Below are 144,179 nucleotides of genomic sequence, written 5' to 3' on the forward strand. Positions count from 1 at the left end.
AGTCTATATACATATCTAGAATTGCCCTCATTCTAGTGCAACAGCTTGTACATTGAATCTCATTTGGGGTGCACTTTTCAAAATTGCCCAGGTTCCTCTGGATAGTATCCCTTATATTGCATCACTCAGCTTGGTGCCATCTGCAAATGACTCAATCTCAATCCCACTATCCATTTCATCAATAAAGACGTTAAAGAACACCAATCCCAAGACAGACCCCTGAGAAACAATCACTCAGCACCAACCTGTGGATCATGATAGGACAAGGGGGATGGTCTTAAACCAAGGCAGGAGAAGTTTAGTTTAGATATTCGGAGGAAGTTTTTCACACAGAGAGTGGTGAAGCATTGGAACAGGTTGCCCAAGGAGGTTGTGGACCTCCCATCCATGGAGGCATTCAAGACCAGGCTGGATGTGGCTCTAGGCAGCCTGATCTAGTGGTTGGTGACCCTGCACATATCAGGAGGGTTGAAACTAGATAATCATTGTGGTCCTTTTTAACCCAGGCCATTCTATGATTCTACGATTCTTTGACCACCTGGACATAGATGCATTCAATGCAATTCTCTAGATGCAACTGTCCAACAGAATCTTTATCCACTGAATAGTCCACCCTTCAACTCTGTTATCCCTCCAACTAAGAGACAAGTATGTGGTATGGGACCAGACACAGGTTTTGGAGAAGTCTGGGTAGACAACATTAGTTGCCTTCCCTTTGTCCACCAATGCCATCACTCCACTGTAGAAGGCCATGATCCATCCTTGATGAAGTCATGCTATATGTTTCAGATCATCCCTTCATCTCATATGCATCTTAAGGTATCTCCCAGGAAGATCTGCTCCATGATCATTGCCGCACAAGTGCGCTGTTCACTGATTGTTCCTTATCCCTTTCTTAAAAATGAGAATAATGTTTCCTTTTTTCCAGTCACAGGGGACCTCACCTGACAGTCATGACTTTTCAAATACGATGGAGAGTGCATAAGCCAGTTCCTTCACAGACCTGGGATGCACATAGTCTAGCCACTAAACTGTTCATATTCAGCCTCATGAAGTGGTCTTATACTTCCTCTGCTTTCACAGTGGGAAGGATTTTAGGAATGCAAGAGATGCAGGAAGCCTGACTGTTCTCTAACATAAACACATATTGAATTTTTTGCCATTTAACAATATGGAAGTTTCGCATCACTTACATTGCTGCACCAGATCTTGTTTTGACTTACAATTATCCAGTACTCATGAATTGGTTAAGAAACTCAGAGAAAAATGTTTTCTATATGACTTACATAGGCATGATATTTGTTCCTAAACTGCCTGCATATCTTCAAAGTCATGCACAACTAATGTCAATTGATTTATTTAAATCATTTGTATCTAAATGACTATTATGAGCCAGGCAGAACTTTTAACGTTTTCATAGATTTTTTTCTCAACATAATCTTCTGTTATGGGTCATCTTACTGACTTTATGATAACTGAAGAAAACAAAACTATTGGGAGTTACCTGTATGTGCTAGAATTAGAAACTAAGACCATAAAAGGAAAAGTATATAATTTCTCCTGCGCTGCTTATTTGGATTTTTCTGTGCACCAAGAAACAAGTGTTCTTATAGTTCTAATAAAACTTGACTGTTTTACCCCAGAGGTGAATAACACAGAGGGTGATAGAGAAAGTGTAAGAATCTTCCTATCAAAGGTTCTTGACAGATATACATCACTGGATGCACAAAAAAATTGATGCTTTTTTGTGGAAAAAAAAAAAAAAAATTACACTGTATCTCCTTCTAAATTTGATTAATACTGTTTCAGTTCTCTTTCAGTTTGTTGATTTATTTTGTTTTCATTGTTTTTCTGGTCAAGTTCAATTTATGTATCATTTCAAATTAATAGTAGGTAAGGTCAAGAAATTCCTATAATCACCAGCTCCATGGACTAGTTCTTTGCAAATTCTGTATTATCATCTTTTACTTTGTTTAAAATACACAGTTTATTCTTCTCTTTATTCTACAGTTCAATCGCATTCAACTGTCACTTTTCTTAAACCCCAAAAGAAAAATAATGTATAAAAAAAACCTCATGATGTCATTACACATGTAATTCAACATACAATTTTACTGACAAGTTTGGTAGGCAACAGAAATTTTAAAAATATTTCATACTACTGGTATTCTGGAAAGGATGTAAATGTGGTTGTTTACTTATTTTTTAAAATCTGTATGGTTGTGAAAGTGCACTTTATTTTACTAGCTTAGTTTTCTTTGGAGTGTCAAGGCATTGTAAAGAATTACAGAATCACCAAGGTTGGAAAAGACTTTCAAGATTATCTAGTCCAACCATCCACCTATCACCAATATTACTCAATAAACCACGTCCCTCAACACAAAATCCAACCGTTCCTTGAATACCTGCAGGGTCAGTGACTCCACCACATCCCTGGGCAGCCCATTCCAGTGCCTGACCACTCTTTCAGAAAAGTAATATTTCCTAATGTCCAGTCTAAATGTCCACTGGCGCAACTTGAATCCATTCCCTCTAGTTCTATCACTATTTATATGAGACAAGAGGCTGACCCCAGCTCACTAGAATCTCCCTTTAGGTTTTAGAGCAGTTTTAGAGAGCAAATATAGAGAGTGATTATAGGTATAGTGATTTTAATCACCTGACTTGGATATACTAACTTAATTTTGCGTAATCTTTCTGAAGAAAATAATTCACTGAAAGCACTGAAATTACGTAATACAATTCACAGTAAAATGACAAGTGTTTCCAGGTTCCATCTTTTCTAGCTAATTAACAGTAGAATTCCCTGACCAGTTCAAGAGGTCAACAGTGGAAGTAATTTTTCGCAGGCAGTTATTCAGGATGATTTAAGTCTTTGCATATAGAGAGAGTTTGTATTATTGCATTTCTATGTCATGTCCAAGATGCTTCAAAATGTCTCATGGGTTCTGTCATAATTCTCCAGCTCTTTGTTTACATTCTGCCTTAAGCCACTCTGGATTGACTAAGTAATCCAGGTTTTCATTGCTGTCCAAAAAAACTGATGATTTATTTAACTTTTTAATATGCAATAATTCCATCAAATTATAATTCTAAAGTCCAGTAGTACTAGTTGAATTAGTTAGATTAAAAGCAACACTGAATGAAGTGAAATTATTCTATGTTGGCATGAATATCAAAGGGTTTTAATTAGTAAGAAATTAATAGAACATGAGATGAGGAACTTTTTGATGACAAGGACAAAGAACTGGAAAAAAATATTTTTATGACATGGAACAGTAGTATATAATAAAGTGTTAGCACTAATTTTCATATTTGCTTAGTTAATTTCCTATTGTATCTGCCATGCCTTAAATTGCTTTGATGGATCATGATCAAACAGCATACTAATATTTAGCTGTATAAAGAGATCTATGTATCTTTTCACATGTCTAAACCCAATATGTGGTTCAGTAGATCAGGACCATCTTTTTTAAAGTTATGTAATGGTCTATTGCACAATTAAAGATAATTCATTTTTCTGTATATCCAATAAATAATATTGAGATTCTGTAGCTTTATCTGTTTTAATCCATGCATATTTAGTATCAATCTTACTTCACAAGACCTCCTTTGTCCTTTAAATTTGCTTAACAATCTGTTCGTTCCTCTCTCTTTGGTAGAGTTTTAAGCACGCAAAATGCCATTCTGCTGATTTTGCCAGAATTTAAGCTGAACCAGCCACTGAAATTACTTTGACACCTACAATATTGGAAATATTATGTTTTTCAAATCCAAACTGAAGGCATCTTCAAGATTATTTTTAGTCTCAAGAATTTGATTCATTACATTAATTGAATGAACATTATGTTTCGTTTGAGAATGTTATTCGGAGAGCTCCCTCCAGTTTTTGGCTCCTAACCAGAAGAAAGGCACCAGAAAAAAAACAAAAATCAGCAGCTGTTTTCTCCCACCAAGCTGAGCACATGGAATACAAGGAGAGGCTAAGAGAGCTCTGCAAGTTCTGTCTGGAGGGGAGACAGGTCAGGGAGCTTTTGTCAACTTTATATTGCTGATAGCAACTACTTCATCTACAGTTACACGCATGATCAGAACAGATTTGTATTGAAATGTTAATGACAAAAGGCAATAAGTACAATGTTAAGCACGTGGAAATTTTAATGATTATAGAATTTATTTTATTTTACACGGTAAGGGCCTAAACAGGTTCTGTTTTGAGGGAGTCAATCTTGAACACCTTTAAGTCTTGAGTACTGAACCTTTAAGGTGTGGACACAACCTGATTTGATTAGGCTTGTCTTAAAAAAGGGATCAGAGTAGGTGGCTTCTGAAGACTTTCAATCTGAGTAATTCTATGATTCTATCGTATACAACTCTTATTCTTGTATTCATAACATACGTAAATAGAAAAAATTACAATATATTTCATACTGTACTAGGCACTGTTATTTGTTTGTGATCCCTGTTTGAATCAACTAACTGTACACAACATCATCAGATAAGATATTTACTTGTTTGGCTTTGTGCACATAATTTCCAGTAAACTGACTGTAGTGTACTGTTGAAAATTAGTTGTATTAGGAGCACAGGAACAAATGAATCCACAGTTTGATGAAAGTAACTTTATTTCAAATATTGGGTAGCAAAGATTGTAGAATAAAAAATGAAGGAATCACAGAACCAATCTGTGCATCTGATCTAGAAGCATATCTAAATAAAAAGCAGTGAGGTGGGTAACTAATATCCTTAGTTATGGGCAGAAGTCAGGCAGTAAGATCTGCTGAAACTCATCTTACTACAGTCAGTTGGAGATCCTGCTGTGTGCTCAACCTATATTCCTTCCCTGCATGTCAGCAGAACAGAAGCAGGTACCATTCTTTTTCCAGATATTTCCAGAAGTTTCCCTTATTTTAAGATATTATAGCTTTTGGTAGAGGGAAGGTTTTCTAGTGAAGTTCATATAGATTTGGAGGGTTTTTTCACATAGAGTTTCTTGAGAATTAAAAGCCAGCTAAGTATGTTCAGTTCGCCACTATATTTTATCTTGCATAATTTGTCTTTCCTATGGCAAGTAACTGAAAGATTATCATAAAACACTAATGCTCTGTTTTAGTAGAATTTTTCATTTGCTTACCACTCACTATGTCCTGATTAGTAATAACAAATACAGTTAAGGATAATAGAGGATAAGATATTAGAAAAGTTACTAATGATAAAGTTTATATTCACTAATAGATGCCAGGCAATTGATTATTATGATTGATTAGTTATGGCAATTGTTTCCTAGCCTGCATGATGGTTACAGTTTAGTAGCTGACTCAACCTGCTATTTATAATGACCACATTACCTTATTTTGAATGTGATACGCATTAAAAATACCAGTTATGTAGCCCTGCAGCACTCTGAATATTCTTGAGTAAAATACAGATACTGTTTCTAATAACTGCTTGTTTATGTTTGCTGATTACAATACATCCTGTATTGTAATCATATGCAGAGATATGGGAAGATTATGTTAGCAGCTACGTGTGACATGCTGGTTCAGTACTTAGGAATGTCACAAAAATAAACAAATGTGTACCAGTTTTCCTTTTTACTTTAACTCCAATGTTTGGAAAATTAAGTTTTTAATCAGCTTTGCTCGTAAGTGTTTTCTAGGGATTTTATTCAGATATATTTAACAGCATGACAAAATGTAGCTGAAGATGCATTTGTTGCCAAAAAAATTAAATTCTGACATATAATTATAGCTTACCTATTATCTTTCAAGGCACAGTATGGCACTGTGCTATGCTTGAAGAAATAAGGAAGATAAGAAAATATAAAGAAGGAATATCTCCTGTAATGGGATTACAAAATCAGACAGACTCATGTAAATTTACTACAAGACCCTCCTAAAGTGAAATGTTGGAGAAAACCAATGACTGTTTTTATAAGTTTCATTACTAAATACAGAGTGAGTGTGAAAATTAAGACTAATATTTGAACAATTTAGATGTTTCAACATCATAGATTCTTCTGCTATTGGCATTAATCTTTGAGTCTTTTATTCTAATATGGTCCTATAGTCATTGATGTTCCACTTCCCTATTCTATTACAAGTGCCTGTGCATGAAGATTGCATTTCATTCTTAAAATACATGTGTAGGGCATTAGTTCTGAAAAGGAGAAGGAAGTATTGCTCTGCTTCAAAGCTAAATCGTCTTTAAAGAGCGTCTATTTTAATCTACCATAACATAATACTTGAAGATCACCTACTTATTGAATGCTTTTGAAATGATTATTGATGTTTCAATCAATGAAAACTGTCATTAAAAATGTTTCTTAAATGCTAAATGTGAAAATACTTATTAATACATATTGTATATATGATACTTTACATATATTTCTGATTCTAAATAATTTTCAATTCCCTTAGTATTCATAATGAAGCTGTGTCCACTCATAAAAACTGAAGACAGTCTGCTTAAAGACATGAAATACTTTTTATGTACTAATTTACTTTCACAGAGAGAGTTAACAAAAGGCAACTAGCATTATTTTCCTATGAAAAATCCTATGAAAAATAAGAAAAAAGTTGATCTTTTGTCCATCAAAGTTCTCCAGACAAAGGACTTCTCAACCTTTGCCCAGAACTTGTTTGGACTTGTTCATCTGTGTCCCCAGCAAGCTTTGAAAAAAAAAAAAAGATGTAAAAGAATAATCTCTTACAACAGTAAGGGTGACAGAGCACTGAAACAGGCTGTCAAGGGAGGTTGTGGAGTCTCCTAGTCTGGAGTTGTTCAAGACCTTCTTGGATACCTACCTATGCAGCCTTCTGTAGGGGGCCAGTTTTGCACTTGAAGCAAAACACTTAAAGCTCTTTGAATTCGATCTCTGGAGTCCCCTTCCAGCCCCTACAATTCTGTGATTCTGTGATGGATGGAATAGAAAAGTACTGCTAGAATTTCTTTGCCCTATCTGCATTATTTATTAATTCCTGAAATAATTGTAATGTATACAGAAGTAGTAGTTCAAAGTAAATAGAAATTGACTTTAAAATATTCGTGATACATTTTGCTAATCCTATAACCTATGTTTTTCAGGTTCTGTTTTCTATGTCTTGGTATTTAAGTGTTTAGCAAGGTGTGGGAACACTAAGTTAATGTCTATCGTTTTATGAAAAAAATGTACAAGGAGAATTTGAACAGCGTAGTAAGTTTGCAAGTGTACACAACTGCTCTTCAGAGATCCTTTTCACATTCCTTGAATTTGTTTGTAGTTTTTGATGGTTATGTTATATTGCTGTGTAAGTCAATAATAAAAAATAATATTTGAAATTCAAATAATTCTGGATAAAATTCAATAGTTTTAATTTTAAAAGTGTTTTGATGCTTTCAAAAATTTTTTAAATGACTTTATTCCAAATCCACTTTTTGTAATTTTGGTAGCTTATTTGAAGACTCAGAAATTGAAAGTTTGAAACAACAACAACAACAACAATTTTTTTTTCTTTTCTGCATTTAGTTGGTCATTTATTATCCACGTTATTTGTAAACTCATATAGACTTTGACTGTAATCTATGTAGCACTACTATTTACTGAGAGAAATATTTTTATTTTGATCTAAAACAGCTAAAACAGAAGCCAATAGTATTTTATTTTACTGGAATTCAATGAGATGTTTTTATGTTTTGAAAAGTGTTCCAGCCCAAGAAGAATCCTGCTGAAATACTTTGATTGAAGAAAGATATTTGTGAGGTATGTAGTAACAACAGAAGTGAAAAATATAAAAGTCTTTATCAAGCTACTTCTTCATATGTGAGTTTTAAGTTTTTAGTTGATGTTATCAACTAATGAACCGTTACACAAAGAAAGAGTCTTTGATGTGAAGATGACACAATGTATCTTCTATTTTCTTTATAGTTTATTCAAGTGCATTCATAAAGTCTTACTGGAGTTTATTTTATTCATTTATTTGCAGGCATAAGAGAATAATATAATCTGCACATTTTAATATATTTGGAAATACTAACTTTGATTTCAGTTTATGCAAAAAATACTTACTGGGATAAGTACTCAAAAAGAAATTCCAAAGCCATGCATTGATGATGACCAGAACCAAATTTGTCAATAATTGATAGCCCTAGTAAATATGCTAACAAAACTCAAAATGGTTAACAAAATATTTATCATATTATCACTGACTACAGATATTGCTTGAATAATTCTGTAGCAGTAGAGAAACTTCTTTTCATATTGTCATTGTTAATTAAACATCTCCAGTTTGTATGCAATTCATAGCACTTTACTCACTGGGGAAATTTTGCGTTATCAAAAATGAATGTTCTTTTTGAATTTCTGTTGTCAAAAAGGAAAATGTGAAAAACAAATTACATATCAGTATGATGTCTTATAACATGTTTAATAAGTGCATAGCATTCTGATCAGCTTGATTGGATGGATCAAATAATTCTTTTTGCTAGTCTCTGAGGGAATTTTGCATTATATAGCCAATGTCCCAGTTATAAAGCTGTCAGTGTTCACTACTTGCTCCTGGTCAAGGAAAAAATGTCTACAGAAAAATCTTGACTGAATTAATTACTTATTTTTTTAAATGTTTTAGTATGCTTTATCAAGCTATTTTATTAATGTGTGCAAATTACCATTAATCAAGCAAATGCACAGGAAAAGACTCCACCAAAAAAGACTTTGTACTAAAGTACTAAAATATAAATCTTATGTAGTTAGAGTTCCTTTTCTACTACTGTTCTGAACAAGGCTTTGCAGTACTTAAAAAATGAATCCAATCCCAGTCTTCTCATACACTGCTGACCATGATAGTTATGCTTCACTTCTTTTCCAGCTGGATGGCAGCATTAGCTTCTTTCTACTTCCCAGAAGCTTATTTTGCAGATCAGATACTTCTCATATGTAGACAGAATGAAGCATAATACACATGGGGCGTCCAAATACCAGGAAGCAGCAAGGGCTGATGGCTCCATGAAGACCTTGATGATCAGTGAGGTGATACAGAAAACAAAGTAATAGCATAGCTGGCAGGGCAGGGATCTCATGATTGTGAGATGTGCTATCACAGGAATTTTTTATTCAAATAGACCAGGAGACTACATTTCAAAAGCTCCTTCTAGAGAAGCCATAACAGCAGCACAGATGTTGTGACTGGTAATAACTTAGGATTTTGTTAGGGACAGAATGCTGTCCTACTAGTTACTGCAACAGACTTCCCCAAGTTCCCTCTTCAGAGAATGTCATGTCACTCTCTCATTATTCTTTGCTCCATTGAAAGAAGAAAAAAATGTGTAAAAATTTTAAGACCTTTATGTTTTGTAATCTTCTGAATGACAGCTAATTTTTTTTTTTCTTGTACAACCAAATTCAATTTGAATATTTCTGTTTTTCAAAAGCTGATGAAATTGGAACTTGGAGGATCATAGTTAATCCGTAGCTTTACTTCAACTGTAAAAAACAGTAAAAAGAGATTTTGGAAAGATTAGTTGTCTTTTCATCACCCAGAGTATTTCTTATAATCTTGGAGGCATTAAACTCTTCTGCCTTTCTAACTCTTTAAGGAATGTGAGTAATAAGGTGTTGTTTTATTTTGTTTGTTTGTTTGTGTTTCCCAGAAACTTTGCACAACAGAAGAAAACAAAACTTTCCTGGAGAGAAAAATGAAAATAGTTGTCAGCAATATTTTAAGAAGCAATTAAAAAATTAAGAATTGCTCAGGCCGCCACATAAAAATGCAGTGTAAGAATCAAAAAATAAAAAAATCAGACCTCCTTTTCTTATGACATTCTGTAATTTTGGAGGAAAATGTCCTATTTTATAAGAGGCAATTTCAGAAATTCCTTCTTAAAAAGATACTGGAAAATAGTATACAAAAAAAAAAAAAAAAAAAGAAGTTTCATTTTAAAAGACGTTGGCACATGGTTTTATATATAACTAAATCTCTGATACTCTACACTCATTTTCTTAAGATTGTTTTCCCCAATTTTTTGATGCCGATTCAGAAATCTAAATTCTAAAAGTCTCAGTGAAATTAAATACCCACTAGGATCTCAAGGAGTCCAGATGTGTATCAGAATGTCTTACTCTTAGAGAATTCAGGACTGTTTCCTTTTAACTGACAATGAAAGCTGTGGCAAACCAAATCAAAATAATTGTGGACGATGAGCTCTGAAGAGGAGTTGATCTCTACTGTGTGATGCATGATAATGTATAGCACTACAGAAAGGATTTAGGAGAATAAATAAATAATGCCTAAAGAGTTTGGTGCAGAGAATTGCAAACAAGCACAAACTTTTTGTTTAAATTTCATGCACAAAACTCACAGGAATCAGAGACAGGAGACTTCCCACCTTCTCTTGACAGAATTCATGCCAAAACTCTCTTCATTATAATAATGCATTTCCTGTTTTGAGGAAAAAAACTGCACTGGTCTTTACAAAACTATAACTGAGGTTCCTAGTTCCTTCATACTAGAAATGTACATAATAGGGAAGTTATTAGGTAACTGGGTCATTTCATAGAAGTTAAAATAAATACAGAGCATGGTGTATTTTCAGATTCAATAGAAACTGAAATCTCTAAGTGAAATATCCGTTGGCATAACAGAAGCAATATGAATCAGATTGAAATATAATGTCAATTTTCCTAGTAGAAGCAAACAGTGTGGATGTAAGGTGAAAGCTAAATTAAAATATTTGTTATCCAGCAACTGTTTTGCAGATTGGCAAATTTTTTTATTAGATTGAGTGGCTGAAATAAGATAGTCATTTTCAGCAAATATATTAGTAAATGGTTAAATAAAAAACATATTTTAATAGTATCTCATCCCACTTGGGTTTTAAGGAAGGTGAGACTTTTTTTGTTTGCTTTGAGTGAGGGATTTCCCGTCAGTGGTGAGGTGACTGTCTCAGCCACTTTAATGACCTGGGGAACATAACAAGATTAATAAAACCATTTATTCAGTATACTATCCTCAGTATTCTGTAAAAATGAGAGCAAGTTGGGAAAATCTGATAACAGTAAAAACACAAACACAAACAGCAATGAAATCACACAAAACAGCAAAAACAAGGCAGATTTGTTAATAGCAAAAATCACGAATAGCAACAAGGCTTGGTGCATCTAATTAGTACTATCTTGCTAACTATCCTGAGATAGGGTAGAGAAAGAGAGATGGATAGAGAAGAAAATAAAGAAAAAGAGAAAGAAAAACATTCAATCATCACCCAGGGATCCTGTGATGGAGCCTTCAGTTCTTTGGTATAAGAGAGGAAGGTGAAACTGCAGCCTCTCCAAACAGATGCCAGCCAGCATTCTTCAGGAGGGCTCATGCACTACTTAGGTCCAAGAAATTCTCCCAAATGAGTAGGAGGAATTCTTTGAGATCTCAGGTGGTTGACCTAGCATAGCACCTTTATAGGATGTCTCACCTTTATTTAAACCTGTCCCTATGCATTTTTTGTTGGTTGCTTGGGGTTCCAGAAGCTAGCCCCAGCATTCAATAGTGTCCTCTAGCAGCAGTCACTTCCTCACTGCAGAGCCTGGATTTTGTATTTTGAGACAAGTCCCAACATGTTCCATATACCCATCCTTCAACAAGTCATTGACAAATAGGCATTTACTTATAGTATAGATAAATGTGCTACAGCATATCCAGGAGGAGAAATATTTCTTCTCTGAGAGATAGACCGTTTTTTTCTGCCTTTTGAGTATTTTTAAATGCTCAAATTTTTAAATGCTAAAAAATTTAAAATGCTTAAAATTTTTAATTTTTAAATTCATAGATAAAATATTTGTAACTTTAGATGAATATAGTAACCCCAATTCTGAACAGAGATCTTAGGATGCCAGTTACACAAAGAAAATATATAAATCATGGATAAGCCCTGTACAGGAAATAAATAAATATATACATTTGGTAAGTGTAAATAAAAAAAATAACAATTTATTATGAAGTTGTATTCCTCTTTCCTCTGTGATTCTTTCCTAACTTGAGCCTAGAAGCAGAATCAGGACATGAGGATTTATATATAATCTATCCTATTGTCCCTCTCTCACACACATAAATGCACACTTGTTTTATCACATCACTCTACTTCTCATAATTTTAATGAGTATTGGGCAGTATAATACGAACTAGTAGGTAATAACCAACTATGGGATGTCACTATAATATGATCTGTTTATATTTTCTAGCTAAGCTTCATGTGTATGTTCTCTGCAGCACAAACATATGATTTTATTTAGCATGCCATAAAATATTTATTTTTATTTTTTTAAATGTCCTCTTTAACCTTCTTGTGCCCTTCAGTAAAACAAACAAACAATTTTTGATACATCACTACTGTGGGGTTCAAATTCAGGCTTCATATTCTGTGCCTGTGTTGATCTCTGTTATTTTATAATCTGTTGAATTTAAAATTATTAACATCATGCTGACTGAGATGCTGAGGTGTTTGTAACAAAATGTTAGAAATTGTTAAGTCAAGGAGGATAAATAGGAAGAAGTATAACAGATTTGGAAGATATTCATGAAGAAAAGGGAAAGAATGTGGAAATAGTTAACAGAATCTCCTGGAAACAAACAAAGAAAAAAGCATAGAAGAAAAAAAGTCATTCCCCCCAAAAGTTATATCTCTAACTTGAGAGATAATAAAATAGTCTTGTTGTCTTCCCTGAAGAGGTACTGAGAAGGCTTAATTTTTAAAGTTCTTCCTGTGCAAATATATCTAGAGCCAATGAGAAAGAGAAAGCACTCCAATGTCACTTTAAGATTTAAAAGTGGGAAGGGTGATATGTGTCAGATCTAGTGGTCTGAATTCAAACACTAGCTTTTCTATGTCTATATATTATAATAGTTAAAATGCTAATACAGTGCTCTCTTACCAGCATAGAACAGTGAAACATAAGCATCCTGATGGAAGATCCTATCTTCTAGAGGATTCTATGAAAGTTTATAACAAAATTACAAAGCTAACCACCTAAAGTTTCTACTTCTCCTAAAGATCTTTATTATAATGTCCTGATTTCTACTGGGAGTTTGTGGAACCTGTGATTTCAGGAGACGTGGAGGATGGTATGTCTTCTTTATCGAAGAGGTAGAAAGAAATTGTGACAGGTTAGTAAAATGAAAAGTTTTACCTGAGACAAACATTTCTTCAAAAAATTTGCCTATTACAGGACAGTTGCTATTCATCCTTCATCAGTAGGCATGTATGTGCACTCACTGTCTCCAGAGGCTTTCACTGCTTAACCACTGACTTCAAAAACTGTTCTGGGTTTTTTTCCATCACTCTGGGAGAAGTTTTTAATGTTTACACAATTTTTTTATTCCCTCTGACAATGTCCTGAAAAGGCATTTCTTCTTTCCTTTTTTTTTTAGTTTTCTCTTATCTTTTGCCCCTTTTGTTTCATTTTTTTAGTAGTTCTTCAATGTCAGGGCAGAAAATTCATCTGGAAAACTCTCACTAAACTGTTATGGAAATATGTTCTATTTATTTATTTGTTTCTTTATTTGTTTGTCATTCAGTAATTCCAGCTTTTCTGCCTTCGGAGAATCATAAACTCTTGATTCGTACTATTTTCGTACTTCACAGTCTTACTGATAGGCTTGAAAATCTTGATTACTTAAAAGGGACAAATAAAATTACATTTTTATAGCAGAAATTAAGAATTTCAGTTTTTACATGAAAATATTTTCTTATATGATGTGAAAGACCAGAAATAAAAATAATAAGAAAAAAAGTCCCTGCTGTAGCTGTGTGTAATAACTAAAAGTAACTATGCAATACATTTGGAATTGGGAAAGAGTAAGCAAAATGTCTATTTTCTATGATCCTCTCTGCTTTGTGATACATTTTTAGTAGTTTTATTGCACTTGAAATGACAAGTTACCTGCTTTGTGTTAATGTGTGTATGGAATAACTTAAATTCTATTAAATTCAATTAAATTCAATTAATTATTTAACAAAAGATTTTAAAATGTACTTATCTTTCTAAAAACATTGAGTCAGAGCATTTACAATTTCTGACCAGAAACAACTACAAGTTGTACATTAAGGGTTAATGTAGAATAAGGAGTGGTTATGAATCTAGAAGTTGAATAGATGAGGGGGGGAATTGAGTCATAACTGTAGATTTAACTTGGCATATAATTATGACCCACTGAATTCAAAATATATATTGAAAATGATTTTGAAAATGAACAGTTATTAAATAGGGAAGAATTGACAGAAAGTCAGCTCAAAATACACCTCATAGTAGGTGATTTTAATCAGTAGACATATATATATGTCCCTTGCTGGAATTTATTACAGTATGTAGACAGTGGAAAGTTCATTATTATTTTAATTTATTATACTACCTGATGAGAAGATTTGCTTACTTATCATTTTACAGAACATCAATGTTTAACTATATGCATGGTTTTCTTTTTACTATATAGGCTGGATATGAGACAACAGTATGTGCTTACAGCCTGGAATGTCAACACTATCTTGGGCTGCATCACAAGAGGGGTCTGTTTTCACAGGGTAGCTGCTCTAGACCTCTGATGATCGTCATGGCCCTCCTCTTGACCCTTTCCAACTTCTTCACATCTCTCCTGTATTGGGGGTCCCAGACCTGGACAAGATCTCATCTGGCAACCAGGCCTGGGGTCCCCAACACAAGAAAGAGAACTGTTGGAGTCAAGATGAGGGCCACAGTGGTGTTCAAAGGGCAGGAGCACCTCTCGTATAAAGAAAGGCTGAGAGAGCTGGGCTTGTTCAGCTGGTAGAAGAGAAGGCTCCGGAGAAACCACACGGTAGCCTTCCATTACTTAGAGATTGTAAGCAGGAAGGAGAACAACTTTTTACATGGTCTGATAGTGACAGACAAGAAGGAACAGTTGCAAACTGAAAGAGATTTAGATTCAATATTAGGAGGAAGTTCAATATTCAGAGGGCAGTGAGGCACTGGAACAGCTGCCCAGAGAAGTTGTGGATACTTCATCTCTGGAGACGGACAAGGACAGGTTGGATGGGGATCCTGGGCAGCTGTGATCTAGTGCATGGTAGCCCTGCCCATGGCTGGGAGGTTGGAAATAGATAGTTTTTGATGTCGCTACCAACCCAAGCCATTCTGTGATTCTATGATTCTAAGAACAGTTTTCTGTTTTGTATTATAGAGATTAATTCATGCTCTTATTTTGGGAAGTAAATTAATGAACTCTATTTGGCCTTATATCTCCCTTAAACTGTTTCTGAGTGTATATTCTCCAATTTTTAAAATCCCTAAACTGTGATATTTAAAGTTTCCCAGAAGCAGAAGTCATTCATTTTCTTTCCATATCTCTAGGGCTTTTAAAGGCTAATCCAATCAGTGGAGATTCGATTGCTTAGCAAACATAGCATTAAAATAAATAAATAAAATAAAAATAAAATAAAATAAAATAAAATAAAAAACTAAAAGAAAGAAACATAAGAATGAAGTGATAAAAGGAGAAATCTGGTTCAAAAAAATACCTACTGCACAGCTGTCCTTGCTAATATATTATATTGAGAAGTAAGAATATGTTATGTCTGATGTGGAGAGAAAAGCACAGTGAAATTAAAAGCTTGTTGAGAGGTCAGTTTCACAAAGGATAATTCTTTATGGAGGAAAAAAAGTGAATGAAAGGTTCTCCTGTCACCAGTAACTAATGAAATTGAGGTAACTGCATACAGAACTGTAATTGCATTGTTAGTGTCAAAGGAAGAAACATGAAAAAATTAGAAGTAATATCACTATTGGAAATCAGAAGGAATAAATGATATACATAATAATAATTACAGCTATGACTCTCTCTATATTTTGCTTATTTTTAAGGGAAAAAAAATAGTCTATCAAATGAAATACTAGAAAAAAATTGAGCAGCATTTTAAGGAGTAACCTAAAACTTGAGATAAAAATAAATTAAAAATGACAATATCACAGGGCTTTGGGAAAGAATATTAAATTCAGTAGTGAAAAGAGGCCTGTCCTTATCATGTGCATTATAATTCATCAAAGTATAGATAGACGTAAGTTCAAAGTAAATTCTGAAGCTTACCAAGTCCACTATTCTGCCCAAAGGAGGGTTAAATTCAACCTGAGATCAGGTTGTCTAGACAAGTTCTGAAAATTTTTCAGTTACAGTAACAGATAGATTGGAAAAACTTAAAACATGAATTTCAACAGCTTGAGCTAGAAAGCTAAGATTTTAGCAACTCTGAATATATTCATTTTTCTCTCGAATTGAGTAAAGTTGTATGCTTAGTCCACATTCACTAGTCTGCTATACTTGTAATTCATCTTTTAAAGAGATTAGGTTAGTTCCAGTCTGCACTATGTAATAAAAAGTCTTGTGCCATACACATGGGTCTTGTAATGCTGAGAGTTATGCTGACAAGGACAACTTTAAATACATCCATATCTGGCACTATTTATAAAAGAAACGGAAGCCCAGGCAAATACCAGCTGGTGGAAGGAAAACACTCAATTCAGAATGAAGTTTGGGAAATAAATTAAAGGAATCAAAAGACAGTAGGAACTAGTTTACATTTTAAAAATGAGGAAGATCTGATGAGACAGCAAGTATCCAGTACAGAAAATTCATTCTGCGTTCAAGAAGCAAGACATAAAGTGCAAGCTACTACCGAGGAACACTCCACATTCTCTTGCAGGCAAAGAATAGTAGCTGGGGAAAGACATTGGCTATAGAATAAAAATGAGAAATCTGAAAAACAAACAAACAAACAAAAAAAAAAAAAACCCTAGAAGTAAAACCCACTTGAAATATTAAACTAGAGCCAGGTTTGGAAAAAATAAAGTTTTAAAGGTATATGTCATCTAAAATTTCAGTGAATTTTTTCCTCTCAAAAAATTTGTCTTTAACTGCCCCTCAAAAATTAAATATTAAAAATCAAAAGGTAAATTACTTTGTTCTTTTTACATATGCATTTTTGCCAACCCTTTCACCAGCATAGCTGTTAATGTTTCTCAGGTGATAATTACTTTTCCCTGTTCCAGCAGTGTATAACACATTTCTTACTCTTTCCAGGTCTATCTTTATATTCTGCTTTACATAAATTGAATCTGAAAAAACATTAAAACTGGTAATCATAATGAAGTTAAACTCATGGTGTCATCTCGTGCAGTTCTTCCTATGTCTGTTTCCTCCTTCCTAAGGCTTATAATTACTTTGGACCTCTTGGCTGATCTGATCTCTATATTTACTCTTAGAGTTGAGCTCTGCCCTTGGCCTAGTTCCCTCCAAGGTGTTGGGGCTGCCTTGCTGTCCCCAGCTGCCCAGTGGGATGAGCTTGAATGCAAGGACTTGCACTGATGGACCAGGGTTCAGAAAACCAGAGCAGACTGACAGGATTCTACAACAGATTGGGAATGAAACAGCAGATCACTGGCCCTGACAGCTTTCAACCTGTTTTCAGCCTGTGCTTGAGCTTACTGTAGTACTGATATCAAAACTGAATAAACATTGAAGAAGAACAAGAAGATGGGAGTTACTTAATTAATTTCAATTAATTTTAATCGCTGACATTTTAAGCACTAATTTAGTTCCCAGAGTTCTCTCCTCCTCTCTCCCTTGATGACATTGGGACTTCTGCCAGTTTTTTTTTATTGCTTTGGATACTCACTGTGTTTTCAGAAAAGGAGAACATTAGCAGGTGAAAAGTTTAAAATCTATTTTAGTCAAGTGACTACATGGGGGCAGGGTAGCATTTGAAAGCTTTGCACTTTATTTGGGGGAGGTAAGAGATCAAAGCAGTCAGCTCATCTGCAGTAGACTAAAACTTTGCCAGATTTGTATATGTATGCTATATATAGACTCTGCAGCCACACAACATGCAAATGTGCAAAAAAAGCCTTCATTGCAATGTGAAAAATGAATGAATAAATAAAAAGCCTACAGAGCCATTTCAATTAATAAAAAGAGAGATGTTTTTCTGTCAAAAAAGGAGGGCTGGTTGTTTTTCTTGCTGTTGCTACTCTGGTTGTTGAAACAAGACGAAAAAAAATTAAGGTAAATCTTATTAGACGAGATAGAAAAAAGCCAGCAGACAGAACTGACAAGAAAAAACATGTGGAGTTTTAGATACCATAATCCATTTATAGGTACAGGCATTTTCAGACGAATATTTCTTAAGAAGTCACTTGCAAACATTTGCAGAACTCCCTGCAGTTGTCAGCTAGATTGGTACTCTCTTACCCTTCATTGCATAAATGCTGACACCTCGCTTTTTTCTTAAATCCACAAGCCTTTAATTACTGACAGCTTGCCTTCTGCCTCTGCAGTGCCTTGGTGACTGAAAGATCTGTTCCAAGTTCAAAATTAGTCATTTAATGTTATGTCAGGGTTTTGCTGCTCCTTTTGTTTGCAAGTAAAAAAAATTAAATGTTACAGCTATCTGGTCTGAATCAATGTTTCTGTTTTGCTCAGCCTGTGCAGCCTGAAACCATTGACAGATTTTTCGGTGCCAGTGTTTTCAGCATTATAGTTAGCATAGTCAGTGACTATGCACATTAGCCATCTCAATCAAAAACTCTGTGAATCTGTTCTTTTCTTGTCATTTCATATGGCTGAAGAAAACAAATAATGAAAAAATTAACAACAACAAAACAGCAACAACGCAGCTACAAAAAAAAAAAAAACAAAAAAAATCACAACTCATGGCAAAAACGGCTGAATGAGTTCACTGAAAATGGTAGCAATTCATATTGATTTTCCTGGAAGGCAGCATTTTTTTGCATTAAAAATTAATAAAAATTTACTGGACATTCATGTATCTTAATCCTGCATTTTAACAGTTAAAAATGCTTCTACCAAATGTCCATATTAATGGAACATGGGCACATATTGAACTTATATAAAAGCACAGCTGGATATTTATGAGACATCAGTTTTCTATAAATAAAGAAATTTGGTAATTATCACTGTTGTGCAGTTTCAGTAAGTACAGCTGGGGAATGCTGCTGTGGCTGTTTCATTGGCTGAAAACCGAAACTTCAGACTTACAGGTCTTTGCTTGTTCTCAGCTGCATCTTTATTCTACATGGGGTGGAGACATGGAGTCAGAACGTCACAGTTAAATCTGTGCAATTTGTGACTGATGCTCTGGGGCCAGTGGAATTAGCTTAACTGTGATCCCAGTCTGTGCCTTGGGATCAAGTCATGGATATTTTTCAGAACAGAATCACTGAAAAGACTAAGTAAAAATGTTAGCATGAAAATAGCTTTACATCCCCTCCTTTCTTTCTTCCTACCCCCTCTAAACTATGTTTCCTAGCTATTGTAATAAAAATCTGGGCTTATCACATAGCAATTAAGTACTGCTTGCTTTTTTTTATTGCTTCATATCTTTATTTCTTCTTCCTTCCTTCTTTCCTTCCCTGCTTCCCTCTGTCTTCTTACCGTTTAATCAGTATAGTACAGAAGAATAGTAACTATAAAGCAAGAAACAGCTAACCTGAACTAATATGCAGGAGGCTCTAATTACTTTGAAATTAACTGGCTATGTAGGCAGCTGGTGGCTAACATTCAAAATTGTCACCTACTAATTAAATATGAAACATTCATGCTCAAACTTGATTTGTAGCTGTGAGAGCTCAGAATGATTTGACTAGACATAAATTGTAGTAGTTTCAAAAAGAAAGAAAGCAAGAGGAAGGAAGGAAGGAAGGAAGGAAGGAAGGAAGGAAGGAAGGAAGGAAGGAAGGAAGGAAGGAAGGAAGGAAGGAAGGAAGGAAGGAAGGAAGGAAGGAAGGAAGGAAGGAAGGAAGGAAGGAAGGAAGGAAGGAAGGAAGGAAGGAAGGAAGGAAGGAAGGAAGGAAGGAAGGAAGGAAGGAAGGAAGAAAAAGGGAGCGAGGGAGGGAGGGAGGGAAGAAGGGAGGGAGGAAGGGAGGGACGGAGGGAGGGAGGAAGGGAGGGAGGGAGGGAGGGAGAATAGATTACTGTCTTCAGAATAGATTACTCAGGACTGTTTACTATAGGAAGATCTAGCCTGTGACCAAATAGCTCCTGTTTGCTATGGGAAACTGGGGGAATGTATCCTGTGAAGGCAAGATACAAGTTGGCACCTCCCTGCTCCCTCTTATCTGCTGGCAAGGACAGGAAGATAGGAACAAAGGAGTTTCTGCTGAGATCCCACAGCCAGAAGCTGCCACTCCAAAGAGAGCTGACTCAGCCACTTTGGACTTACAAATAAGTTGGTACTACCATTGAAAAGTGGCCTTCATTGCTGTGGTCACTGTCATTAACAGAACAATGCCGATGACCCACCACTACTGAAGATCAATGACTAAAATATAAACCACACTGGATCCATGGTGGTGACTATCTCCCTCTTGCTGCATACAAAGACTCCTTCCTTCTTCTTTCTCATCCTTTCTATAGCCCTCCTTCCCTTCCCCATTACTCTAATTCATAATAGTGTCTGTTCTTGTCTTCCCTATCTCCCTGTTTAAGATCTGTAATAAACTGGTCAGACCAACATTTGAACTGCTGTTTCTTAATCTCACGCTGGGTATACAGATGTTAAAAAGAACCTCCTCTCCCTCCTATAAAGCAAGACTGAAAGGACCTTTAAAAAGTAATCTATTTCAACTCCCCTGCAATGAACAGGGACACGCACAGCTAGACCAGGTTGCCCAAGGCCCTATCCAGCCCCACCTTGAAAATCTCCAGGGACAGGACATCCATTTATAAACCATTTATCCTTATTCTATCACCATAGAACCTGCTAAAGTCTGTTATCTGCTTTCCTGCAGCTCCCCTTTAGATACTGAAAAGCCTCTATCATGTCACCTTGGAGCCTTCTCTTCACCAGGCTAGACAACCCCAGCTCTGTCAGCCTGTCCTCTTAGCAGATGCATTCCAACCCTTTGATCATTTTTGTGGCCCTCATCTGGATGCAGTCCAAGAGATCCATGTCTCTCCTGTACTGAGGACTCCAAATCTGAATGCAGTACTCTACGTGAGACCTCACCAGCGCAGAGTAGAGGGACAGTATCACATCCCTTGATCTGTGTTCAGTACTTTCATCCCTCAGCTTATATTGGTAAGATATACTTAGAGACTATAAAAAATGAAGAAATAGATGTTTTGTATTCATTCTGTACAGTGTTGGATATTTTAGTTCACTAATACTTTCAGCAATAATTAATAGGTACATTAAAGTGCTCAAAAGTGATACAGGAAGAATCTTTTTCTAAATCTGTACATAAATTTAAAATATATTTTGTGCATATATTATTACATTACAGTTTTTATAAGCATGTCAAAAATATAATTTTAAGCAGTTTTAAATGCAATGGCAAACTACTGGAAAAATTTATACATTTTGAATATTTTAACATCTGCTTGAATTCATAATTAGAATTTGATTAATACCATTGCAAACACTGGGTAAAAAACTCATAGATCATGCAAATGCCCGTGCTTGTTATTATTCCATAGCTTCTCACTTCAATATAAAATGTCTTTTTCATATATTTTTTTTCCTAGTCTGAATCCACACTGCCCTAGGTAATAACTATCTTATGTGCAAAGCATGAGTATGATCAGAATAGCCATATTTTATACACACTATGAAAAGCTGTAAGAAAGTACACTGCCTTCAGGCAGTAGAGAATTGGATTCCATATCTACTGAGCATCATACATAGTGGCTAGTGCCCAGTTTTGCAGAGGTAAAAGATGAACAAAAGATTTATTGACAGCTGTTTTATCAAACAATGAAACCTTAAACAAGTGCTCTCTCTTGCTTATCCTGACTTTCCTATCTACTTGGTTTTGTTCTTGTTTTTACCAATATACTGAAACACAGATCATTCTTCAGGAGGCACAGATGGAGATTGCCAGCAGAGTGTACTTATGTTCCTGGCAAACTTTTGCTTAGTTTGCTTAGTCTAACAAGCTAAAAACCAACTAAAATAACTAACTGCTGATGTTAGAAATGTCATGGGTCTGAATGACTTTCTGCAGTGACTCATCCCTTGAAAGTTACACCTGCTTTTGGGAATTACTATTGAGAAAGGCACATTGTGTTACCTCAGAAGCAGCTGCGGCTGCATGTGTATATTTAGATAGAAGGTATTTCGCTTCCTTCTCAGTTCTGGTTGATATGTCATTTGCTTTTTATTTAAGCTGTTAATGCAGTCAGTCCTTTGCTATCACATCTGCTCCCTTATGCTCTTGAGTCTAGACAGCTGCATAAGATGGTGCTGTAAGGATGTACATTTGGTGACACAGCATTTCTGTTATATCTAAAAGTTCTCCAGAAGAAAGAGAATTATATTATTAACATATTTAGGAACAGAAAAAAAAATCTATGCACCATATTTAGAGGATATAATATTTCATTGAGACAGGTCAGCTAATAACATTGCATAAGGTGACTTCATTTCCTTTCATTTCATTTCACAATTGAGATCAAGGTTATTTGTCTATAAGACAGATGCTTGACAGGAATGAGATCTAGCCAGGAAAAAAGACTGAAATTATGGAATCTTATTCTTGTTACTGGAATTGAATTGCTGCGTGGCCTTGGGTAAATCAGTTTAACTGTCTGTGCTTCAGGTCTCAGCTTCTTCTGTGCAAATTAAGCTGTATTACCTAGCTAGATGCAATTAAGCTTGAAAAATACTTTGAATTCTTCATTCAGAACATCCAATAAAAATGTAAACTTTTATCACAGACTACTGTTCTCATTCTACATTAACTTTTTCCCAGTTAAGGGAAACAATTGTATTACTGATTCAAATGTAACAGGTCAGAAAAATTAATCTGACATTGTAAGACATTCTGCTTTCTGTAAATGAGTGAAATTTATTTCAAAAATATATACTTTGTAAAGCTATATTTCTATGTAAAGCTGTATTTCTCATATGCATAAATTTCTAAACACTGTTTCAAAACAGAAAACAAAAGAACTGAGAACCTACAATTTCCTGCTGCCTCCTTACCAAAATTGATCAGAGAAAGCAAAGGAAGAAACAAGAATTGAGAAATAATATGAAAAAATAGTCACACAATTCTGCTTTCATAATGACTTTTACTTGCTGCTTTTAGAAAATCAGAAATAGTAAAATTGCTCATTGAAAATGTGAAAATTTCACTTTTTTCTTCAGTATTAAAACTACGACTTGCCTTTGTTTAATCTTAGTTGATCTTCTCTCCTTCCCTCTCTAAGCTCTGAACATTTGTTCCCCATTTCTTTCCTGAAACACTATAATAAAAATAATGGAAATGCCTTCTAAATTTCTTGTTGCCTCCTATGCCGCAAAGCAAAGAATAGCAGCAGTTATAACTGAGTGATAAAGTCTGTGCACAAATATCATAAGGCAGGAGCCTGTCAGAGTAAGTTGTCTTTTCCCACATAATTCTTGGAAAGTGGATTTGAGTAAATATAGTTCGAGTGAAATCATAGGTTAATGGTAATGGGTAGATTCAGATATTCAGCCAGAAATGACATAAACTGGGAAATTGAGTATCAGTAATGAGAAAAAGTTGAAATTGCTTGACTAAAATCAATTATTTGGTAGGTAAGTACACAAGCAGTATTCAAGGCCTTCTAACAATTAGACTAGTGCTCTTTCCAATATCAGTCTTACATTTTAAAATATTACATGTATTTTGTATATTCTTAAATACTATTTATACTTTTCAATAATGTTATTTAATGCCTTAAAAAGTGAGAATTATGGTAATTCCAGTATTACCTCTGTTATCAACTTGGGAAAACGGTCAAGAATATAGATAAAACACAGTTATTGGAACAAAGAAAGGAAATAGAACTTATAGGAAAACAAACAAATAAAAAAAACTATAGCTATATAGTCCAGTGTTCATTGTAGATTATTATTTGGACAACATTTAGTTGGATGTGCACAAAAAATATCTTTATCTTAATGTCTCACAAGTCACAACACAATCATATTTCAATAAAACAAAGTCGTCATTATTTCCATATAAGATAAAAAGCTACAAAATTATATGGAAATATAGCTAACGTCATCACAGACATTGTAATTTTCTTATTCCAGAAAAAAAATAGGCACTTGTTAGATGAAATCATTTAGCTAAGGAAACTGCAAAGCCAACGAAACCAACATTCCAATGTTTTCTGGTACTAAGCCTTGACAATGACTTCTTGACAACTAGTTTAATGATATGTGATTATGACTTGAGTGAGCAAGAAATGCCAAGAGAGTACTTCAAAAACTTATAGTATTGTTAGAGCCTGAGAACCTGTACAGTAGCCTTTCACAAGTCTACAAGAAGATGGAAAAGGGTGGAAAGAAAAAAAAAAAGGAAACAATAGCAACAAAAAACAGTCTTTCTCTGCACCTAATGCAGGTTATTCACACAATTATGAGGTAATTAAGACTGTGTGGAATATTTTGAGTATGATCTTGTAAACACGTTACACAGTAGGAGGAATGTTTTCCTGTCTCTGCTGAGAATACTGGAGGGCCACTCAGAATCTCTTAGCCTTTTCACAGGCATGTCACACATCCTCCCTGTGACTCACTAGTGTATTTAGGTTTCTGCTTTGGTCACATACAATTGATACAATTTCTATTTGTAATTTCTATTTATACCTAAAGTACATATTTTATGCTTTCCATTGTTTATTTTATTTTTGTTATTTATTCCTGAAGTTCATCTGATTCTTCTAATTACGGACTTGATTTTCCTGAGTATGGATAATAATTTTTATTTTGTGTTACCTGCAAACCTCAGAACACGTTTACTTCCTAAATGCAGGCCACTAATAAAAATATTAAACAAATCTACCCCAAAAGTAACCACTGATGAAAATCTCTAGTTTACTTCTGGTCTGATCTATTTGATGAAATGGTGCCAGTTTCCTATTACTAGCTATATGTAATTTTTTATGAGTATTGAACTTTTGAAATATCACCTTCTGTAGAGACTGTATCAACTTCTTTCTCAGAATCATAGAATCATAGAATGGCCTGGGTTGAAAAGAACCACAATGATCATCTAGTTTCAATCCCCCTCTTATATGCAGAGTTGCCAACCACTAGACCATGCTGCCCAGAGCCATATCCAGCCTGGCTTTGAATGCCTCCAGGAATGAGACATCCACAACCTCCTTGGGTAACCTGTTCCAGTGCATCACCACCTGGGTGAAAACCTTCTGGATATCTAAACAAAATCTCCCCTGTCTCATTTTAAAACCATTCCCTCTTGTCCTATAACTATCCACCCTCATAAAAAGCCATTCCCCTGCCTGTTTATATGCTCCCTTCAAGTATTGGAAGGCCACAATGAGGTCTCCCCGGAGCCTTTTCTTTCCAAGCTAAACAAGCCCAGTTCCCTCAACCTTTCCTCAACCTTTCTTCTGATAATCTCTGTGGCCCTCCTCTGGACCCGCTCCAAGAGCTCCACATCCTTCCTGTACTGGGAGCCCCAGGTCTGGATGCAGTACTCCAGATGGGGCTTCACAAGAGCCAAATAGAGGAGGACAATCATCTCCCTCTCCCTGCTGGCCACCCCTCTTATTAATGCAGCCCAGAACACAGTTGGCCTTCTGGGCTGCAGGCACACACTGCTGGCTCATATCCAGCTTCTCATCCACCATGAAATATGCATATCTATATGCATTTACAAACATATATATGAAGTAAAGCAAATGTGATATCTCTAATGTAATTTTGTGACTTGCTCAAGGGTCTGGGGATTTCCATGGATTTGGTAACTTTGTCTACAAAATATGTTCAAGCATTTTCAACATTCAGAGAGCATTCCTTTGTAATACGTGACTTTCAATGTTAAGTGATGACTACTTCAAGGAATACATTTTTCAGGAATAAAGGATAACAGAGTATCCCAACTTTGTTAGAGTATGCGGTCTAAGATTTGTCTCCATTTTTTCTCAGATATTCAGATTTCTGTTACATCCTCTACCTTTTAATTTATTTATTAATAACATTATTAACATTAATAACATTAATAACATTATTAACATCCTCTACCTTTATTTATTTATTTGGTATTTCTTTTGGTTACCAGTATTTTTAGCAGTCACTTTAAAAAAAATAAATCTGAGGCAAAATGTTGCTTTGGCAGCTGCAATAGATTAATCTTGGTCTTTGATCCTTTCTATTACATACTGGTATTACTTCTCTTTCTACCCTGCCCACCTTTGTCAATTTTTATCGTTGTCACTGATAGTTGTACTTTTCCTTCAAAAGTTCAACTGAACTAGATTTTGACTATTTTCACTTTATTTTCAAACCTTGCAGATTCTTCTTACATTCTTTGTCTTGTCATCTTAATATTCTTTCAGAAATGTTCTTTCATGCAGTAAATGTCATACTTTTTCCATCTCCATTATTATGTCCTCCTGCTTTGAGTACAACCTGGTTAAAGTCACATCCTTTTAGTCTAGCATCATACTATATAATACTATATATTACATACTATATAATTCATACTACATAATACATGTATAATACTATATAATACATACTATATAATTCTTGATGCAGCAGGTGGAGAAAGGAGGCATAATAATTTAAAGATAGTTAGAAATTATAAGATAATTCACTGTGAATTACCAAGGATTCCCAAGAAAGTTTAAGGAAGCTTCATAAATAATGTAGTGTTAATGAGAAATGTACAGCTTAAGTTTCATGTTCTGTTTTGGACATTTGTAGGTAAATAATTACTATGATTACTTTCCCAATCATAACAAAATGTGTAAAAAGTTAGTTACATATAAGCTTTTACTTCTGTGAACTTGATTTCCTAAGGTAGAGAGTCTTGCCACATTTTGTTGCCTAAAAAGTGTTGTGCTCAAATGTCAGATCTCTAGAGAGTTTAGAATATGAGGGAACAGCCCTGCTTCTAGTCCTTAGATGTGTTTAGTTGCTGTACACTGGATCATTCACCTAAATACATTTAAAGAGTTAACTGTAGCCTTATTCATTGAGAGACATCCTGTTCTCTGGGATGATTCACTACCTTTCTAGTACAAAGTTATTGTCAACATATTGCACCAATTATTGGATGACAAATAAAGTATCCCAATAACTGTTGTAGTTAGGAAAAGACATCTTTGAATTCTTTGATCTTATCTTCAATGCCCTTTGTTGATTTTTTTTTTAAGCATGTTAAAAGCAAACAGTGAAAAACATGTTCTGTGAGGTTCTAAATAGAACTAAATAGACTAGAAATTTATTTCAGTATCGCAGCATTAGCATTCTTTTCAAGTCACTGTTAGCAAAAATAATTAACACTCCAGGTTTAGGGCCCAAATCTTGCAAATTATTTCACCTAAACCATTGTCAGAGATTTTGATCAAGTTGAAAATTACCAATGTACTTTTTTTTTAAAGTGACTGAGCAAAACCTATTTTGGTACTAGAGCTGAAAACTGCTTCCCTAATCTGCCTCCTTTTCACTTACAGCAGGACAGTGATTCCTGATGCACATGGTAGATAAGTTTCAGAGGCTGTATAGAATGAGACACTCTGATCAAGATCATTTTCCCGCATGTTGCTTTGCCAATAGAACTTGCTATGTGAAGGTGACATTAATTTCACATTTCCAAATGGAGACATGTATTTTAAAATTTACAAAACTATGTTTTTTTATGATTAAATGGCAAATAGTGTAAATGAACTTTCCCTCATCTGATAGAGCTTCAAAGTCAATAAAATTTATATGTACTAATCTCAGATTACTTAAATGTTAGGCTTACCAAAATACATTTTATTTTAGCAAAATTCAGTTGTTGAAATAAATCAAAATATAAAAATATAAATTTTCCAAACCTTTTTGATTACTTACAAAGATGGCTTCTTCCACTGTAATACAACTTTGTAAAATATTGGCCATTTTTTTTCCTATAATATTTTTTCTCACTAGCATGGTCACTGCATTGCATTCATGTTTTCCTAATGCCTAATCAGTTTCAGGAATGCTTGATAACTTCTGATACTCCTTTGTCATCATATTGTATAACACTGAAATTACATTGCTGCTGACTTAGGAGCTGTTTACTCCTGACTTATTCCAGTCTCAATTTTACCCATGAGTATATTTCATAGATACTACTGAACAACAACAACAACAAAAAAATTAAAAAAAAAAACCCACACACACACTCACAAAACCCGCCAACAATTACAACAATCCCACATTTATGATGTAAATGTGCTATTTTTATTCTCAAAAATATGGGAAACACTCTTTTCCTCCTCAGAGCTCTATAGCAACAGATGCCGAAGATGGATGAATCAACCAACCAGAGCAAAGCTGTGACAAATCTGGGCAGAGAACCTCTTTTTCTGACTGATGTCCACTAAAATCTTATTTCCCTGGCATTATTATTATTAGCAGTAGCAAATGTAGTAGTAACATTATGTTTCTGTTTTGAAGGTCTGGATTCTGGAACAAAGTATATGGAGTACAATACAAAAATAATTCAATTAGATAAAACTTTTCTCTATGAATTAACTTGAGAAAGAGGTAAATAGTGGACGCATACAGGAAAGGATGTAGAATAAGGTAGCAAGACCTTGTCCTTTTCACGGTTTCTGCACATCATCAGGCTTATGCTAACTGTATTGTAGGTGAAAACAGACTGACAGTCAACTGCAGCTTTGGTAGCAGAATCATAGAATCATAGACTCATGTGGGAATTACTAAGGTTGGTGAAGACCATCAATATCATCAAGTCCAATCAGCAGCTCATCTCCACCATGCCCACTAACTCTCAGTACCACAACTACACTTTTCTTGAACACTTCCAGAATGATGTCACCACCATCTCCCAGGGCAGCCTGTTCTAATGCCTCACTATTCTTTCTGAGAGTAGCTTTTTCCTAATACGCAATCTGAACCCTCCCTGCCCCTATCTCTTCATTAGTGCAAGTTAACCAGAAGACAAGAAATCTATTCAGGTTTTGAATTTTTGGGTTTTGTAGAACACAGAGGCCAAACCAGAATAAAGCAATTTTTAGCAAATGGTGATAAATGGCAAGATGAGCTTGAGTAAAGTCTGTCACTGAAGGATGCCTCTTCTGTATCTGTCTTGCTTTCAGTTGTTCTCAGTTGTATTTACATCCACATTCATTATAGCATGTTAAATGCTAAAAGGTTTCCTTACTGTCTTCTCTGTACAGGTATCTACCCATAAAGACAAAAAATCTGATTTTTTTTTGTTATATCTTTTTATTTCCAAGAAACTATTTTTTTAATGTTGAAGTAGCCCTAGATTTTCATTGCAGTTATTTGAAATTATTTCATGAAAATTCTTTGTGAATAAACCAACATGTTCTGTGTTAATGTTAGAGTACTAATAAAGTATACTCACCTGTGTTAAGCCACAGTAAAAAAAAATCTTGATTTCATACATAATATATTAATCTATTTGTCATGATCAGCTGTTTCTAGGTATCAATTTTTCATATTATTTTGTTTTGCTATCATTAATAAGTTACAATGAAAGACAAATCATAGTTCTACCTTGAAGGTAGAACAATTTTTTCAAGGTCATATAGTAGTAAAGAACAGGAATCTATTAAATCCTTTTCCAAATTCTTGAGCTCTGACTTTGGCGCTAGCTTGTTCTCCTTTTACCTTCTATGTGTGACTACTACAAAGATAATGAATGTGTATAGAAAACAGCAAAATGATATATTAGTAAAAGCTTAAGTGTCATACATTATCTTTGAGGGGACAAAGGACAGAAGAGGAGAAAGGAAGAGAAATGGGGACACAAAATGTTTATCTTTAACTAACCTGCTTAAAAGAAGTCATTTTTTTCACTGATTGAATCCTCACATTGTCCTTGGTAGCAAATGTACACTACTTTCTCATCCCTGTAGTTGTATTCTATATGTCACAATAAAAATCTACTAGAAATTTAAAGGAATTAAAATGTGAACAAATATCCAGACATAGAATATATCATACATAGAAATGGCAACCACATCAATAGATTAGATGTCATATGAGATTTTCATTCAGTTGTTCATTACACACAAACACAGAAAAAAACATCTGAGGAATAGCAAGCTACATACTAAGTTTGCCACTTACATTTTTAATCTTTCTCCTTAATAGTTATTTCTTTTTTTATGAAGATGAGACTAGGCCAAGTACTTGGAAGGTATCCTTCCACTTTATGGAAACATTATTACCTTGGAGGAAATTATATTCCAGTAGCATCTGGTAAATTAGGTCATGTATGAAGCAATAAAAATACCAGGTGCTCTTAATTTCTGTCTTTTTTCTTCTACCTTCCCTTTCTGTGTTAGTAAAATCTCAAGAACCAGCAAGGCAACAGACTGCGAAACAGGAAGATCTTGGTTGTATCTATAGTTGACATAAATAAAGCTACAGATGGTCACAAAGTCATTTTAAAAAAGAAGTGTCATAATTTGATTTTGGTAGCATGGAAATTCTATGTGTCATTTTTTATAGGGAGGAAGAGCTGTGCACAGGTATCAGATAATGAACTTTGTCAGCAAGGGTGCTGTTTACTTCAGGAAGGTTATATCAAGCTGGTAGAAAATAGCTTATACTATTAAAAAAAATTCCACCAAGGTATTTGTATTACTATAAAAAGAAGGGGATTGCAGCTCCTAAAAAGGGAAAGAACAATAAGCGATTGCACAAAAAGAAAGAGCACCCTGATCAATTTGGCAGTCTTGCTTTGATTCTGTTAGTGGTCATTTATCAGTCTCTCCTAACAATGTATAAATCTTGATGCCTCTTGGAAGTCATCTTGCTGGTATTTCAACATGATCAGGATTTTGCACAGCTTCTAGGTGCATCAGTAAATGTTTCATGTAATTTTGACAGTGTGATAATAATAAAGGGTGTTTTGATGATTATTTTACTATGAGGACATTAAAATTCAGACTGATCATTCTTGTCAGACTTAAATGGTCTATAATATCTGGCTAGATGTCATACATGTTCATAAATGAGTAGCTGGTCTTGATGACAGGAAAATATATGAATGCGTTAGGGAACACTGAGGGACAGCAATGGTTAATCTACTGCATTAAAGTCAGTGCACATAGAGACATTTTGAATTCATGATGTTTTATGTTTTCCCTCTTTTTCCATGCCTCAAGAACATATTATAATTACTAATGCTGAAATTGCTCAGTAAAGAACCTCAACAATTCTAACATCTAAGCTAAATGTGTAAATACTACCGAGAGAAGAGGGAAGGAAAGTGAAGGGAGAGGAAGAAAGAAAAAGAAAAAAAAGAAGGATGGGAAATATTTTGTTATTGATGTATGCTGATGCATGTAGAGTTAATAGGATAAAATAATAATAAGGACATCTTGAATTTTAAGAGAAATTCCTATGAATGACAGTCACACCTACCTTTAAAACAATGTAAAGAACAACATGCAAATAAGAATCAATAATACATTATTTTTGAATACTTTGGAGAATGGGAATTTTCATATAATTATCTTGAAATTTCTCAAATCCTTTAGTGATTGTCAGCCCAGCCCAGCCAGAAATTATTAGGCTTAGGAAGACCTGTGTTATAGATGAATGGGAATATAACTTAATACAGTAAATACTAAATTTAATAAATTCATTCTTTTAAATAAAAAATATCAGAATGTCCACTGCCTACAACAATTTAGCTCTTTTGAATTTCATAGATTTTACACAGGTCAAAGCTATCTTGCCTTAACTCTTAACAGCGTAATATTTTTAGTAGCTCTCTTAAAGCTATAAACTTTTAAATGGGTCTTGAAATCTCAGTTTAAAAAAGATTTTCAGTTGTTATAAAGGAGAAGGAAACAAATGATGGCATTTCACTGTGTATTAGGAATTGATGCAAAGTTTGAGGGATTTCTAAGTAGGAATTGTGACCTGAAGGTCATACTGGAATTTTTAGAAAAATCAGCTAATAAATAAAATGGAAATTCTTTTAAAACAGTTTTTCTAATTAATTAGCTCAAATAATTCTGAAATTATTCTTGGATAGAAAATGTATTTCTTATATTTTCCATTGTTTGTTCAGTAAAATATGATTTATAACATCACACTATCACAAATAACAGTAAAAGAAGAATTTGAATCAGAATATGACCCATGAAAACTCGTATATGAGGTAAGTTAAAGAGAGCAGTATGTAGTGAATGTGTTTTGTATGCCATATGTATGTAGTATAGTAACATCTGTCACCAAATATGTGGAATTTCTCTCTTACTGCAATAATACGGTAATAGGTAAACATAGTTAATGTAAAATAAAATAAAATAAAATAAAATAAAATAAAATAAAATAAAATAAAATAAAATAAAATAAAATAAAATATTGGATTACTTTAGAACTCTGCAACAGTAAACAAATATAATAATGAGTTTGGATAGTGTTAAATAGACAGAAACATATTTTTTTCCCACAGAAAGCACATACATACACAAAAATAAATTAGTTTCATAACAAAGGACCTTTTTGTTTTCATTGCTTTTTGTTGTTGTTGTTTTTGTTTGTTTGTTTGCTTGTTTGTTTGTTTCCCCCCTCCAGGCATATAAAGTAGAAAAGCAAGAGAATTGGGCTGCTTACTCTACACCAGATTTAAATCTCCTTTGAGTGCTGTGCGCTAAAAGCATCATTGCTGACTTGCAATCCAGATTAAGGAATTATCTTCCCACAAACAAAAAGAATTAAAACTGTTCTTTTCATACCTTGCTGATTTAATGCTTGCTTAACTATATCTCATTCTCTTTGAACTACAAACACATGGATCACTCTCCATTTTTTTTCTTTTTTTTTTCCTTTTTTTTTGGTTTGTTATTTTTTATTGAAAAATCTTACACGTATGACGAAAAGTCATGGGCAATATCTTTCAGTTCCATTACAAAATCTGTCATATATATATACGTATATATATATATATATATATATATTTAGTACAACTAGAAGCAAATCTACTGAATTGTGTGAATCAAAGATTGTCTACCAAAATGTAACTCAAAATTAAATACCTATGTTGCAGATTATTAAAATTATTTTGTTTTTCTCTGATAAAGCTGAAGGCCTTTTTCACATAATTGATAATGCTGGGATACAAAAATTCCAAAACCTTGATTTCCCATTTCCCAGCCTTGTGTCACCCATAGATCAGAATTTTAGTACAATAATCTTTCTCTCAGAAAGAAGTACTTTTAGAGTGAGCATCATTCTCTGTGGTGTACCTTCTGTTCACAAGTAAAATCCTACAAACAATTCTGAATACCTCTCAGTAATTGCTGGCAAATCAAATCATTGCAAGTTAGGTATAAGCGAAAGATTTTGCAGGAGCAGAGTCTAACTTAGGATTTCATCTACAGATTACCTAAAACAAAACAATCTGAAAGAATACTTAAAAACACTAGTTTACTGGTATATATGCCTTATTATCTAATAATAAATCATGAAAGATGAAGTATAAATAGTCAGAATCATAAAAAAGTTGTCTTATTCTAAGAAATCCTACTTAAAATGATACCGTATTTTAACCAACAGCAGTTATCCTTCTGTTTTGGCACTCCTGAAACAGCGTAGAAATTATGTGTATTGAGACAACACTTTTGGGGAAAATACATGTGTGCAGTAAGATCTAGAGGTGGCTTCTGGAGTTAATAGTATTACATTACTTAACATAAGAAAGAAATTTAAAAGTCTTTTACTGTGATTCATCATCAGCAAAAGATAAAGAGAGGGAGAAAAGCAGTCTTTGAAGCATATAGGATGTTTGACCTTGAAATTAAATCTTGCTTTAATAACACTCCCAGCAACCTCTGTAGTCTTCTTTCCAAAAATGCAAAATACAAATATTTTATTTAAATGTCTCAGACTTTGTAATGGCTCAGAAGAACAACTGCATGTCCTTGTAGCTGCTCTCCTTTCTGAGAGATGAATGGTGGGCTCAATTTCTTTACTGTAATTTCTCCATTTCCATGCTTCATTTCCTACATTTATCTGAGACTGGAGAAAAATCAGCATGTTCTGACAAGTCTAATACTCTGAGGCAGTAAAATGGACCTGGACTTAGTGGAGATCAGTGCTCCAAAATAAATATAATGCTTTATGTCAAATAATAATAAAAAAGGTTAAATTCTCCTGTACAAATCAGAAGAGATAATAAAAAATAACAAATAGATAGCAACACCTTAAATATACCTACATGAGCATCACAAAACTTTTCAACCTTAAGGACATCCCTCCATATTTCTCATTTTATGTGGCTTATAAAATATGCCAGTATGTTGACAAATTCAGAATTTCTTAAAATAAATTGCAATTTTATTTTTCATAAAACTACCCCAAAATTTACAGAGATTTCCCACTAAATTGATTTGAAAAAAACGGAGACAAATAAAAAATGATCTGAATTTTTGTTTGTTTTCATGTCTGTCTTCTGCATTTGTCTTAGGAATCTGTATACAACATTGTAATGAAAATTTGCTAGAAAGTTTTCATTTGCAAATCCTGTATATTGTAATGTAGCGGAATATGTAATTTTTAAAAAATTTCATGCTTTTAATACATATACCATCGACTTTGTGTTCTAGACATAGCAATACTGTCAAGGCATCTGCCTTGACTCATTGAGGTTACCATGCATAGCATACTCTTGAAAGTGAGTTACCTCTGCAGGTATCTAAGGGTTGCTATCTATTTGAATGTGTCTGAGCATTTCATTTTATTAAAAATGATATCAAATGCTCATATATTTTGTGGTCAGTGCAGTCTCTAGGACAAGTCTAATGAAAGTATGCTCCACCAAGGCAAAAAAATAACCTAAAAAATTAAAAATGGAGAAGTATTTACAACTTTTTTTCTGTCTGTAAGGTTGAGATATTTTGTTTTAGTATTCCTCAGTGCATTTTCAGAGAAAGATTCCAAGGCTATGAGTATAAGCAGTCTGGACCACTCCCATACATATCTGCAAGCCTTTTAAAGCGAGGGCCCCAGTCACTGAGGTAATCATAGTTCTGGTCAGAGTTTGAGCTTATCGAATCTAATGAACTGAGAGACTCTGCCACCGAGCCATTCCCCTCAAATGCATATGTCTGCAGGGAGTCATAGGGTGGTGCACAAGGGTCCACGTCAGCTTCTTTTAGTCTCTCCCAGATAAATTCTCTAAAAATTACATTATCTGGGATGCTTTTAAAAGTCGGTCTGCTCAAGAACTGAATTTCAGGTGTCACATCCCTCCTGGTCTTGGTGTCTCGGATGATGTTGAGGTTTCTTAAGGCAGCCATGTCAAAAGCCTCAGTGTCTTCTTCTCCACCACCCTCATCATCATATCTGACGATATTTTCTCTGATATCTCTCTCTTCATCAAAAATGAGGGGTTCTTTTTTCCGTCTCCTCATGGTGACAATCAGCAAGACAAGAACTGGAATGCAAAAAGATTGAAGTTTTAGAAATGTTAAAGTTTGCTCATATTTTTCATAGGGGTGAAAGCACTCATTAATTTATATGGTAAAGACACAATGAAATTGCAGGCAATTTATGTAGTTAGACTTCAAATCTAGCAGGTTCTAAAGTGGCTTTTAAGCCATGAGCTTTTCATTTGTTAAAGAATTTATTTCCAAAGCCATTTTGAATTAATGTCTTCATTTCTAATTCTATATCCTATGTTATCTGCTAAACATAAATTTCAGGACTGATTCAGTCTTACTATACAATCTCACAGCCGTGAAATAAAAAAGGGACCTTTTCTTGTACTCTTAATTGCCTAAGCAGTAAAAGCACATTCATAAAGTAACTGAATAGAATTTAACAACCACATTTTGGGAAGTGCCTGAATTAAAGTATATGGCCAATCTCTTTCCCTTCTGGGAGAAAAAACCAAAAAAAACCCAAAAAACAAAAAAACCCACAAAATAAAAACACCCACCCATATTACTAGATCAGGGATGACTGAATTATTAAGCCATGTGTAACTTAGGACTCTTTTACAGACATAAATTGAAAAAATTTTTAGGTAAGACTGTACTTTCCTTTTAAGTCCAAAGCACTGTACTTCAGGTATATGAATTATTTCTAATGAGAACTATCAGCACTGGATTTTATTGGATCAGCTAGCATGAGAAAAGATTATTATTTTTAAATTCTAGTCTTTAATATTTCCTTTAGCTCAGAAGTTAATGCTAAATTATGGTGACACCCAAAAATACTGTGAGCAAAAAAGTCAAGACTTCCCTTTTTCAAGCACAGATTTGGTAAAGAAGCGTCACTAATGGCACACAAAACATGGAAGCCAGTAATATTTCACCCATATGTATAGGACATGAATCATCCTCCTACAAAACAATATTATCTTGTAGCATTAGGATAACATTTGCTGAGATAATGATACTTCTAGAAAAGAGAAGGCATTTCTATGTTTGTAAAAATATTAGTAACTTGAACACTAAGCATAATTCCGCATTCAATTGATCTGTTTGGATTTACTGTTTATTTTTAAACTTAAGAATATATTGCTGTATGCATTCACATATCTTAGTTTTGACTTCTATTCTTAGAGTACTTTGATATGAGTATTAAATGCTTCATAAACTTCTGGAAAATAAAAAGCTCATTTAGATAAAATCAAGTATGAACTTCTCTTGGCAGTCTCAAAAGCATCCTCTATAAATTGTACATAAGTCGCCCTGAAAGTAATACCTCTTATTTAGTTCCATGTAAACAACAACAGATGAACCACACCACTCATCACCTCACTATGCTCTCATTCACTTTCTAGTCTCCATAAATGTTCAGGGAGCATTTATGAATGTCCATGGGTGCTTTTTTTTTTCACATGGGGGATTCCAGTGACACATCTTTTCTTTATATGCACTTCCATGTCAGATGCTTTTCTTTCAGAATGCCCCTCTGCTGCCATCAGAGGGCAACAAAATGTAATGAAATATTGGTGGGAAGGTTCAACTTTTACTGCCATACAATCAACATCCACCTCTGATGTTGTGGGCCAACATCATAAAACAGGAGGCTTTACTTTCAGAGCAGCCCTTATATAATATAGGACACTCTTGAAAGCGTTTCCTTTCATGCAAGAATTTTTAAAAGTATCAATCCAAGCTCTTTCACTTTTAGCCTCTATGAATCCTTCTAGCCTCCCTGAATCCTATCTTGTCTATTGAATTCATACACCACTAGTTTAGGGTACTTTGCTTCAATAACATTTACATAAGCAGTTTAAAAATGTAGGACTTTGACCTTTAGAATGCTTTTATGAAATTTCAAAATATTCTGATATTTGCAAAATAGAAATTGAGTAGTAGATATAACAGATAGCAGTACTATCTTCATATCAAAATTATCAGAAAACAGTTGCACTGCAATTTTTCGGCTTTTTCCTATTATAAAAGATATTTATAAGTGAAAGACAAATTAGTTTGCTCACAGTGCTATTATACATTTAAGTCAAAATTGCTATCAACGTATTTTTTTTTAGTATTTTACTATTTACTGCCACAATTATTATTGTCATGTATGTAAGCAAATAATCATTTTATTTAATCAAGTGTAAACGTGTTTTTCCACTACTGTCATTCTTAACAGTGTTCATTTTGAAAGTTAAAGAACTGTTAATAAGTGAAAAAATATGAAGCTCTGTAGGCAAGTCCGCCTGAAGGTGCAATAAAAATCAAGAAGCAATGGATGTTTTATGCAGTATTCCTTGTACATCATACACTTGCTTGAAGCCAAGAGAAACCTGGAGTCCTTCTAAAGGTTAAATCTTTTAGAATAGATGGCTTTATGAGATTATAAATTTCTAGCCCTTCCAACAACTATGAACAATTATGTTTAACCTCTCAATGAACAAAGCTTTTAGTTGCATTTCAGCAACTGCAGAGATGAATACAAGTACAAAACAAATTTCACTGATATCCAAATCAAGTGAAAATTATTTTAAAACTGATCAATTTCTCACAAAGTGGTGGGTTTTGCTCCTATATTTATTGCAAAGCAGAGGTAAGACAGTAATTAGTGACGGTCTGAATATCTAGAAAAAATGATTTTAGGCTCTTTAGAGAAAAAAATAAAACATAGGGACACATGTATTGCCTTTCACTCTATGCTAATACATTGAATGATGCTAAAGAGATGCCAGGACTGATTTTGTGTGTGATTTAACATATAAATTGATAACCGATATTAGAGATAACTGAGGATTAAGACTGAATAATTAGAACTAATCGATATACATCTGAAATAACTTTTTTGTTCTGATTTACTTGAACTGGTAAAAAAATGTTGATTTTGTTTAACCAGTAAAACAGTCAATTTTCATTCTTGTCATCTGCATTTATGTGATAAAATTAATTTTATTTTTGTGTTTGTACAACTATAATCATAACATCGATTATGATGTTATGTCAGTTAAGCTAAATCAGTTTTTGAAATAATATTGAATGAAGGAAGAGATTTTTGCTTTGTCATTTGCAAGTTGTTTAATGGAATTATTTTGAAATTTCCAGTTTAGTGTGATCTAGTGAAAAATCTGGTTGATGTTACTCATGCATACTTCTCTGTTTCTGTCCTTTGAACTTAAGAAAACTGCAGCATAATTATGAAGAAGAAGTAATAGCTCCAATACAACTTGAAGAAGCCTACATGCAGAGCTGTACAGAAAATGATAGACCTAGATCACAAACATTGTAAGGCCCTGTACACACTACATAACAATAAGCCACCACAGCTGCAAGTTAACATGCACACTGGTTTATGCCTTAGCTGCATGAGTTGTAAAGCCAAAGACTGAAATCTTTTACTCATCTAACCACCACACTAATAACCTATTTAATTATATAATGCAGTTAATAGTACAGTCAATGAGATCTAGGAAAGCAGAGGCCATGGCTTAGGAAATCTGTATTTAATTCCCAAGTTAATAAGCTTCATGTATCGCAATTGCTTAATCAGTTTGGATTGCTATTTGCAAAGCAACTGTGACTTCTGATTGCCCAGACTTGTTGACGTTAGTAAGGTATATCATTTTCAGAGAACAAGTTCTGCACTGCATATTCAGACATCTTTTGAATGACTTAATTTGAATTACCTCCAGATTGAAACAGTGATTGATTTATCAGTTCTCCAGCTGTAAGACAAAGAGCCATACATATGAAACTGTTGCATTCTTTACCCTTTTTATTCATTTAAAGAATAAGATCCTTATGACCTGGACTGTTTCTTCCTGCTTAATAATTACACAATCAGATGTGTTGATTTAATTAGGTTCTGCTAAGTGCCATGAGAATAACATAACCGCCTCTCAACTGAAAAAAAATTAACAATTTAAATATATATTTTGAAATTTAATCAATGTATTATTAACTTATAAAGTCTAATGTCAAAAAACAGGAGATTTTCTTTACTACTTCTAAGGAAAGTCAGGAAATTAAAGGAATAGATTATATTCAGAAGTATGGAAGGTTAAAATCATGAAAGCAAATTATGTCAACCTAGCTTCCTATTGCTTACATACAAAGAAAATCTTTAACCTTTTGAATGAAATTGGGTTATGTACAACCGAACATTATTTGTGTGTGTGTACGACTTTATGCATATATTTTATACAAAACACTTTCAACATAAGCAGTTATTGTGTCTGGAAGATAGTAACTGAAAAACAAATTACCTTGAATTAAATTACCATCCAATTTAAGAGGAAGTAAATCTTTCTTATTTCACTAAGAATTATGTATTCTAAAAAGAATATAAGACAGCTCTCTGTATGCTTTTTATAGAATTGCAAACATTTCTTTATTATGCTTTTTCTTTAAAGCACAGCCTCACTGCAAAGTGAATAATTATAAAGGTTTTTGAATTATTAACCAAGTACTGGAATTTTCTTGTGCAATAAAATTTAGGATTTAATCTCTATCAGTCAAACTATGGAGTGAAATATATTTCAGTAAAATGTCTATAACTTTTAAAATGATTTTACTTTGAAGAAAATAGTTCTTTCTATGTTATATGTGATCATAACAAATTAATATGACATAATAATAATTTTCCTTCTTAACATTAGTGAAAACTTTGTGCTTATCTAAAACTGATCAGTTATTAAAATAAAAATGATTACACTGAGAAATCTCATTGATGCAAAGTCAGTATTCACCAAGACAAATGATTATTTATTAGAAAAATGGTTCTAAGGAGCAAGAGCAAATATTAAAGCACACCAAACTAACATTCAGCAGACAAAAGCTTGTTGAGAATTCAAGATATTAGCACCAGAATGCATCTACTCGTGACATTTTGACATCTGTGCAAATCTCATCCATCTTTACAAACAGCTGAAGTCTATCTTTTATGCAATGCTACTTGATCTTCAGGATTTTTTTATTTTTATTTTTATCAGGAAAGTATGTGAAAGGGAAATGGGATTATAAAGGAAATTCCTAGCAGTACACCATGCAACTGGTCCAGAAACTGCCCTCTGGTAACAAATGACAGGAAGAAAGACTCTGGAATCAGATAAACAAGACTTGTTTGGGGTTTCACTGGAGATACATGATACTTAGGTATCTCTTACCTGTGAATATTGAAACCTGGCTGGAAACAAAACACCTTCAGGATCTAACATCAAATTGCAGGACTCAAAGCCAGGGTTAATATGCAAACACAGTGTAAACTGTGCCTGCAACTTTGAACTGTACCCCAAAAGAATGGCTTAGAAAAGAAGCAAAGAGAGTACACTGAAATGCCTACTTGGATTAACACTGGTGACACATTCATATAAATAAATTTGAAAGACCAATTCCTTGATAACTAAAATCAATGGCAAGGCAGTCATCTGCCAGATTCCTCTTCAGTGCACAGCCCATTATTCAAAATCTGTGCCCACACAGTTTGTCCTCAGTTCTTTACCAAATGCTTGTTTGGTGCAATCTAGAGCTGATTGGAATAAAAGCTTAGGTTAATTTACTCGTTGTGCTTAAGGCCTGGTATACTGAGTAGAAAAAGAGAGTTATTATTACTCGATAATGTGCTGTATCTCCAGTGAATACTGTTTAACACATAAGACTCCTCTTTCTGAAAAGCACATGTGCAGGCCAATCTGACTTTTAGCTGTGACAGTTTCTTATTCATTTTTCAGAAATTCATTTTTCATATATATATTAACAGAAATAGTGACATTCCAGTTTGGGATTAAATAGATTCCTATTACAGAATACTTAAGTGCATTTGACCAATACTTTAAATGGACAATTTTCTACTGTCATTTGACAGAAGACCATAGCACTGTGGATCTTTTAGAACTGTGCCATTTAACCTGTATGTGCAAATAAAGTTCATTAGGGAATACAGATGACCTAGAAATACTATAAGAAAAAACTTATTTAAGCATGTTCATTAAAATTGTTGAAAAAATTCACTTCCATTTCTTCTTAAGTTTAAGTCTAACGATATGTTAAGTAAGATTGAACAATCTTATATTGTTGGTTATTTTGTCACAAAGTAACAGAAGGAACATTTATTTGTAGGAGAAGGAATATACTGTCTAATCCTTATAGTGAAAAAAAAACCCCACAGTCAATGAGAAATCTCCTACACATGGTTAAAATTCTGCCACAAACAAAGGCACCAACAAAAATCTCTTGATCTGATGCAAGTTACTTGGATAACAGAAACAGATCATTCATTACTTGGACTACATGAATTTGGGAAGACTATAGTCTTCTTCCTCTTGGGTTGATATATGAATCCAGCAAATAGAGAAATCTTTCCAATGATAGCAACACTCAAGAAAATTCCTGTGCACTGAATTGGGACAAGTGGGACTTTTATTATATTTTTCTGACAGTAAGTGAAATTACACCTCTGCTCACCTGCATCTCACAGATGCAAGGATGATTCTTCATATTTGTTCCCTGATTTAGTCTTCTAATGCTACCATGCAGGCATGTTGTTTAAGGATTTGGCACAAAATGAGAAATGCTAACTAAACTAGGCTCTTGACACTTCTTCACTGTTTACGAACTGATTGCTCCCCCTGTCTTTTATACAGCTGTAGTTTCACTGCTTAACATAAAATTCAGCTGTGCCTCCAGTTGCAAGCTTAACAAATTAAGCTTGTAAATTATATCAATTGTATTTCCTAAATGTCTTTTGTTCTCCACAATTCAAGAAATGTTTTAAAAGAGTTATTTCTCTGAAAAGAGCACATGCTGATCTGAAAATGACCAGCTATTACACTAAACTAGGGAAATACTTCCATAAACTGTATTGTCTACTTCTTAAATAATGCATTTGTTGCAAATCATCTTTTTCCATCTAATGTTATTTCATATATGCCTCTGGAGGCAGCTTGTAAAAGAAACCAAACATTTGAACTTTTAAGTCCCAGACTGAGGATTTTGTGTAGTTCATGATGCAAAATGACGTTCAGCTTGCAATATTAGATATTCTATTAAAATTGTAGTAGTGATTAAAAAAAAAAAAAAAAAAAAAAGTAAGAAAAGAACTAAAGAACTGGAGATACATATATATTGTTACTTAAATAAAAGATAATAATGATGGGAAGAAGGCTTACCTAGCAGTGTTAAAACACAAGCCAATATTGCTATCAGGGCTCCAGTGCTAAGTCCTGCAGGCAAGATGTATGCCTCTGCATTGCATGTCTGAGCAATACCATCTGCATCACAATCACAGACTCTTATGGTGAGAGTATTAGTGCTACTAAGTGAAGGTGATCCGCTGTCCACAATGAATATTGGTAAATAGAAAACAGACTGTTCTTGTCTCCGGAAACCATTTCTTCTCGTTAATACAGTTGCAGTGTTATCTAGGTGAAGGAATAAAAGGATAAAAGTAAAATACTTGATCTTACTAGAACATAAATAATGCAGACTTTCACTCAAAAGAATTTAGAAGGACATTCATATTATTTCAATGAGTATATATTTCCTGGTCATACATTTCTTTATTTACAGAGGTAGGATCAGCTGAAAATTCAAGTTCAACTAAACAAATATTTCTGTTTTTCATGAAAAACTGTTTCAAAATTGCAGAAGTCTATTTGGTTTTAGTATGCTCACATTTCCACAGTCTTGATATATAATAGAAGATGCGATTATCATAAGGAGAAGAAAAAAAGTCACACTTCAATAGATTATTTGCATATATTTCATGTCTAATTTCCAAAGTTCTGTTACAACTACTTGCAGTATAGATAGCATGGAATTCATAAGCATATTCATAGGTGAGTAGATTCTGAAGACCAATGATTGATTTTTTCAAAATGTAAAAAAGAAATTATCCAATTGGCGCACAGATACAGGTAATGTCACATATAATAAAGACATGCACTTGTTTTCCATGTCAGCCAAAATTCAACAAGTTGATTACTATAATGAATCTGAAATGTGTGCTGTAGTGCTGCTCTGAGCTGGATGACTAAAAAGTCTGTGTGTTCCAGAAAAGATTTGCAAAACTCACTGTGTTCAATACAGGTTGATCGCTCCTGAGAGGTAGGGAGATACATCTCCTAGAAATGTATAGAAAAGGTTGGTCGGTCGGTCTGTCTATCTATCATCTAGCTATCTGTCTTTCTATAGATAGATACATTGATAGTCTGGTAGAGGTAACTCATTGTGTCATCTATTATGACCTTTCTGGAAAACCATACAAACATTTCTTCATATAGAACCATATGCGATATATATAAATCTAATGTCAGAAGAGGCAACTGCTGCACTGTTTTGTAACTCCACTGATTTTACTGGCATTAGAAGGATCTGTTATTGACCTTAGCATATTATATGTTCTTTGAAAAAGAGGCTGTCTTTTTATTGAATACTTTACAGTACTTGTTGCAGTGTCAGATTTCTAGAAATGTATTATTTTGATCACTATTTACAGGTCCTCATTTCAAACTGTAAGCTTCTCGTATGAAGAACATTATGTATGTCAATAACTACATGCAAGAAAAGGCAATAAACAGCTGCATGAGAGATCTTTTTTAGGTCATATGTACATTCTTTGAAATTCTTTGAAATCTGTACAAACATTATTCTTTAGTCCACCGTATGTCTCTTTTGTCTTATTAATAAAAATGACTTTGCAACTTTGGTTAGTACTGGTACATGAAAGAGCAGTGAAAGTGCTATTCGTTAGTGTTGGTCTAAAAATAATACTTTCTATTTTATTTTGTTGGCCCACAACATCAGAGGGAAATGGTGGTATAGCAGTAGATGTTGAGCCTTCCCACCAATATTCTGTTAAATTTTATTGCCATGCAACATGTGGCAACAGAGGACCAGTCCAACAAAATTCTATTTGACTTCAAAGTGTGTATGAATAAAAAAGTGTGGAATTGAATTTCTTCACTTGGAAAAAATGGCACCCACTGACTTTGTGAACAATTATGGAAACCAAACAGAAGATGTGAGCATAGTTGAGGGAGCATGTGGTGTGTTTCAGTGGTGGCCACAGCAACATTCATTCACCACTGCTGGTGCCAATTTTTACAGACGATGCACACAGGCTCTTGTTCATCACTGACAAAAATGTATAGATACTGGTGACTGTGTTGAGAAATAGTTTTCTGTATCTGAAAATATGTTCTATCAGATATTTTTATTGTGCTCTTTGTACTGGTTGTATTTTCCATGGAAATAAATAGGAGGAATTACGTTCAGAGTGACATGTAGTTCTACTTGCCTCGGCTCATAGCTAAACTGACTCATAACCAGCTACTATACTGTGCAGTGCAATAAGAGCACAAATTAGAAACATGTTCTCAGATATTTTAACTAATAGAAATGTGATGTCCATGGGAGTCTTTTCATAAGTCTGTGGGGAAATGTTAGTAAGAAGTCTGTGTAAATACTGCAGGCAGCTTCCATTTTCAAAATCATTCTTCAGTAGACAGTATACCTATTGAAAATATGTGGGTTTTTTTTTTTGTTTGTTTGTTATTTTTATTTTTTTTTTTAAAAAAAAACAACCCTGTGCACTTATTTTTTATGCCTTGAGTTATTTTAATAAAACATGAATTCCTGGACATTTTTCAGTTAGTGCCCCAAGGTATAGTCTAGACAAAAACATATAAATACAGGGGAAAATGTGAAAAGAGCGACTTCTGGAAAAAAAAAAAAAATGAAGCTGGTGTTTGGCTCAAGGCTTTAAATGATGCAGACAATAGCTTTATTCCCTTGACAGATAGTCTACAGATAGAATTAATTTAGGGGCTGATTCTACTTTAATTTACATTCTTGCCATAATAGAAGTTTATGTAGGTCATAATCAGCACAATATATTCAAAACAGAAGGTGTTAGATGTGAATATTTACTCAAACAAAAAGGTTATGTTGCCTTTATATTCTTACCTTTGTTGTCCTGAAGCGTAAAATTATGGTTATTTGCTGCTTCTGCTGTTAAACTGAAGTAGAACTGATGACCATTTGGTGGGTCATCTTTATCAATGGCACTGATTTTCTGGATGATCTGTTTTGAGATACACAGGTGTTCAATTGTTTGGCACGTGAAGGAAAATAAATACATGCACATTATATAAACTCTCTATTACCTACTGAAGAGTCAAGTCTCCCTTGAATCTTGTTTACATCATGTTTTGTTTTTCTAAACTCCCAAGCAGGTATAGATACTATTATTAACTGAAATATAACTTTTCATTACTTTCCCTGTACTTGAAATTTATTCAATAAAAGTAATGCTCTGCAGGACCTCAAGATAATTAGGTCCTGTCATTTATCAGTGTTTAAAGTATAAACTGTGCAGTGGTGGAAGAAGCACTTCTGAGTATACAGAACACAGCCTTCTTGTAGTTATCAGTTGTTGCAATTGATATTGCACTGTAATATTTTGCAAATAACAAATTATGCTTTTGATTATTTCTATGTACTTTCTTATTTTAAAGAGAAAAAACTATGAAAAGAAAAATGACAAATCCTAAGCATAATAACAGGTTTTTTTTTCTTTATTACTTTTAAAATTTTATTTTGTAAAATTCTGTCAAAAATTCTCTTTAAGAAAAGATTGTAATATTGCTTACAATCCTTAAAGGAATGAATACTAAGACGCAAGAGTTCTCACTGGACCACAGGGACAAGAAGCCGATGCACCAATAGAATATTCTTTATCTATTCCTGTGTTTCTCATGAATGAGAGCTAAAAAATGTAGGTTGTTTTTTTTTTTTTTTTCTGCTGAGAATTTAAATCTTGCTGTATTTTTGAGATGTATAATAAACAACATCTGCCACAGTAAGGAAAATATTCTGGAAGAAGGCACAAAAGTGTAAAGAATCTCAATGAGTAAGTGGGATCTGTGTGAATGAGACATCTACTAGCATTCTGGGAGAAGGAAAGGAGCATTAGATATCGTATAAGTTAAAATGGAAAACTTAAAATGTGACAGACACCAAGGATAAACAGCATCAGAGTCTAGGACTATGAGGAATTTCATAAAGTTAGTTGAATCTAGGACTATTTGGAAGTAATGTTAGAAATTAAAAACACTAGAGAGTTTGCTAGGAATATATCTCTCTCCTGAAATTCCTACCTTATGGTCCATACCTCCTAAGAAAAATAAAAGTGTATATTCATTTTAGGAAAGATAGGAATTTTGCCTTTGAACAAGGTCAATGTTGAGACCACTTCCCAGAAAAATTATGAGGAAGTAATCATTCCTAACATTATTTAAAACACAATGAGCTTAGCCAAATATGCTAGCTATGCTTTAAGGAAATTAGAACTTTTAAAACTACATAGAATGTGTCATTTTTACATCTTCATTTTTCTCTTCAGTAGAAGAATCACAAAATGTCTTGGGTTGGAAGGGACTTCAAGGATCATTAAGTTCCAACCCTCTTGCTGCCAACCACTGGATCAAGCACTACTCCATGTTTCCCAGGGCCCCATCCAACCTGGCCTTGAACACCTCCAGGCACAGGTCATCCACAGACTTTCTGGGAAACCTGTTCCAGCACCTCACCACCCTCTCAGTGAAAAATTTCCCCCTGATATTGAATCAAAATCTTTACTCCCTTAGTTTAAAAATATTCCTCCTTGTCCTATCACTAACAAGACATGCAAAAAGTTGATTTCACTCCTGTTTATAATCTCCTTGTAAATACTGAAGGGCCGTAATGATGTCTCCCTACAGCCTTCTCTTCTCCAAGCTGAACAAGCCCAGTTCCTGTCTTTGTAGGAGAAGTGCTCCAACCCTCTGATCATCTTCATGGTCCTCCTCTGGACCGTCTAAAAAAGCCTTATATCCTTCTTGTGTTAGAGTCCCTAGACCAGACAGAGTACTCCAGATGGGCCCTCATGAGGGCAGAGTAGAGAGAGACAATTACCTTCCTCACCCTGTGGCCAACCGTCTTCTGATGCAGTCCAGAATACTGTTGGCTGTTTGGGTTGCAAGTGCACACTACTGGCTGATGTTAAGTTTTTCATCTACCAGGAACTCTATTTCTTTCTCAACAGGGCTACTCTCAGGCCCTTCTTATTCCAGTCTGTGTATATATCTGGGATTACCCCAATCCAAGTGTATGTGAACGAGACATGTACTTTGCTTTGTTGAACTCAGGTGCCCGCCTTTTGGGTTTATCAAGGTCCCTCTGAATGTCCATCCATTCCTTCTGCTTTATCAACTACACCACTCATCTTGATGCCATCAGCAAAATGCTGATGAGGGTGCACTCAACCCCATCATCTGTGTCACTGATGAAGATGTTAAAGAGTACTAGTTCAAGACTAACCCATGAGGGACACTGGTCATCACCTGCCTTCACCCAGACATAGAGCCATTGATCACAACATTTTGGCTGCGACCTTGCAATTCCTCATCCACCAAACAGTCCACCCTTCTATCACCAGGTAGGGTGAAAATTTTAGGACTTAAGGAAAATAAGCTTGTACTGCACATCAAAGCATTTTTACTGCCATAAGTTGATTCTATTTTATCTTAAAGCTGTTAGACTTTCGAAATAAATTACTGCCTATCTGATAAAAATAAACAAAAAAAGTATCAACAGCTATACCTGGCCAGGTTGAGCATTTTCACAGACAGTTGTCTCATACTCCATGGCAAACTCAGGGGCATTGTCATTGATGTCAAGGATAGTTATGGCTACATATCCTCTCCCAATCTGTACTGGATTCTCTATTAAGAAAAAAAAAAAAAAAAAAAAAAAAGCCAACAATTTAATTAAGTGGAGTTCTATGAGAATTTTCTTTGGGTTAGTATGTTTTTCATTTGCATTTCTTTGCATATGCTTGCTAAATCAATTACAAACCCTCTTAGAAAGCTGAGAAAAGAGCTTAATCTTCTGGACCAAATTAGAACAATGTTTGTGTTTTTCAATAGTGTCAATGAAATCAAGATTTTATTTTCAAGGCTAATTTGAAAATCTAACTCATTAATCAGAGCATTGATTTGTATCATATGGAAAGATAATAGTAAATAATGTGCAACCATCAGCAAGGATACACTGTGAGACAAAACAGCACTTTTTATATCAGGAATAGCTCAGTTATTATGGGCGAAGGTAATCTATGTTAAACTCAAATTAAGAAGTTAAAAACAGAATTCTTTCAGCTATGTAAATCAAACAAACAATCAACAAAGAAACAAACAAACGTGAGGGGAGAATTTGTATTTCCAAGCAAATCGCAAAGTATTTAATGTGTACACAGAACTATACCTTTCAACAGTGTTATTAATTGATGTATACTTCTACCTAAAACGTGATTTTGTGCAAGACCTAATGTCACCGTTTAATTTAAAACAGTAGATAGTTGGTGGATGAACCTCAAAGAGTATATATTTAGTAGAATAAAGAAAATGAACATTTGGTATATTGTATCTATTCTGTTACATTAAACTTCTGACTCGGAGAGACTACATTACTGTTATTATTATTACCACTGTTTTTTTCTATTAGTGATGTAGCAGGACAGAATAAAAAACTGTACAAACATTAAAAGATGTATCTATCTTTTTGACACTAACTTTCCCCTCGACTGATATAAAAGGGACCTAATTTTGGGCAAAACTGAGCCAATAAGTTACACTGGTTGCACTTCTGTGATTATGTATTTAAGAAAAGATGCAAAATGATGCACAGTAGCTGGGAAATGAGGGAGAAAATGTGAAAGAAACAGCCCTGCAAGCATCAGTGAAGAAGGGGGAGTGGAGCAAGAGAGTGAGGATGAAAGAGCATCAGAGACATAGTGTTATGGACTGATAGCAAACACCTAAGGCCAACCCAGGTAGCCCAGTAGACTAGTAATAAGAATTACATTTAAATAAAGAAATTATTCAAATATTAAGGCACATATAATTTTTCACAGAATGTATTGACAGCTGAACAGGTTTACACTTAACAGTTCTGTTAACAGAATGCTTGTACACACTTAAAGAATTTGGTTCTTTATCACTTTTTTCATTACTTGAAAAAAACTATCAAGTACAAAATATCCATTAATATCTTACATAACAGTGAGGACAGCACATAAGTATTCACACATTCTTAATCCTTTTTAAGAGTGCTGTGGTAGACCAACAGCAATCAATTATGAGAATCACAACTAGGAGGGGCTAATTGATGTAATCTATTCCATATTACTTTTGTTCTAATGGTATTTAATGTGAGATTTCTGATAACTAATTTCATTTTCCTTTGTACTTGTTTGTCTAAAGTTAAAAGTCTATAGAAAGTGTGGAAAAGCAAATAGAGAATGCTTAATCTGTTGTATATCTGTGAGCTTTTTTTAATCACATAAGTATCTTTTACATTGAGCGAGAAAAGCTATTTTGTCTATCATGTTTTTAAACATTGTAATACTTTCACTTGGTGCAGCTGATGGTGATGCACTTGGTGCAACTAAACCTCAAGTTTTGCACATAAGCAGTTCATGCAATCATTTAATTATTACTTACGACTCTCCATAGCCAAGACTGTAATGTTATGAACGGCATTAGTTTCTCTGTCCAAAGACTTGGCAGTTGTAATGACTCCACTGTTGGCATCAATATTGAAATACCTCTCGAGGTCTGTGTTTCGATCTATTGAGTACCTAGGCGAAGGATGAAAGAAAACTTTTGATTTATGTTCAATTATAACTTGTAAAAATGTTTCATTGATTTCTCATTAGAAAGACAGAGTTTCCATTGTTTCCCCATATTGAGCTTGGCTTTGTCCATTTTCTACAGGGTTTTAAAAGAAGCAAAGCTGTAAGCAAATGCAAGAGCATGCAAGCTAGTCAATGAATGCCCTGTCCTGACCATGGCAGGCTCTGTTACCTCAAGTGAAGTTGTAGGAGTTCCCTCTTTCTTCCTCTCTGTCATAATGGAGAAATTCACTTACTCGTGGAATAGTATCCTCCTGAGCCCAAACTAAAGAGAAAGTGAGTTGGAAGTTCTCTAAGCAGATGTATCAGCCAGGATTTGCTCCCACAAGAGCCTGCAATCTGGGCATAAATCTTTGTTACTAGCAAAAGAGCCACTCAGAGCTTCGGGTGTACGGGGGAAGGGATTAAAAAAAAAAAAAAAAAAAAAAAGAGGATGGAGAGTAGAGGATGGAGAGTAGATCACATGATTGTATGTCATCACCATCAGCTCCCAGCACTTTGCTGTCTTTAGAGAAACTTAAGTTCATGCCCTATATTTTTTGGCTTAACATATTTTTTGTTTTCAAACTTGTTTTAGGAAGGAGAAATTAGCTTCTTAGTAAACAGAAAACAGCAAGAGTGAAAAGGTCAGATTGCCTGTGGGTGTTTTGCTTATATCCTTTCTGAAAGAAAGAGACAGTTGATTAGGCAGTATTAGATTTACAGCTGGAATATTCTTGACATTCGATTTAATATTGGGTCAGAATCTCGCACTGTCATTTAGATCAAGATGAATTAAAATGTCTGAATCAGACCAAGTGTGTTCATTACAATTACTGTCACACTGACAACATATTAGATTATTGATATAGCATTAATCAAAACCTTTTAACAATGTGGAAGGAAAGAATTATGGACAATAGTGCGAAAACAGGACTTTCCAGACATAATGCTATTTTGGCGTGATGTATTTGTTCTGTCCTGAAATACACCAGTTTCTACTCTGTTGTATTATGGTGTTATAACCCTTCTGGCTTCAAAATCTTTATAAGAGAGACCTGCTATGCATTTAGCATTGCTTTTCTGTATTATCTCACAGTAAGAGAAAGACATAAAGACTTTAACAGATACAAATAATAGAAGTTTTCATGAATTGAGGCTCTGCCTTTTTTTCTGTACTTTTTTTTTTCCTTATAGAATCAACTTGAACTGCATTTCAATTTTTATTTTCTTTCATGCCAGTACTGTTGTTTATTTGGTCAGCTGTGCTCTTCAGCTGCTTTGTTCCTGTCAAGTTTTCCCTAGAGACTGTCTCTGCCACCTCTGCAAAGCAGTCAGTTGTGGCAGGTTCAATCTCCTGTCAGCCCTTAGGTTTCCTAATTATTAACGCTATTACTCTGCAAATTGAAAATTCAAAGGTCTTTCTTACAACATTGTAAGAAATCGTAAAGCAAGAGAGAGAGAAAGAGAGAGAAAAAGAGAGAGAGAGAGAGAGGAAGGGAAAGAAAGAGGAAAGAGAAAAGTGAGAAAGGCACAAACATAAAGAAAAAGCACAAAATCAATAAAAGAAAGAAACTAAAACAAAGGAAGACAAGAAAGAAGGGAGGAAGGAAGGAAGAGGAGGAAAGGAAAGATTGTGAGAGCCTAAGAAAACATGTTATATAAATTAGACGATAGATTGACAGATTGTTATGAATCAAGAATCAAAAATATTTTTTATATATAGGAACCAAGCAGTTTTCTTTAACCCTTCTCACAAATATTTTACCCATACTCAAATTCTGAAAAAATATTTCAGACACTTTCAATACTTTAATTCCTTAGGGCCATTAAAACTTGAAAGTCTTTGAACTGCAGGATGTTTAAACACTTTATTTAATCTAGTTCAAACATCAGTAATTCTCAGGTCCATATGAACTAACCTCTTACTTTCAAACTATTTCTCCTCTCCTCTCCTCTCCTCTCCTCTCCTCTCCTCTCCTCTCCTCTCCTCTCCTCTCCTCTCCTCTCCTCTCCTCTCCTCTCCTCTCCTCTCCTCTCCTCTCCTCTCCTCTCCTCTCCTCTCCTCTCCTCTCCTCTCCTCTCCTCTCCTCTCCTCTCCTCTCCTCTCCTCTCCTCCTTTTTTTTTTTTTTTTGTATTGTCAAAGTTTTAACTATATTCGATCTATTATTTGCAACCTTTTCTGAATTGTAACAAATCAACATTTTTAATCTATCCATATTCCAATATTTGGAATTATGAGTGTTTATTTACGGATTAAAAAATAAAACTTTTTAAATTGATCATGAAAAGCTTTATGCTTTAATCCCCTTTAACAGATTCTTGTTTTAGGAGAGTCTGGTCTCTTACGTACATCACAAAGATGCAGGACATCTCTATATAGTTTGTGAGTGCATCTGACAACATATATAGCAAGTTCATAAGCATATTGAGAAACACTCACTATTAATCATTTTTATCTCCTTCAAATTCCAAACAGCTTTGAAGCACAAGAAATCTTCCAGACGTCAGTTAAACTGGTGATATAACAGCTTTTTATGATGGAATTGTTAAAAAAAAAACAAAAAAACGAAAATCATTTAACAGGGCCAATAAATTCATCCTTAGATTTTCACAGGAGTCAAAATCATACAGAGCATGGACTTAGCTTATGGAACTGGATTTAATCCTCTCTACACAGTTCTGCAAAACTATATTATATACCACATGCTAACATCCATGCCAGAAAACACTGCCACAGCATAGAAAGATCATCACAGATAAATTTCACAAGTAAATCCCTGCCAACTCAGCCATCTAGGACTTGTTTATTCATGATAGGAAGCAGCTATTTTGAATCTGCTGCAAATATATGTATGAAAGAGAGAACACTTGCATCACCTCTAGGAATAAAACACATGCTTTACTTTTACAATTAGAATTCCTGCTTCAAAAATAATGGAGCTATCAGTTTCACAAGGTCTTATTCTATATATGAAAGTAAAAATTTAGCATCACCAAAAAAGACGACATCCAAATGTGATGTTTTCTATGCTGCCCTAAACAAACAATAATAACTAATGAAACTTACTACTAAATTTCAACTGCATTATTGTCTTCCTGCTACAGCTATTTATGTCCTCAGAATTCCTGAGTTACAATACTACCTTACAGATCCTTCTTATGTTCCTTTGACGATATTACTACTATGCATAACAGGAGCAACAAGTAACTCATTGGTGTTTTAATTCAGGTGATTAGTCTTTTCCTCTGAGATCTTTTTTCCCCCTCAGATGTAGCAAAATATAAAATCAAAGTTTCTTTGATTTTTTTTTTAATTTATTTTTTTATTTTGTTTTCTGATAGGTTCCTTATGCTCTTTGATATTAGATTATGGAAGGTCTACAAGTCCTCCATATGCCAAAAAAAGGAAGATCTTGAGGATCGTCATGTGTCTATACCGTTCATATATGTTTCTGTTTCAACTGAAGATATTTAATTTGTAGCAGAACTTACAGAAGACTATTGCCTTTAATCATCCTGACAAGTACAGGATGTCTTACCCTATCCATTTGTCTAACATAAAGAGTTTATTGCTATATATTTTTCTTGTCAGTTCTTGGTTGTGCTTTGTCGTGTAAAACAGTTTGAGTGCTACTACATTCTTGTGTATAATGCAATCAGAAAATGAGAAGAGAAAGAGAGAGATCTTGTCTGTAACTGAACAAACAACATAATTTGATTATACACATTCTTCCTAAATTTACAAATAAATTAGTATAGGTAATATAACGAGGATTATTTTTGTTTTGGAATCCTGAATTTATATCTTTGCTAATTTATTTATTTGTTTTTCTTACTGACCTTCTTTACAGAGACTTAAATATATTACTTTTTGAAATGTTATCAATTCATATGTATAAAACTAAAAATATGCAAAGAGTATCTCTGTCTCCTTCTGCAAGGAAAAAAAATAAGTGGTAATTCCTGAAACCCAGAGATATTTAAGAGATGTGTGGATGTGACACTAAGGAGCATTAAGGAGGTTTAGTGATGGGAATCAATATGTCAGGTAGATGGTTGGACTTGATAATCTTGAGTCTTTTCCAACCTAAGTGATTATATCATACTATAATTCTAATTACCTGACTGGACTATTTGAGACATCTGGATCATGGGCAGCAACAGTTCCAATGATAGTGCCGACTTTCGCTGCTTCAGACACCACCATGGAGTATAAACGTGACGTAAACACAGGTGGCTCATCAACATCTTCTACGATTATCTTCACTGTTGTCATGTCGCTGAAGGGCCCAAGACTTAGGAAGCGAGGATCAACATGTATATTGGCTGCTTCTATCCTCAGGGTATAGCTTGTTTTAGCTTCAAAATCCAACTCCTATGCAGGAAAAATTATTTGAAAATTGTATTACCCCATAACATTGCTGCAAAACTCACAACAGTCAGAAAGTAAAAAATGAGTTTTGCCATCTTCATCCAAACAGTACTTCTGATTGACAGAGCACAGTGAATGGCTCTTCTTTCAGCTTTCTCCAAGCACTATGCTTGCGGTGTCTTGCTCAGTCTGATTAAACACAACTCAAATGACAATGAGGTAATCATAAGATACTAAAGTTATTTTTTATTACTGCATTAGTGTTGTTAAAAACATGTTTAATTGGCTAAATGAAAAAAAAAAGAAACAAACAAACAAAAAAGTGGAAGATAATAGACTTGTGAATATTTGTGAGTTATATTTTCTTACAAAGATGATCAGGGGACTGGAGCACCTCCCCAGTGAAGACAGGCTGAGGAAGCTGGGTTTGTTCAGCCTGGAGAAAAAAAGGCTGCAGGGTGACCTCATTGCAGCCTTTCAGTACCTAAAGTGAGCCTACAAAGAGGAGGGGAATCAACTCTTTGAAAGGGTTGATAACTGCAGGACAAGGGGAAAGAGTTTTAAATTGAGGGAGGGGAAATTTAGATTGGATGTCAGGGGGAAGTTCTTTACAGAGAGAGTGGTGAGGTGTGGGAACAGGCTGCCCAGAGAGGTTGTGGATGCCCCGTCCCTGGAGGTGTTCAAGGCCAGATTGGATGGTGCCCTGGGCAGTCTGGTCTAGCATTGAATGTGGAGGTTGGTGGCCCTGCATGTGGTAGGGAGCTTGGAGATTCATGATCCTTGAGGTCCCTTCCAACCCTGGCCATTTTGTGATTCTGTGATTCCATGCTTTGTTTTGTTGCAGAAAAGTATGCATAGGATTTTTCAAGAACACCCTTTAGTTCCACTAAAATTTATTCTAGTGGGTGTTCCTCAATGATGTAATGGGAAAGATAGATGCGTAAATTCTGCTTTGTGAATGAAACAAGATTTCTCTGAGTAAGTAGTAAAACATTCTGTGACTTCAATGGGAATCAATATTCCTTCATCATTTCAATGCTGTGAATGAATTATTTTTGTCTTACTCATATTTTCTTATAAGTATCAAGTACAATGTGCCACAGTAACCAGACATTAGAAATAAATATATTATTCACTGCTGAAAACACCTCACTGAAAACACCTTATTTTGATTTATTTTATTTTTGCATTCATTGACATTAATTATCAACTATTTCTTGAAGTTCTGTACAAATTTTTAGAGATAATGTAGGAATCTATCAAACTACATTGTATATGTGACAAACTTTTAGAAGACACTTGAAGATTGTTTGTTATATTTATTAAGCAAAATCTTTATAATTTGTTTCCACCTTTATTCCACTTTTACTTTCTTCAATTAATTTTGAGTTTCCTTTGGAATTAATGTTGCATTAGAATTCCAAAATTATCCTCCAGCATTCATGGGATAACTGTGGTCTAGAAAACAGTACCATTACAAAAATTTTTTCAGAAACAAAAAATATTTTGCCTCACAGATACCGAAGGAAATTATTGAAGAAAAGCATCATATTAATATTAAAAGAATTTACTTTGCATCTAGATTCTTAGTCTGTCAGCTTGCAGCAAATGCCTAGCTTAATATTTCTTTGCAATTGCAAATTAAGAACAGAAACAAAAGACCCAAACATTTCAAAACTGCAGTCTGATTAGTCTACTGTCTTTTCAAACTAGATTTCCAAGTGCATAAGACAGATTAAAAAAGGGCTTCAACACTTCTGATCCTGAACAAATCATAAATATCTGAAATGGGCCTGAAAAATAATCTGACAGCATCTGCAAAATATTCCTGCACTCATTCAGGGGAGGAGCAGAGGTGAAATACACATCTGCTGACCTACAAATGTGGGGGTCTAAGTTTCCCATCAAGTTACAGTAAAATAAATCCCAAATGAGCATCTTAAAGTCTGTGATTAAGCTGGCATTACAATACAGCTGTAAACAGCCTGGATTTGGAAATGAAAAATAGATTGCAATACATCAAACTTGGAAACTTTTATAAACTTCATGTGGCAGCAAAAATCTTTTCTGAACAGGAAAGTATATGATCTGCATTTCATGCATTAAGTATCAATACTGCATTAAGTATTCAGTTCTCCAAAAAGTATTATGCTATCTGAATACTGGGCAATACAGTTGATACAACTGGATACTGCTCAGTGTGTATTGCTACTGACTTTGTTTTGAATCTTAATCTTGGCTTTATATTTCAGATTTCAAAATATGAGCCATGGAACACACCTCACAGCCACAATGCAAACGTAATGTGATGTAGGCACGGGCGCAGGCTGCCTGGAAAAGTTCTGGATGCCCCATCCCTGAAGGCATTCAAGTCCAATTTGGACTGGGACCAGGGCAGCCTGATCTGGTGGGTAGCTGCCCTGCCCACAGCAGCAGCTTGGGACTGAATGGCTTTCAGATCCCTTCCAACTCAAACCATTCTATAATTCTATGTTAAGATGAAAAATCTCTCAGAAAATAATGCAAATGATATTGCCAGATGAACAGCAAAGTTAGGGAGAAGACAGACACACATGGAAATATATTAATTTTTTCTGTAACGGTGTTGTATGGACTACAGAAATTATGACCTGAAGAGTGTCATTGACAAAAGACTGATATTTGTTGAATAAAAAAGCAGAATTTTTTAACAAATTATATAATTCAAATCAGAATTCAGTTTCGGAAATCGATTAATTGGCTGAGGGGTAAGTCTCCGGGGATTGTAGTAAATGGGGTTACATTAGGCTGACCTTTAGTTTAGGTGTTCAAATGAGTATGCATGTTGTACATGAGTCAGTAGTGTGCCTTGTCAGCAGAAAGTCACAATTATACCCTGGGGTGCATCAGGCCCAGCACTTCCACCAGGTGAGGAGAGGGATTGACTTGCACTGCTCTGTGTGCTTTGTAGCCTCACATCAAGCACTGCATGCAGTTTGGGTGCCACAATATAAGAAGGACTTAAAACTATTAGAGAGTGTCCAAAGGAGGGCGGAAAAGAAGGTGAAGGGCCCAGAGGGCAAGATGTATAAGAAATGGCCAAGGTCCCTTGGCTTTTTAAGCCCCGAGTAGAAGAGGCTGAGGGGAGGTTGAAGGGGGGCCCACAGCTTCTTACGAGAAGAGTGAGGGGCAGCACTGAGCTCTGCTCTCTGGTGACAGAGACAAGATCTGAGGGAACAGCATGGAGCTGCGACAGAGGAGGGGAAAGGTTCTGCATCTGAGTGTGGTGGGTGTGGGAACAGGCTGGTCATGGTCCCCAGCTGCCAGAATTCAAGAAGTATTTAGGTGCTGCCCTCAGACATAAGGTTTGATTTTGGGATGGACTTGTATAGAGCCAAGAGCTGGTGTTGTTAATTACCAGTTAGGGATGTTCTATGATTCTATGATTCTCTCTGACACGGCAGACAGAAAATTCTGTGGCAACTTAATTTTCATTAGAAACTGTTGGATTTAAAATAAATAAATAAATAAACATACAAGTGATTAGCCCAGTTTATACTATACTCTTCATACTGCTTATTTTTCTATTCAACATATATTAATATGTACTGTTGCACACCTTCTATTTTTAATCTTCCCATGATGCTTTGAGTAGCCCTGTACAACTGATTAATACTATAGAAAAGTTGAAACTTTGTCATGACACCTAAATATTCTAAATTTCGGCATGTTTTCCACTGAATAAAAAGGAGGACCTATTGTGGTTACTTTCTGTTAAAAAGAAAACAAACAAACAAACAAAAAAAAAAAAAAAAAAAACACAAAAAAAAACGAATAACAAAGACCTATCCAGTGTATGCCAAGTTATAAGGCAAAATAAGCAGTGATTTTTCTACTTAAATATTCCTACATACATCACATATCTTGTGACTCCAAGATTCAACATAACAGTATCACAAAACTTTGCCTATTCTGGGGATTGTTATATTTTCAAGTTACTATTTTGACTTTGAAGTTGCATACACTGTAGAAGGGAAGGCTAACTTATTTCCGTTTATCACTGATAAAATCTGTTAAAATCTGATAGTTTAAATTACAGCAATACTTAATCAAACATGTGGAATTAATGAAGATGGAGTCAAGACAGCTTCTCATGACATATTAATGTCAACATCACTGTTACTTAAGAAAAAAAAATGAAAAAATTGAATTTGATATAAAGTATGTGTAGAGCAGTATTTTGTTAAACTAAGCACAATTATGAAGAAATTATTTAAGTGAAAATTTTGCACATGTTCTTATGTTTCTGTATTGATTTCAAAAGACTAAATTAGATATTAAGTGTTTTAATTAAAAATCATAAAATCATTTCTTTTCCATGTGGACATTTAACATAAGTTTTACATATCCATTTAAACCATTATGTTTCATATATTTGAGTGGAATCTTGCATTTGTAGGGACTAAGGAGAATACATTCATTGGAAAAGATGAAAAACGAATGATGTTGATGTTTAACACGCCTGCTTACTCAGGGCAATTTTTATCTTCTCTAAGTTAGCCATATAAATTATTATATTCTCAAAATTATCATTCATTGCTTACTGTGAGCAGAAGTCCTTCTAGGGAAGAAATCACCTGATCTACTTACTGTCTGTTTTTTAGCAGCCAGTAGAAAATGAATCTCAATAACTGAAAGATGTAAACATCTGCTTTCAGTAATATGAATCCTACCCTTGAGTTCCCTTATATCAGGTACCTAAAGCTGCTGACAGTTTATGAAAGTTGTAAAAGTTCTTTGTTAGTGGAAAACAGAGAAAAAAAAATCTGATGTACTCATATGTGATATGAAACCATTGCTGCTTAGAAGAGGTAGAGAATGTAAGGGCAAGGTTGCATCATCACATGATAGAAGATTATAAATCCCAACACTATTATTTTCTCCTTAGTTCTTTAGGGTAGAATTTATTTACAGTAGTTTTTCCTGTGGGATGTGGTAGTGACCATAAATCTGAAGTCATCATCCTCAGTCTACTCCAATAAGATACAAATCTCAGATTCTATGATTCAAAGAAAAGTACCAAGCTTTGATGCATATTCTAGTTCAGGAAAATATACAAAATTTCTAAGACATGGGGAGTGTGCAAGTTTTCTTGATCTGAAGGAAATCTTTCAACAAATCATGCACAATACCGTGAAGATATTATGTACTACAGACTAAAAGACTGATGATATGAACTGAGAAGTTTTTTTTTTTTTTTTTTCCTTTCTCTTATCCAGTTATTACTAATGCTTTTTATTTAGTAAGCAACTTTCAACTAGCCTGCGGACTATACTGTTGTAATTTCCTTTTAAAACAAAAGCATAGATTCCAATAATGGAGTACCAAGTCAGCAGCTTACAAATCACTACATCACTGCGGAAGGCTGAAAGGACAGTGTATATACATCAGTTCTTCAGTACTCTGACTAGATCCTCACAGATTCATTAATATCTGTGCATTAATGTTAACTGATTAGGTCCTGTGCGGGACTATTTATCTTTCTCTCAACTGCAGGCTTGTGTTGTGTTTACTTTCTTTCTGTCTGTCTTTTTCTTCAAAGAGGTAAGAATTTTTTCCTATGTGAAGGAAATTACAAAACAAGTTATCTATATTTCAGAGACTGGATATGAAGTTATCTTTCACAGGAAACTTATTTTTGTAATGTTCATTTTTTACTGTATGGTAACTTTTTAATAACGTACTTTACAGAGGTGAAAATCCCATTTTTAAGTCTTGTGGAGGTTTTATATTGAAAACTGCGGTACATCAAACAAATGTGCATTATCTTTCAAAGGAACCATAGTAGGCTCAAGTTCTTACACTGTAAACTGATATAGAATTGAAAGCAAATTTTTTACCTGGAAAAAAAAGAGAAATGTTAACACTAATGGAAAGATAGCTTTTCAGTCAAAGGCTTACACATAAAAACCTCATTTTTATAATTGCCATTATTACTCTTAAAATAACGTCAGATTGTAGAATAATATCTTAGCAGCCTATTTCTATGAGAAAGTACTTGCAAAACTTATTTTCACATTTTTCTAGATTACATTCAAATGGTTTGGTGATAGTGATAGTAGAGCGATGTATTTGGGGAAGAAATGAAGATAAAGTGAGCAATAACAATACAGTGGGAAATCTTTATGCTTGTCATTTGCTACAGTAAGACAAGACAGCTCTCAGCAGAGCCTTCAGACTTTTTTCAATGAAATTCTCCATAAAATTTCTCTATAGGCTTCAAACAGCTTGAATCAGATATTATATCCTTTCAAAAACTTCCACATGATAGGTATAATAAAAAAATACCATGCAGCCTTTTGTTCTTTTAAGTTATCATTATCATACTTGAAGCACCAAGTAACCGACAAAGGTGTTGGAGTATGCATATTGTATATCAGATTTTATCTTAAGATATTTTGCAACTCAGCTATTATTATTACTGAAGACTAACCGTAGCCTGCAAGTTTGTGAATGAAGTTGAAACTATACATATATGATGTCTCTCTCAGTACACTATTTTTAGGAGTAAAGCTGTGGAAGTTCTATATGGTCTGTATATTAATTTGCTGAGTAATGAAGCCAAAAATTTATTTATTTCTCTTAGGAACAGGATTCTTTAAACAGTCAACAAGAACTCATTTTGAACTTGTATACACATAGTTTTACAAGGACACTATAAAATTTGTTACATTATTCATTTCCATAAATGTTTCTTCAGTTCTAAGTGTGTTACAGTAAAGACCAATCAAACCCATTAAAAAAAAATAAAATAAAATCTAATATCTTCTGAAAAATTCCTTCCAAAAACTCTCATCACTGTGGAATGATATACTATTCACATGCAAAAGATCTGCATCCTTACAAACAGAATATTTATAGCAGAATGAGAATTACAAATGAAATCATAGGAAGGAATTAATCCTACTTTACAGACGGAAAATTGAATCTCATTGTAAATGAGGATAAAATTTTCAAATAGTTTTGTAGAATATAAATATCCAGTTCCATTTCAGAAGCTGTGAGAGATTTTTTTCTAAAAGATCGTCAAATATTGATGTTCTTCTAAATCCTCTTTTATGGTAATTTAGGCACCTAACTGAGCTTTACTTAGGAATTCACTAAAGTGTGCTTGTGTGTACTGAGCTGGGGTTTGAAGAGGAAGAAATAATTTGGAGTTAGAGAATAACCAAGCTATTACATTATTTGCAACATCAGAACTCTAGCATGGAATATGAGTATGTGACACATTTAGATTGCTCTGTACAGAAGAAAAGTAAAGTAAGAGATTATATTTCATTTGACAAGTCTGAAGATTTTGTTTATATATTATTTTTATTAATATTATGTATTATCGTATTTTATATGTCTTCCTAGATACGTTAGATAAATTATTTGCATGTGAAGTCAGTCAATGAATTTTGTTATGCACTACAGTGCAAGTTAGACATTATATATTTAATTACATTAACACAAGTAAAATTGTTCAATACTTTTTTTTTTAATGAAAGCAGAATAAAATACATATTTCAATGAATATCAGTGTTAGAATAAAAACATATATGCTTGTTTTTCCTGTCTTTTGGTATTTTAAAGTCTCAGAGTCTTTGAGGTACAGAGGAAAAATGTATGCAAATGCACATGAATGAATAATAGATGAACCTATTCAAACTGCATTCATAAACTTTCTCAACCTTCACTCCAAAAACCTATAGTCATTAATTAGTTAAATTAGTCAAATTAGTCAAGACATTACAGACAAGTAATTTCGGGAAATTCCTAGATATTTGATCTTTTATATTATCTCTGTCATTGATACCTGTCTTTTTCAAACTTGTTGAATTTTTTTACCTTTTATACATAAATGCATACATTGCAATTTTTGCTGATCCTTGGGTATTTTTCATTTAATATTTCTTCCACTCGGAGCACAAAGAATCCAGATTTTCTCACTGAATTCTTAAATCTTAACATATTTTTTAACAATTTTTTTTTTCTCCTTACATGTTAAAATAAGAATTTAATTTGTAGTGTGGGAGTCCACTTTTCAAATAGTTTCAAAATGGTTATCCTAGGAACAGAGCATAAAATTTTCAGCTTGCGTGTGAAGCTCTGATAAACAATTGCCAAACATCCTCCACAACACCCAGCACAAAAGTGGATGGAGTATTGCCTTTGTATGCTCAGTCATACTTACTTTGTTTTGGATGTGTGGCCTTTGTGTATGTGATTGCAGCAAAAGTATGCAAAGTTAAAGAGCATATTTGCTCTTTTCAGAAGTCTTTCTGCTTGATGTGAATTGAGAAAATATTATCTGAGTGTATAGACATGCGCAAGTTTAAAATGATGGGCACACATTTGGAGGCTGAGTTGTTTCTCAGTGTCTCAGCTGAATTAAGGGGTATGAAAAGGAAAGAACAAATGACTCTCAGAAGTGTTCAGAACTTCATGTGCCAGGTAGTAAAATGTTTACACAGTTATCATGCTACGGTTTCTTCCCTCATTCCTTACTAAAAAGCTCACATCATCATGCAAGGATCATGTCTGCTTGACTCTGTCAGGCTAGCCTTTGTAGCTGAAGCCCATTTAACATACGAACACTCATTAATGGTATTCCATGTGCCTGCCCTCAAGAAGAGAAGCTGCAGTTTTTTGTGGCTACTGTGCTTGGATTCTTCACTTCTTTCTTCCCTTGTAGTCGACTCTCTGTACTATTTTATTTACAAGGTTAATAGGAAAGATCTTTCATCCTTGAGCAAGGTATTTAAGTTCCCTGGAATCCAAATAGAGACCTAATAGCATCTAGAGATTTGGGAGGTGACCTTCAGCATGAGGATTTATGTTTGAATACAACAGGGGTAATGTATTTAATAATGGTAGGAAAATGAGAGAAAATTTGTAATGTTGCAAAGAAAAAGTTCTGAATTATTTTGTCAAATCACAGCAGCATTTACTAGGTTTAAATATTATTTGCAAACCTTGGTCTTTTCTTTCAGTCAAAAATTGCAGTCAGGTAGCCATATCATAGAGAAATTCTTTTCACAAACAGTACTGAAACAATCATTTCAGTTCCCTAATGAAAGTGATTATAGAAATAATAAATGACAATTATTTTTCTGCTGGACAATTATTGGTGCACTAGAATTAAGAGAGTCCCAGAAAAAGCATTGGTGACTACAACTATAGATTGAAAATTAAAATGTTTTTATAAGCTCCCAAACTAGTCTGCTGACAATCCCAACTGTCTGTGTTGCTTTCTGTGATACTGATAAACACCCTCCCTCTCAGGTGGCCATAACACTTCCAGATCTTTCCTCAAAAATCTTAAAATGAACAAGTTGAAGTATCCACACTGAGTTTGGCTGTTGTACAAAGAATGGATTAATTTTTCATCACTTGTATTTCAAATGTGCTAAGAAGGAATTAGCAGTCTGCAAGAAGACTCAGACAATTGCTTTTCCCTTGAAAAAAATGATTTATATTACATTTATTAGAGCCTGTCAAAATTGCTGAATGTCCTGCGTTTTCACTGACATCTACAGATGCTTACCAGCTCTCAGCTGGTGTTCACAGCATCAGAGAATTAGCCTGTTACTTTGCCACATCATGCACTATTAACTTATTTCAAAGAAGATATGGTACTGAAATTTTATGTTACTTTAGAAAGATATTGGTACATTGGAAGGAAAAAAAAAAGAAAATTGTTGCATGAAATTTGAAAAGATTAAAGAGTACCTCTGTTAGAAAAATTATCCAAATAATCAAACAAACTATAAGAATAGGCGTTTATTCAGGAATATGCTAATTCTAAAATACTAAATCAGTCTTATATTTTACAGGATATTAAATAACTTAGGAGAGATAGGACCATGTACTTTTAGCATTGCCAGTGATAAATATTCACAACGTGCTCTTGTGTGCAAGATTTTCTTTTTTTGTTTTACCATTCTCCTCGAAACTAAAATAAAACAAACAAACAAACAGAAAAACCAGCAACAAAAAAATCACAACAATTTTCACACGTACCTTCACATTTCCTTCCCTTATCTTGCCCAGATTCAAACATAATCAGTCAGAAAATTCAGACTTACCTTCTGAATTGTGATGATTCCCTCCTGGGTGTCTTTGTCTACAGAAATTTTGAATACTCCCAAACCATCACCATCTACAATCTTATACTCCATTTCAGCATTGGGTCCCACATCTGCATCGGCAGCTTTTATTCTGGCCACTACAGATGCCACAGGTAAAGATTCTGGGACATTATATTGATATGATCCTGCAAAATTCAGAAATATAACCAAATTCAGAGACTTCTGAGTCTGTAAGCTAAAATGTAATCTATATTCATGCAACTGAATATTTACTCAGGCTACCAGTTTACGATATGATTTTTTAAATTTCTTTTCTAGGTTTTAGTTATGATGGATTTTTTTTTTTTTTTCTTCTATAAGAGAGAAATCCAAGACAAAGATGCATAAATTTTATTTAACACCTAGTCATACAAATGCCTGCAATTTTCCAAGGTAAAAAATACAACTTGTTTTCCACAAATAAAGGAAATAAAGCAAATATATTAAGTAAAATTGGTACAAAGCCTTATCACCTAATAAATCTATATCTTGATTAGGGAGCTTACACTCCTAATATGACTAGAAACCAAGGTACAATCATTTCTTTAAAAGTAAAATCACCACCTGCAATCTTGATTATTCCAGTATTTTCATTCAAATATAAAATCGTATATATGCTGTCAAAAACATATCTGCAGTCAAAAGGCAATAATATCTTCACTTTCAAAAACAACTTCTATTATCCTATCATAGTTTCAAATTCTTAGTGGCAGGAAGTCTGGTTTATATCATTGGAGTTGAGTGGAGTTAATATATTCCGCCATTACTTTAACTTAATTTTGTGAGGACTTTATAAGATAGTGTAAATTAAAAGATAATAATAAAATAAAAATCATACCAGACATAATGTTACTTATAAACAATTATGACATTACAACTGTGTATTCCCTTTTTTGGTTGGGATGATAGCCACCTTGGTTAGAGATAGTTGAGGGAAGATGACTTTACAGATCTACAGTTTCTTAGGAAACACTCCATGCACAAGACAAATCCTGCTGAAGTGACAAAGGAAGGACTAACAGTTAAGAAATTGTTCATTCTGAAGTCCAGCTGACAAAAGATAGAAAAGTTTTAAGGTGTTTATTTTTTGTCCTCTTATTTGTAGTGAAGAAGCAAAGTAGATCAATAAATGCACCTGCTCTATATAACTTCATTTCAACTGATCTGAAATAGGTAAAGAAAAAAGATTTTTCCAAAGTAGTAGTAGTAGCTGTAGCAATAATAATAATAATAGAACTTGCTCTGAGAGATTTTCAAATATTTAATAAGGAAGTCAAGTACTTCAATTCTCTTTAGGTATAACATAAAAAGTAAAGGAAATAGCAATGTTTAGAAATAATGCTACAATTCATGTCACTTACGTCGTGGGAAGCGGGGTGGGTTGTCATTAACATCAGTCAGAGTGACAGTTACTGATGTTGTTCCTGATAAACCACCATTTTGCCCAACCATGTCCTTTGCTTGAATAACTAGTAGATATTGGTCCTTGGCTTCTCTATCCATATTTGGAAGGGCAGTTTTGATAATGCCTGCAGCAATACAAGCTATGTCAATGGTTGCAGAAGTAAATACATTAATATGAAAACTGAGTTTGACCCTAAAAGGTAACAGCAGACCAATGACTGCAGAAAGGGAGGAAATAACTTCAACTCTGATATTACGATATTTTACTAGGAAATAAACTGCTATGCTACAAGCTTACTTTAAGTAGTCCAAAAACAGCATGTTTTAGTTTGTAGTACATTCTTTGGGTCCACGACCATGTTTACTTCTCCTTAAACTATAGCTATTTGCATGACACTTCCTTTCCTGGAAGATATACTCTTCTGTGTTTGATTTCCCATTGTCTTACAGCTAAGAACAGAATATTCCGTACTCATTTTTAAGATTCCAAGTTCAAAATTATTTCACAGTGTCTTGAATAGTCATTCACCACATTAAGACTTACTAATATTGATATCATGACACACTTTGCATATATATGAAATTACCTTATTTCACCAAATATTTGCTTAATAAATAACTATTTTGAAAACATTAATGTGATTAAGATGTCCTGATTTATTAAAGGAAATACTGTAGTATCTGTAGTACTTTTTTAATATCCATTTGATAATCTGCATATAATTTGTAATTATTTGTTTTGAAATATAAACTTGAAGAAAGCTCCATGCTTCATTCTTTCAGTTCAGTTGATATAGATCAGAAAATAAATATTGCTATTCAAAATGTGATGACTTTATGAATATTTCATGCCTGGCACATAGTAGAACTGCTAGCTCTGATTTCCAGAGAGGCAGCTACATACTCCAACAGCATTCAGTGTCAGCAGTAAAGGAAACATAAACAATCTAAATAAAGGTGAGGCACACTAGGGCACATAACTCTTCATCTGATATTTGCTGAATGTTTAGTCACAGTTTTATTTCTTTCTTCCCTTCTGAATTCAGGACTTGCCATGGGCTGAAACATTTACTTCACAGATATTCTGGCATTATTTCACCTATTTGACAAGACTTTTAAAAACACAATTAACATACAATTTCATAAGTTTATTGTCTCTACATTTGTTTACCTAGCCCGTTTGTTTTTCTATTACATTTAAATTGCCAGGCAATGATAACCAACCATTTGGGAGCTAATTATCACGCATAAAGGAAATTTGAGTACAACATCAAAATGAAAATGTATGAAAACATTTCAGTCTCAATTCTTAAAGAATTCTTAAAGAAAAAGGAGAGACAAAAAAAGCCTACTATACACCATATCTGTTGGAGAAAAAGAAAGTACTATATAATCCTGTAGAGGACGAACATTTTCATGAATATGTGGAGGTTTATAAATATATGAATGCATAGGTATGTTAATATTTTGATACTACTGATTTCTGCAAGTTTAGGTGCTGTTAAATAGAGTGTGACCTTTTAGTCATAACATTAGGATTCAGATCTGTTACCCAGCAGTTCTTTTTGTTTCATTGGTTGATTTTTAAATTACAAATAGGGTAAATATTCTGTTTCTCTTTTGCTGTGGCTTATCCATCTCTGAAATGCAGATGATAATTTTTCTCCATGTAGGAGACTGAAATTAAGCAAATTGATTTTTTAATTTTATTTTTATTTTTTATTTTTTTTAAACACTGTGTGAAATGACGCTGTAAAATCATCAAGCCACAGAATCATATTATTTGGAAAAGACCTTTAGAATCACGAAGTCCAGCTATCAACCTGACCTACTGATTCCCATCAGAAAACCACATTTCACATAGCCACAGCTTTTTAAATATCACAGTTTCTTAAATACCTCAGGGGCAGGGACTCTACCACTTTCCTGGGCAGCCCATTCCAATGCTTGATCATCCTCTACATGAGGAAATTCTTCCTGATACCCAATCTAGATCTCCCCTGGTGTAACTTGACTTATCACTGAAAAAAGGGACAGATGCTTTCCTTGCTACAACTTTCTTTTATTTGGTTACAGAGACAGAGGAGTTCTCCCCTAAGCCTCTTATTCTCCAAACAAAACATCCCCAATTCCCTCAGTAGTTCCTTATATGTCGTGTTTTCTAGTTCTTTTACCAGCTTTGATGCTCTGTCTGCATGTGCTTGAGCAACTCAAAGTCCTTTTTGTAGTGAGGGTTCCACAACTGAACAAAATATACAACAGGAAGGACAATGTTTGTTAAAACTGAGGAATAAGGACTGCATTTTCCTATGGCTAGTAATATTCACAAAATTTATAAAAATAATAATTAAAAAAATGCTTCAAAAATGATGTTTTGAAAGTAGCAGTAAAATAGTGTGTCAAATGAGAATGGGAAGTACTATGCTTTAATGCTCAAACTGATGAAGAAAAGATATATTTTCCACAACAAAACTCTATTTTAAAAAGAAAAATGAAGAGTCAGTCCTGGCATAAATCTATAGTGTAGGAAATCTGATGAGAAGGTGATATTTGTACATTTACAGAACAATCTGAAAATAAAACATATTCACAGCATCTTCCATTTTTTATTGTTCAGAAATACTGCAATAGACAGTAGATCAGTGAGCTAGAAGACTGAGAAGGAGATAAAAATTTCCATTCCAAAAATGTAAGCTTATCACATAGCTCATGTGATTTCTAAAATCTACTCAGAAATATAAAAGAGCAACAAAGCTCTACTGTATTCAATTAACCAAGAGACTACACTAACAAGTTCCCAGCATGTTTTAATGCACTTTTTCTACTTTCTCAGCATTATGGTAAAGAGAATTTGTAGAAAATTACCTGTCTTTGGTTCCACAGAAAAGTAAGGTTGTCCTTGCAATATGCTGTAAACCACTCGGGCACTATTGCCATAAGTAGGATCATCAGCATCAGTGGCTGTCACTTGAACCACAGAGGTACCTGCAAATATTTAAGAAACTATTGTACATATAAAATCCACACATCCAAACTATATTCAACATACAGTGCCAACATACAACTGGAACAGTGTGAGGAGTGTGAGGTGTCTTTTGCATAAATAGTCTTTTTTTTTTTCTGTAATTCAGCCTGAAAAATAAGGTCCTATTTGTAAACCAGTAGTATCAGTTATTTGGACTTCCCAAATTTTCTCTGTCTTTAAGTGATAAAGCCCATATCACTCAGTAGCTCACTTCTTTATTTCTGAGTTTAGTTAGTGGAGAATATGTGAGAGAAATGAAACGTTCTTAATAATGACAATGTCTGAAATATGTCTAAGTATTAAATATTGACTTCCCATATTAAAATTATAAATGATAAGCAGCTAGAGATTCAAATATAACACATATGTATGCTTTATATCTTTTAATATTAGACACCTATATATAATTTTATTCTACAAAATTATTTACACTTATATACAAGAGAAAACTAAAGAGTTTATATTTCAGCTAAGACAGACAACAAACACCTGAGAGTTGCCACTAAATTCCTTTAAAAACTATTCATTTCACACTGTATCTGCAATGTTTTAGTACTATTTCTGGTAATCATCTGCCATACAATGTATCTAAAAGAACTGTCTATATGTTAACAGGAATTAGTAGGAAAAGATGTTTATCTGCTTAGCAAAAGGTGTATGTTTCTGAGAATCTCATGCAAGATCCACCTCGTATGTGTTGTATTCTCCTTGTCAGTTCCCATTTTTTTATTTTTCTTCACTGTTTCCATGATGTATGCTGAGAGCAAAATAAGACAACACTTGGGAGCCAGGGCCTTGGCCATGGTCACCACCTTTTGATAGGCAGAAAGGATTATTATTTCTCACTGGCAGATTGTCTGGAACATTGAGACCTTCCACTCAACACCTTAGGGAACCATTTGGAGGTTAAGTTGCAAATTAATATTGCAGCAATTTGGCAGATGCCCCCTTCAGCAGAGAATCAAATTCCCTGTTAAACAGGATTTAGTCAAAAGATTAGAGAGCAGTATTTGTCACAGAGAGTGATCATTTTCCAACTGAAAACAGTTTTTCACATAAATATGAGAGCAACAAATCCAGAAATTACTCTTCAACAAGAAGCTGTACTAATAAGTGACTAGGGTGAATTTTACAGAAGTTGCACTCTGATCTGTTTCATTTGGACATATTCAGGAAAGATTCGGGAAAAATTCTTAAATCTTTTATGTCTTATATAGTTTGTGCATCATCCATTTTCCTCATCTTTTCTGTCCTCAGTAGAAAATTGTAAATGGATTTTGGGACAAGGTTGAAGGTTTGGAAAAAGAGAGGAATAAATGAGACCCTTTATAAAATAGTACAGATAAGAAAGGATGAGACCTGCCCGGATGAATTCTGACCAAAAGTCATCCTTCATAAGACAAATTTATTCACTTAAGTTATGACCTAACTAACCCACGTGTGTGACCTCTTTTCCTGTAGTGTCAATGACGAAGTATGATGATTGCAATTCTATCTCGAATTCTATTTTTCTTTCTTGTGGATGATAATATTTTTGAACAGAGAATGTTACTCTCAGTCTGAAATTTTACATTAAATAGATGGGAAGTTTAAAAAGAAAACTGTTAGTTAATCCATCAAGTCATTTATCTGTTACAGGACACTTAAAATACATCAGTGTTATATTCACAAATAACTAAGAGTTTTGATTCTGTACATCAAACTGATTTTACAGATTGCTCTGTAATGTAATTTCATACTGAGATCTATTTTAAACTTTCCAGTCTCTCAAGCTTTTGAGTAGAAGGATATAATAATGAGTATTTGACACCTTGTACTCTTTGACAAAGCCAGGCTTAACACATTTGCAAAGTGTCTAAATCCTGCCAGTGAAGCTTACCGTGTGTGCAAATATAAGAAAAGTACTTATAAACCTCACAGACAGTTATGCATTTACTCCTTGCTCTTGCCTCTTTCAAGAACTTCAAACCAATACAAGATGAAAGCAATTACAGGCTCTGCAGTCTCAACACGGAAATTTTGGAAATCCTTCAAGCTTAGAAGTGCTTGTTCACTGTAAGAATCTACTGATGTAGCAAAGACTCTACCATTTGTGAGACACACAAAAGCCAGTGTCTGAATCTAATTGGCTCTCTCTTAAACTGAAGATTTACCCATTCAAACACATATGTCCTCTAGAAACAAAAACAAACAAACAGGTAAACAAAAAAAAATTAGGCAGAAATTCTAATGCCAAATCTTTCTGCACTCATCCTATTTGACTGTAATCAACAATAGAAAATGATGATTACTTATCTACTTCCTTTGTACTAATTACTTTTTCTTTAATCTCATAGAAGACAAAGAACTTTTAAAACAGCTACTGTTATCATTATTTCTTTACTCTTTTTACTCAAAAACATTGAGTTTCCATAAGTTCTATGTTTAGTGGGAGATTTTTGCACAAAATATTTTTTAAAAGAATATGCAGGATAACAAAGGTTCTTTAACTATGTGAGTAAAGCTACATGTAGGAAAATCAGTTGCAAGGAAACATAATGAACTGAAAGATCACAGTAAAGATTTCCAGATATTTACAGAGAAAGAGGATGTCTTTTGAAGAATAAGCATTCCTTCAGAGAATCATCATTGCAAAACAGAGACGTCCTAATTTTTCTAGTAATAGACTGATCCTAAATTCAAATCTTAATTTTCTTTAAAGAAAGAGTAACCAAGAAAACTATATGGATACTATTGATAGTCAGTAAATTTATCAGTTAAGGAAAAATGATCAGTTGCATCACAGTTCCAAATATAAAATCATTTTTCAAAAGGATAGTTCATGCTCCTCAATTAAATTGTATTCTTCTTTACTCCTGGACGTTTTCCCTAATCTTACAACCCAGGTGGTCATCTATCATGCAAGTGTCCAGCCTTAAGACTCAGAGGTACCATTTGGCAGTCCACATACAGGACCAAACCTTTTTTCCATCCGGCAAACTCTCTGATCTAGTAAACCTTGTTTACTGCAGCTGTGCTGAGGTGTAAACAGAACACCAACCCTACCCTTTATAAACTGTTATAGCCTGTAGCTTCACAACTTCAACTTAAAATATTTCTTAGAGTTTGCATATCTGACACAGGCCAAAAAGATAAATAGGGTTAATTCATTGAAAAATAGCTTATTTTCCTCTCAGCTGTGGATTTCTCCACAATTGTCTATCTAGGTCTTAGTAGCAAAGCTAGAATATCACTTAATTAAAATGAATTCTACTTGAAACCATTTCATAAACTTTTTCATCAATGGCAGCAAATACTGAGGAGAAAATCTGTGCTGCTAATCAAAGGGTGTTCCATTTATTTTTTTACTGATGACTGCTATAACAAACTGGCTTTTTGGTGGCTGGCATACATTTCCATTTTTCCAGAATGTTTAAGCTGTCATTTTTAACCTAAACTTTAACACATATTGGTAGATATCAAAGAATCACAATTATCTGACAACTGCTTCGGTGATGATATTAGGACAAAAGGAAGAGAAAACTTTTTGTGGAGAGGACCTTTAATTTAGAATGATATTTGTACTTTAATTTACCTAAGTCAAGATACACAGATGTTTTGGACATGTTGCAGATAGCGACCTTTCTGTGATAAGGATAAATAAAGGCAAGATAAGAGGGTTCATTTTATTTTGAGTTACCAATTCTTCAAATGGACCAGCATTACATCTCTGAGTTTATTATTTTAGAAACAGTGTTTAAAAAAATCTTACTATTATAGTGCGTGACATTTGATCAAAGTTTTAAATAGGTCTGTATAGGAAATGTATGTAACTTCAGTTTTTAACATTTAAGGGAAAATCAGCTTGCCAGGTTTTTTGAAATGCTAATTTTTGAAATTATGCACTCCCTTAAAGTTGAATTATAAAGTTGAATAATGTAACCACATTAAAAAATTAAATATAAGCCTTTAAATACAGCCAGTTAGTAAAGACATTGACTAATAGAATTTAATGATGTATGGTGCTCAAAACACTTCTATGTTGTCACCACATTTCTGAGTGATATCAGCTACTACTAGAAATACTAAACACCATTACTATGAAAGTATCCATAATATTTCCTTAATATCTATATGCAATTGTCCAGCCATGTTTTAATCTACACTGTGTGGCATTTCTTGCTTCAGCTTCTGGCATTCATTCAGATCTCAAGCAATTATACCTATAAAGCATTTCCACTCAAGGGGCACAAAACAGGGGATAATGGATTTTGAGGTAGGCTTTATGCTCAATCCTTCCTCCCCTTTCCCACAGCCTTTTTAGTCTTCCTTTACTCACAGATAAAGCCCAAGGTCAGAAAAACCAAAGCAGATGTTTGTGAATGTAGAGCAACAGTCTCAACTAGACACTGGTACCAAAGACTTAGTATGATGTAGAGGTTTTCTCTTTTCTTTCCCTTCTCTTTCTTTCCTTTTTTTCTTTGTTTTAAATATATATTAAGTATTTCAATCCATCTCTATCAAGTATAATAAATTTAGCAAGAAAGACAGATATTTCTCTTGTTGAGTAATAAGTAAAGCTCATATGTGTGGAGAGTCTTGAAAATTAAAAAAGACAAAGCTATGTTTGGTGTTGAATTTTTATTTCTAGTTATTATCAAGACAAATGTGTGTGTCTCACATCAGCTATTTTTGTGTGTAACATAACAAGGACTCTCCCCTTTTAAGTATAATTTGCAACTTTTTTTTTTGTTTGTTTGAAATATAATGCTGTCAGATGTTTTAAGTAAAAGGAATTTTAAAAAATCCACAAAGATCTTCAGAAAAGTTAGATCTTTTAGGTTCATGCTATGTGCTGTAAAAAAGGTATTTACTCTTTTCTGGATAATCAGTATAATTGGACCTGACCCAAACATAATTTTAACCTGACCTGAAGTCATTTCAAATAATAAAAAAGATTGACCTCAATTAGCCTTAGATAATATCCTAAAATATTTGTGAAATGTAATACAGAATCATTTTACTTCCATAACTGCCCTTTTGGTTAAAGGTTATGATTCTCCAATCTTTATGGTTAATTTGGGTTCATAATCCTGTGATCTCTTTCATTTTGTTTAATATCCAATTAAAAATCCTTGTGAATGCTATAATTTCATATTAAATAAAAGATAATTTCTCCTTAAAATTGCATGAATGCTCTAGCTGATTAATTAAAAATTGTGTTATATGAATAAACTATGAATCTATGTGACTATGTAAGACAAGTGCCACACAAGAATGTAGAGTCACAAAGTTTGGTCAGATGAAACTGCCCTTAGTCAACACAGATTTAGACATGCACTGTCAAAATCTGTGTTGACTAAGGGCAGTTTCATCTGCAGTTTCATCACTTACAGTTAGCAGTAATTTTGCAGTGTTCCACCTAAGCTGAATATATATTTGATAATGCAGTCCACATGAGACAGACTTTCTTTCAGCCATTTATACAGTACAGATTTGGTAAAATGTGCAAAACTAGCTCCCTTTAAAACAGTCCTTATTTTCTCCATTGCAAACTACAAGTTACGGCACAGATTTGTGCGTGTAGGTAAACCTCAGATATTTATAGGAGTTATTCATATGTCACTATATGTGTACAGGAGAGAGTTAACTAATCCAGGAAGGATACGTAGAAATATTATTCCTTAGAGAACTGAACAAAGCTGTAAAATACTAAGTATTTATGTATTCTATAGCTCAGTTAATCAAATCCTAAAATAAAACAAGTTAATATTTACAACATGTTCTTAAAATGCTGAATACTTATGTTTTAATTTTTTATTATCCAATTATTTTTCCCAAGTGCTGAAGGAATTTCTCAGGAATATATCAAAACTGCACTTCATCCCTGATCTTTCTCAAAAAATGTGGTGTCTACCCTTCTTTCCAAGACCACCCCTGCTTCTTCAGACATTCACACTGTGTTTCAGTAACAGTAACTATCAAGTATTAAATGAGAGAAAGCATCAAATGTTCACTGTTCAATAATGTAAATAAATAGAAAACTAATTAGCACTGTTTTACTTATATTCCATTGGCTCCTAAAGTGAGATTCAGATGTCAAATGTAATGATTGTTGCACAGTGCACTGGCAGGAAAGGTCATTTTTGGCTCTCTAGCTCTAATATAGAGGCATTGTTTAGTATGCAAAAATACAAGAAATTGAGTTGAGAACACCATAGCAAATTCAGTCTTACCTAAGAATATCAAGTTTGTATATGGTCTAAAATCAGTCAAATACATTCCTGATTGCAATCACCATAAAACTTTCTGGGATCATAAAACTGGGGATCAAGAACCTGAGTTCCCATACACATATTTCCACTGACATAGTGAAAATTTTTATGCTTTTTAATATCATAAACTTATTTATAATTTCAAATTAAACTAAAACTCATCAAAATGTATCTTATCTGGCCTGAATCAGATATCTTTTGATGGAACACTAGCACCTGCCAACAAATAACCATTTGCTCTCTTTAAAATTGAAGAGATGGTGGACTTAATGTTGAAATTCTTCCCTAATTTGAATTTAGGAATAAAAGCTTCTGAGAGGGTTTGAAGCTTCTACCAGCCATTTTTCTACTAATCCATTGGAATTTTATCAACCATCTTCATCTGTACCCCAGTGTTTTCCACTTGTATATTCTTCACAGAGAACTAGATATCAACACTGGGAAAGATTCACAGTAAGCTAACTGTTAAGAATATACACAAAACTTACAAAAAATTTTATGTAGCAGCAGGAATTTGAAGAGTTTGTTAAGAACAATCTTAATCTGAATAAAATGATATATTATCATCTCTGAATACCATACTGTAGGTGTGAAATTTATTATTGTTAACGAGAAATATAAAACAAAGTCTTTGAGCACTGGAATGAGAAATACATGATAAAATGCTTAGCTGTGTTCCTACATAGCTATTTGAGTTTCACAAAATTTTGAAAGGAATAAATACTTAATCTAGCATGTTATTTCCACTTAAGTCTTGAAATATCTAACTGTTGCAGGTGGCTCATAAATAATTAAATATCTTAGTGTGACACAGTAAAAAATAATGAAATTTTTAAAAGGCAGTAGTAAAAAGTTTCCCACAACACCAACAGTCTATTTTGCACTTACCCACAGGAGACATCTCAGGAACTCCAGCAGTGTAAGGACCATCCAGAAATTTTGGCTCATTGTCATTGATGTCCTGAATCTTAATGACGAACTCAGATTCTGGTTCCACGGGTTTATTAGTCAGCCTATCTAGTGCTTGTGCTCGGAGCGTGTAGTAGGCCTGCTCTTCTCGATCCAGCCTCTTTGTAGCGTGAATATCCCCTGTGTTCTCATCAATAATGAAAATGGAACTTGCCCCTTCGCCTGACAAGATGTATTTGATGGAACCATCTCCTTTATCAACATCAGAGTGAAGCTGGTGAAAAATTGATGAGAGATGAGATTAACTTCCAAGAGAGTCAGTGGCATGGAGATATGTAAAAATAATTATGTCAAGCAGTAGTACATGAAATTTTATTGTTCTTGGAAAGATAAGCTGAATGTTTATTGCACACAGCCCAAGAGGGACCATTTGAATCTGTCAGCTTGCTCTTTTGAGCAAAATGATTTCACTCTTTTCTATAAACATTTTCAAACACATTTTATATTGTCTTATAGGTTTCTTGTATTGGAATTTTACACAACCACACACATACAAACCTTTACACACATTACATACCTTTACTCTCACTTAAGTGTAATTATTGATTTTTGTCAATTGCCTTAGTAAAGCTTGTGGCTTCAAACATATGTCACTATAAATTTGATGTTAGTGTTTGCTCCTATGTCTGTATGGGATATTACATACTCTTTTCCCCATTGTTTACTGTACAGTTCACTAAAATATTTCAAATGAAGAGAATGAATTGGCCAATGGTTTGGTTTCTCACTACTATGTAGTAGAACAATAACTGTACTTCCATATATTCTTCATTGCCATCTAACTTAAGGATAATACAGAGAATGAGAGAGACTAAGAAATGTCCTAATGCTGTCTGAACTACAGCATCAAATGCCAAGTGTATTTTCCCTGGAAAACTTGAAGCAGACTCAGAAGAAAGATATCCCATTGGGTCAAAATATATCTCCCACTGGAAAAGTAAAACAGGTTTGGAGAAAGAAGCTTTCTTCCTCATTCTGAGAGTTCTTTTAAGTCACAAAGATTCCATACTTTTTGTAGCTCCTTTTTCTCCACTGAGTCACACTTTCCTGTTACAGAATCCAGACTTACACAAACCTCATTTTTCTCAGGCTTGTATTAGCAACATAATATCATGTCAAAGTGTCACACATGCCCCTTGCTACTTTTTAGCTAGCTAAAAAGCTAGCTATATTTGAAAATAAGTGAAGACAACATTCTTTGTTTCTTTTATGATTTTACTTGCTCTTCCTCAATATGGTGAGTTTAGTATTACATTTACTATCATGTTCATTACAGTGTCCTTTTTATTTGTTTATTTATTTTTATTTTTCTTCCTCTCAGCTGGAATTATCACTGAGAGCAATTACTTCCAAAGTACACTTGCAGAAAATTGCTATCTTGAGCATAACTTTGCACAGCTTTTTTATAGGCTATTCCTATATCAGAAGGGAAGAATTGGTGACCAATTTTGAATTTTTCAGATGGATAAATCATTTCTTACACTGTTAATATATCTCATAGTTTTGCAATTGCAGGATACTCCATCTCAGTTTTAAGATAGAAAATAAATCTGAGCTTTGGACAGGATCAAGAAAACAGAACTAGGGTGCCTCAACTGGATTAGGGTACATTATTTCAAAATGTAGCTTATCCTCATTTGACTGCTATGTAACTCCTGAGATACATGAATAAGTCTGGGAATGCTTTGGTGCAGTTTCTCAAATCTTTAAATTCTTGTTTCTCAGTACTCAAGTACTCAAGATCAGTCAACGCTGACACTGAACAGATCAAGAGAAGATATATTTCGCACCCTGTTTCTTTGAACATCCACAGAAATGCTTATTCCTCAGCCATAATATTGAGTTAACTCAATAAACTGTACCCTTGTTCATCTTACAAATCTGGCAGCAGTAGCTCTTGCTAGTTTTTCAGATTTGACTGGAAGTACCCATCTTTTTTATATCAGAACAGAGGTGTATGCAAGTAAGAATCTGTTCAGCTTGTGCTTCTTTTTTTCCCCTATGTTGTACTTCAAGGTTATCCCTTGACTTACACAGCATCATATAACTCAAGAACAGAAGCTACGAGGTACAAAGATTCAATGTTATAATCTCCCTGAAGAGATTCAGTTTTTTTCCGTATTTCGTATTCTGACAGAGCATTGGTCTTTCTGTGATGGCTGAGACTTCCCCATTCTCCCTGTAAAAATAATTCCTCATTTTATGGCATAGCTAAGGATATGTTAGATGAGAGAAAGAGCAGATGATATCAGCATACTCAGCTGTTTATCAGGTAGAGCAGATGTCTGAATATTAGAGATGTGCAAGTAGATTCTTCAGGCAGAGATGGGAACTGAATCTACATTTGAGCTTGCAGAGAGTAACATTAGTTCTCTCTCATGAGGGTGAAGCCTCATCCATCAGCACACCAGACTTTAGCACTCACATCTGGATCTCAAGCTGTAGGTCTGCCCAGGTTCCCTTTCACCTTGTTACTCAGGGCGTCTTGATCTAAATACATTCTAGCAGGACTACAAATGAAAAGAGACCTTCAGAGGAGAGACTAGAACTGTAAATCCTCAAAGATGCACCAAGACTTACACATACTAGAGAAAAAGAAAAATAGTAGCTTCAGCATTTCTCATTTGCTCAGGTAGTAACTGATTAACATATCATGTTTTAAGGAGATCCACTCCTGATCTATGAAAATTCATGAAACTTCAGAAGGTTTACATTACAGTGGCTCATGCTCTAGAGTGACATGCTGAACAAAAGTCACTTTTTGAAACCATGCCTCGATAGAAAACTGCTACTGCACTGATTAGTAAGGAGGTTAGTGATGGCCTTTGTTACTCCAAGTTTGAGGGTCTTGGAGTAAAGGTGGAAAAAAAATTGCATTTTTTCTTATATTTTTTCTTTATGAAAAAAAAAATTAGCCCTTGCTTAAGCAAGAAAGCATCATTGTCCACCCACCTAACTGTTGAAAAGATGATTTATCTAACTATAGTACAAACAATTCTATATGAAAAACTATAAAGGATTTGACTCAAAATTTTTGTGTATTCTTCAGTAATTTTATGGGAAAACTTAAAATACAAGAGAACAATGAAAATATAAGCTATTCTGAAAAAAATCAAATATGTTTTATGCCATTTTCAGTTCCTTCCAGTATAATCCTCCAAAAAAATGATCTTCAAAGGTCATTAATGTAGATGCATCAAAGATTTACAACTAAGAGCAAAAATATTGGACAAACAGTCCTGCACAATATTTCTACAAAATACTGTGTAGTTTCAGGTGTTACAATATAAGAAGATAGAGAGATAGAGATAGATAGATAGATAGATAGATAGATAGATAGATAGATAGATAGATGGATAGATAGAGAGCATCCAAAGAATGCATTTATACTGATTTGGACTCATAGAACCATGATTATTCTAGAGAATACTGAAACCTAAGAAATGTATTTCCTTCAGTATCCCTAATACTCAATAGTTTCTGAGCTTAGTCTATTATTAGGTACAGATCTTTACATCACATTCTGTTAAAGTATGTTAAAGCATTATTTTCTATAAAGAAGGACTTTTTTTAAAATCAGTAAACAGAGGTACTGCACTAAATTAAAAGCAACTTACCTGGCCACCACTTATCCGAGTTCTGAATGAGAGGTTTGTTAATACTCTGATTTTCACTTTGCACCCCCTTAAAGCAGGTGCAAAATTCATATGCTTTTGTCTTCCTCCAAGTTCTAATTTCGTTGATGTTCCTAACTGTGGCAGCATGGCTAACATTTTAGTGCAAAATCTACACATTTGGGTATGGGGCCATGAAGAAGAAAAGCTCAGATAGAATATAAAGAGTTGATGGGTTTTCAGTAGCAGCAGGATCCCTGAGTAATGGTGACAGTGTAAAGACAGAGAAAACACAACATATTCAGTGCAGTCCAGCTCCATAGATTCCTAACACAAGAAGAAACATGCATATGTCTTCAGAACAACTGAATTTTTTTTCAAGATAGAGTTGCCTTGCCTGCACCTTTTCCTCTCTTCATATGAAAGTAGCTAGAAAGAGGGGAAAGGAGTAACTTATACATCCTTATGACCTTACAGGCACTGGTATACCTTGGTCATGTGGAAGTGGTTAAATTGCATCCTTATTCCTCCCTTCTCTCTGAAATATAGAAAAACAAGAAAGAAGAAAAAAAATAAAATGAAGAAATAACATTGAGGCAGAAATAATTGTCTTGTCTGTTTTGTAACTTATTATGACATAAAAACAGAAAACTTACTATTTCTAACTATCACAAAACAATAGAGAATTGACTGTGAAGGAAAGGCACTCTTACCTCCATATAGAATATGCCTATGCTACATTTTGGGGAGACTTAGAGAAGGAACCTGTGACCAGGTCAAACTTGTAATTGCAAGATAAAGGAAAGGTAGGTAATTGCAAACAAAGACTTCACTTGGCCTTTTCTTTTAAATCTTGTTCATTACATCAACAAAGTTTTTAAAACTTCTCTTCTTGGATTTAATATTTACTTTAGTTGCAACTACAAGGTCTTTGAAATCCCTTTTCCTCTTGGATTATCACTGTCAATAATAGTATTTTGAATTGTGATAACATCCAAATATTAATATTTAAAGTGTAGCACAGTCATCGGAGTAAACACACACACCAAATTTCTAAAATGTGTAAGAGTATCACAAACATTAGTTATTGATATTATTGCTATTTTCAGAGATAATTATGAAGCTCTCACTTTTGTAAACTATAACCATATTTCATTATGAATGCCTTTAGACATCTTTTTATATTTCCTTATGGGTCTTGTTGCAAACATCATGTGGGAGAGAAACAGATTTTCAACATTATTGATGTCAGAAAAACCTTGTGATTCATGATTAAATTCATACCTAGGCAGCAGTGAAAGTACTGTTCAGCAGGCTTTTTTTTTTTTTTTTTTTTTTTTTTTTTTTTTTTTTTTTTTCCCACCAGGAAACACTGAGAAAGTGAGAAAGAAGTTCCTGATGGGTTTTTGATTTCTTTTGGTTTAATTAATTTGTATAAAGCTATAGCACAATCCTGGACTCAAAAAGAAATATATTCATCTAAATTCTGTTTTTTTCAGCTCAACAGATTATACTAAGGACAAGAGATCAAGTAAACATAACTGTTTATATCCAAAACTCCTTACATTTGTAATTAAAGGAAAATTAAATGTAAAGAATTTGGGGTATAAATTTGTAATGCTGCCAGAATTTCCTTGTCCCAGCAATGTTAGCAATATGGTAGGGAACCGACAGAGACAACAGCATCATAGTGGTACGGTTTTCCACTTTGACATAGCAGCAACTCCATGTACTGTTTTGTTGCCTCCAGACATTTTCCTCATCAGGCAGAAGCAAAAATAGACATGTGGGAACAATGTCTACAGCAAGGCCCCATGTAGACTGGAGCTTGTAGCATTCTTACTCAAAACCCTGTTAGCATAGGCAAGATTTTTTCTCTATGTTGAACTAAAACTCACAGAATTTCATCTAGAGTTCCCAGAACAGACTGAAGACCCAAAAGCTTTTGAAATGCCTGAGGTCCAAGACATTCCTGAGAACTCTTCCAGCCTCATCCTTACAGGCTACGTGAACTCAGACTGTCTCCAAAAACCTTTTACCTTGCAACTGCTAACACTAGAGACCTAAGAATGACCACCAGCTAATACATACTTATCCAAAAGCACTCAAAAGTAACTGGATATTGAAAGATTAAATAGCCCATAAGTGCATTTCGTGTTCAGTATGTGAAATAAATGCATTTCACATTCAAGCTTGTATTCCAGTTTGGAGTACCGGCTGTGACACCCCACACCTCTTTGTTCTTCTTGCAAACAAATTTCATGTTCTTGTTTTTGGGCCTCAGAGATCTTCATGTTCAATAGGGTGTAATATAGCCAGTAAGTATAATGTTTTATCTTTTATGTATTCACAGATGACTGATTAATTAAGCACTGGACAGGAGAGAAAATAAATAAAAAAGGATGAAGATGGAAGGGAGGAAAAGTAGATTTAAGAACAATCAAACAAGGATAAAAATGTTGGCAGTTCTGAGACCAGGAATGAAGCAGAGTAGCTAACAGACAGGATAGCCTTCAAAAGGAATCTGTTGGGGTAGAGAAGATGAAGCATGAAAAGGAGGACAGAAGAACACAGACAATTTGAAATGGAATGAAAAAGTATGGAAATAAATCTTAAAGTACAAAAGAAAAAAAAATCACAAAGTAATAAATAGAACTGATCGGAAATAGAACTGATCAAGTGATTGGAAAGTGTTAAACAAGAACAGTATTTGAGAGTAAAGCTGTATAGTATTACCAGCATTTACTTTTCATGCTCTGTGAACAGAACTCAAAATCGCTGGTAACATGAATCTTGTCAGTTGTTACTTTACTCAATATTAATAGCACTCTAAGAAATTAAAGAAATATGAATTTTATGATTTTCCTCAGACATCTTCTCCTGTGATTAAAATTAGAATAAACAGTTAAACTTCACTGTCCCTTTCTTTATGCTATTTCTTCAGTCAAAGATTCAGCCACATTCATGGGAGAGTTCAGTAAGTAGTATGTAGTCCTTACACTCCCCATTGACTGGTAGTTCTCCAGGAGGAGAATAAGTAATGACTCAGCACAGAAAATAAAATGAATGTTAATTTTGTCAACCCTTTGAAAAAGGAAGGTGATGCAGGAAAGAGAACAGCGTAGTTTTTTAAGCCCTTAATCATTTTTATTCAAATAAAATTCAAAATAGAAGTGACCAAAAGTCTAAAATTTATACTTTGTAACATTCCAGTTAGTTGCTAAGTAAACCCCCCAGGCTTCTAAGTGAACAATGAAGTTTAGATGGAAGAATTCCTTAGGAGTAAGAGGCACTGTCATCTAAGGACTAGTGAACTGAATAATTAATAGGAAATACTGAAAACTGGATGTGCTAAGATCAATCATATCACATTTTTGACATTTTCCGTTCAATAATGTCCAATTGCATCCACAGTATTCCTTCTTTTTGTGCACTTCTGTGACAACTCCTCATAAAGACAAATAGTGATCACGTACATACAGAAACATAATGTGCACGTATGCATATATACACATATGCTCATACACATGCATATGCTTACTGTGTCTTTTCCTACATCTGCAGACACTGAAATACTCATAAATCTGTGTCTACCCATACCACTCCCAATTTTTATTAAGAGCACAAAATGCCCTGTAGCAACAGGGACTTGTGCAGCCACCCGTTAAGATCAGCATAGCTACAGGAAGAACTCAGAAGCAGTTGCTGCTGTAGATGGAACATATGTAGCCAGCTGAGTATTCTTGAGGAGTTTTAATGGGCAGTCATGGCATGTCAGTCTCTAAAATGACTATTTGTCATTTCCATTCTTAAAAGACTGGTAGCTTCAGGAGCTAAAACTCATCTGTATACTGTGCATCATCACATACTAATTGCATAGAATCACCCTGGGGGGAGGCACAACATTACTGTATTGTAGCACCACCAAGAGCCTGCAGGCAACATAACACATTCAGTAGAATGGAAAGCAGGCATTTTTTTTTCCCCTCACACACAGTCATATTTGAAGTTTATCAAAATATGTCTGTTAGAATTTAGAATGGGTAAGACAGAGCACTCTGAACTAGGCCTGTCCTATGCAAAAAAAATGCATGCTGCAATTCTTTCAAACCGTGGTCAGTCCCTAAAAATTTATTCCTCAGTATTTTTATTTTGAGTACAAAACAAGATATAGAGTAGTGAATTTGCTCTCTGACTTACCATATAAAAAATTCTTCCTTTTTGGCCTGCATTGATTTTTGATTAAAGAAAACAGTCTCAAAACTCATTTAACAATTAAGTCACGTCAAAATACAACTGGAGTAAAATTCTTTTTACAAAATCCTGAAAGACTGTTCCTACTAGTTGTATATGAGACTCCACATTTACTTACAATCAGGAGAGAGAATAAATTCTCCTCCACACATATCACTAGTATTTTCATATGATCCATATTTACTATTACCTACTAAACCAACATATTTACTGGTTCAGTGATTTGAATTATTTTGTTAGCAAGAATCACTGAAGCCATAAGACAAAATTCTCCTAAAGTCACTCTCTTTCAGCAGAATAATAAAATTGTGTGAGGATGATCTCTTCCTTTACTCATCATGTATCTTTTATGAAAGTGAACAGGCTTAAAAAATGCAACATGACAAGAGGATATCAAAGACCCTAGCATATTTCACAGAAGAATATCTCTGGGTTAGCAGATGTCCATGAGCTTGAAAAGGTTTATGCATGTGTACCAGCTTACAAAAATAGCTTTCAAGAAACTTCACTCACTATTCTTCTCAAATTATCTCTCCATTATACATCAAACAATTCCTACTGACACATTAATATATATAAAGAACTATTGAGTACACACTTTCTTTAAAATAAATAAATATGTTTATAAACACATGTATCTATATATAAATATATACAGATAGAAGGAGAGAGTGAATAATCTCAAAACTTTTTTATAGCATTGCACATTATAAGAAAATTCATGATTTTAAAGTCTTGGATTTTATTTATTTATTTATTTATTTGGGACCAGAATAGACATGAATGCACTTCAAAACTGTGGTACAGGAAGCAAGTAGAGCGGGAAGAAGACAGTAATGGTAGAATTTATATATCCACTCTAATGCAAGATGAATGCTTTTTGTTTGTTTTCTGTTCTTAGAAACAGAAATAAGGGAAAGAACAACAGGACAAGTCATTTTGCCTCTATCAATTGTTCTACTTATCCATAATAATTCAGGTCTGGCATTTCAATCACAAAAGATGAGAGCACATTAAAGGATCTACTTTTTCATCTCTATGTCTAAAGAATTAGCTGTAATAGCACCGAATCGGAAAATAATCACACACTCTTCTTGCTGAACTATTCTTATCAATAATACCAACCTTACAAACAAAAATTCATTTGCTGTTAAAGTAATTTCTGAGATAAGGTACATACTTATACTGAATGTCTTTATTTTAGAAAAGAAATAACACCTCTCATATTACCTCTTCTTTATCAAACTACTGATCTATAGTTTAGAGTGATTACTTTGTTTCAACTATCCAAAATAGCTTGCAGCACTCTTTGGTTAGTAATGATTTTTTCATAGAAGTTGGCTTCCAAGGAAATTTGTACCAAGCTTTAAATCCTCCAGGATTTTGTTTCTATTTTCTATTCTTCTTTTTCCTTTCTTTACTTTTTTTTCTCTCTTTTTTTTTTATTATTTTTTTTTAAACTTAGTTTCATTGTTTGTAAGAGAAAGCAGTGGGATATAGTGGTGTTTGATGTTACATTGTATCCAATCTTGAAATTTCATTTGCTCTTAAAAATTAATTCTACTAAAATTTCACTTGTAATCTTACTTTCTATGTCAACAGGAAACATTGAAACCTTTTCAGGCTAGAATACAATTGTAAAATAGATAGCTGTAAAGCAGTTAAAGAAATTACTTTGACTAATTACTTTAGTTTGTGGAAGCTTACAGAGTGCTGGAGTACAGCAGACAGTACAAGTAGAACTTATGAAATTTTTAAAACAAAGCAGAAATAGTAGATTGGTATATGCTTACTTATTTTTACTCAAAGAGATGACAACATACATGGCAGAGCAACAGCATCTGTTATTATATTTTGCTTTGCAAAAATTAAATTTATATTCTCTTTCATAAGAACAGTCAAACATTTCAGAAGTTTAGACAAATGCAATTCTTACTGCTATATTTAGGAAAGATTTATAGTCAGTTTGAAATGCTATAGAACAGTCGTTCATATGATTACATCTGTTACATGCTATAATTCATACTACCTAGATGTTTCTCAAAGCATTACCACAAACCAAATTCTGTGAGTATTCCCACAGAGATCAGTGGGACCATTCCTAGATTTGAAGTGCAAAATTAAGAATTTGACATGATGTCCACATCACATGTAACTAGTCCCTGGAGAGTTATGCAGGGAATACAGTAATATCTGCTCAAAGTTGAGAGTGGGTCAAGGAAACAGCAATAATACATGATCTTTAATATAAAATTTTACTGTAAAATTTTCATGAGTAAATAATTTATATGAAAAAAATAGCAGTAAAATTTTCATTTTTTCCTCTACTCTTACATATTTCATTTAACGTGGCTTATCCTATTTGTTTTTACCTCAGATATTTGCAGTATGCATATCCATCCATCAATTCATATATACTGGCTAGTTAATTAACAGCTAATTTTTCAAACTACTCCAAAGAATAAAGACCTTGTAAGATCAAACTAAGTCTGCATTTTATAATTTTCTAGGTTAAGAAAGCATCCTCATTGATGTTATGCTCATGCATTTCAGGGCTTGCTTATTGTTCATGGAAGTTGGTACTGAGCATATGCCTAAGCGCCTTTCTGAACCACAGCCTTAATCCCCAAGCAAAGAAAGGGTACTTTAATAAACAGCAATGTGTATTACATCAACTAATTGTAAGAAGCAACACTGAAAGCTTAAGCGATTTCATTATATAAATTTACACTGTAGCTGTTCAGTATTCAGAACAAGCTGGAGTAGGGTATGCACAATAAATACAGACCTTTGAAAATCTGTTTTAAATTGTTCAGATAATTTGAAGTGATCTCTTGTGAATAAACACTTTAAAAGTTTTGGTTTCTTCTTAATTTTTTTTTTAAAACCATTAAAATTTGCAGGCATAGGAGAGCTGATCTCAAGATAGTAATTCATATTTTGATAGGCATTTTCACTCCACAGGATTAAGGCTGGGAAATAAATGCTTTTAATGCCTATGTTTTATGCTGTTTTTCTGAAAACACTTGAGGGAAAGGATAATGCATTAGTATTTCAAGACCATAATGAACTGCCTTTACATGAACAATGCTAGGTTAATTGTATATAAAAACCTTCCAGCTTATAGGGATTTTAACAGCTGTGTGTAAAGGGCAGTGATCTCCTGATGCTTTTTCTATTTTGGTGAGGAGTGTATAATAAAGACAATCTAAACAAATTCCTATGCAGTCATTACTGTTTTTTTTCTCCCCCTTAAATCATATTTTGACATTAAAATGATGGCGAGTTATTTATGGATTAAAACTGAATTTCACTCATTGCTTTTTAAAAAAAAAAAATCCATGGATATGAATTTTGCCCTATTCAATGCTAATGCCAACCTAGGATTTATTTGCCTGTTCTTTGTATTCTCACCATAAAAGATTCTTGCTCTATTTCTCTGTCATTTCCATTCAGTGCTGGCAACACAATTTATGTGCTATTGATGAATAAATGAAGCACATCATTTTTATTTTTTATGTTGGTCATGTGCACTTGCTGTCTCTACACTAAAATTCAAACTGTGCAGAACTGGTTTTCATTTGGAAAACCATCTGTATTTTACAGAAAATGTTTAAAGTCTTCCTTCAAAAACCCATTTCTGAGGGTTCCAGTATTTCACATATATTTAGAAATTTTTGATTTTCATAAAGACTCCTTTAATTATCTAATCTTTTAGCACTCTGCAAGATTTTACTTTGCGTACATAGTTCAAATTCTCACCTGGTCACTGACGAAATTAAACCATTTTTATCTAATGATTATTTGCACTCTGTTTCCCTTTTAAGTGTACTCTAGTTTAACAAAAATGGAACAGGCAGTGAGTTCCTTACAGGAATGCTCCCTACATCTAAAGAACTGTGGTCAACATGAAGGTGTATGAACTGTTAGCATTATTTATTATATTAACTGCAAACATCAGTCATCTGAATTTATTCTCATCTGCCCCAGTCATTTGAACTAAGATTATTGTTACTAATTTTTCTGTACCACCAAGTACGTCTTAAAGGAGTCCTTTATTATGCTATCTAATTATTTTCTTTCTATAAAGGTATCTGAAAACAATGAATTATTCTTGGAGATTAGAGTTTAAAATCGCTATAATAAATGTCTCCAGCATCCAGACTGATCTTCTCTGTTTCACTTGACGCAGCATGTAAACTTCTCCACCAGATTGTCTGAGCATTTTCAAAGCTTAATTGATCTAATTTGCATGTCTCGTCCTGGTGGAATAATGCCTCACTTCTATCTTCTTGGACTAAGAGACCACAATTATAATCATTTTTGTATACAAAGCAGATGAAAAGTCTCCAGCTCCTTTGCTGCACCCCTGCATCCACATTAAAATAATTCCAATTCTATTGAATTCTATTATTCTATTATTCTGATCTCTCTGTATTTTTATAGGATTGTTGTCTGATTGATTGGCCTTCTGTCATCAATTGTAGTGTGCAGAACTTCATACTCAAAGCATTTCTAACTTTTGACTTACACCTTCTGCGTGGTCCACCCAAAGAAAACGAAAACAAACAAACAAACAGTAGAACCTTAATTTAACAAACTATCCAAAATGTTCCCCCTTAGGGAAGTTCTGCAAGGTGTTTTTATTGTTGTAAATCAGAACAGCTCAGTTGATTGCAAGGAAAGAGCAATTTCAATTTGTTGAGGATCTGTTTCTACATTGTTCAAGAAAGACAATTTAATTATAACCCTACTCATAAAATTGTGAGCCTTGTACATTAGTACACACTGATATTTAGACAAAATGTTATAACTTTCAGAAAGAAAATGTTACATTTTTTTCAATTCAGTGAATAATTTTCAAAAAGCAACTGAGAAATGAGAAAGAAATCTTACTTATAGTGCTTCTTCTATACTTTTTCTCTTCAACAATCTGCAAGCTGTAGTCTAAACACAAAAGTAATTTAGTAAAAACTTATATTACTTATAAATAATTGAGATCTAGCTTTTGAAAATAATCCAAGGAAATAAAAGCTTCCATAAACAAAAAGTCATAAGCAGATCAGTCGAACTAATGAAGATTAAGGATGTATAAGCTTCAAATATAATTAAAACGAAGCATTCTGAAGTAAATAGAAAGTTCAGCTTAATCACTTCACTTGCAGTTCACAGCTTGAATTTGTATTCCCTTCCTTTCTCTAATTTATATACATTTTCAAACGTCGTTGTGTTTCTGCAGCCTTACTCTATTCATCACATTGCTAACTGGTGAGCCCTAAAGTCCTTCTAATGGTTCCACAGTTCCCCTGCCCTGCTGGAATTTACTGATTGGCTAGATGCCTGATATGCTTTTAATTTTTCTGCATATATTCTTTGTATTGCTTCTTCCTGTTTTGTTTTCTCTATTCACCTCCAATCATATGTTATCAGTAAATTGAGAGGACATAAAAAGATTGCTTTATTCGTTTTCAGTGAAGAATACACAAGAAACTCCAGTGCAAGTCATCTACAGAAGTGATCAAACACTGGTAGTCACTGACAGAACTAGATATGGAGTATCTTTCAATCTTCTCTGCGGCTACTTTTATAGAAGGTGGAAGACAAAAACAGTAGTTGTATAATAGGAACCAGAATTCACTATCAACTGCGCCAGTATTCTCAGAGAAAGCATGCAAGTTGAGTAAGAGCTGTGTTCTGTCAATATGTAAATATATGTATATATATATACACTAAAAAATGGTACTGCAAGATAAAAGAAAATAGTAGCTCAATATCAAATCTAGTGAATTAAGGTTAAGTATCAAAGAACAAACAGAATTAATAAAACAAACTGATCTTACTACTAGGGGAAAAAAAAATAAAAATCAAGAGATTAGAAAGACTTTCTACTAACATGCTACTTGCTACTAATTGATACCACAAAACCAACAATGCCTTTCTGCAATTTGCATTTCAAATATACTCTGGACAAGATAAAAGTAAGCTGCCTGCAGTGCAGACTTGGTTGAGTTTTGTAAATACAAACTCTCATTCCACGAAATGGATGATGCCTCTCATCATATAAGTAAAACCCCCACTGTCTTGCAATTCTTGGTCTTATTGTCAAAATGTAGTCGCATAGTTTACAGATGGGTTGTGCAGTTGTAACTCAGCAAAAGACAAAAAACAAGTTCACAGATGACACTGGAGAAGTAATAGAATGCAGTTTGCTGACGTCATCTAGCTTAGCTCAGCAGGACTGATAGCAACAATAAGGGGAACAAAATTTTCTCCAGAAGAGGCAAGAGTTACTCACACATGGAATTAATCTTCTGGCAAAGTATAATTCTATTGTCTCTTTTAAGAACAAATTTTCTGTACTCTGTAAGCAGACACATATTACACTTTTGTATTGTACTTTGTGAGCAGGGTTAAGGTGTGGAAATTCTTGTTCTTAAGCTGATTTTCCATGTGGTTCTGGTAGTCCTACCATAAAAATATTTAAGCTCTCCATTGAGGTTAAAAAGAAACTTTAAAAAGATTGAGGGTTTTTTTTTTGAGTTCAACATTAAACATATAAAAAGGAGGGGAGTGAATTCCTTAAAAGGATAGACAATGGCTGGACAAGGGGAAATTGTTTTAAGTTGTAAGAGGGAAGATTCAGGTTGGATATCAGGGTAAAGTTCTTTACCAAGAGAATGGTGAGGTGGAACAGGTAGCCCAGAGAGGCTGTGGATGACCCGACCCTGGAACTGCTCAAGGTCAAGTTGGTTGGGGCTCTAGGTGACCTGGTCTAATATTAGATATGGAGGTTAGTGGCCCTGTATGCGGCATGGGAGTTGAGATCCTTGAGATCCCTTCCAACCCAAGCTATTTTATGACTCTGATTCTGTGATTAAAGAAAAACATCGGGAAAGCGTTTTTTTGAGTAACGGGACATATGGCATCAGAAGTATGAAGAACAGAACAACTCTTACTTTACCTTTCAAATTATCAGTCAGAAAATAGTGCTGTCCTCTATAAAACATTATTAAAGAGCATCTCAGTGATTCAGAGTTTAAGAAAATCTATATTACTTAATACCAAAATTTCTGTTGTTACCAATGAAACTAAAAGTGTAGTTTGATTTCAAGAACAGATTAAGATTCAAACTTATCATTCATCTTTGCTTATACTTGTAAGTCCAGCAGATCAAATAAATAATGGGGAAAAATAAAATAAAGCAAAAAAATGTCTGGTTTCATCCCACTACTCCCTATGACAGCACATCTGAGCTTGCTTCAGTTCTGTTCGAGTTCTGTTTTCAGCAAAGGTTATTTAAATATGCAAGAATGCTGAACTCCAAGAAAATTTGTATTACTGCTTACAGATTTCTTCATTGTAATAAACCTAACACTTCTGACCTTGATGGTTAAGATGCAGCATGTTTCCTCTGTATCATGCTAATTTCCTTATGAAGTAATTTTCTGGAGAATTGAATCTGATCCACAACATTAGCTCTTCCTGCAACAGTCCACAACCATATTCCAAACTGTTCTTTGCAGTTTAAGAATTATAACAAAGCATGCACAAAATAGGCAGAATTAGAAAGTGAACTGCTGTATCTCAATATACAGAAGATACAATTATTACAAATGCACAGGTAAATATCTTTTTTAATGTTGTCCGCAGATACAGACCCTATAATATTTAAATGTCTGAGGAGGATCTCTCATCAGGATGGACATCTTATTGTTCTGTATTCCTCATACTCTTGCTGCCTGCTAGCAGATATTTTAAAAGCAAAACAAAGCAGCTGGGCCATCAGCCTTTCCCATCCCATATGAAAAACAATCATTTATTTCATTTTGTGTTTCTAGAAGTAAAATTTGCAAAAACAGCCTGGTAAAGATGGATTTTGTGTCTTGTCTTACTTTGTTTGTCTTTTTGTTTCTCATGTTTCAGGCTTCTTCAGGTCAAATTCTTCCTGCCCATAGCAGTGTTTCATAAGAAATATTCACATCTTGTTAAGTATCACAGATTGCCTTGTCATACAACATCCTCCTTTCCATTATAAATAAGCTTTACTTACCTTTAAGTCCATTTCAACTGTATCTGCTATTTGGCAGTCCAAGTCTTCTCCACAATTGGAGTATGACTGGATCTTTGGCTAGCTCCTCTCATTTCCCATCTGTATTAAGAATAACTAAGTCACCTAACATTAGCTACTCACAAAGCTTTTTTTCCAGAATCACTGTGTGGTGAATTAACATGACTTAAAACAATGTATGCCTATATTCAGGAATATAGCAAAATTAGTACAGAACAAAGAGAATCAAGACCTATACATACGACTTTTATATCTTAATTTAAACGAACATTTTAACAAGTGCTCCAGTATCTACTTCAAGTTTACATTAGTTTCTGGATTCATTAAAAAAACATACCATATTCCTTCACCTTGGTTCCTGGGATTTTTGCACCTTCCCTTCGGGAACAGATTTTTCAAACTAATTTTAGTTTAATCAGAACCTTTACCATTTTTCTCAGTCTTAAGATAAATCTGAACTGAATAAATCTGTCAGTCCAATCAGCTATTCTTCAGCATAAGCTGTCTCAAGCATTTCTTACAGATACACGTTTACACATATTTACATATACAATCAACCACTAACATCACTCCTGTTGGTTTCCTTCATAAATCCTACTTTTACCAGGCTCAATTCAATTTGTTGGTCAAAGAGAGAGCTTAAATAACTTTTTAAGTTTTAATAATACCTTTGTTTTTCAAATTTTTTAAGAGAAACAAACACTTCAGCTGAGAGACTAAAAGAGAAATGCAGTAAGGCTTTAAGATCCACAGTGTAGAAGTGGACATGAGCTTCCAAAGAAATAAACAAATTTAAACTATGCAATTTGAATCATATAATTAGAGAGCAAATAATAGTTTTGCTCTGCTTATTTCCTATTTAGCTGAAAGTATAGTAAAGCACTTTTGTACCTGTGCTTTTCATTGTCAGGAAGAACAGAAGAGCCATAAGGATTAACAAAAGACTGCAAAGCTTTCCAATAAGGAAAACTTCTAAGAAAGTGAAACGTATATTGCTTTTCTTAGCAACAGTTAGAGTGGTTATTGGAAAGAGATGCGTGGACAGGACAAAAGCCTAAATATATATGAAGATTACAAACACCAAAGAAGATGATTTTTTTTTTAAGATTTTATATAAACGGTATGTAAGAAGCTAAAAAAGTCAATCAAACAAACAAAAAAAAAGCATAAAATATGCCAAGCTTTTTTCCAAATGCTTATTCTACACACAAGTATGTGCAAATTGTGTAAGAAAGAAGTTAAATATTCAATTTATTTCTAGTATTGCTATTATACCATAATTACAGAAAATTTAGAAACTACCATCTGTTTTTCACAGCTGCATTTGAAAATTTTTCATTGTTAAGGTATAGCAAAGTAAATCTTTCCTTACATAGTACCTATCTTCCTCTGCAGGAAAAAATAAAATAGTGAGTTTCTTGATTACCAAGTCAGGAGATTTATAATTTGATACCTCAGTATGAAATGTTTGAATAGCTTATCTTCCTTACATTTGTATCCAAGTGCCAGATTTTCTATATTTTGGAAATATTTCAGATGGAAAATAATTTAATGGGCTTAGTTCTTCTCATGCACTCCACAGCAAGAAAATTGTATGTCCCTCTGGTACTCAGTGCAATTTCTCATGATTGACTGAAATAGGAAGAGTAAATGAGATAGTATGACTATGGTAACACTTCATGGAATTCACACAGAAAAATCTTCTCACGTTACCTGGAAAATGACATTATGTTTAGTCCTTTCTACTCAGGAAAGACCAAAGGGTCTCTTGTGATATAGGTAGAACATTATGATTGACTATTCTTACTTTTTGCAACATATATCCTATTTATCCCTATGAAACATCATAAAATAGGCTTTCAGTGCTCGAAGAACACTATATCACTATACAAAAGGAACACACTATTTTTTTATCATCAGAATGTGGAATATGCGGTAGAATCTTGCCGATCAATCCTCAGTATTCCTCTTTTATTAAATGGAATAAAATATCAGCTCAAAGCCAAATTTAGAATAGTCAAATGACTGAATACAAAAATTCATAATCTCAGATGATTTTCTAAGGTTGATAAAATTAATTTTTTCAACATTCTGGATTAAATCTTTAATTACTCAATGAAATACAGAACTTAACAGACCATACACATTAAAAACAAAACAAAACAAAACAAAATTTGCCTTATTCCCAACTGTTTTGAACTACCATACCCCAGTGGAGCATCCTGAAAAAGAGAGCCTGAGAGAGTAAAGCATATAGTGGAGCATCCTGAAAAAGAGAGCCTGAGAGAGTAAAGCATATTTGTATTTTCTGGTACATGAATAGCTTCACATGAACTATTAAATACAAAAGAGCTGTATTTCTCTTGGCATTCCTATTTATCTGGAAGATAAAATAATGTTGATTCTTTGCAGTATTGCTTATGATTTATATAGTACCATATGTTTTAAACCAATGTAAAGAGCAAAATTATTTTTGCAACAGCACAGACCTGCAAAACCATCACTTGAATATCGATTATAGCTATCTTTAAGCTGCCATGAATGTTTAAAACAATGAATCCTAAATATACAATTTTATAAGCATGTTTACACTGATTTTGATTATCAACAACTTCTCATCATGTGTTTCTCTTTTGTCATCAGTAGATCTCCTTCATTATCTAAGTCTGCATCAGCAAGTACAATAATATGGGGAGTGAAATAATTGGTGCTGAAGGACTAGTGTCCATGTTATGTGTTCTAGATTTTTTCTTTGGACTACCAAAAAGAATAGTCTGGTCCTGTTAGGAGCTCAGTAAATATATTTATGAATCTCATAATTCTGATTTAATTTTGACTAACTGGAGTCTAGCTTTGTCCACCCAAATCCCATTCTACAGTACAAAATGAAATATAGTAAACAGAAACAACAGGGAGATTCACTGCAGATGTGTACTGTTGATACAAGCAAAGTGTTAATGCAGATTCATCATTACCTTTTTTAGTTTATCCAAATGAATTTGTCTTAGTAATGAATAGGAGAAACACACAGTAACAAAACCTGTGTTATTTTTTTTCTACGCAAATGAAATACACATTAAACAAAATAGATATTTTCTATACACTTTAAATTATAAAGCTGAACATACAGAATATAAAGGCTAAGGAAATAAGAGTTAATACCATGGAAATAGTTAAACTTGAATTTCAGTCTTGTAGCTAGGATGCAAGAGCAATGGCTAGTTTCTATATTTTCATTATTTGAAAACATATAAGTAAAATCTCATAAATCATATGCATTCATCAAGTTTATTTCTTCTACATTTATCATAGTCTCAGGTTACGGTGAAATATGAGCTTGCTGCTACCACATCATCCCAACTCTCAGAATATAGCATAGCAACGGCATATTTATGCAGTATATTTCTGTTCAAAATGGAAAGCTCCACAAGAAACATTGTTGTTAACTTATCTGTATGTTTTTTTTTTTCTTCCAAATGAAGTCACTACAAAATGTCGGCAATAGCATACAATATAACTGCAACAAAATCTGATCTTTTAAATTTGACAAAGTAGAAGTAGATTTCCAGTTGCTAATAATCCAAATTCAGCACTACAGTGAATCACACACAGAGAGAGAAAAAATAATATAAAATAAAATAAACAAACAAACAAAAAAAGCAGAACACCATATATACAGCAAAGATTCATTGGTAGTATCCTGGGGAATAAAGGTCATTGATTTTCCTGAGCCCTAACTTCTTGTACTAAGAAATCATAAGGATGTTCCTTTTCTCTTGAACTACCATTTTTTAAAATTAAAACACTGAATTAATAAGAATTGTTATGCTGTTCTATATTTAATAAAAATCAGTCCATTTGAAAGCTCTGAATATAAAATCTGTTTAAATCAATATTATAAATGCTATTAAAAAGAGAAATATAGTTTCCACTCCAGGACTGATAGAATTCTACTGTAAATGTCCTGGAATAAAGTTAGCTAAATTAAAAATAAAAATAAAAAAGAAACAAGATCTTCTTTCTTATAGCCTCAAAGTTGCTAGACTATAAGCGTTAGGACCTCCTTAAACATCTACTCACAGTTTGCGCTGGTAGTCATACTACAAACATACTGACCACTTAGACAGTTGGAACAGAATTAAAGTTCTCTTAGCAGCATAAATTCCACTGATTTTTCTGAGAGTAACTTATCTCTAATTGACTTCACAATAAGTGTTCCTTCCAGAGCAAAAAGCAACAGAGAAGGTGCTGGTAGTATAAGGTATTTAAGAGTTACTGTGACTGAAGCCTATTCACTTCTCTCAGCTGCTCCAGCCTTAACATTTAGTTCAGACACTCCTACCAGGGAAGTGCGTACTGTTTAGACAGAAATCTCTATTACAGTGAAGAGATTTTCCAGCACTCAATCACTGCTATATTTAAGAGCCAACTTGCTGGGTTATCATTCCCAGTATTTCAAGATATCTGAATAGTGAGGTATCAGATACGTTCCCTGGCCAGTAAAAACAAGCATCAAAAAAATTGGCGTACATACATACATACATGGGTACTGTTATATTAAGTGATTACTCAAAAAAGGACAAGGAAGTTGAGAAGTGCAGTATGATACTAAAAAAAAAAATAAAAATAAAATGGTGTGCAGCAAAGAAGAAAGAATTGTGACATGTCAGCAGTAGATCTGGATTAATTTTTAGACTGTGATATGAAAAATATACTAAATACATGGTATAAGAAAGAAAACCAACAGCACAGAAAATACAAAGCGGACTACAAGATGTAAAATTTTATATACACTTATATCTTTTGAAAGCAGTGGAAAGATTTCCTTTATTTTCACTGGTCTGAAAGAATTTTTTTTTTTTTTTTTTTTTTTTTTTTTGACTAGTAGCCCTGTACAAATGCAAGTATCAAATGGATCTGCACTTAAAAATTTCCATCAAGTTATCACCCATAAAAGATGGAACACAAAGGCAAGAAAACACCCCTTTATCTGCTCATGTTATTTAAAATGTAGTGTTGATACTCACATTCAGAACCGCAATACTCTGTCTTCATACCAATGCACAAGAATAAGCTATTTTTCTCAAGCTGTTTTTTGGATGTTGACTGATATGTCCATATTTCACTGGATTCTATTGTTTCTAAAATCTTGTCTTACAAGACTTCTGTCTGAGGACACAGGGCTGTGTTTGCTTGCACTGTGCCAAGTGCAGTGGGAATTTGGTTCATGACTGGACTTCATTAGCACTAGAATAATGGAAACATTGACAATTCATGGTAGCCTCTGTTTTATGGACATGTTTTTCCAACAGATTATAAGACTAAAAGACTCAAGAACAGGACAGCCAATAGCACAGACGGTATGACTAAAAGCAAGCTTGACATATGATAAGAAGAAATGTAAGAATATGACTTAAAAAAAAAAAAAAAAAAAAAAACCAGCTGAAACCACATGAGCTTGACTGATATCAAAACTCTAAATCTCCTCAAACTCTCATGAAAATAAGGCCTTTTGTGATAACCAGTCAAGCACACAGGAGTCTTCTATCTACGTATTGTTGCAAAATTACCTTTTACTCTTGCTTTTCATCAGAGAAACCTATAAAACATAGTTTTAAATAATGCCCCATAAAATCCAGAGTAGAGCACTGTCAATAAAGTCTCAGTCTAATGAAACATAGAATTGGTATTACAAGTTTATATAACTAGCATAGATCTGCCACTGAATAAAAACTGCAATGAGTGACACTTAATTTACAGATGTTGTCATCACCTTCACTAACCTTCCTCTTTTGTAATGCCACGTGTTAAGGATCAATGTTCTATATTATAGTAAAAGATCAGAAAGCTTCATGTCCTAGTTCAGTATCCAACCATAAGACTCTCAACTCTATTATCACTTCTAATAATGAAGTTACATATAAATTGTCTTTTAGTGCTTGAGCATGTGAAATTGTCATCACTTTAAATCCCCTGCATAAAAACCATTTCTGTACCCATTCAACTATGTGAGCAAGACAATGACTTCTTATAATGAGAGAAAGAAGAAATTATACTATAGCTGTGCAGACTAATGAAATAAATCAGGAAAAAAAACAGCAGATTTGAGGTTATCCTTTTGGATAATTCTTGCTGTGTGCCTTAATCTCACTGTTCTCCCCAGAGACACTTTAGCCCTGCATGCTAAGTAGAAACATTCAGATTGTCAGTGAACTCTTATTCAGGGTAATCCAAATAAAATAAAGCACGGAGTAACACAGAGACAACAGTGACTCTTCAATGAAGAAAAATCCTTGCCACTTGTGACTTTATTTTACAAGCTGAGCCGGTAAATACGTACCACTTCTGTGTGGAAGGGCCACCCCTTTGCCAAGACCTATTCAATCCAGTAAGGAAGCAGTACTTGAGTATTTTGTTTGTTTACTTGTAACTCTTGTGGTGGAATAATATTGACAGAAGTGGCAAGTCCCATTTTACTTAAAAGGTCAACTATTATCAATTTTCACAGCACAGAACAACAAAGAGTCCCTGAGTTGGCTAAATATCAGAAACACAGTAGATTTGCTTTTTCAGTTTTAAGAATGCACTTTTGGGAATATATAAAACAGTGCTTTAAAGATTTTTCTAAAAGTAAAGATAACATAAACAGAAAAGGAAAAAAAAAATTATATATAACAAAGACAAAGGAAGTTTCTCTGAGTTATTATGCTTTGTTTTCTATGTAGTGCACAGTAAAAAGAGATGAGGAATTTTTTTGCCCGGAATGACTTGGTCAGAAATACAAATTAGTTCTGTGCAGAGCTGTAGTCACTTTCAGCCGGTTGCTCACCTGCAGTTTTTCAGAGAAAGTGTAAATATTTATCTCACTGTTTGGAGGGTTGAAAACCTGAGGCTGAGCAAGATCTCAGGTCTCTGTGGATTGCCTCCACAGTCAATAAGAGGAAGAGTTCCACAGGGAATTGCACCCAACCCACTTCCTGCTCCCTTATACAGAAATACGGTAGCCTGCACCCTTTTGTCTACATTTAGCCTTTGTAATTCCTCCCTTTTTTCCATTTCCAAAAGAGACAGTAAAGCGGCAGCAGTGGGATTCTAGAGATTACTTCAATTGGGGAGGTCTTCATCTATTTCAGTCATTGATGAAATTCCATCTGTTTCAGTGGTTGGTATTCAGCATATTGCTGTGAGTTTGACTGAGGCCAGTGCTTCCACAGTACTCTCTGCTTTAAAGTATCTTAGCAAAGATGCATATTATCCTACATAATAAAAAAGTTACCAGATATTTGAAAAACACTAGCTATAATTGAGAAAAAAAGCTCTATTTCCTCACTGTGTCTGTATGGCTTGATACAGGGACACACAAGAGAAAAATATCACATGTGAATAAGTGCCACCTTACTAACATACACTCTGACACCTTAAATGAAAACAAAACAAAAAGCCAACAAACAAAAATAGTATTCTCCTCTGCTCAGCCATCATCTCTCCAAACTTCTGAGGCTGAAATAGACATTCCATGCTATAAGCCAAATGACAAAATACATTTTTGGTTATCGTGCCCTTTCCCCTCTCTGTCTCAGTCTGGCATGAAAATTCTGCTTGAAAATGTCTTAGGAAATCAGTGATATATCAAGTTCACTATTTTTCTTTGTTGTTGTTGTTAATGTTTCACTCATTCTGTATTACTCCTTCAAATAATAATGCAAATGATAGCATTTTAGCACTTTGATCTAAGTTTAAAAATTAAATGCAACAAACCTGCTTAGAACACTTAGAAGGGAGATAAAGAGACAGATAAAATATAGTTGGAAGGTAATAAATCTGAGCTCTAACAAGTTATATGGTCTTCACTAATTCATTTAACCTCCCTTTTATTTTGCCCCTCTTTCCTTTGTAGATCTTCCCATCTATGAAACATGGGTTAGGATTTACATTATCTTTTGCATCATGTTATAGAAAACAATTACATGCAGGGCACCACAGAATTTCTAAGTGTTGTTTTTGAGAATTACCACTGAGCTTCTGAAAGCTGAATATCAGCCTTTTGTCTTTGCGCTCAGTTAACACCATTTCCTTGTTCTCTTTTCATATCTTTGAGATATCAGAGAGAATAATAACAACAACAATAAAAGCAGCCTTAGAAATCACCTAGCCCAACTTCTCTGCAATTAATAGAGACAGCTAAGATAGGTTAAGTTGCTCAGACTCCTGTCTAGTCTGACCTTGAATGTCTCCAGAGATGGTGTGTGCAGTACCCCTCTCTAGGCGATCTGCTTCAGTGCTTTATCACTTCTTACAAAAAACTCCTTCCTTATACCAGTCTAAATCTCCCCTCTTTTAGTTTAGAACCACTTCCTCTTGTCATATCACAATAGATCGTACAAAGAAGTCTATGCCCTTCTTACAGCCCCTCTTTAGATACTGAAATGCCAATATCTGTTCACTTCAGTCTCCTCTTCTCATGGCTGAACTGTCCCATTTCTCTCAGCCTGAAATTTGAACTTAGAGACCAATTTACTTGAAACTGCCCCCATCTTTATCTATCCCTAGATCTAGAGTCATTGAAAAAAGAGAGCTGGTCTGCATCCAAATGAAAAAAGTGAGACTATCTGCCAGCCTTCGCACTAAGTGAAATGAAGTTCATTGAATGAAACAAGGCTGTGAACACTAAGTTTATTTGTGGGATTCTTTTAATTTGTTTGTTGTTTCTTGTTTGTTTGTTCTTAAAAGACAAAAGTATTACTAAGTTTTTGTGTCATTCCAATGCTTTCCAGGAAGATAACACTCTAGCAGGGAAACACTGATGAAACTAAAGAAGACTAAACAAACCAAAATAAATGCACAAAAACACACTCTTTGGATGTTTGCTTGGTTGTATAACAAGAAAATATGACCAAACATCTAAAAAGGATATTAACAGACTCGTAAAGGTATACTTCAGTTGCATCTCTTTTTGCCTGTGCATATCTATGCACACTTTAATTACATGGCTACGTACAGATTTTTAAAAAATTCAATACTGTAGCATATACTCCCCAGTTTTAAGTATTTAGTCATTTAAAACTATTCTGAACTATTATTTTGTTTGTCTAAATAGATTCCATCAAAGTCCTTTATATGGAAAATACAGAATAAGACATTTTACAAGACATATTAAAGAGAAATAGTAAATAGCTTTTGGAAAACAGAAGACACTTATCCTTCCAGCTAGTTCAATATCATAGTTAACTGCCTCACCTCCCACATGGCTCATCTGATAGATAAAAGGGCCTATCTAAACAGGTAAATGAGCTAAACAGTTAAATGCTTCAGCCCTCTCAGTGAATATAACATATGCTCTGCTGACAGATTGAGAGAAATTGTGTATGAATCAGTTGACAATCTGGTTATATGCTAAGAACCTCCCAAAAGACACTCAGATTTACTCAAGTTTCAACCTAGAATGATTAAAATTTATGCTATGGATAGAAAAGACCAACTTGGAAAAAAAAAAAAAGAGAAAACAAAAACAAACAGCGGCAACAAATCTCCGTCATCCCTCGTTCCTACAGGTCTTCCTCAAGAGGTTTCTCCAGAGAAACTGAAGAAACAGGCCCTTGCTCCCTCAAGAACATGAATATTTTTTACAAAACCAAAGAAAGCCCCTACCACTCAGAATAAATAGTTTTCAATATATACCTTGCAGTATATGCCCTCGTGTAGACAAGAAATCTTAGTATGAAAATATTTAAAAATATATTTTAGGCTGAAAAATATTTTAAGCATCTCATCTATCTGAAGCAAATAGGAATCGTATTATATTTTAAGAGCAATAGGATTTTAGCCCACATGTTAAAGTGATTAAAGTGTCAAAGCGTATGTACCCAGGAGGACAGAATTAATGCCAAACATGGAAATAACATTGGTATTTCATTACCAAGGTTCCACCTTCCAGGGTATGCAGTCAGAAGGGCATCCCACAAAGCATCCTGAACTTCTGTTCAGGGAGCGTAGGACTGACCTCCCCAGGAGCAGAGCACTCTGCAGAATACAAGGTAGTCTGACTGCTGTCTCCACTTCACTTGATCAGAGACATATTATGCAGGCTCTTCACTTTCCTCACCAAGGGGGGAAAAAAAAAAAAACAACCTTTCCTATCCAAATCTCAGCCTCGTCAGTCCCTAAGCTGAAACGTTTGAAACAAGGACAGCAATATTTTTAGGAGGGGAAAGTGACTGCTGCTCACTTCAGAGCGGTGAAGTGAGCACATAATATGTTAACACAGAAAGAAAATCACTTCTTCACCTCTTTGCTCCTCTGCATGGGAATGCAGCTTTGGTCATGATTGCACCTCAGGAATCACATAGTAAAAAGCCTCTCCAGTGTGAAGGTTAGGAACTGGGCATGTCTTATCTCATAAGATGCTCAGCAAGGGCTCTGTTTCCAGGAAGAAGGGTTTCCTTTTGCAAGTGCAGATTTATGTCTGCTTTTCCTATAAAATGAACTGCTGGTACAAATGCAAGTTCTTGAGCCATGAATTCATACTGCTGATTAAAAAAAAAAAAAAAAAAACTGGGTAACATTGGATACAGGATGTTACAAAAAAAAAAAAAAAAAAAAAAAAAAAAGACTGCTTGTTTTTCAGAAGATATCTGCTCATAAATGTTAGGACATCTGTAAAGGACAAGGAAAGAGCAGACTGTGAGGCTAAAAATAACCACATGCATGAAAATATCGTGTACTCTAGCACTATCACTGTACATTTGGCCAAAATACAATAATCATTTGAATATAAGAATTGCTATAAAACCAGATTTCTTTCAAATACTTAGACATTTCCTTTCCAGGAGAGAAATTCTAATTTGTAAGGCACATATATTTTTTCCATCACCAGGACGGAATGCCAAAATGTGTCATTTTCCAGAAGCACAAGAGAAGTTCCAACCTGAAAATGGTTTTGCCTGAAAGGCAAAACTTACGAAGCCAAGTAGTGGTTGCATGGCATCAAAATGAAAACTGCTACATACTCTCCAAATTAACAGAAATATTTGTGAGCCTTGCAAGGGGAGATGATTTTTGATTCTAGCACTTATTTCTAAGGTCTCAGTACTGTGAAGTTGTAGCCCTAGTTCACAAAAGCACCTAAACACAACCATAGTTTTAATCACGGCAGTAGATCCCCATTCAGCTCGATTATTCAGATGGCATGATTAAACTCTAAGTGCTTAACTACATTAACACAAACATCAAGGTTTTTTCTCAGTAGGATGAAATAAGCATGCTGAAATTCCCAGCACTCATACATTTGATGCATTTGAATTCAGATTACTTCAACTATTTTTCTGCAAGCATGCCATTTTGCCAAAAGCTGTCACTCCTGTGCTTTCTATGCTTTTGCTCTATTTTAGTGAGAAACTCTATTTATTGATTCTGATATCACATAGAGAAATGAGTTTTTCTTTCACTAAGATGATTACACAAAAACCTTACATAGAAACACAAGAGGGGTGGGGTATTTTTTTTGTTTTTTTTTTTACTCCGTAATTGCTGAAGGAAGCACACTGCTCATCAACACAGCACAGTGAATGAGCTAAGTCTCGGGTTCACAGCTGTTCTCAGTGTGCTCCACATGCAGCTACAGATGCTGACAACAAGCCATTTGGGATGCCCTGACACAAGGGCTTGTTCTGTGCTGGTCTGGTGCCCATCAGAGTGAGCAAAGCCACAGGGCTGTACTGTCCATGGAGGGCAGCAGGCCCCTGAGGTACTATTCTGCCAGACAAGCAGAGCTGCAGATGTGCCCTCCTTTCCACTGTCACACCCCCAGATGCCTGAATCTTTCTCTCTCAACCATAATACTCTCAAAAAGCAAAACAGAGAGCAGCTGTTTTCTGTGGATAGCTTTTAGTCTTTATGAAAGGATATTTTTATATTTCTCTATTCCCACACAACAAAATATAACTAACATTATTAATAACATACTGCCATTGTATCAGTGATGGTTAAATATTATCATCCCTGTATTCCTTTAAACAAGTATAGACAACATATAAAGCTCTTAGAAAATTACGAGGAGTCAGAAACATAATGCATTTCTACTTGGAAGTGCTAAAAGGTTTTTTGTCTTTGTTTTTCCCTGGTGTATTTCAACCATACTGACTTAGTTGCAATTTCCAGGTTACACCTTATTATTTCATTGAAAGGCAGGCACCTGTACCTTCCAAAGTTTCCTTAAATCCCCTACCTTTCCTACATAGAGTGGGTCTGAGCCCATGTATTCTTCCAGCACAAAGAACTGATTCCACACCCAGCTGCGTTTGGTTCTTGTCCTCCCAGACTGAAAGTAGGGCTTTGACCTGGACCTCGAGGGTTCAGCTTGATTCATCCCAGAAAGACACAGGAAAAGAGCTATTATCTGCAACAAATGGCAGAACTCCACTTTGCCCAACTTCATCTTTTTTTTTTCCTCCCGTGTAAGAAAAAACCTTGATGAGAATGGGCACAATTCCAGTTGTCTCTGCAGCTCTTGCCTCCGGCAGGGTGTCAGCTGGGAGTCCAGAGATAATAATTTATGGAGTAGTTGATTGGGAGAGGTCACCACTGCTGAGCAGTCTTCACCAAATAAATGGCATAATAGGTACCTGTTGGGGAAGAAAAAGCAAGAACTGTTGTCAGAACTTTATTTTACTTAAGAAAGCAAATTCTTTGCCACATTCACTTAATGCAGGAATGTTAATTTGTGATTTTTCTAATTATCAATACCTTTGAGTTTACTACTAAGACTCAGAGTTTAGACTGTATTCCTTGGATTGCATTAGTACTGCTGATAAATCTGTATTTGTAGCTATAAAATTTCCTTATGTATGTTCTTTCTGTATATCTGTTTCCCCAGGACAAAGGCTGATTTTGTTTTCTATTTAAAATAAGCAAAACAAGTGTAATTATTTTGCAGTTATTTGTTTTGTCTTTTAACTCCTCTGCCTCCTATACTCAGCTTTACTTGCCATTACCACCACAATTATAAACCAGCTACAGGCAGGAAGCTATATTAATGAAAAGGACATATGCTAGCTTAACTCTCTTACTGGAAAGTAAAATAACAGAGTATAAAATGAAACAGAACAATCTAATTGATTCTTAGTCACAGTAGACCAGATGTTTGGATTTGTAGAGATCTGAATGTGACCAGCTCAAAAGCTCTGAGAGCTACCCAGTCATTTTTTTTCTACGCATTTTTTTCTATGCATTCCTAAAGCATAAGAGGTGTGTTAGACTAGATTACGTACTTATGCACATGTATGATCAGAAAACAATTTGATTTTATATTTTCACTGCTAACTTAATTTAATGACTAATTATTTTTCAGCAGTAACACACAGAAGTTTTATCCTTCTGTGCATCATCCTGATCATTTAGTAACTGGTGGAATTCAGTAAAGATTAAAAAACCCTCTAACACATTAAATCAGTTGTTACTTGTTCCTCTTACAGTTAAGAACATCCTCCAGCTGACTAATGATATATTAATATAAGGATTATGAAAGCACACATTATGTTAGTCAGAAGGAAAATGCAGCTTTGCATTTTAGGGAATTCACCTGCGTTAAGACAAGTAAGCAGTTCTCTCTGAAATAGGCATTCTTCTCGTCTGAGCAAGCAGTGAGGCAGATGAGAAGTATTTAAGAGCTGCCAAACACAAGGTGAAAATGAGGATGAAATTAAAACGCATAATAAGGCTTTCGGTTAAAGTGAACTGTTGCCACTTAGGAAGTCATGGAAGAATGAAGACAGCCTCCTTTGTTATATTGTATTTATCTAAAAAGGGGAGAGATTAAATAATGTATGCATTAAATGTTCTTCGATTATTATATTCCTAGCCATTACTATTAAAACTGACTGGAACGCGATCTCTGATATCTGTTTTCAGTATGTCAAGCTCTTTAGCTGCAGAACTATGTGCTGCCAAAGCACCTAGAGGGCACAAACATGAAACAAATAAAAAGCTCTTCTGATTATAGACCGTATTTAAAGCCTTTTTATAATAATCCCCTCTGTGGTACTGCCCTGCACCAGAAAGTCTTTGCTTAGAGACTAGTGGGATAAACCACAAACCCACGGAGCACGTGTGCTAAGCAGCAGCAGCAATTTGAAAGCTTCCATATGTGAAAATCTAGTGTCTCCCCACAGGCAAAACAAAGAACAGGAAATACCTTACCAAAAGATCCTAATTTCCAAAAGGTGATGCTACAGTTAAAAGAGACTCCACTCTAACACACAGCAAGATTCTTTTCCCAGCAGGATTAACATGCAAGTGTAGCAGAGTCCAGTTTAAAATGATTCATCCCAAATAGTCGTAGCTCAGTTTTGATGTGGGCCATTGGGTAAATCATAACCACATGACATTGTAATTACTAGAAGGACTACTACAGGTACCAAGGAGAACCTCTTTGCACTCCTAGTGCTACTTGCAGTTCCTTCCATCCCGCTCAGGTAAGAAAAGCATTGCCTGCAACAGAGGCTGTTTGCCCACCTCTTCATTTTCCCTCTCTGTGTCTAAGTTACATTAGGTTCAACACATCTGATATTGATAAGCTTTCAGTTTATTTCAAAGAGGCAGCAGATTGTTACTTAACAGAGATAAAAATATGAAATGGATTTTCTTAAGAAATGTCAGTAAAACATTTACAATATGTTAAAGTCTTTCCACTAAGCAGTTTGAAATGTCTTGTTCTTGCTCTGAGCAGACATATTAAACCTAGAATCACTCTAACCTTTATCTTGAACAGTGTTCTCTTATATCCTTTCTTTAACACCTGCAGGGAAGTATGAAAGCCACCATATGGAGTGCCATGGTCCCTAGCCACACACCACAGCATGGAACTGAAAAACGCACCCAAAATACCAACTGAAAAACAGTCCATATGCTAGACAGCACAATATGACGAAAAGCAGAAAATTCACACCCCCTGGAAAAAAATATATATACATATTGTCATTTACTCATTCTAAAATCCTTTCATCACACAGTCTCCAGAATCCCAATTATTTTTGTTTGTCTATCTGGCAGCACACTTCTCTGAAGTTCTCTTCCCTCTACTCCTTCCCTTCTTCAGAATAAATCTTCCAGTATTTCTAAATCTCTTAGAGCTTTTATTTTTTTTAAAGGAGGGTGGCAAGAAATGCACAAAATCTTTTTTTTATTTGGGGAAAAAAATACTGAAGAATTTAATAATAATTCTTCATATCGATAGATATTTTAGATATATTCATATTGTATACATTTATATGAAGTGCATATGATTATATGTAAACAAAAGAAAATATGCTTGTTCAAGCATAGCTAGCACTTCAACATCACCTTCTCTGTGAAGTGCACAAGTATAAATACATAATTCACAAGAAACATCACAGCATTCACGAAACTGAAAGGAAAGCTAAAATGTTGGTGTTTTTCTCCTCATCAAGGTATAAATTTAAATCCAGGAGCACTTGCAGTAACAGATATGACTAGTAATGACAGCAGCAGAGGGGATGGAATTCTCTGATTTAGGTCCTTTCTCTATTATCTCTATTTACAAGCCTGAGTATGAAGTAAACACAAAACTGACCTGCAATTACTTTGTGTTTAAACATTCTCTGTTATTAAATGGTATCCTGTTCTGCACAAATGAACTAAAAATATTTGCACTTGTAATTAATGTCATTCATTAGTCTAGTATGTTATTTCACATTTATGTAAAGTTACTTCTCTCCTCAAATGGGCCAAAATGCAAATATGTCTCAAGATTTGCCTTCTTAAAGAGCTATTGGAGTTTTAAAACTTAGATGAATTTCACTAAGCTCTACTTTCCACATATAAGCTTGCATTCCCTATTTACTTTGCATATAGCCCTGACATTCACAAATATGAAAAAAAAAAAAAAAGAAAAAAGAAAAAAGAAAAAAGTAACACTGTATAATTCAAAGAGTATGTTTTGTGATCTGGACTATAGGTGTAGTGTCTTTTGCTCTAACAGTAACTTGCTAACTGAACAGCTACAGAAATACCACCTCATTCCACACCTTCTACCAAAAAAAAAAAAAAAAAAAAAAAAAAAAAAAAAAAAAAAAAGTCCATTAAAAATATTCATCAAACACCTACTCTTTCATGCTCTTAAATAGCTACTTGTTTTCTAAGACATTAAACTGAATAACTTATATCTGAAAAAGTAACAAACTCTTAATTCAATATAAACCATAAAATTTACATTTTCTCCCATCTGTTGTATAAAAATTGGGCTGTATTTGACCTGTAACCTTGTTGCAGAAGTTCTCTGGTGAACACTGCTACTCTGAAAAATGTTACTACTCTACTTAACCAAAACAATCTGCTAGAGTCTAAAAGACACCATTATGCATGGTTTCCACGGGGCAATCTTGGTATGATGAAAGCATTCAGATCATGAATAAAATCTTCAGCTTTAAGGAATAATTCCCCTTGTTGCTAGCAATTAAGAATCAGTTACACCCACTGAAAATTCTTCTGAATATTTTGTTTCATTTCATAAATTCTAAAACAACACACCAAGACTAGTTCTGGTTATCTGAATGTAGCCTTGAGCCTCAGTAGATATGGACAAAAGAGATCTTCAGTCTCCTACATGTCCTTGTGGAAGTCCTCTTTCCCCACCACTGAAATTCCTGCAGCCCTGAAGGGCCTTTGGTGAAGGTTCCTGATGCTTTTCCTTTCTTTTTTTCACCAGCTAATATTTGCAAATACTAATCAAAGTACAAATTCCTACAAACTTTCTCTCACATACTGCTACTAGTGTCACAGTGCCAGTTGAACATATGAACCACATTATTTCCCTGTCAACCTAACATAGAATTTTGTCCATCACTTTATATTGTTCTAAAGTCTTTTCAACAAAATTCTTCAGGCAGAAGCAGAAATCCCAAATCTTTTCCATTACTAAGCTCCATTGGACTGGATTACATTTGTCTGTTTTGAAAACTTACTTTCAAATCAGAGCATCCATTTAAGGTCTAACTTAGATTTTTCAATCCTCTTGCCTTCTCCACCCTTACTCTGCTCTTGTAAGATTGCTTCAGTCTTTGATACTATAACAAAATTCACTGGTCAAACTTAGCTCTCACCATCTCTGGAACTGCAGCCCAGAAAACATCTGCCAGTAAATTTTGTTTTAGCTTGCCAAGAGCACACAGTTATCCTCTCCCCCCCACACACTCACTTGAGATATTTAAGAAAACAAGACCCAGTGTGTTGACATAATTCTGAGGGTAATTGTTGACAGTGGATCTTGAACCAGGATCATTTAAACAAAGTCGAACCAGCAGGTAAGCCCCCTGACATACAAAATAACCTCGCCAAAATATGTATGTTTTCAGATACAGTTTTACAGTGCCTACTACTACTACTACAATACTGAAAAGGTTGCAATTTCTGCGGAAAATTTCCTTTTAAGGAATTTATAGCAGGTCTCATAGCAATGCAACGTATCTAAATATCACAGGAGACTCTTCTGCAGGCATAGGAACTCTGTGATCCTTGAAACAAAGTGTTTGGAGATGAGAACATATCTAATTATGGTGTAGATTGCACTGTCTGGTCACTGTACTTTTTCTACAGAAATACACATAAATAGGTTTTTTCCTTTTGTAGGAGGGTACCTTGAAGCAAGTGAGGTGGGGACCATTCCATGAAATGGAGGCCTGGGAACCAAATCAGACCTGTTAACTTCCTGTGCCAAATGACATTACATTACAGACCATAATCTCCTGCAGCTAGCTGGCCTAAATATTCACATGGGAGATCTGTAGATGAAGTGCACATTCTGCAGTCTGCATCTAGTTATCAAACAAGAAACTACCACTGCTCCAAACATATGGCACTGTTACACTAAGTTGGCTCCAATACCCTCTGACTCAGGTGGAACAACCTGGTGAGACAACAGGAAAACACTAGACACAATTTGATAAATGATATGGCTTCACAAATATGCAGAGAGAAAACCAAACTGGTTTTGTTTTTTCACAGTGCTCTGCAGTTGATCATAATACTGTATGTGACTGTAAAGTCCAGTTGTTTGAGCTTCTTTCTCCCCCCTCTCCTCCCTTCTCTCTAGATATATTGACAAAATAAATAAATATTTATATTATTTTCTCCAAATGAAAATGCTTTGTTGTTTTTTTTCTTCCACATTGCTATAGTATATTTTATAGATCTAAGTTGCTGGAAAGGATTATGCTAATTTGATTCATTATTGAAAAGAAACAGCAGCAGTATTTGTAATTCTGTGACCAATCAAGTCAAATATTTAAATTTCCTCAAGCTCAATTTCTGCAGCTTCATTTAATTTGAGAAATTTCACATAATACCTAGGGGAAGAAATGACTTAGTGACATTTCCTTGCAGAACCACTGAATTCCCAGAGGAGGCACTCCTGCATTACTGCTCAGAGTTAAGCCTGATTTGACAGGCAGGACAGAAGTAAACGTCATGGATTTTATTCACCCTTCGTCAGCTAGAATTTAATGATTTTTCTACAAGAAAATAATGCCCAGTAATAGCATGAAAGAATACATCCAAAAAAAAAAAAAAAAAAAAAAAAAAAAAAAAAAAAAAAGAAAAGAAAAGTGTGCTTGATAAGCACTAAACTGGGTGGCTCAGGAAAGACATTTGTTGAAGAACCACTGAGCTGACCAGACACTGAAGCCAATAGCCAAAAAAAAATAATAATAATAAAAAAAAATAACCAGTGAAAGTTTTTAACCAGCCCATCACTAAAACAGTCTTATGATAGTATACTCATCTACAGAGCATTTGAAATTGAAAATACCTTCTATTTTCATTGACACTGGAGTTTGTTTATGTGTTGAATACCTTTGAGGAAAGACTTAGCCAAGTTTACAGCAAAGTAAGATTTTAACTTGGAGTAAAACAACCTTAGGTTTTGCATTAATAATGACTTTGAGTCAAGTGTCTGACTGCTGGGGAAAAAAAAAAAAAAAAAAAAAAAAAAAAAAACAACCAACAGAAAAACATGGACAAAGCACTCAGAGTTATACATGAAAAGGATCTGTTCTTCTCATCAGATAATTCACGGGTAATCTGCAGCTAAATAAATGATTTACTGTTATCCTTTTATATGGAAGGATAAGACTTCTTTGCTATTAAATCAAAGACAAATAATCAAGAGTGCTTTGCTATTATATCAATAAAAGTAGACTTAAAAGAGCTGTAAGGCTGCCATCTGATATTGTTAACACATTTCTAATGACCTGCAGCAGACTTTAATTACAATAAAGTCTCCCATTATTAGGGTGAAATGCCCTCTGATTAAAAATCCAATCTTCAATGGCTTTTGCAAGGAAACAGTCCACATTACCAATGATTGTTGTTTTGTTTTTTGTTTTTCTTTTTTTTCTTCACATTAGCTCAGACACATTTCTAACAATGCAGTGGTAGCCCAGGTTATCAATTTGGATATTTTCCTAAAATACCAGGCCATTCTACATCTCTATTAACTTCTCAAACCCAGAGTTTTTCAGATATTTAACATTAAAAATTGTCAGAGTCAGCTTTCAGATTCTTTGCTCTGCTCTGCTCTACTTCCTGTGGATTTTATTGTAATTATTTTAAAAATCTTACTTAGCCTTTTTCTGCACCCCTAAAAAAGAAGCATGTCTAGATGAGATCCCCTGGTAAATGCAGGCTGGGAGAGACAGAGAAGTGTGTACAAGGTCTTTAAACAGGATGTCGCATTTGGCCCTTGGGAGTTGGGTTAGATTTACTTGGTGTTTTTACTATTATTTTTCTTCCAAACATGCTAACATCACTATTACACTGAACTAGTTTTAATGAGGTGCACAGATTATTTCTAAATGCTCTGACTTCACTTTTACATTTTTAAAACTGCTTTAATATTGCTAAGAGCAAACTAGCATCATTTTACAACTCATCTGCTGACCTGTTGTACCTTTGGAAGTTATAATCTAAGAAAACTTCAGTTACTTACACAGCTGTCATGCTGTTAATGTAACTTGTCCATTCATCTGAATAACTCTTCACATGAGGTTATATGGACCTATCTTCTCCAGAAACTGAATAAGATCTACCTATGCCATAGTGAACCCTTGCAAACTTCCCATGAGCAATTAGTAGACACGATAAAGAAAAGACACACCACTGACAAGGTGAAACTGTTACAGAAATAGACATGTAGGAGTTTTGTTCCTTTCTCTATTGATTTTCTTATTCCTCCCAGAAAGTAATTTATTTTCTGCAAAACATAATGATCACCAATGCTTTTGCTGAAAAATGGTGTGGCACTATGTCTTGTTAGAGAAACTACTAAGTATACGCTGCCCTTTTAAGTCTCTGCTTTGACTTGAGAAGTTATCTATCAGAACATGAGATTTTTTTTCCTTCCAATAGGAAAAAAGATTAAAGTATCTTCATTTCAAGTCCCAGAATCAAGTGTTTCACTATTCTCTGCCCTGCCTTCCTAAATCTACTGATTTGCTGGGAAAGCCATCACTCACAGAATCTTTGCTCACCTGAACTATCTCACCTTTGGAAAGCACAGGTATAAAGGCTAAATCCTCTATCAGAGAAGGGTATTTCCTTCTGTTTACCAACTACAAGTTAGATCCAGATCACAAAATGCTTATTGCTAGTACACGCGATCTGCTTTTTGTGCTTTCTGTACGTGGATGCATGGATAGATGGGGGCCGGGGCAGGGGGAAGGGTCAGTACCGACCAGCCAAGCACTGCAGAGCCAGCTCTACCAACTGAATACTAATCAAAGAAACAAGCTCCCACCATTTCCACGTTTGCAAACTCCAAAATATCCTTGACATAAGAGAAGGAAAGCTCTGGGAAATAAGTCCGGATTTCCCGGCCTCTTCAATCTCTTGCCCTGTAGCATCAGCGCTGAACTCAGAGCTCCAGCAAGACAACAGCTTCGGCAAAGAAAGGACCGAGGACTTGGTGCCTGGTGCTGACTACGCTGTGCAGAAGTCTACAGTCCTCCCTTCCCCCACTCCCTCTCTCCCCTGTCCGTGAGACTTCTCCAAAGAGTCAGGAGATGCCATTGTTCCCTTATTCTTTTCAGGAGGCGCGCGCACACAGGCAGAGCATCGGCGCTCGCACTTTCCGACCGCAGCCCGTTCCCGATGTTCCCACTGCCCCTTCTCCGCCGTCCCCCCGCACTGCGGAGTGAAAACTTCCCGCGGAAAGCCACACAGGGACACGGGGACAGGAGCCTCGCTCAGCCCTTCTCGCAACTCCTCTGATCTCCTTCTGCCTACACGGGGGTGGGGAAAAGGAGCAGGTGCAGGCGGCACTTACCTGCAGCCGCTCTCCCTCGGCTGCCCGGCGCACTGAGTGCTTTAATCCCAAGGGCCGGCGGTGCCCGAGCGGCGGAGCGCTGCCGGGGTTCTCCCAGGCGGGGGCTGGGCTGCGGGCGGCGAGCGCCCGCCTGGCATGGGGACTGCGCGCCCGCCCGCGCACTGCCCGCACCCGCGGAGGCACGAGCGCCTCCGCTGCCCCCGTTCCTTCTTCTCCTCCTCCTCTCCCTCCTCCACTCACTGCACGGCGCAGACAGCCGCTGTGCGCACGGAGCGAGAAGTGGGTGCCGGTGCCAAGCCCAGCTCCGACTGGGTGCGGATCCTGGCTGCGGGAGGAGGAGGAGGAGGAGGGAGAGAAGGGAGGGAGGAGACAGTGGAGGTGGGGATGCTGCTCTGGGCAGGGGATATCACCACTCAGCGGCCGGTGCCGGCTGCCAGCTCCCTTCGTGGGCGCGGAGGCACCGCGACTTTTTGTACCTCCCGAAGACCCAGTGATCGCTATTGAAAAGGGATCCAGAGAGTGAGCAGCCTGCCTGACCCCTCTCCCCCCGCCTCTCCTCCTCCTTGACAGGATATACAGATGGAGCCCTTTGGATAAAAATCAGGAGCAGGGCTAGGGGGTGGGGCGCTAGCCAATCTATCTCCCGATTTGCATTTGAAAGCATGGAGCTGGGGCAGAGAGTTTAAGATATTTTTTAATCCCCTCTGCCCCATCCCCCTACTACCAATATACAAGCTTGTCAACCGAGCGCCCAGGGCGCGAAGGAGAAGTAGCAAAACTAATCCGAAGTATCCGGGTTCCCTACTTTATAATTTTTGTTCTTTCTGTCTCTAGGCTGCCCCTGTTCCCATCCGCAAAGCCTCCCATTCTCATCCATATCTCCTCGGCAGGTTCTGGGGAGCTGGGAGTTGCGAGCCAGCGAGCGGGTGGAGGGCAAGGACATCTTTTGCGAGTCCCTTCTCCGTGTGCCCTCTGCGGGTCCCGGGCCGCTAGGCGCGGTACGACTTCCCCAGCGAGCGGCACGGGTCTGTCACCGCGGACGGCAGCCCACTCACTTCTGCCTCCCTCAGTGCCGCCGTCCCTCCTTCCTGACTGTTTAAACGGGGGGGAGGGGGGATAGTGATAATAAAAAAGTATTTCTAAAGAGGTAGAATGAATAAAGCAGGTGCTCCCATAGAAAAGCGGCGCGAGAGGCGACCGAGGCACGGCTGTGTGCCCGTGCCGGATGGAGCGCTGCGCACCGGGAAGGAGAAGGCTCCGTTTTAGCTGGTGCCTGAAGCATTCACGCACAGCCCCACAGTCGCTCGGGGAAGCCGGTCTGGGAGATGAATCTCTCCTTTTTGGGGATTGGTTCGGCAGGGACAGCGGCAGTACAAACTTTCAACCTCGTTTCAGCACTGCTGAAGCCTTTCTGGGTCTGCAGCATGAAGGAGGTCCTCCACTGAAAGGTGATCGCCCAGGAGTCAGGACTATTCCTGCAAAAGGCAGTGAGAGGTTCCAAGTGCTGGCAGAGCTGCTGAACTGACATTTTCCACGGGCAAAAATATTTTTAACTCCTACTGTTTTTAGAACAATGGATCATACCAAGGGCAACCTTGGTCAATGTCTTTTGATTTATAGCTTTATGAGAAAAGCATTCTCAACCTATTATGAACCAACTAATAATCTGTGTTTATAACTGAATTCAATTCCTCATATATATTTATATACTACGAAGTGTAGTATCAACATTAATAATGTGAAGACAAAGTCACTTCTTAAAATAAAATTTAAAAAAATAGAGAACTATATATATCTTTCTTCCTTTCTTCCTTTCATATCTTCTATCATTTTACTTTCTGGACTTTACTATCCTTTGAATTCAGAAGTATCTACATGTATGCATATTTTATAGATGGAATAGGTAAAAGCACTGTGTTTGTAGTCTTATAGCTTCATTCTCAGATATGTGATTTCTAATATCACCCTTATAGACGAGACAAGTCAGTATATGGCATGTGGAAAGAAGAGGTAGTTTAAAGAGGGCAACTAGAAGCAATCTTCATTCTGAAAGTTATGTAGCATCTGAGCGTGTGGTTACAATGTAATAGGATGTATTCAGGCAAGAAAATCCTGAAACATGATTGCACACAGTTGCTTAAGATTGCAATTAAGGACTCATCTTTCTTTTGTCCTCTTTCTCCCAATCCCTAATTCATCGTTCACAAATTAATCAAAATAAGACTCTTTGCACTGATCCTTGAAGGACAAATTTCAAGGACAAATTATTTTCTTGCTCACTGAGTAACACAAATACCCTTCCTTCATCTTCTTTCAAATTCATTCCGTCATGCAGACTGTATTTGGGAACCTTATATCTTCATACTTACTTTAGCAGCTATAACCTCAGTCATGAAAATAAATAAATAAGAGTATTTCATTGTTTGAGAGTGAGATGAAATAAAAGAAAAAAATACACAGGGGCAGTGACTTCTTAGATGTTACCCACCACCTTCCAGCTCTCCCTTTGTTCTTCAGATTCAAATTTGAACAAAGTAATTTTACAATCACTTGAAATGTTTAGGTTAGAAGGATTTTTTCTCATTAATTTTGTTTCTGATATTACTAAACAGAATTGGAATAGTCAATTATCACCCAAATAAAAAGCTTTCATGTGTAGACCCTCATGGAGTATTTCATGATGTTCTTACTGACTTAGTCGACCATTCTCAAGGATGTAGTTTGTTTTCCAAAAATCTATATTCTCTTCAAGCAAAACCCATCATTAAACTGCATGCCTGTGAAAATATTTGAACTTATTTTTACTGTGTTGAAAATAGGATATATATTTTTGTATCATTATTTTTTTTTCCTAAATGCTTACCCTGTCACATCAAAATAAAATGTATTAAACCCTTTGACTTTTACTGGAGAAAAACAGTCCAGTAACTCCAAAAAGAAAATGTGACTAAGCAGGCCAATTTAATTTCATTGCCCAGGCAGAATCAAATATAAAGAAGCAATTATTCTTAGTAACTTTTGGCAATCTACCACTTTTAGTAACATAAGCAAATGTATAAATATATATTTTTTAAATACAATTTGTTCTAGACTGTCTTCTTGGTGGACTTTTGCCAGTGAGTCAGTGCATTCCAGTACATTAACTGGAAGATTTTGGCTGTAATCCACACTTACAGTGCTGTTGTATTTCTTTCTAATATGTTTTATAGTGCATTTAATCATCCTGAGAGGTATGCGTGTACCATTTCCAAAGGAAAGCTTACCATTTGTCAGAAGAAGAACTAGATCTATGTCTTAGCTAGGCCCTTCAAAGACCAACCACAGGTGTCAAAGATCTCAAAGATCCTGTTGTTCCTGGCACCTTTCCTTTGACTTCTGAAATTGTTCTGAGTGTCACTGCAAAATCTGAGTTGTAATACTGTACGGTATACGTGATCCGTAGGCAAATCTAGGACTGATCAGGAAACACTCTCACACTCTGTCAAATACTTCCTAGACCATGTGGGCTTTGGTAATCACTGCTTTGAGAGCATTTTTACTTGAGGAAAAAAAAAAAAGAAAAAAGAAAAAAGAAAAAAAGAAAAAAGAAAAAAAGAAAAAAGAAAAAAAAAAAAAAAAGAGTTTTATGGTTCTCCTCAGTCCCTTAAGCCACTGTCAGTCTCTCAATATTAGCATTTCTGTCTTTGTGATCAAAGTATGCATTCAAAAAAACAGTGTCTGGTTACTTGGATGCTGATAACTCATTGACTGTGTAGAAAGAACTTCCATCACTCACTCAGCAACCACTTGCAGAGTTTGTTTGATACTAGAATATATCATGTTCAGAGGCAAAATGCTAACTTTTTGTTGCTTTACCTGAAATCTCATATGGCTTTCATGAGGCAAATAGAAGAGCTGTAGATCTTGCCCTTTAAGATCTTTTTTTAAATGAAAATGTTACTAAAAACCATTAGCACATGTTGCCCTCTATGAATGTTAATCAATTATACAAGACTTTCAGGTAAGGAATTCTGCTGTACAGAAATATTATTTACGGGTGGTTCTAATTCTGATGTAAACTTTTCACCTTCATATCACATGGGAGATCACTGTCCATTTTGTGGTCACATTGTCTCTGCTTCAAATCTAGCAGCTAGCATTGCTTGTTTGATTTTTAGTCATCTTTTTTACTCATTTCTATAATTATCAGGAGGAATAACAAGAGGCCTATTGAAATCTAATGGCTTTATCTCAACACAGGAATGTCTCTGCTTTTCACTGTCCACCCAGTTATGACTTAATTCTCTGTTTAAACTGAGCTTTTGAGTCAAGTACATTGTTGTCTACACTGCAGGAGTGTTTTCCAACCTGCATGGATCCACAGTAAATTTGGAACATATCTAACAGTTCCAAAAAGTTCAGCAGCCTTCTCTGTAGAAGACTTTATGCAGAAGATTTGATAGGCAGAATTGGATAATAATACAAATTAACTGTAGCAAATAAAAATAACGACTCAATCAGACAGTTTGTTAAATCTCCACAATGGCCTATGACACATAGGAAGAAATTTACCAATTCAGCATTCCCATCATGGCTCTAGCTGTTCTTCTCTTGTTCCCCTGTATTTTGTCTTGAATTTTCACAGTCTTTTGGTGTGTGTTGGACACACACACACTGATATATGTGGTTAGCAGGTATAATCTTAAGAATTATATTCCCCTTCAGAAATATTCCTGGTTAATCTAGGGGACTATAACTGTAAAAATAATAATTTGCTGTTGTCTAAGTCAATAAATGTGGATGCAGGTTAAAATGGAGTTTCTATTGTCAGGAAGATCAGATAAAGGAAGCAGAGAAAGTTTTAGGTAAGAAATCTATAAGTTAATAAATTTAATCCTAGAAATGGCCAAAAATTGAAAGAAAGACATTCTGTTAGTGAGGATAACTCATTAGTCATACTGCAGTAAGAACAACCAAAAAATAAAAAATAAAAAATAAAAATCAACTGAAAGAAATATTGAAAATCTCTCAAGAAGATGGTGGTAAGTTGTCAGAAAGCTGTAAAGAGAAATGGAGAATTTCGTCATGACCCCATAGGGATGGGTAATTCGTGCAAGCACAAATAGATGGTTTCAAAGAAATCTAGGACCAAAATGTAGTCTGTGTGGCCAGGCTCCAGATATCATTCATTATTATAAGTGATTGTACCAAGAGGGTCAACAGTGAGACAAATAGAATACAACAGGACAAAGCTGACAGTGTTGTGCACTGAACATTCTGCAAGAAATGTGGGTTACCAATACCAAAAAAAAAAAAAAAAAAAATCAACAGCTGAAGAATGCTGCTGTGAATAAAAGCGTGAAAATTATTTTTAAAACTACGGAATTCATAAAGCAAGAGCTAGGACTAAGAGATAGGAAATGAAACATTGTAATAAAAATTAAAAAGGGGGCAGAATGCAGAAGATACTGTTCCTGCAAAGTGTAAACAAAGTGCCATTTGTTAGTGTTTCCTTGGACCACATGATGCAATACTCATATTACAGTGGTAGAGAGTATTTTAAAATGTTTCTCTAACAGACAGTAGCTACATTTATGACCATCTCTAAAATATCGACGAACTTATAATAGTTCAGATTGTAAACAAATACATCCATGAACACTGGGGTCTCAGATTGATGCTTCATGCTAGCAATATCCTGCTGATAGGGAAGAGGCATCAACATTTATTTATATTTATATACTTTATATTTATTTATTTATTTATTTATAACATTTATAATCAGTGCTTCTCTCTTTTCCGATGTATGCAGGGGAAAAAAAATTAGGTTAGATAAGTTTCTGCTGGATATTAAGCTCAGTTCTGCAGGGCATTCGCACTGTGGCAAAACTGAGGTCAATTTTTCAGAAGAATTGCACTCTAGACTGAGAGCATCTTTCTGATCCTATGAAAAGTTAAACACAGGAAGTCCAATTGACTTCAGAGAGCTGCTTCTGTGTAACAGCCTTCTGAAAATCTACAGCTAAGTTACTCCCAGAAAAAAATTCCTATCAGTACACGCTCATATACAGCAGTATGTATCACTTTAGGTCAGAGTCTGTATGCTTCATCATCTATACAAAATTAGTGTGAATAACTTCTTCACTGACCTCTAAGCCCAAACCAGATTTTTATGTTCCAGTATAACATGTCACTACAAATTTGAATATTTTCTAGAATAAAATAGGACTTTATATCTACAATTTTAGAAAACTTTTCTGAATAATCGGACCAAGCTATGGACAATGTTTCATCACAACTGATATTTAAGATGCTTATAGCCTCCTTTGTATGAACCCATCAAATATGTAAGCAAATTTTATTTGTACATTTTTCACTTGGCCACAAAAGTAATCGGACACACTCTCTTTCTCCCTCAAAAAATAAAAATAAAATATAACAATACTAATATTTACAAAATGTGCAGAATAAGCATTGTAAGCACTGGAAACATGGTGAGCAAGAAGCATACTTGTGACCCTTTTATCACTTTCAGACAGTCAAACTTTTCATGTCTGAATGTTAACCTGAACACTGAAATTTAATACCTGATTATTTGTGGAGACAGAATTCTAAAGTGATGTGAAAGCTGCTATATAGAAAGCAGATATAAACAATTTGTAAGTGAGCTAGATAAAAGAAATGACTACCTTCATCCTATTGAACTGCTCACTGTAGTAACTAATTGGTGTGAATACCAAAGGAGACATGATTATATATATCAATTTTCTACCAAACTAATATATTCATCTTTTTTTTCCTTTTGTTAAAAGTGACAAGACCTCACTTTTGTGCTTAAAATGTTTAAAACTTTCTAGATCCCTTAATCCTACATAATTTCTACCTGTTCTTGCATTCATTAAAACCAGTGGGGGAAAAAAAAATTGATTCAGTAAGAGAAGAATAATTTTCTGAAAGATCCAAGTCTTTGTAAATCAGAAAAGAAGCTCAGGGCATGGAATACAGCACTTTGTCCCACCCTAAAAGAAGGTGGTAGAAATCCCTTCTCATTCTGAAAATGCACGTCCCAGGGCAGAATGTCAATGGTTATGCTGCAAGAATCAAAACCGTGTGTTACCAGTTCTACTTCCTCCTACATCTACTGATGCTTATGGAAGGAGAAAGAAAAGGGCTTGAGGTCAGGTGAAAGAAAATGACAGTTCTCTAGAATCTTCTTGCTCCCACGTTTAGGAGGTTAATAGTGTACTGCCCTGGCATCAGAATCAAGAGCCACTCAGCCCCCTTCACTCTTTCAGTGTATTTCCTCCACAGTATGGCCTTTGGAGACATTAGACACTGGTCACTAGGACACCATGTTTGATCATTCAGCAGTACTGACCTTAGTGCTACCAGTTCTACATGCTTTGCTTTCTCAATAGAAGTACTTCATTTGCTCTTCTGAGTCACTGTAGTTTATGTCCTGTGTATTTCTGCTGTGAACTTTCTGAGACAAGACTTTTTTAGATCAAAAACTTCTGCAAATCACAGAGCGCAGATAGAACATAAGAAGATAAGAACAGAATCTCTGAATGAGAAGTACCACCATATAGGTAACTGCTAATAATTTACTACACAACACACATGTAAGTCCATCCCTTTAGATCATTTGATGTCATGGAGTGTTCATCCAATACACATTCATCCACACATCCAATATGTGTTCACCCACACATATTCATGTTTGTTTAATCTTATTGACCATGGTCTGATCAATCGAAAATTCATTACAATTGGAGACACTGCAGGATGTCTTCTTGAGGATTCTAGCACTACCTTCTGTATCTAAAATTTTGTATTTATGTAAAGCTTTGTTGCTAACATATGTAATTGAATAACTCTACTAGACCTCTTTTGAGGAGCTTTTACTTAATTTACTGTGATTATGTTCAAAAAAGTGGAAAGCTGATAAGAATGGCTTCGTGTATGAGGTGAGGTATACATCCTCAGACCCAAAGCCAACAAAAGAATAGGTATCTTTTCAGAGGCAGATGCCTGCAAGAGAATAATATACCCACCAGTTTCTCAGCTGCTTCATCTGTCATTTTTACGAAGGCATGTCATGTTTGGACAGAACAAAATTGCCTGTGAAAAGATATGTGAGGAAAAAAGGGAGACAGAACCAGGTAACTGCCTTTTCCTAAGTGCAGAATGAAGTCAATGTTTAGGGAGTGAGAGTGTAGGGAAGAGAGGGGAACATATAAGAAAACAAACATAACAAAAACTTTACAGAATATGTGTAAATGATATCAATCATAGCTATAGAACTGAAACACTGCAATTGCTCCAGCATTATGCTTTGCTGTTTTAAAAGAGAAAAGAAATTAAATGGTAACAGACGTGAAACAACCTTAAGCATAAATTCCTTCAGTCCTGTTATTAAGCATAGTTAAGATTTCAGTTTTCAAACATCCTCTAGTTCCCAGAATAAAAGCAAACAAAGGAAAATTTAACTGTTCTTCAGCACTGTAAGTCTACTGAGCTCTGTAATTTGAAGATTTGTTTTCTGACAATTTCTCTGGAAAAGAGAGAAAGGGAAGAAAATTGTTTCTCCAAAGGCATTCTGACCCATAAAAAGACCCAACTGTGTGTGTTGGGAAACATGTCCAATCTCTCCTCTATTTAAGGCTTTTTTTTCTCTTTCAATAAAATGTCGGTATGTCTTTGAATACATATTGTCCCTGACCAAGACCCCAGTGAAAGGCAACAGATGTTGCTAAGATTGTGCCCAGGCTATCCTCTATCATTTCATTTCTGAAAGGAGAAAGGGAGAAAGGGAGAAGAAAACTTGCTTTAAATCACTGGACCATTTTGTACTTCAGTAAATCTGTTTGCACATGCTCGACTGGCCTCACAGAAAGGGCTGAGATTTTTGCTTTCAGCCTGAGGTCAGTCATAATGCTCTGTTCAGTGGTCCACACTCCTTTCACATGGAGCAGCTGCCTCTGATTTCTAGAACAAATTGAGGTGATTCAGGCCACCAGCAGGGCCACGGTACATGTGCTTTTCACCAGAAAGGGAGGGAAAACCTTAGAACAGGACCAACTGGGGCTGCCCACAATAAACCGTAGGATTAGATTTGATACACTCAATATTAAGACATGCTCTTGCTGAAAAGTAAGCTATAGTGACATAAAGTGCAAGACAGTTGGACTGAGAAAAGAGGGAAGAAAATGGTGTTCAAACATTTATTAAGTTACACCTAATTATTTAATTGGGGAATATTTAAAATAGTAACACTGTCAGGTCAGGCTGGGGAGCAACTTGATGTTTAACTCCTAGCAGAATACTCTCAAGTAAATGTGATTCCAGATAAGCTTCTCCCCACTATAATATTCTTAGAAATGTCATCTGCAAGTCCTCTAAACCATTTCTGCCATCAATTTTCAGAGAAGAATAATCACCATTTCAAACTACTTTCAACCTGTTTCAGCAACTGAAAACTGCTACAGACCTGTTATCCAAGGAGAACAGAAAAAAATACAAATGAAGAAAATTTAGTATTTACCTCTTTTTAAATTCTTTCTAATCTAGCAGATGAGATAAGAGCACACAGCAGGCATTAGCAGTGAAAGATGAAGGCATAACCCACCCCATGACCCTCCCCCCTCCCACCCACCCCCCCCCTTCTGCTGGTGCAGTCAATCTCCTGCATTTATTTGGTTCAGTCCTAGATATCAGATCACAGTATTTTCTGCAAAGGATCAGACCAATGGCTCTCTGAGGCTGAGGCCAAACAAAACAATACAGTATTGCATTAAAACACGATACCAAGAATTTACCACTTCAAAAGGGTTCACTCTTTGGTGCTTTTGACAGGAAAGCAAAATCTTTATGTATATATGGGTAATTCCACAAGATTGGGAAAATAATATATATATATATATATATATATATATATATATATATATATATATTTATGTTAATTCATAAAACTGTGGACTTAAGATCAGGGGAAATCAGGAATTATAATATTTACTCTGGGTCTGCATTCATATGGAATGGCTGAATTTCACACAACGGCCTTTGAAGTGCATTTATCTGTGAGGTAATTTAATAAACTGAAGAAGAAAGGAAAAAGATGTATTTACTCAATTAGCAGTTATAGAAATTGAAACTAGGGGAAAAGATATGTAAAACTCTGTCTATTGACTTAGAATTTTTCAGCTGTAGAACAGAAAGTGCAAAATAATAATCTTAATAAATAATTAACAAGGAGAACAGAACAAAATTATACTAATTATGGTCACAAAATTATCTCAATCTTCTTTTATTAGTATTTCATCCTATTACTTGAAACTGTTTTTGCACAGAAATCAGGGGGAAAAAATGTTGGATATTCAAAGAATAATTTTAACATAAAGTCCAGAAAGAGTTTGTATCTTCAACAGAAAATCCACTTCTTTTGCTGTTAAAAACAATTAGTAAATAAATAACATGTATCTTCATAGTGCTTGTTAAACCTTTGTTTTCTATAAGACATGAAAGTTGTAACTATATGGGGTTTTGAAGAACTACATCTGAAAACTTACTTTCTTTTGTAAGATGATATACAAGACAACATAAACTGTCCACTGATCTGCTAAGTAGGGTTGATTTCAGCTATGCAAGATGTGGAATTGTGTGTTTCAGTGTTGCTGGCAATAAAGCAAGCTGAGACATTCCTCTTCTCCTTCCCATCCTCTTGCCATTTCTTAGCATAATGTTAGCTGGAGTGACATCACATAAGTAAAGCTACATTGTAAAATAGACTACTCAATGATTCAAGTTAAATCAAAGCTTTAAAAAAAAGAGAAGGAAATCTTCTTATTTGTTTTCTTCTTTCCAAATCAAATTTTAGAGCAAGTCCATCTCAGTACAACTGGGCAGAATAAAAAATATGGATGGTAGGGCAGAAATAACCATTAATAACACTTTCACTGTAAATTTTCTTAAAAAAACTTCTTACATACATTTTGGGGAATCTCAATATAAAGACTCTTTTAGCTTATCAGATGGGATATTATTTTATTTTATTTTGTTAATCTCATTCTGTTTGTGGGTTATATATTCTTTTTTTTTTTTTTTTTTTTTTTTTTTCCAATCTTCTGCAGTTATAATTTCATGAAGTATAGCTACTGAATGAGAAAGGGGAAGGAACAGAATCTTACTAAATTTTCTTCAATGGTAAGTTTTGGAGATGGAAATGGGGCCTTCTGGGAATAATCTGACAGAAAAGATCAGTCACTTCAGCATGCTTCTGCCTACACTTGCCAGATTTGTACAGCATGTAAGCAGTAATGTATGACTGACAATGTCAAACTCTGCTGAGAACACCAGCAGAAAGGGTATGGGTATTTGCCAGTTGTCAGTCCGAAGCAATGTGCACTTTAATAAGCTAGGCACCAGGGAATTCGCATTCTGAAGGGAACAATCACATGAACTTCTGCTCAGTTTTTTTCCGTGCGTAAACCAAACCAAGCCAAACCAAGCAACCAAAGAAAGAGAACTTAAAAAACCCACCACAATTTCAAGTCTAAAACTTGTGTTTTCCTTTTCTTGGAAATGAAATTAAGTCACTTTAAGCTTTCAAATATTGATATCCAATATGTGTACAAAATTATTTGATGATATCTAAATAATTTGATAATATCTAGTCGTATACATAAAAACCTCAGCATAAAGTAGATTAAAAGCCAAATACTCTAGCTCTTAAAATCTTAAAAACTTCACCACTAAAAAAACCTCATGTTTGGTTATTGCTATGCCATGTTTTAATAGAAGCTCAATCCATATCACATGTATTATATTTCAGACACTTTCAGTACTGACAGGAACAGGAAAGACCTTTGAGGAGCTAAGTCTGATCTCCTGCATATGTATGGTCTTAACTGGTATTATTCACCAAGAGTCCATAAGAATGTCTGACAATGTGAAAAGACTCTACAAAGCTTATCGTTATAGAAAGTTTTACATTTAACCTAAGGTTTATTACCCCTTGGAATAGTTAACAAAATACATAATAGAAATAGGCAATATAACTGATTTAGAATTTCAAGAACTTTTTGAAAAATTCCTTCCTTTGAAGCTGTTAAGTGATGAGAGGGGATGATGCACAGTCATGTTATAGATGAAAAGCTAATTAGGAGTCATAAAACAGAGTACTATTCCATCTCACAACCCAAAAGTGAGTACTGTTTGAAATAAATAATTTTTATGGAAATAAAAAACATTCACATCATATTCCTTTTTCTACCTGAAACAAGCTAAAGTTAACCAAAAGAGACTGTTCAACTTTGAAATGGATTCTCTACGCAGGCTGCAGTTTTAATTGTCAGCTTGCTCATCTTGTCAATTTAGTGCATACATTAGATACCTTCATTTGGTTGGTTGACAATCTTGGGTTAATCAAAGACCATTCAGAAGACTGGATAGCAACTCAGAGATTTTGCCCACTAACAGGAACTCTTCAGGTCAAACTGTGCTCATTCTATCCATTCACAGCCATTCATGGGGTTCCCTTCAGTAATGATTATTCAAGAACCAGCGTCCATGGCCAATTGCATATGGCTGTTCTGAAGGGGTAGGTAATTCTCATAATACCACGGTGACTATATAGCACAGCCCTGTGAGAACTCATTATCCCAGTTCTGCTCCGGAGTTTCATTCTTTTGGCCACTTGAGGCCATTAACTGTGGTTATTCTTTTGATAATGAAGTTGCAAGCCTTAAGTAACTTTACTACAAAGCAAAAAGTCATCTACTGCACTGGAATCTACTGTCTTCTACCTTGTTTAATTTAAATGGAGCCTGATAACAGATATATGAAAATGTGGACTGAAATGTCAATAAATTAGGAATAAAATTCATGTTTAATATAAGCTCTGTATTTTTATGGTGAAAGAACTTCTCTCATTCCCCATTGTTCAGAATCCTTTTACTCTCCAGACAGAGTACATAGGATCTATCAACAAAATTATTTAAATCAAACAAAAATTGAATTATTTTGAAGGCTTATGATCTTGATTTAGTTTTAAGCCCAGAATAAGAAAAAGATTATGAGTAAAGTATTAATACCTACTGGTTCTTACAAGGCACTATAGTCCCCAGATAGTACAATAATAACTCAGAGAAGTAAAATCAGAACATGGACTCAAATTAATTGACTGAAAATGAGATTATGGGAGTAAAGGTGCTTTTAGGGAATTGAAATTAGATAACGGTTGGAGTTTGTACACACCATTCATGCTCCTTCAGTATCTCTGATTATGATTGTTACTACGACAGCCATGATAGCCTACTGGTTCACTTTGTGTATAAATGCCTTTTTATTTTTTTCCCTCCATCCACCTCTGCCTGGAGAGTTTATTTATTTATTTGTTTATTTTGTATGAGAGATAGAAAGAATTTATATATTGAAACATACTGAAATATTCTCTGCTGTGGAACTCAAATGAATCTTTATTTGCAACAGCAAAAAAATAAGTTAAAATTCAGAATAGACTGTATGGTATGAACTAACTGGGAGAGATCTCCAGGTCTTTAAACTATCTGAAGCCAGCTACTTCCTCAGGGAGGGGGCTGAGGATAGACTTTGAATCCCACTGTAGTTTCACTCTGATGGACAGATAAACTCCAACACATTACTCTATCACTTCCTCTCCTCAAATAAAATAGGGGAAAAAAATGCTACCAAAAAAAAAAAAGGGGCTCAAACGTTGATAAAGGACTGGGAAATTGCACACCAATACCCATTCAGGCAAAACAGACCAACACTGAGAAATTAGTATAATTTATTGGTTGTACTAACAGACTAAAGTGGTGAAAAACCAACAGCAAACTAAAAACACCTTCCTCTATCAACCCTGTTCTATCTTCTTTTCCCAAGCAGTGCAGATGAGCTGGGAGTGGGGACTGCAATCCGTAAAGCTTAATCTCTGAATCTCTTTCTTCTTTATGTCCTTCCTCTGCTCCAACATGGGTGTCCTCCTATGGGATGCCATCCTGTCTGAACTGATCACATGTGGACTTCCCACATGATGCAGCTCTTCAAGAACTGCTGTAACATCCATACTACAGGGCCCACTCTTCAAAAGAAGATTACTCCAACATAGGTCCCCATGGGTGGCAGCTCCCCCAGTCCTCCTGCCCCACCATGGGCTGCTCTCCATGGGCTGCAATTCCTCCTTCAGGCACCACTCATGGTTGCACTGGTGACTTCTGCACGGCTACATGGAGAGGTCTGCTCTGTGTGGTGCCCATGGGTTGCAGGGGGATGGTCTGTACCTCTGCGGGCCTCTCCTGGGCTGCAGGGGATTTCCATTCTCTGCCTGGAGCACCTGCTGCCCTCCTTCCACATTGATCTTGGTGTCTTCAGGGCTGTTCCCCCACATATTTCCTCACTCCTTTCTTCAAGTTGCTTTTGCACTTTTTTTTTTTTTTTTTCTCCTTTCTTAAATCTGCTCTCCAGGAACATATCCAGCAGCTCTTATGGCTCAGCTCTGGTAGCAGTGGGTCCATTTTGGAGCAGCTGAAATTAACTCTGATCTGACATGGAGCACTATCTGGCTCTGCTCACAAAGGCCAACTCTGCAACCTCTATGCTTCAAAAACATTGCCGCATAAGACCGGATAGAACTTTCATGTAAGAACAGGAAAAAAACATAGCTTAGGCATGCTACAATCACTTGAAATTATTTTTGAATATAAAATACAAGCTTCACATAGGATACCTTGAGTATCAAAATAAATATATTTAAATATATTCATTTATTTATTCTTTTTTTTTTTCCCATGAAATTGAATTCTCAGTTTGGTTTGTGTTAGTAAGAAGCATTTATGAACATCCTGAATGATTTTATATATACAGAGATCGAGATTTCTTCATAAGAAGCAGAAAGTTTTTTAAAAAATTCAATGCTTTTTTTTTCCATCGGTAGAAAATTCAGTTTTGAAGAACCTGAATATTATATTTTCTAGTATAAGCTACTTTATGTTCAGTGATACAAAAATGTCAACTCAGAAATGTTCCCAAATAACACAGAAACTAAATTTATTCTTTAGAAGTATAGTGGATACACAGAGTTGCTTTGTCCCAAGCATGATCTCTAATTAGAGAGATTATGGCAAAGGTCATTCCACTACTGCTTGTTACAAGACCCTTCAAAAGAAAATGCATTTTAAAAGAATGTTTCTTCTCAAATGAAAAGAAGAAACAGCCTGCAAAACTGATGTCTGGTGAGGTTACTACTTTCATAGAGACATGAAGGAATTGAACTGGATATCAAATGCCCTCTATACTTTTGAAAATAATAGTCATCTATCAGGCTCGGAAATCTATAAAAAGCAATTCAGTGCACTCATCTATTTTGCTGTAATATGAAATGAAGAAATCATGAGTAAAAACACAAGGCTAAGATTTTAATGCAGAATAGAAATAGCAAACAGTTAAAAAAAAAAAAATAAAGAGAGAGAGAGGAGAGAGAGGGAGCAGAGAGAGAGAATCTGAACTTATGTTTCCTTGTTTACTATACATCTATTAAAAAAAAAAACAAAAAAACAGCACAGTAATGATACCTATTATGAATTTTTATGTCTATGGTTATAAAGAAACAATCAGTGCAAACCAGGAAGACTATATCTCATAGGTCTTAGGTTATTATGACCATTATTGAAACTAATTTGAATTATGTAGGTATGTAATACAGTGGAGTGATTTGATAAACCTAAATCTCTGTCCTCAGCAAAGCATCTCTACTCAGAGAAGTAAGTTGACAGCAAGAATCCCAATATTATACGATTTTAACAACTGTGAATCTGCAGATGGTTCTTTATTTATCAAAATGAAATACCAAGATCATTCTACCTTTCGTTGTCAAAATACATCTATATATCTGGGTCATATATGGACGGATGTTGGCATCAAATCTGAGAAAGTAAATATGATCTGAAAATTAGGAGTGCAAAAACATAACAAATTCAGTTTGTTGCTTGGTTCATCTAATATTTACCAGTAGTTCTGAGATATAATCAGACACAAGATGTAAATCCACTTTCCAAGTCAGTTCACTTGGTTTTGAGGAAAAATGCATGAAACTGATCAGCTGGGACACTGCAAGTTAAATCAATAAAACCACACTATTTAAAATTATTGTGAATGCTGGATCAGCATAAGATCTATTAAGATGAGTGTTGAAAAATTAAATTAAAAAGCATTTTATACAGTGAAGTGGATTGTCTGGTCTGTATATATAGATTCTCAGAAGGTTTTTAATTTCATATAATTTGTATACTGAAATAACTGCAAATTATCAAGCACTCTGAATTTATGACATTTAATTGTGAAACATGTAAACTTAGACTAAACTTAGAGATTTATAAAAGACCATTGAAAAAACTCTTTTTGACTTTCTGTGGTATGTGAATGCTTTAATTTTAGTTATATTTTGGCACATAAATATCTCTTGCTTGTCTGGAGAGTCTCTTCTGTCCTCTGAATAGTCCTTCTTATAACTGATGAGCAATCTCTCAAAACATAAAATGTGCTGCTGGGCACAGATCCCAGGTAAGGAAACACAGCAAATGAAAGATTCAGTGACTGATAGTACTTGTGTTACAAGCCATCTACAGGGTCAGTTGTCTTTGTCACAACAGCTAAGATTGATATGAATAAAATGTATTCTTCACTCACTTCTCATTTGCTTGCATTTGAGAGTCAGAATTGTAGCTCCGTAAATTTATTGAATCTCTCCTTTAAAAAGGGCTGCATAAACTGCACTTAACATGGCCTTGCTGTTTTTTTCAGAGATTGCTCAATAATTTATTTGTCTTCCACTTTTGTTCTGACCTCTACTTTTGTGTTGATTTTGGGGCATTCTATTGAAAAATTCACAGTGACTCTTTTTACAACAGCATATGCTGTATCTGAACTTGGTGAAGAGAGTGTACGATGTATAGGTTCAGGCCTGATATTCTTGCTCTGTTTCAGATCATATGATTATGCTTTGAAATAGTCTTAAAATCCTTACCATAATTTCTTGAATGCCTTAATCAGGATCATCCTTGCTTATGGGAAATAGAAATGGTCAGGCAAAAAAAGTTTCCTAGATTGCATTTTCTTCACAAGTATGTTATTTTCTCTAGTTCTCCACTCTGAGTCACCAAAACAGACTCAATTTAAACAAGTGACATTGCAGCCTTGGGTACAACACAGAGGAAGTCCATGTCAATACTTACTTTATATTACATTTCCATAGTTAATTTTACAGTTTGTGATATTCTTCTGGCTTGTGATGCCTTGGTTTGGGAACCCAGCAGGTCTCTTTCTTTTGGAAAGTTTTGTCAAACAAAAGTTGTTGGAAATTAGATCTGAAGAAGCCTGACCATATTTTCTCCACACCCTCAAAATCAAATCAGTTTTACAGGGTGGGTCTGTTGGTGAGATATTGATGCACAGTTGTTGATTCCTAAGAAAGCATTTGAAACTGTAAATGTCAGTTATCAAAAGGTTGCATCTTAGTAACTTAATTTTAAATCAAGCATGTACCTGAGACTTTCTTGACTTTCAGATGTCATATACATTGTTTCTACTTCTATTTCTGTTTAAAAAAATCTTTTCCATTCAATATGTGATTAACTCCAGAAGTTTTCATGCAGTGACTCTCCAAGTCATATATCGATATGTAAAAGTATGTCTGGCATTTTTCTACAACTAGTGCTTATCAGATGAGTTACAGACTGCAATGCTTTAAAAAAAAAAAAAAAAAGAAAAATGAAGGGGACATTCAGTATGAATATTTGCATTATTTCATTTAATAATTGCTGCAACATGACAATTTCTAGAATACAATTAGTTGTACATGATCCACACAAATTCCACAACAGAATTTTCCTGCTTGACTTAGGCAAGATGATGTGAAGCATTTTGCCTCTGATAACTGCCTTTTGCAAGCTTTCTCTGAGCTGCAGATTCATTTATAGACTTCAGAAAATAAAAAGACGCATTGCACTTGTGTGAAACTTTCCACCTGAGGCTCAGAATGCACTTCCTAACCCTTTTATTAAATCTCACAATCTGTGGTACAGACTAGTACCATTACGATAGCACAGATAGAGAAAATTAGGAAGGAAAATTCAGACAACTTACATGATAATAAAATTGTTTAGTAGAAATTTAAGAATAGCGTAGGTTACTAATACGTATACAGAACAATGCAAGATTTCCATTAACAAAACAACAACAAAGAGTCTTGTTTTTTTTGTTATATCTGTGGAACAGTTGGACATATCTTTACAAAAAAGGAAAAAAAAACAAAAAACAACAAAAAAAAAAAAACCTGTTTGTTACAACCTAGATCCAGTGCCATATAGTGTTACATAATATTTCTGTCTTTGACTTCTCAGTCAGAGGCATAACAGCCAGGACAAGGTTCCAGAAGGTCACTGGACATCTACTTGGAGCTCAGTCTGCACACTTTAAATCCAGAATATGGCCAATTAACTGTACTGGTCATTTAGTTGATTTAGTTGCTTACTCTGTCAAACAACAGCATTCCTAGCTATACAGTCTTCCTCTAGTGAAGCTGTGGGATGACTACCATGTTGCTTTTATCATGTTGTGGCAAAGTTCTTCTGAACTTGAGTGAGAAACTGGAGGAAGAAGAGACATCTCAAGCTGCATTTTCATTCACTATTCATGGTCAACAGAGGAATGCATGATGAAACACAACAGATCAGTCGGGGCAAGTTAATGCATAATGGGACAGAACCTGGATAATTTATCTAGTTTTGATTATTTTTAAGTATGAATTTGGATGTTATTTTAAATTATGTATGTCTTGAATTGATGATTTAACAGATTATTAAAAGAATTTTTGTTTAGTCTCAGGAGTGAAGGCATTCCAGTGGAGGAAACATTGGGCTAGCAATGTATTTCAAACAAGTTGGTATATATTATTATTATATCTATAAGAAAAATTCCAATGAAGTCGGTAACATTATTTGGTTTTTATAAAGATAAATTAAGTCTAGAAGACTTGAATTTCTCTGATACCACCTTAAACAAAAGAAAGTTGAAGGTATTTGAGAGTGTTTTATAAGAAAAATAGCAACGTATCACAGCACAATTTTTTCTACTACAGAAAAGATTAATTCACATGCAGTATACCAGCACGCTGTATTTTACATTCTTACTCAGAAATATACACATGTACTCACTCTCACAAGAGTATACAGTAGTTACAGTCAGATTTATGTCTCTGTGGAGCAATTTGAAAGAGTGTGATCCTGAAGCTCAGCTGAACATTAAGCCTGGAGGAGCTGTTAAGCAACAAGGCTTTACTGATTAAAACATGAACTTTATTTTATTTTATTTAATTCATTTTGCATTTGGATGTTTTATGTTAATTAACTCTTATGCAATTTTTATTAAATTTACTTTAGGCCTTAAATGAATATTTCAAGTTGCTATTGACAATAGTATATTGAATGTCAAATCCAGGTTGAACGTACTGCCATAAATAATTCCCAACACAATTACAGAAAAGAAGAAGAGTATTAAAGTGGCATAAGCCAAAGACGATAAGTCAGGAGATATACATCTGGTTGGAAATCTACACTGTACTCACTGCATAGGCTGGAAATGCATCAGCTATTTTGAACTTGGATCATGGCTGATTTTTGGAAGATGAACAACCCGCAGAGTTGTTGCTTGGAAGCAACAATATGCTTGGAAGAAGGATATACTAGTTACAGTATGCTCAATCCAACTGTGAGTCCCTGAAATGAATAAATTCGAAAGACTGCCTTTTGCTGTATAAGTGTTGGATAGAGAAAGTTACCCAACAGAGTTCTAAACTTTTATTTCAATATCCTCATTTGTATAGATTCATAGCTACCTATGTCTGTAAAGTTCTTCGGAGTTTATAATGCTTTATAAAGAAGATTCAGCTCTCATATAAATAGATACAGTTTGAATGGCAGTTGTACTCCAACAGTCTGTAATCTTTCAAGTTATAAGTATTATTAGTAATGACATTTATTAAGAAGCACTATTATCTTTGCAGTGCAAGGCAATTTCTTGGAGTGAGAAGATGTTCTTGTTGTTACAGGACAGAAGTTATGGGTTTTATATCTAACATCTAGCTTTATTACACAATTATTGGGTGAATCTATCGCAATGTCCCCATATTTGAGTCATTCCTCTTCCTGTAATCTCCATATACGGTTAACTTCTTAATTTCTTTGTTTCTCATTAGCAGAGCAATAAGATTAAAAGGCAGTTAAGGCTTCATCATCCTGTAATCTTTCAAAACACTACTCACAGTACTGTACTCCATCCAGTTCTGTGGACAAGTTCACAGTTATTTGCAATTTTGTTTGCTTTTCTTCGCTTTAATTTTTAACATTTTGAAAAAAAATGCAAAGGTGACAACGATGTAGAATTAAGTTCATTTATCCATAGTCTGGGATCATTAATAATATGATATGCATAAGACTATTTGACATATGCAAAGTAGTTCAGCTCTCCAATATCTTGTATTTTAAAGTCACTAACAGATAGCAACATCTGTTCTAATGATTTTTGCTAATTGCTATGCCTGACTAGCATGAAACGGACTGAAATCAACAGTTCATTTTGTCGGCCAAACACTGCAAGTAGAAACACATGCAGGTGGTCAGTGCCTCTAAAAAGAGGTAGATGAAACTGTCCTCTCTAAGACAAGAATGACTGGTAATGTTGGCAGATATCTACTTTAGCTGTAAAAGGTTGATCTGATTGAGAATTCTGTTAAAAGAAGAAAGCTTTGAGGGCAGCAAAAAGCAGTGCCTGTCATGAGGAAATATAGTGGTTTTTACTATTAGAAAATAAGATGCAGTGTTGTTTTCTCCCTCCAAAATATATTAATGTGTTATAGACTGTGCTGTCCACTGATGTCATGACTTCCGTAAAAACATTAAAAGACTATAAATAAGGGAGATTTTCTGGAGTTATAGGCAGATGTAGTCAAGAAGAAGTGAAAAAATAATGAGGAAAAATAAAATATATATCCATGTATATACTAAAAACTACATCTGAAGAGGAAGGATAATATGTTTGATTCAGTGCTTAGACAACTTAGTGTGGATCAGTTTGGCTTGTTTAGAAAACCACTGTTGCATTATAAACAAAATGGGCTATTTATTTATTTATTTATTTATTTATTTATTTATTTTCTTATTGTGCTTCAGGAATAAGACTGGAAGAGATTAAATATACCTGAAATATCTGTTCCGTTATTCCTTATGAATTCTTTTTTAAGGGCTTGAAGAATTCAGGCCAAATATTCACCTTTGCACAGAAAAGTACCAAAAGAAAAGTAGCTCTTGGGTAAGAGGTCTTTTTTCAAGGACCTCATGCAGAATAGTCAATTTACCACTTGAAATAGACTGTAGATTTGAGTATGGGTAAGGCCATCTATAAGAAGATAAAGTCATGCTGACTGTAAGAGTACAGCATGCTATTTTGGACTAAAGTCATGCTCATAACTAAAAACATGTATATATTCTTTTAGCATCTCAAGATAGTAAACTGAGAAACAAGAAAAATGTAATTTGTTGAAATATTAATCTCAGTAAGAACTGCGATAAAATTAAATTCTTAATATAATGTTCTAATCAAACTTTTTTCAGTGAACCATGTTACAAAAAGATGAGAAATAAACTATGCATCTATTTAAATGATTACAGTATTTGAAGGAAAAGTCTTCAGCCATTTTTTTTCCAGTGTGTTTTAAATTACTTATTTTATATATGTGTGAATTCTGGAACAATGGAAAATTATACAGTGTGATGTACTTATATTCATAGTCTGATAGGATTATTTCAATACTCCCATCTGATTCCACTGTCTTGTTTTTTCTAATAAATTATCGCCTTGCACATACATTTCTTAATGATGTGCACTTTTGCCCCACCCAGTGGCCACTACCTAAATTGACATCTCTGCTTACTTTCAGGGGAATTTTTCCCACTTCGTTGTAGTCTGCAGTGTGGATTCGACACTGAAAATTAGAGAAAAGCAGCAGCTGTCCCTTGGTGATATCATGAGTATTGGATTACCATTACCTGCAATGACACTATTGTATGTTCTGGAGCAAATACGGGCACTTCTAGTAGCCTCAGTGTCAGCCAACAGATAATTCATCATACAAGAACGTGCATGAAATATGTTCTACATTAATCCAAGTGTAAGAAGAGGAGAGGAGAGGAGAGGAGAGGAGAGGAGAGGAGAGGAGAGGAGAGGAGAGGAGAGGAGAGGAGAGGAGAGGAGAGGAGAGGAGAGGAGAGGAGAGGAGAGGAGAGGAGAGGAGAGGAGAGGAGAGGAGAGGAGAAAGGTAGCCAGAGATAAAAGTTTTTCAAATATCTCATAAACAAGGATGAAAGCAAGAAAGCAGAGGCTAGTTCAGATGCACTGCTCAATCTAAAGAAATAGCAGATATAAAAAGACTAATTTTCTTGCATTAGGAAATCTGAGAGTCCATAACATTTTGTGGACTTTAATATCTTTTTTTTTTTTTTTTTTTTTTTTTTCCCACAAGCACCTTACAAAAACTGGTTTCAAATTAAAGTAACAAATAGAAGCTTTTTTCCTCAAAATTCCTATCTTCACTCATTTGGAACAGAAACCAAAATGCATATATGAAAAGGTGAGAAATAGAAACAGTGAAAAGCAATTTTTTTCCCCTTTTATTTTTCTTGCAATAATTTCAATATCTCTAGATCAGAGAACTTTTAAATAGAACTCTATCTTTCTGTGAACTACTTTCTCTGTCATTAAGATCTCAAGGAAACAAAGCTCTCTTCCTGGACCTCATTGCACTTGACTTAAGTACAAAACAGAGAAAAATAAACATTCTCAGAAATCAAAGGCATTATGGAGAATATGTTTCTATTTTTTTTTTTTTTTAATTTCTTTTTACATTGTCTTGAGAGACAGAAATGCAAAACCACATATTTCAATCTCCTGATTTCTCTACTTGCAAGACACACATGCAAAGAACACAGTTACAAAGTAGAAGCTTGCAGAATATGTCTATTATATTATATGTCTCTTATGATACTAGCTAGGCATCTCAACCATAACTGAGGATTCAGCATCATATATTTTGTATTCATGCAGCAAAAGAGAGCCACTATCAATAAAACCATGCTTTCCTTCCAGAATAAAATGTCTCTACAAAAGCTATTTCAGTACATTCTCTGCAAGGATGATAGTAACATCAATTTCCAGAAGTTGACTAACATATAGGCAGTTGCAGATCTACATTTGGTTTAATTCCTTCCCCACTCTTTTTGCCCCTTCCCCCATGCATAGTATTGGGAATTTACTCAGTATCTTCAAAAAATGGACTGCATTGCTGCAGGCAAAATCTAATTCCTGAAATATGTTAAATGCATGCCCTCTGATGCAACTGTATACAGCATATGTATATATTAGTAAAATTTTTTTGCACTGTTTCATTTCCTTTATGAAAAATATTGGCCACTAAGACTTACAGCATTTTCAAGAAGACATTTTTTTCTATAAACATGTTGAATTACTCAACTAGTTTTAATTACAATATAGTACAGAATGGAATACAGTCATAACTATGTCACAATGTACAAACAAAGACATGATTCTGATGGCTTCCTGATCCATGAATTGGTGTTTATCACTCTAGATTCAATCTTTTGTTCTACTACAAGGATGCTATCTTTTTGCTGTACAAGAAAAGGTTTCAAGTGATGCTCATCTATTAAGTGGTCCAGTGCTGCCTCTATCAAGATTAATTAAGCCATTTATCAGAGTCCTAGCACACACAGTATTTTGCAGTAGGAGTCCAAAATTTAACAGACAAGCAGCTATCCAGATAGGCGCCCTGATCATATTCTATATAATGCTGTATTTTTCTAAGAGATTCCCCATCCAAATAAGCATGTGGTATCTTTAACACATCTAAAGTGAATGTTTCTTTCTCTACATTTTCTCATACGGTAAAGCTTAGGCAGGAAGTCTGATGATTTTCTGGCTATTTGTCTTGGCCTTTTATATTTTCCTACAGAACATTATTTCTTTTCTGAAATGTGCCTATTTAAAAATGCAGTCTCAAAGAGTTAAAGTAGTTCAAGCTATTCTAAACTTGCTATATTTGTCTAGGGGAAGTTTCAGGGGGTTTGTCAATTTTAATTAGAAATGACACAATGATTGTGCACAATGTAGCAGATTATCAGGGCTACTTGTTAAATTATAAAAGGCTGGCTAAGCTTCAGAGTGAAGCCACTATCCAAATTAGAAAATTTGATAGTTCAGAGTTTAGGCTCATAGAAATAATTGCTTTTTTCTCCTTCCTTTTACAGATTGAGTTCTTCTTTCGAGAAAAAAAATAGCAAGTTTATATATCTCTGGTTAACTTCTGTGAATTAAACCTTGTTTTAGCCATGCCCTTTTAAATGCCTTACATATTTTGAATATTTCTTATTTTTATGTTAAATTCATGGTGTACTCTCTGTTTGAGTATAGTATATTTCACCTCAAAATATCATTTATAATGAATTCCAAGAATGCATTTTTTAACTGAAAGAAAAGATAGATGTCTGCAAAAAATAGCTGTGAAAAGGGGGAAGGAATAGTCTACCCAATACCTTTTCCACTAGGATGGTCTGGAATGAAAAATAACTAGTTACCATTAATTCCTCTGCTCCAGCTCTGAGGCCAAAGCCATGTCTCTCTCTGCCAATATGGTCTGAAGAAAACTAACCTGATACTGGACTCATATGAAGTTGACATATGGGCTCCTGTATTGCATTCCATCTCCTCTGGATGATTTGTAGTGTCACTTAATTTAGACTTACTGGACAGCTCAGTAATTTGATGCCTAAGGTAATGTGTTGAATTCCTTGCCCATAGAGTTAGGTCTGGAAGCAACACAGAATATTTATGGAAGTTAAAGAAAAGAAACACAAGGACCAAAAATTACAGTTATAATAATAATAATATCAGTTATTATCAGAAATACAGTTATCATAATAATAATTATAAAGCATAAGCCATTTCTGATCATCACTTGGAAGTTACAACACATTCCCTCTTTTTATCTTCAATTACTCAAAAACAGTCAGAAAGACTTTAAGAAGCAAAATATAAAAAAGGAAATTATGAAATTTTGAGGTAGTAATACTGAATATGCCACAGATTTCTTTTATGATGGCTGTCAAGTCATCTATCCTCTCTATAATTTAATTTTTCACTATTTGTAAATGGAGATAATAAATTCCTTCTCAGCAAGAGTGCTGAGAATCACTGTGAGATGTGAATACTGTAATAACAGAAGCAAAATAAATATTCTTAGATTTTAATTAATATTTTTCAAATATTCTTATAGGCATCAAGGCATGTCACTGTATATGCCATAAATGCGATATGTGAAAGGGAAGGGGGAAAAGAAGGGAAGAGAAGGGAAGGGAAGTTAAAAAAAAGTGAAAAGTTCTAATCCTGCAACCTGAAGATGAGAAGAGCGAAAAAATGAGTCCATTTAAAAAAAAATGAAAAAAAAGAAAGAAAGAAAAAGAAAAGAAAAAGCTGAAATACTTCTGCATAGTAACAGTAGCCTGAAAACTTCTAAGGGATAAAATAGAAGCAGTAGTCAAAATCCAGTTTATGCATATAAAGTCCATCCACTCTATTTAAATTATCTGATTACATTCACATCTGTGAGACATAATAAAGACTTCTAGAGAATATACCAAGCCTAATACACTGTAGGATATACCTTTAATCTTTGCAGACATGTAGTCATCTACCAGCTTTCACTTGGACAATGATGAGATGGTTTACTGAGGTCAAATAATTCCCAGTACATGTCATGGGAGTGAAAGAAAAGGACTGTAAAGAGATTCTTTATTCCCCTCCTTCTTTTCTCTCTCTTTTTCTTTCTTCCTCCATTCCCACCCTCCCTCCTTCTTCCATTCCGCTGTCTCTTTCTCATGTACTGCAACAATGGCCAAAACATCGTATCTATGATAATATACTATATCTAGAAATAATATATTATAAAGTAAACTGACTTATTAAAGAATAAAGAATAAACCTGTATGATAATTAATTTCATTAAGCTACATTCTTCCATGAAGGATGTAATCTGAATGAAATCTTCAGACAGTCTCTACCAAGGGAAGCAGTATGTCTTCTAGGAGAATCACAAAATAATTACAAAATGTTATACCAGCTTTTTAGATGAATGAGTAATAATACTTTAAAAAATCAACCTCCTCTCCCTTTTTTTTTTGTGCACTCATGTTGGTGCAAAATATTCTTTAACTTAACTAAAGCTTTAAAATTATTAGAGCACGTGTGACAACATATAGAACAGAGTGACCTAAAGAAACATTAATTTTTAAAGGTTGCAATACATTGTGTATTCCAGAAAAGAGAATTTTCATTGGTTATATTCAATGTCTGTATGCCACATTAATTTGATGAAATACTATTTTCTTTATAAATTTTATCAAATGTAAACACTGTGGAAATTGTTTAATAAACATGCAAAAAAAAAAAAAAAAAAAAAAAAAAAGTAATTTCTGTAATTTATGTACTGAAAATTCCAAGAGTTTATTTATATGTATTTATTGCCTGAAAATATATTGATTCTGTGACTCAAGAAAGACTTATTTCAAATTAGAGTAAACTTCATTTTAGAACAAGGGCTTAAGCTTACAATGGACAATGTGTTTTTTTCTTTTCCATACACAGACAGCTATCTTGTACTGACAATGAGCTGTAGTGAAGAAGCCTTGCACTGAAGGAGAGATTTCTCTATTGTGCACACATTCTTGAACAGAAGATTTATATTTGCCTACAGGAATGTAGACTCCAGTAAATAGGGATTATGCAGCGGATCTGCCCTCACAAAGGTTTGGCTACTGTGTAAAAAAGCTAGCTTTATTACTGCTGCCTTTATTGTTGAATTTCTTTTCACCTCTCAAGAATTCAGAGATAAAACATGCTTTGAACTCTTTTTAGATAAAGTTTCCTCGTGCCCACAATTCATTCTCTATCTCAACTTCTGGAATTTGCTAGCTTGCTCTAATTTATTTAAATGTAAGCGTTTTTCAGCATTGTTTTGCTCTGCTCTATATGAAAATGATTGCAAAGATATTCAATTTTCAGAATAGGGCTTTAGTTTCCAAAGTGGGCATTACAAGAAAAAAAAAAAAAGTCTGAATATTCAGGAATGCAGCTTACAGTGAGTGTTGTACACAGGTCATACTATGTAATTTCAATTGCCCTATTATTCCATCTGAACAAGATGTTCAGGAAAAGGTAGAAGATAAGCAGAAGGAAGGCATGCCTGTCATTATATGATATTTTTTTTTTAACTCCACTTATTTGTTTCTTGTTTTGAATAAAATTGCTATTTACTCGAGGAGAGCACTGGATTCCTTTGATTTTTGCATGCTTTTGAGAAAACAGGATTCTTTTTCTTATCCTATTGCTATTTTATTTTCAGCATTTGAAAAGTTGAAAAGTACTTGCAAGTGTACTAATGTATGCAGCATAACTTATTCAGTAATTAAAATGCAGTGATTATCATTACAGGTTCAATATTTGCTAACAGTTGTTGCATGTAGATATCAGAGACAATTTAAAATTACACTTTCCTTACCATGGGAAGGTAAGTCCTGATTCATTTTCCATGCAGAGCATTACATTAACCAACACTGACACTCTCATTAACTCACTGATCTCCAGTTTAGAGCTATATTTTGTCCTCTCTATTGGATCATCTTTCATGTATACTTGCACGAGTTTATGTAGATACATTTGTTATTTACTTTTAATTCATATCTGTTTACCATCTTCATAACAACAATGGGGCTAAATAGTAACCTTTTCAATGAAGAGTGCAGTTATAATTTGTCAACAGTTTATGGGCTGGTTCGGCCCAGTTCTGTGACCAGCGGGATGGAGGATTTCATATAATCCATGCCTCTGGAAAAGGGAAACAGGGGACCCCAGAATAATTTAAAAAGTGGCAAGGGTCTGGATGATGAGGAGAAACAAATTTACTAAATATGGTATCGGAATGCAAGATAACACACTATAATATAATATAATTAGAATTGAAGCTAATAAATCAAATATAATGAGAGAATTTCGAGTGTCCAAAGGGTGAACAGGCCTCACCATAACACTGAGGTGAGATGTGCAGTCCAGTTGAGCAGCAGGGAGGAGGACCTGACAAAGAGCAGGTCAGGTGATCTTGCCAGGGGTTATATCTCCTCTCTGACTGCAAAGCCACCTGGAGTATGTAGTTCTTCTCTTTCGGACAGGAACCCAGAACTTGAGCATTAACTTAATTCCCAGCACTACAAGATGTTATGATGCTGTATACCGATAACCAAAAATCATAGAACCGTGATTCCTTAGTTCTGTCTCAAGGCTATTTCTGTAATACTTGGGTAGTCACAGAGGTAATTTGTTTCTAGGTTCAGACAAACTCAGTTTTGCTCCTGTCATTATGGTAGATGTGGTGTTTAAGCTCTATGGCAATTTTTTTCCTAATTGCTTTAGTGTATAACAAAGCATTCTGATCAAATGATTAGTACCAAAATGAAAAGCCCTCAGTAATCTATTTCAGATCCTGTTTTCCACTCACTTCTCTCCTCTGAATACTTCTAAGTATGTCTTCAGTGTATCTTCTCAGGGTGTCAGAGTGCTGCCAGCCCCGGGACATGACACATCTCAGGCATGAAACAGACCTCAGGAACTGGAGAAGCTTAGAACGGCCCGGACTTGCCAACCTTGTAGTGGCAGCAGGTTATTCATGAGTTGATGGTCCTTTTGGGGTTTCTAATCACAGCTGTGACAAGGCAGCACAGGGAAGGAGTAAAGGTGACCTTTCAAGTAGATCTTTTCCCTAACTTTTTAAGGAAACTGGCAGTTAAAATGATTTTTTCTGAAACAGTACTTTAAGCTGACTCAAGTGAATTCTACTGTATAAAAGACAACTGGTTGTGCTGTGCACTGATTTAGATACTGCATCCTGAATATTAAATGTACCGCAGCAGGGTGCCCCAAGCATAGAACAGGAAATCCAAGACGCCAGAATATGAGTCCTACTGAACACTGCCATGCTGTGCACCCCATATCCACAGTTCTCATGTTTCCCCCAAGGCAGACATCTTCCTCTCTGCTTTACTAAACTGAATTTCAGTTTATTAGGCTCAAGACTCAAACAAAAGAGATTTAAAGAAAGTTGCATAATATTATTTTGAATGCCAAAGTATTTCATTTAAGGGAAGAAAAATTCAGTAATGGTAAGAGATCCAATATTTTACTTATTAAATGCTAGGTGAATAATGAAAAGACATCAACACCTTATTCTGAAAAATTGTAAAATTTATCAAATTATTTGTTTAGCAAATATATCTGTAGAATTTTCTGGTCAATCCCCCTGTAAAAAAAATCAATGTATCCAATTTATTTTTAAATGCCCATGAGAACATAATGAGATTCAACAAGGCCAAGTGCAAGGTGCTGCACTTGGGCCAGGGCAGTCCCAGGTATTTATGCAAAGTGGGAGAAGATCTCCATGAGAGTAGCCTAGTGGAGAAGAACTTGGGGGTCCTGGTGGATGAGGCAATGGACTTGAGCCAGCAGTGTGAGCTTGCAGTCCAGAAAGCCAACTGTGTTCTGGACTTCATTAAAAAAGGAGTGGCTAGCGGAGAGAGGGAGGCGATTGTCCTTCTCTACTAGGCTCTTGTAAGGCCCCATCTAGAGTACTGCACGTAGGCCTGGGGTCCCCAGTACAGGAAGGATGTGGAGCTCTTGTAATGGGTTCAGAGGAGTGCCACTAAGATGATCAGAGGGCTGGAACACTTCTGTGAATAATGGTTGAGGGAGCTGGTCTTGTTTAGTTTGGAGAAGAGAAGGCTCTGGTGAGGCCTTACTGTGTCCTTCCAGTACTTGAAGGGAGCATATAAACAAGAAAGGGAACAACTATTTATGTGGGTGGATAGTGATAGGACAAGTGGAATGGTTTTAACTAAGACAGGGGAGGTTTAGGTTGGATATTAGAAGGAAGTTTTTCACACAGAGACTGGTGACACACTGGAATAATTTGCCCAAGGAGGTTGTGGATACCCCATCCCTGGAGGCATTCAAGGCCAGGTTGGATGTGGCTGTGTGCAACATGGTCTGGTGGTTGGCGACCCTGCCAGTGTCAGGGGGGTTGAAATTAGATGATCTTTGGGGTCCTTTTCAATCCAGGCCATTCTGTGATTCTGTGATTCCATATTAAATGTGAGAAAATGTATTAAATTTATGATTTGATGAGTAATATAATGAGATATCAACAAAAGCTATTATTTTGAATGCTCACTGGGTTATGATGTATGAATAGCTTGTGAATAATTAGATTTTGGTGGCTAATGTAGAGTTTAACTCTTGCTGTGGACATTACTAAATGCACTTTAACATCTGCTTCTTGTTCAAAGTATTCAGAAAACTTTTTGCTTATTTACTTTTTTTTTTTTAAATTTGATGAATTCTGACTTTTAAAAAATCCTGTAGTAAACACTATGTAGAGAC

The 144,179-nt window shown here is 34.7% G+C and overlaps 1 protein-coding gene across 1 annotated transcript; it reads right to left on the bottom strand.

Annotated features, from left to right (window-relative positions):
• Positions 1–32,337: 32,337 nt before the first annotated feature.
• On the bottom strand, positions 32,338–113,868 carry LOC128091125 (cadherin-7). Its single transcript, XM_052704074.1, has 12 exons — positions 113,577–113,868; positions 104,469–104,865; positions 76,229–76,523; positions 68,927–69,046; positions 66,019–66,186; positions 64,616–64,803; positions 54,256–54,509; positions 49,961–50,097; positions 48,060–48,181; positions 45,384–45,501; positions 42,587–42,838; positions 32,338–35,431 (listed from the first exon to the last, which is right to left on the bottom strand). The coding sequence occupies exons 2-12, from the start codon at positions 104,676–104,678 to the stop codon at positions 34,938–34,940; spliced, it is 2,358 nt and encodes a 785-aa protein (XP_052560034.1). The 5' UTR covers positions 104,679–104,865; positions 113,577–113,868; the 3' UTR covers positions 32,338–34,937.
• Between the last annotated feature and the right edge of the window lie 30,311 nt (positions 113,869–144,179).

This window comes from Tympanuchus pallidicinctus, unplaced genomic scaffold (genome assembly GCF_026119805.1).
Source record: "Tympanuchus pallidicinctus isolate F22 unplaced genomic scaffold, pur_lepc_1.0 scaffold5, whole genome shotgun sequence".
Taxonomy (NCBI): domain Eukaryota; kingdom Metazoa; phylum Chordata; class Aves; order Galliformes; family Phasianidae; genus Tympanuchus; species Tympanuchus pallidicinctus.

Excerpts from the sequence above, each read along its gene's own strand:
- LOC128091125 (XM_052704074.1), bottom strand. The coding sequence starts at position 104,678 with ATGAAGTTGGGCAAAGTGGAGTTCTGCCATTTGTTGCAGATAATAGCT. Across the intron at positions 69,047-76,228 it reads TCCTGAGATGTCTCCTGTGG|GTACCTCTGTGGTTCAAGTG; the intron begins GTAAGTGCAAAA and ends AAATATTTGCAG. Across the intron at positions 45,502-48,059 it reads AAAATGCTCAACCTGGCCAG|ATCATCCAGAAAATCAGTGC; the intron begins GTATAGCTGTTG and ends ATCTCAAAACAG.